This window comes from Rhipicephalus microplus, chromosome 1 (genome assembly GCF_043290135.1).
Source record: "Rhipicephalus microplus isolate Deutch F79 chromosome 1, USDA_Rmic, whole genome shotgun sequence".
Taxonomy (NCBI): Eukaryota; Metazoa; Arthropoda; class Arachnida; order Ixodida; family Ixodidae; genus Rhipicephalus; species Rhipicephalus microplus.
Window position 1 is genome coordinate 298,825,547 of NC_134700.1, and position 144,179 is coordinate 298,969,725.

Here is a 144,179-nt window from a genome sequence, read left to right on the forward strand (position 1 = left end):
TCCATAATCAGAATGCACTTGAGACCGGGTAGAGCTGATGTACCATTCCGTAATCTCCCGTAATATCTCCTGCTCGGAGCCTTCATGCGCATATGTGATTCTGTTGATGTTCTGTCTGTGAGTGGTTTTCCTTTCATGCGGATCTAGCAGGTACCTAAGTAAGTTCCACGTCTTTGCGAAACCTACTTGGCTCTCCATTCTACTGCAGGTATTCTTTCACTGTTACTTGCACAGCTGCTGCACGTGACTCCCAATTTTCCTATTGAGCTTTGCGATCGCTTTCCTGAGTGGTCTGTTGTCCCTCTGCCTCTTCCATCTTGCCTGCAAACTGCTTTTGGCCTCCCACATATGTAAGAGTCTGCTGTCTAAAATTTCAAGTTCTGCCTCTATATTGTTGCGTGTGCATTTACTGTGAATCGACAATGTTTTTTGTAAGGGTGAAGTCCGCTGTGGTATCTACGCTAGCACTGTTACCTCTTTGCGTTAGGAAGGAGGTGTCGGTAACGAGGGTCAGCCCCTGTTGCTGCGCGTCGAGTCACAGCTTCCTACCCTTGGCATTTTCGAATTTGTAGCCCCACGCGGTGTGTTGAGCGTTAAAGTCCACAGCAATTAAAACTGCCTGTTTGTTGGCGATTGCGATCGTTTTTCTAATCAGCGTGCCAAATCTTTGTTGGCGTCGTGGACTGCTCTAAACAGTCAGGACGAAAAGGCTGCTAGCTGGCTTCTGATTCGGTATGGTTTCTATTAAAGTGTGTTTGATTTGGTTAATTTCTGTATCCTGCTGGACGGCCGTAAGATTTCGTCTGACCAGCGTGGAACGGCCAATATTTCTACCGTGGTACCACTGTCAGGTCTGCAGCCCAACGATTCTGCCTTCCCGTAAGTTTCTTGTAATAATATAATATCCGGATTTTCTTTGTTGATCAGGTATTGCTGTAAAGGATCACGTGTTATAGTGTACCCTCTGCAGTTCCGTTGCCAGATTGAATACGTGTTGTGAGTAGCCATGGTGATATTATGGCTTTCCAATGATCTAGCTCGTCTCTGTTACCACAGGCCTGCTGTAAGGTATTGTAGTTGTTTTAACAGGCCCTCAGCTGCTTGCTTGCGAACCTCTGCTAGGTAGACTAGCTGCCACCGATAATTTCGCTTCAAGCTCACCTACGCGCGTTTGCATGGGGCCTAACTGTTGCTGTCTCTGCTGTTGCATTGTGGTGAACTGCTGCTGCATCAATTTAGTAATCTGAACGAACATGTCTTCCATTTTCTTTTCAAGTTCTTTCTTATCTTGCTCCATTCATAGTTGTACCTCTTTCTGTACTACTTTTGTCTGAATCTCTCGCCTGTACGTTCTTCAATCACTGCAATTTCTTTGTTATTGTGAACTCTTTGTTAGTCTCGGGGTTAGAATCGGAGGAAACAGCCTCGACCTTCGCGCGTCTGCCGGAGACGGCATCTGCCCAGCTCACCTCGAACGGCCAGGGTTGTACGCTGCCGGTTTCCCCTCACTATTTCTGCGTCGGTGTTGTTGCGGACATGAGGGTTGACGTGTTCCGGGCTCTGGAACTGGTCCTCGGCTGATCTCCGTCTCTCTTCTTGCGGCTTCTCGATCAGGAGCGGGTGCAGGAGCGGGAACGCGAGCTCGACCGATTCTTGTGTCTGTCATCCAACGCACCGGTGTCGTGGACGCGCTCTTTGTTCTCCGCGCATCCGCGTTCACTCGAGGCGTTTTTTTGTAGCTTTCTTTCCCCCTGTCGATTCTTGACTGAGTACGGGGTCTGAGATTGGATTGGATAAACTTTTATTTGGCCCTTAAAAACTGTGTTGCGGGCAGCTCCCACGTAGGGAATGAGATGCCAAGCTCCTAAGCCACCTCGCGGGCTTGGTGAACATCCCAGAGTTGATGTGCCAAGGACGAGCTGCTGATTGCCGCCTCCCATCTGGCAGAGGTGATGTTCGATAAATGAGCGAATTCGGTGCACTGCCAGAGCATATGTTATAATGAAGCTATTTCCCCACAATGCGGACAAAGATTACTTGGGTATAGGTCAGGGTACATGATGTGTAACATTTTCAAAGTAGGGTACATCCGCGTTTGCAAAAGACCTAATGTAAATGCTTGGGGCCGAGTTAGATTTTTGTGAGGTGGAGGGAAAATCCTTCTAGACAGGTAGAAATGTTTAGTGAGCTCGTTATATGTTGTAAGAATTTCCAGGTTATCCCCTTCACCGTTAGAACGCATCCCCGGGGTGGCGCGGTTGGAGAGGTCTCACGCCGCCTCGTGTGCTGCGTCATTGAGATTGGGAGGGGAAACGTTGATTTGTCCAAGGTGAGCTGGGAACCAACTCAGAAGATGATGCGTTATGTTCTTGTCTTGCAGTACTCTCAGCGTTTGTTCAGAGACCGTTCCCTTGGCGAACGCCCGTGGTGCTGCCAAGGAACCACTGTAGACAACTTTAATGTTATCCATCTTGAGCGCTAAGGCGATTGCCACCTGTTCCGGAATGATTGGGTCTTTCATCCTGACCGTCGCTGAGTTGACGACACGGCTAGCCCCATCGACCACCACTGCCACAAACGCTTTCCCATTGGCGTAGGAAGCTGCGTCAACAAATACGACCCCTCTTTCCTCGTTTGAGACTTGACGAAGTATAGTCCTGGCCCTCGCTACTCTTCTTCCAATGTTGTGTTCTGAATGCATGTTTCTTGGTATAGGAGACACCGTGATATTTTCCCTGATGTTGTCGGGGATATCATTGTAATTGTGCCTGATTGACATTGGGTGTTGGCCCAGCTCCTGCAGGATCATTCTCCCCGACCTTGTTGTAAAGAACCTTGCAAACTGTGCTCTCTCTTGGGCTTCTGCTATTTCTTCGAGCATGTTGTGAATGCCTAGCTCAAGTAGACGCTGGGTGCTCGTATGTATGGGTAGGCCTAGGACCTTCTTGATAACTTTCCTGAGGAGCACAGTTAGTGTCTCGGACTCTGCTCTTGACTAGTTGTGCATCGCTGCCTCATACGTGAAGTGGTTTAGAACAAACGCACGCATCAACCTGATGAGGTTGTCTTCCTTGATCCAATTTCTTTTGTTGGCCACTCTGCGTATAAGATGCACCGCACTGTCTGTTTTCCGAGTTAACTTGGCTATAGATTTGCTGTTGTTGCCGGTAGACTCTATCAGCGTGCCCAGGACTTTGATGGAGTCGACCCTCTGGATGGCATCCCCTTCATTTGTACGGAGGCGAATGTCTATCTGGTTCAACGGCTTCCATCCCCTGGGCTTCAGTCCCCGGTGTGCAGTCCGATACAGTAAACGTTCTGACTTACTCGAGGAGCACTTGAGCCCAGAAGGACGAAGGTATTCTTCTACGGTGTCAATCGCCTCTTGCAGGGCGCTCTCAATCTGCCCCTAGCTTTCACCTGTGCACCAGATGGTAATGTCATCTGCGTAGATGCTGTGCTTCAATCCTTCAATGCTCGATAATTTCTTTGACAGTCCAATCATGGCAACGTTGAACAGCATTGGTGAAATCACTGCCCCTTGTAGCGTGCCCCTTGCTTCTAGTTCGATTGCTGCGGTCTCGATATCTGCAATCTTCATCACGGCTTTCCAATCTGTAAGAAAGGACCATACGTAGTCGTAAAAGGCTTTACCCACACCAAGCTTGGAAATCGCTTCGAATATGAATGAGTGATGGATGTTGTCAAACGCTTTTTCTAGATCCAGACACAGAATGGCTCTCATGTCTCTGGTTTCGTTGTCGATCACCTGGTGTTTGATAAGCTTCAATGCATCTTGTGTGGATAGCCCTGCGCTGAATCCAACCATATTGTGTGTACATATGTCGTTACCTTCCAAGTACTTGTTTATCCTGTGCAGTATAGCATGTTCTGCAAACTTGCCGATACATGATGTCAAGGATATTGGCCTCATGTTGTCCCAATTAGGGGGCTTTCCTGGCTTAGGAATAAGGAACGTGCTGGCCAGCTTCCACTGCTCCGGCACCCTGCCTTCTCTCCATGCTGCATTGATCATATCCTTCAGGGTGTCAATTGAACCGTCATCAAGGTTATGAAGGGCCTTGTTTGATATACCGTCGGGGCCAGGAGCCGACCTGCCATTGTGATCATGCAAGGCTCTTTTGATCTCCTCGATGTTAAAGTCGCCCTCAAGACCTGGATTGGGCATGCCCTGGTACTGTCTACTTGGTGGTGCCAGTCCTCTTTTGATTGGGAGGTACTTATGCACTAGCCACTGCACAACTTGCTGTTCTGTTGTGCGCCCTATCTCTTTACGCTAAATTCGAGCGATAACATGCTTTTGATTTGTTTTGGTGGTATTTTCGTTGAGGAGATGTTTTAACATATTCCATGTCTTACCATTGCGCATCAGACAATCGACGGAGTTGCACATTTCGTCCCATTGCTGCCTGGATAGTGCGCGACAATGTTCCTTGACTGATCTGTTTACCTCAGCTATCTTCTTCCTCAGTCTTCGGTTCAGGCGCTGACCCTTCCAACGGTTCAGTAGTGCTTGCTTTGCCTCAAGAAGATGAACGAGCCGGCTATCCATTCTTTCAACCGGAAAATCTGTGGTAATGGTGGAGGAGACAGATTTGATGTCATCTTTGATCTGTTTGACCCACTGCTCCAAGAGTTGTCTGTGGCCATCTTGTTCCCTTTCCATCCTTATCTTCCTCAACTTATCCCAGTCTGTGAAGTGGAATTCTCTCTGCTTTTTACGCTCCACGGAGAAGGTAGTGGCAAGAATACAGTGGTAACTCCCTAGGTCTACAGCAAGGTTCTATCACTGGGCTTTCTTGATGTTCCTTACAAATGTAAGGGCCGGGGTGGAATCCCTGCAGCAAGATGTACCAAGCCTTGTTGGTTGGCTGGGGTCTGTGACTAGGGTGAGATCAAGTTCACTGACACTTTACCAAAGTCGATTTCCTTTCCCAGTGTTGTACATCTAACCCCATGTATGATGAGGGGCGTTGAAATCACCTGCTATGACGAGTGGATATTCCCCGGCGATATTAACAGCTTTCTTTAGAACCGTCGTGAACCCTTGCTTTTGTTCCTTTGGGCTGCTGTATATATTAAGAAGGAAAATTCTGTGACGGTTGCTGGTACCTGGCACGATCTCTACCATGACGTGTTCCAACTGGCCTGCTTCTATATTGAGGTCGTGGGTTACGTGCGTTAGCTTGTTGCATACGAAGGTGCAGACTCCCCTCCCTTCAGTATACCCTATGACCGGCCGGAATCCAGGCAACGTTGCTTGCAGTGAAAGGGTCTCTTGCAATAATATAATATGATGCTTTTCTTCGCTGCTCCTGATGTACTGCTGTAGGGTTGTCTTCTTTTTAAGGTAATCTCTACAATTCCATTGCCAGATACGAAATGCTTCACGTAGCGCTGTCATCATGGTTATTTCATGGGCCGCCAGAGCCTGGTGCTGCACCTGTCAAAAGGTTTGGTACCACTAGTATTGGTGGCCGAAGAGGTGAGTTTTGTGCATGAAGAGGCCTTGCTGTGTTCTGCAGATATGCTTCGATCTTTGTAATGCGTAAAGTTATATGCTCTTCCAGTGCCGCCATGCTTGATTGTAGCCTACCCATCTGCTCACTAAGATTGGCTACTACTTTGCTGAGCCTGTCAAAGACCTTTTTCATATCTGACATGGTCGTTTGGTTGGCTTCCACGTGTTCTGCCATGACTGCTCTCTTTTGTCTGGTTCTCGAGTCCCCCACGTTTTCAGCCACAGGAACATCAACTGGCTGAGGCATTTGCTGTGAAGACTGCGCGCCGGTTAGCTTAGTGAGAAGAATTTTTATTTCCTCTAACTCATCTGATAGTCTCTCATTCAATTTCGTAAGTCTCGCGTTTTCTTGCTCTTGCTGTGCAATTATATCATGCTCTGGCAGCTTACCTGTCATCGTCTCTGCCGCGCCGTTGCGCACTCGCTCAGCCCGCCGGCCTTTCGGTGTAACTGTAGGCGTCCTTCCCGGGTTGGAAGCCATGATCTCGAACTGAACGCCAGGCAGCTGGCCATTCGAGTACCGCCGAGGCTGATCCAGACTCTGACGGTGGCCTTGAGAACTTGAGCGCCCCCGTGATTAGGAGCGGGCCTTTTGTCTATAATTTCTTCTGGAACGGGATTTCCCCCTGGAGTGGGGCCGCATTTTTTGTTCTTGTGTAGTCACGATGTTCTGGGTCCCGTAGGCTGGAATAAGCTGCTTGTCGTTAATGTTTAGACTCGATGTGATTGATGCGTCCCAGGCTTCTGGGGCCACTCATGATCTTTCCTAAGATCTGCATCTGACGACGTATGGCACTAATAACGTGTTCTTGCACTCCTTGTCTGCCGTGGGATGGTGACCGTCGCACAGCCTGCATCTTGGATTGCACTGGTGCAGACTATTTGGGTTCTTGGTCTTGCAGCCTCGCCAGATGGTTTCAGCTGGGTTCGGACAGACGTCAGACCGATGTCGTAGCTTTCCACAGACATAACAAATATTGATGTTCTTGCGGTAAAGGGAGCACTGCAAAAGTGAAGGCCCATATCTCACAAATCTGGGCACCTTGTGTCCTACGAACGCTATGATGATTGTCCCTGGGTCCTTGATTCTCTTGGCCTGCAGCGGGAGCGAGTTGTTCGTGTTCACGATCTTTCGGGTCAAAATGTCCTGAGTATCGCTTACGGGGATCCCGCGAATCACTCCTTCACAAGTATCGGGGTTGCCGTGGCGTACGCGCTAACCTCGAAAACTTTGCCTTCAATGTATATTTACTTGACCTTGAGGTACCTTGAAGATCTGTCTTAGTCCGGAGTGCTTGCCACCATAATGTTCTGCTGCAAGTTAGAACAGATGATGTCCTGCACGGCCTCCTCCTCCTCTTTGACGCCGGCCGCGTACTAGCGCGTCTGCCACGGCTCCAGTGCCAATTCTCGAGATACGTAATCCTCGATCCACGTGGTCGTACCACAATTTTGCTGAATTCCTTGGGTAGTGGCGGCATGCGTCCAGCTCTCACGATTGTATGCTTGGTGTCATGCCTACTACGACTGGCTCGAGCGTCTCCCGCAACGCCAGCCTTGGTCGAACCCTTGGCAGCTGGAACGCTAATCGCGGCTAGCTTATTCCTTGAGCATCTCGTTTCTGCTTCCTTCCAACCCGTGTCTTCAGTGCAATCCCTTGGAGAGATGTCCTCTCCATCTACTTGGTATTCTATTCTCAGTTTCAGGTCCTGGAACGCGCAGAGCGTTGAGTCACGTTGGCGCTGGGTCCGCGCATCGGCGACAATCGCCACCTTGGTTAGGCTTAAATCCCCCGGTGGCGTTGCCGTGAAAAAATGTCCCAAAATGATTTAAAAGTCCACTCATCAGCACAAAGGTGGTATCTGCTGATTTCTTGAGAACTCAGGCACACGATGGGACTGAAAACTCGGCAACAAATTCGTGGATACCACAGGAAAGCATTCTTGAAAGCAGGAGCCGATCTTCGCGCGTCCGCACTGGTCGGCCGAGTACGGGGTCTTAAACCTGGCGTAGCATTTCCTGTAGCCGGTTGGTTGGTCCCGGCCGCAGAAAAGGCACTTAGGCTCACACCGATGATTCACGGTGGGCTCAGCTCTGCCACATCCACGACACCTTTTTGCTTTTTGCTTGCGGCTGTGGGCAAACGTGCGATCGGAGGCTTAGTCCTTCGCACGCATAACACTTTTTATATTGCTTTTTGTACAGTAGGCAGTGGTACTCACAGCTCCTGTAGTACACGTAACGTTGTACATACGTGCCCTAGAATACAATAATCGCGTGATTGGTGCAACCCATCCTCTTTGCGTGCAATATGCTGGGGTTCCTATCGTTCACTAGGCTTTTCTCGATATCGTCGGAGCTATCGTAGTCCGGTATCTCTCGGATCGACATATCTTCCGGCGCGGTTATGTATGCGGTGACTTGGTATGTTCTGTCTCTCATGCGGAAGGCCTTCATTGCAGTGTATTTTTCTGCTCTTGCGAGCACCGGTATACTCACTACAATGATGTTCTGCCACTCGTTGGTGCGAATTGAGCCCTTTACCACTTCTTCGGCCATCAGCCCATAGATTGCTCTCAGCATGCAGTCGCCTATCTGGGCAACGCTGTATCCAGCCGTGTTAAAGCCATTCTTCAGTCGGATAATGACATTGATGTCTTTTTTGGAAGGTGAGGGTTCTTTGGGGCTGTGTTCATTTTCTGTATGTTCCGAGACGCTATTTACATATGGTCCACCGCGCCAGCTGATTCGACATCCCCTCGCCTGCCTGTGGTATTGTCCGCGTCTATTGCCCTACTATTCTTCTTATGCGCATGGGTTTTGATCCAGCCTTGTTCTTATGGAGTATCCTTTCCAGAGATGTCTCTGTCGTTTTGATCGACGTTCATCGCGTTAGGCTGCGAGCTGTGTCAGGGAGCCTGCGCTTCCCTCGGTGAAGCTTGAGCTGAAGCCACGGTTGCGGTAGGGCTAATGGCGTCGCCTGGTTGTTGTCAGGGTTAGCACTACCGTCGGCGTTGCACGAACAGAAAGTAGGTGTAGCGGTCAAGAATTGCCTCACCTGAAGAAACTGTAGCTGTCGGTAAAGATTGTTGAGCTTCCCAGATTGTTGCTAATAATTTCACTTTCCAAAGGTTCGAAGTTTAGCTACTATTCTTGAAAGTTGTCGGAGCTCCCAAGCAGTACTTTTCCTTGCTCCGCCCTCTAGCAGTGAATCCCGAAGGTAAGAGAGAAAAATCGTTTCATGCATAAGGGCCAAAAATAAACGTGTTGCATAACGATGTAACGGAACACACATCAAACAAACGCTAATTTTAGTCAACCCGGTCAATTTTAAGGCACTTATTATATCTGGGACTATGTTTTCTTTACAAGTGTGTGGCTTTCTTACACCCCATAGCTTTGGTAGTGCTGTAACAAAAGTAGTTGGGCCTTGGGTCAGCACGAGCGCAGGAGCCCAAGAGAGAGAGAGAGAGAGAGAAACAACTTTAATCAGGTGAAAAAAATGGCAGCATATTCACGGAGTGAATGATAGAGAGTGGGGCGAAGCATTCGTCCGTCCATTCGTTCTTGCTTCCGTCCGTCCATGCGTCCGTCTGTGTGACCACGCATGCGTCCATGCGTCCGTCCGTGCGTGCGTCTGTTCATGCGTCCGTCCTTGCGTTCGTCCATGCATCCGCCTCTGCATCCGTTCCTGCGTCCATCCATGCATCTGTCTGTCTGTCCTTTCGTCTATCTATTCAACACTCCAAGTACCACCATCTCGCATCTTTTCATCATATAGTCCCCATATAAAAGCACCGCCATCCAAAGGACATTCCAAGGACTAAACGAGAGGTGGCACACGCACACTTTTTCACGGCTTGCGCTTCGGGTCTACTTCCCACCTTTAACCACCTGGTGTTCATGGTATATACTAGTTCACTGTATTCATGGCGCTGTGGCCCAACGCTCCCTAAACCTTTCTAAAACTAAGGAGCTTACACCTAGCGAGTATAACGTAGCAACCATTTCTTGTCAGATAGTGCTGAATGTACATGCCAATAGCTGCTAATGGGGATCGCAGCGTGCGCGGTAACTAAAAGCCGAATGCTCCTGTCTCGCATTCCCCCATAGCAGCCATTGGCATGTACATTGAGCACTATCTTTTATTGTTCAACAACGCACAGAAGAAATCTCTCACCGGTACCACCTTGGAAGTCAAAATGTTATACTTGTTACACACTACAACTGCTACAAGGGACGAACGGGTGTCGCTATAAAGAGGTCCGCCCCTAAAAAATTCACAGAGGAATGGCGATCAGGTTGTGCCTGGCCACCACCTCCTCTGCTCGCTGTATGGCTCGGAGCTGTACTTCTAGGCTCGCATCTCGGAGTACTCTTTCCCATGCCTCGGACGAGGGAGTGGTCAGGAGATCAGGCGGGGTATATCCTCGCTGCAGTCCCATAGTATATGAGAGAGGGAGGTGACGGAGCCACATTTTGAACGATGCGGACTGAACAGATTGGGTAAATGTGTGCGTATACTCGCGGGCACGGGAACGAGTTCGTTTCGAGGCGGCGCCATGCGATTTCTTGTGGTTTCGTGAGTTTGGGATGCAGCGGTGGTTTTGTTCGACTTGCAAGGTGATAGTGCTGAGCGATTTCGTGGCAGGATATGAGGATCTCGCTGGTGTTCTCTGGGTTCGTGGCGGGGCCAACCGCTCGGTTGACGAATTCTGGAGCTTCTCAGTGGACGGCCTCGTTCCGGGGTTTCCCGTGTGTGCCGGGAGCCAGCAAAGAGATATGGCAGACGTATTCTCGTCTTCGAGATAGGCGAGGGACTCAAGGAGCCATAAGGCAAGGGCCCAAGATTGGCTTGGGTTCTGCGCATGCGCCTTGGCGCGTCGCAAGCTTCTTGGGTCCCCAAGCCCCTTGGGGCCCCAATTCTCAAACTCTTTATCGAGAAAGAAAGAGTGAGTCGCTTCCTTGTTGCGTCACGGGTCACAGGTAGTTCGAGAAAGGTCCCGCCCGTTCGCCAGCGTTGGCTGTGCGGAGCACCGAGGAACCTGCTAGAACCCAGAACGAGCGCATTTAAATCAGCAGAGGAGGGGGTCGCAGTAGGAGATAGAGAAGTTTGCCACCTGCGAGTGGAGGCTTGTCTTACAAGCAGGAGAAATCTCTGCGCATGAGTGGCCGATGTGTTACCGGCGAAGAAGTTTTGTTATTGGAGTGAGGACATTTGACGACCCGAAAGTTTCCTGGAAGAGAAACCTCGGACGTAACGAGACACAACTTGCGCTGGACTTTGAGTGAGTGTTTCTTTGAAGAGAAGCATTGAAACTTTGTTCTAAGAACTTTGGAATGAACATGTCAAACTTTCATTTTAGTCTCTAAGTGTCTTAGTTTTTATTGCATGAGATTGCATTGTAGCGCGTGTTATTGGTGTGCCCTTTGTTTTAAGTGTATGTTGTTGTGTTGCGTATAGTCAGTTCTTTGAGTATCTTGTGATTGGTGACGCATTGTATCGGATTATTCACGAGTGGGAATGTTTGTGTGTTGCGTGTTCTGCCTTATCATGGAATATATTTTTGTTTTCGTTATCAACCCTCGGATATGTGGGGTTTAACGTCCCAAAACCACTATATGATTATGAGAGACGCCGTAGTGGAGGGCTCCGGAAATTTAGACCACCTGGGGTTCTTTAACGTGTGCCCAAATCTGAGCACACGGGCCTACAACATTTCCGCCTCCATCGGAAATGCAGCCGCCGCAGCCGGGATTCGAACCCGCGCCCTGCGGGTCAGCAGCCGAGTACCTTAGCCACTAGACCACCGCGGCGGGGCTTCAACCCTCGGGTCTGCCTCATTCTTTTACCCACAGCCAGCGTTCGCTGGCGCACTAAAAGTGACCAATTATAAATTGTCCGTGCTTTTATGCTGCGTTTCGGGGGGCCGAATCAGCCCGAGATTGCCTCTCTAATTATGGGACCAGTAACAATAGCAATATGTTGTCTCTCGTGCACACTTCAAACACTTAGTGGATGGTTTTTATTGTATGATGCGACTCGAGAAGTTGGAATTCCGTATTGATGCAATATAATTGATAAGTTTGAAACTGACTTGCACCAGTGAAGTTTCCGCATATGACTGCATTCTGTGTAATGGTTAGTACGCTTCAAACCACGAGCAATTATGCGCGTGAATTCTTTTCCACTGCCTCTGCACCCAGTACTTGGTCCTAAAGAAATACGCACCGTAACACGTGTGCCTGTCTTAAAAGGGAGCCGGCTATAAATGACGATATCGTTATGATGGTCACATGTTCTGACGCCTCATGTTAATTCACGCTAGCAGCACGCAGTATTACGGTGATATGACATGTTTATTGTGAAACCTGTGTACAGGACGCATGTGTTTGTAAAGCTTGAACGTTACTTTCCCTGCATTTCCAAGCAGATGAAGTTGTTTCAACAGTACTGCCAGGCAGACGCGTGGCTGTGTGGTAGAGCACCTGCTTGCAACTTAGATCGCCTGGCTTCAGTCTTCGTTGGGACCTGGTAATCGTTGTTATGTATCTTATATACGTTAATTAAATCTTGATTTTTCGGCCACACACAAGATGATAATTTTTTGCTTACAACCAGCGATGCCGACACCATTACCGGATTTTCCCCGGCACGAGTATTTTAACGCTATTGAGGTAACAAATACCCCGTGAGTCAAGATATAATGTATGAAAGGGATTACTAGGCGTGACACGGATTTTGAGAAAGATATAGGGGCGAAAAATGGGCTGCAGGCGAACACAACATTGTAGCCGACTTGGATCTCGTAAGAGAGAGATGCGGTTTTAAAGGCAGAGAAGGTTACACTGAATTCCAATAGCTCGAGCAAAAAAAAAAACGTAACAAAAAAAGGAACTCACAAAACATAATATGGTCGCGATGATAGACATCACCAGTATGCAGTGTTCATGCTCGCAAGCACACACAAAACAGGCAAGGAAGGAGATTGGTGCGGAGCACAGCGTCAGGCAGCGGCGCCCCCAACAAACACAGATAAGGAACGGAGTTTGGTGCTCTCACCACTTGCATGAAGAAGAGACTGAAAGTTTTTTGCTGTTCGTTTGTCGCGGGGGCCTCTCGGGAACAAGTAAAAGCGGTCCCCGATCGCTCTCCCCAACGGAGCTCGTCATTCGTTCCCTCTCCAATTGGCACAGCTTCCGGAGATAATGGCAAATAGCGGAAGAGAGGGCCAATTTAATTCTCCTGCCCCCCGGGGGGTAGCAAGTGACATCGACATTGCGTTCGGATGCAAGCGTGTCGGGCCCGAAGCGGCCCTTGCTGTTGCCGCTGACGCTGATGTAGCCGTTGCCGAGTTGCACCCTGTTTGCCGCTGCGTCGTATTTACACGTAAACGAGTTTTTCGACAGGTGTGCCTTGCTTCCTGATTATCATTGAGTATTGCTTTGTTTTCCGTCCGCAAGTCTGCAAGCGCCCGACCCTTTGTTTTTTTTTTCGCGGAGTTAGCTGCTCTGAATGCTTGTTCTACCAGGAAGCAGCTCTGCGTCGTCTTACATTATAGTCGCGTGTTCGTTGCTGCTCTGCTTCTTTTCAGTCAACTGATTTCGAAGCCTGCCCACGCAAGAGGCAACGTGTGAGTGAGGAGTTAAAGGGTGATGTATGGTGACATAAGGACTGGCCATTATATGGTGACAGGAACTTAACACATACCGTGATGGGAACGTCTTGACGGGCATACTTTTTCTGTTATTCGAGTGCAATTCGTTGCAAGCACAATTGAGCGTTGCGAGCGCAATTGCGAAAATATATTTGAAGCCATTTATAACATTTCTTTCATTATAAATTCTCGCTCTTAAGCTTAGTGGCATCTACTGAATAAATTGAAGAGCTTATTTATAACAAGAGTGGTAATGATAGATTGCGGGTCACATTATAATTCAGCAGTTCCGTTTTATACATGTCGCATTGCCGTAAGTTTTTGGGGTACGCTCGCTTACGAGCTAAAAAGAATCCTAATTTTTTTCATATTACATATTTCTTTTTATTTAAAAGTAGTGGAATAGGCCCAACTGACATTAATAACTCATCTCCTAAATGTTTTTAACTGGTTATTTACAGAGCTACTTAAGTCAACTTGCCCTGCAAGTTGATGCTTCGTTCATTGAACACCATTCATAATCTTTCGTATACGATCACCAAGATGCCCAGTTAGCGCATTCATGTTGTCTCTCAAATATACGTGAGTGAGCGTATGTGCATGCGAAGAAAGGTTCCGTTTTAAAGAACTGTTTGTGTTCTCATATCTTTACGCTTGAGTATTCTTGGTAACTTTTTCTTCTGACTGTCTCTTTTGACACTGTACGCTGATCTGGAATTTCGCACATCTTGACGGGGCTCTGTTGTTTTCTTTTGCTATTTCTGTGCTTCTCTGAGAACTTGAAGCAAGTGTATCAGTGATAATTAAAATAAAGTTCCTTCGGTTCGTTTCTTGGTTATTCAGTGCGGTACAGAATAATATTTTTTAATATTGGTAGATCCCACGTATAGTGGGAATCGATGATATGCGAAGCACGAATGAACAATGTTAATATGTCACTTTAAAATCAGCACAACGTTACGAGGTGGCGGTAAATGATGCCATACATGTCTTCCGTGTCATGATTATCATGTTTGGATGTGTCGTTTACCTTCCTCATCTATTCACGTCACGTGATACCAAATTTCGTATATCTGGAGCTAGTGAAATAGCCGTGAGCACGCTATAAGCGGGGTATGTTGTCATGTTCTTACATGAAGCACGTGTCACGATCTTCATGTTTGCACCACTCATATATTTCGTCATCCATTGACGGCACATAACACCAAATTCGGTATATGCGGAGCTAGCAAAACGGCCGCGAGCGAATTATGAAGGGCCCAATATACTCCAATCTAGCGTTGACGCGCGCGCACGCTGGGCACAGTGACACTACGTTACCAAAATGTGAGCACTCTATAGTCAGACGCCAGGCGCGACCAGCGTCAGTCGACGCGGCCCGACGGCAAGTGGCGCGAAATGCGACATGCTGCATTTCGCGCCGATGCGTTACCCAGACAACACTGCGTCTCTCTTTTTACGTGACGGAAGGATGCCGGACGCACTGAATCGCGCATGCATCAAAGCAATGCTGCGCGGCGCGCGCCTGATAGCATATGGCAGGAACGGCGCCTGGCGTGGCAACGCCGGCATGACGCGACGAAGTGAACGCCGGTGAGCGCGCGCATGGCGTCACGTCGAAATGTATTGGCGCCTTAAGGGTGGTGTGTAGTCATGTTCTCACATGACACGCATCTCATGATTATCACGTTTGCACCAGTCACATACCATCGTCATTCATTGGAGTCACGAAATACCAAATTTGGCATATGCGAAGCTAGCGAAACGGCCGTGAGCGCAACATTAGTGTGGCATGTACTCATGTTGTTACATGACATGCATGTCGTGATTATCATATTTGGATGTGTCATTTACCTATGTCATCCATCGGCGTCGTGTACATGTGAAGCTAGCAAAACGGCCGTGAGCACATCGTGAGCGTAGCATCTAGTCATGTTGTTACAGGACACGCATCTCATGATTGTCATGTTTGCACCAGTCTCATACCTCCATCCTCCATTCACGTACTGCAATACCGAATTCGGTATATTTGACGCTAGCGAAACGGCCGCGAGCGCATCATGAGCGTGACATGTAGTCATGTTTCTACATGACACGCATCTCATGATTATCATGTTTGCAGCAGTCACATAGCTTCATCATCCAATAACGTACTGTAATACCGCATTTGGTATATGTGACGCTAGCGAAACGGCCGCGAGCGCATCATGAGCGTGACATGTAGTCATGTCGTTACGTGACATGCATGTCCTAATTTTCATGTTACGGTCTGTCGCTTGTGTTCGCCATGCAATCATGCCTCACCATACCAGTTTTGCAACATGTCATGTGAACGAAACCACCGCAAGAGCTGCAGGACCATAAAAAGGAAATCATGACATTCATGACACACATATCATGATTTTCGTGTTATGACTAGTCAAATATGTTCTTCATACAGTCATGTTATGCCATACCAAGTTTGATATCGATACCATTATCGAAACGGCCAGGAGAGCTAAAAGTCGTAGGCGGCTAGATAGATAGATAGATAGATAGATAGATAGATAGATAGATAGATAGATAGATAGATAGATAGATAGATAGATAGATAGATAGATAGATAGATAGATAGATAGATAGATAGATAGATAGATAGATAGATAGATAGATAGATAGATAGATAGATAGATAGATAGATACGCTTAAAGTCGCTGAAGTTCGCTAAGAAATGCTTCACATTAAAAACAAAACATGGTTGATCCGTCCGTAATGGAAATTGGTGCGACACGAAAGTGCAACGTCTCCTTATAGAAGTAGTTTGATGTTTACAGTTCATTGATATGGGAGCCTAGACATTGTCTGTGGGTGTTTCGTAGCTGAAGCACTTTCTAACGTGAATGGATTCACGTTGACTCTTAGTGTTACACCTCGATCCCGACCACTAACGTCCGTGACTAAAGATTGAGTAATGACAATAGACATGCCCTCTGGTCATAGATGCCTGTGCTAGCTCTAGTAACTGGTGAAAGCTCAACGAAAGGATGCAGTGTAAGAGCCAGAACAGCTTGACTGATTGTACGCCGAGCTTCGGTGTTCTCCTCGCCTACTCGTGGCTCTTGAGACTCATTCAACGCCACTGCCAGATTAGAAGAAAATGAAATGTGCGTTGTGTCTTGTTTGTTGGCTGGGCCCAGTGATGATCTGTGATGGCATGGAAAGGGCGGCCATACAAGAAAGGACGGAATTTCGAACCGCCCAGACAAGGGCGAGATATTCCCATTCTGTTATAGAGTAATTGCGTTCAGACTCTGAAAGCAGACGGTTTGCATACGCGATTACATGGTCGTTGCCCCGCTAAATTTGCGCCAAAACTGCATCAATTCCGGGACCACTCGCGTCTGTTCCCACTTCTGGAACATCGGGGTCGAAATGTGCAAGAATAGGAGGTGTCGTTAGAGTGGTGATTAGCTGAGAGAAGGCGTCAGCTTGAAGAGGGCCCCAACAAATTGGGACGTCTTGTTTGAGAAGGTCAGTGAGTGGCCGGGCGAGTGCCGCAAAGTCTTTCACTAACCGGCGAAAGTAGGAGCAGAGGCCCACAAAACTTCGAACATCATGGACAGAGCATGGGACGTAAGTTTGTTAAAGCGCGTACTTTCACCGGGTCTGCTTGGAAGAGTAAAACACGAAAGGCTAAGTTTACCACATATTTTCGTCCGCCAAGTTAGTTCTTTTTTTTGCTACACTTTTCTACGTATATACGTAGAAAAGTGTATATAGTGTGCCAATCGAGACTGATGCGGGCTTCACCTGTGTATGTCGTTAGTACGAATCACATGACCGGTGCTGTCCTTGGGAATCATAAGCAGGTTATTCTAAGTGTACGGTGCTTAGCTGTTAGACTTTCTAATGAACATTTCTTCTCAGTGATTCGCAAAGGTCAAGAAAGGGAAAGACAACCACCTGATTGTAGCAAGAAGCCACAACGAAAAAAAAAAGCTCCTAGTTGCCGAAAAATTCGTCTCGGTTCGTGGTTCATACACGGGACCAACGCACTTCCGGGGCTGTCGCTCTAACGATTGAGCTAACCAGGAAGCTAGCAATTAGCAGCGTGAGGACGAATTCATCGACAACTCGAAGCACATGGAAACAAGTATTGCAAATGAGTATTGTAACTCATTTGCAATACTCGCGAAAAGTTGTTCAAGTATGTGTGTGATGCTGTTGTACATCAGCCCCAGTACCATGCCATGTATATTGTTGTTCTAGGGAAGAATTGCTGAAGCAGGTGAAGGGAAGTTAAGTGGCTCATGCCACTAAGTCCTTTTTTAAGCTTCACATAAGTGCACTATCTGCCCGGAATTCGAAGCAGACCGTGGTTTTTACTCACCTTGGGGGACAGAGTATCGTAGTTGTAAAGAACCGGAAACCATGTACAACGTGTTCTTGGATTGTTGTGAAGGCGTATATATTTGGATCGTAGTTCGAAGGACAATAACGAAGGAGTTAAAAAAAAGAGATGGTCACCCGTTTGTAGAACGAAGCCACAAGGAAATCTGTACAAATTTCTCAGAAAGAAAAGCTTCTTATTTGCTGAAAAATTCATCCTGATCCACAGTTTAAACCCGGGACCAACGCAGAAGTCATTTGCAATACTATAAGTTACCCTTAAATTTTTCATGGTAGAAAATTTCTGGCACTAGATGTTGAAGAGGAACTGCCTTTTGATTTGATTATGCCAAGTCGACATCCCTGCTTATGGAGGAGCGTGAGGACGAATCCATCGACAACTATATATGTATATGTATACCATATATGTATATGTATCCATTGACAACCCGTGTGGTGGGATTTTATTGCCATCAACCTGCGCGGCCTGTACGAACGTGTTTTTTTTTGTGAGTGTATGTCCAAGTTTCTTGAACTGCAGAAAGCTGGGGATATTGTACATCAGTGGTTCTCAAGGGTAGAACCTTTGGCAGCGCTCAGGGAATTTTAATTTGTGTGCGACAAATACGACTGTTACTGCTTGTTTTTGTCATGCTTGTTGTTTCATGTACTTGGTCATGAGCAGGCAAGAACGCAACAACAACAAAAAAAGAGCGTGGTGGAGTGGATAGCGTGCCCGGCATCTGTTGTCGCCGATCCAGAGGTTATAGGTTCGACCCCGATTGACGGAACGTTTTATTTTCTCATCATGCATATTCTACCACTTCATTGTTGTGAACAAACTGCGTCATTGAAGTCTTCGTTCACCCCGGCATAAAACACTTTCGGGTTATAGGACCGGCTTATATTTCGTCATTTAATTTTCATGTGTCAACTTACCCTTCCTTGCTTTTAGCAAACAACAATTGTTAAAGTTTGACTGTCATTGTTCGGACACCAAGCAAAATAGGTGGGAGACGGCCTCACTGTTTATGGCTTATGTAGGGCAGCAATCCCCCGACTTCTTTCCGTCAATAAGCTAACGTTCTGAAAAAAAATATGTTACCGGAAAATGCACTTGATTTTCAGTGCGTCGTAACTAAACGTTGATTCAAATAAGTTTTGGCCTCTTCGTGTGAGACGCAAACAGAAAAGGATATATTACTAAACAAACGCCCACTGCGACATAGCGGCTCGCTCCGGAGGCGCGCCTTGGAACACGGGCACCAACTTATGGCGTCGCCGTATACCACCGCGACCTTTCTGCTTCTGCCTGACACGAAACGATGTCGTGCCGAAGAGCCCGCTTCACATCGATTTACCGCTTTACGTGAACGAGTAGAGGGGGGCCGCTTGTTTTCAGCCTTCCGGATCGCGTGGCCCCGCGTTGAATCATCAATACGACCCGCGTCCTGCATCTGAAACACGGGGAGCGCCCCATCCTTTTCTGCTTCGCGCCCATGCCGGACCTTCATGGCTGCGCAACGTGGAGAGCACTGTCTGCAACCGAAACGTCGCATTCCCTTCCCCCGGAGTGTACGTGGGGGAACATTCGATCCACATCATGAAAATGCACTGAGCGAATCGGGGTGAGGGCACGTGCTACGTGGCAGACGGCTCGGCGATATCTTGCTTCGTTTGCCCGGTGTGCGTGCATGGGCGTGAATTTGTTCGCCTGCGGAGCATACGTTCCCCGCGCCTGTATTCTTCCTTGATTTCCCGTTATTTCGTGCGTCCTTTGTGCGATGGGCGTTTGACGAGTGACGTTTCGAGCGTCTCAATCAGAACCGCCCAAACATGTCTGCTGCACGCGGAGCGGTTCTTTTCGTCCTCCTCTCCCTCTGCAGACTCTTTCACTTTTCCTCGTCTGCCTCAAATGCTACGTCATGAGGGAATAGTAGTATTTTTCGAACACCGCTAACTTTCGTAAATACTGGAAAAGTAACCACTAACTAATAATGTTTCTGTTTTCCTTTCCAATGTTACTAGTCTGCATTGAGACAGAGAGCTGAGCAGGAAAGCTCGGTGCACTGTCTTGTTCGCTACCTTAAAATGGAAAACATATGGGTAGAATCGGAAAATACGTATAAATAATAGCGGCGTAGTCACTGCTAGTTTCGCTAATCGCACACCCATCGTAACCGAGGATCCCGCGTAGTCCAGTAAACCGCCCCTAGACCTACTGCATTTTGCGCATGATATTTCATTCACCCTAAGCTTCATATGTTAGCGCCTTCGTCCCCATTGCTGGCGATCGTTTCTGATCATGGCCGGCTGGCACTATCATGTGTCACAACCAATTGTCTTCGTGAATGCCAGAATCTTAGATTCATCGTTGCTGTGTGCTGCGTCTTGTGATACACACGTCTTTGTTGCTCATGGAATGCCGAATACATGGCTTTTTTTTTTTGCGAGAACATAGCGGTGGAGAAATTCGAAAGATTACACAGCATCATAGTAATAATAAATGTTGTGGTTCTAAATTTGAAAACCGCATTGACATTATGAAAAGCGCTGAAGAAGATGGCCCCGGCAGTGTCGGATATCTGGAGTTGATTCTTTAAGGTAGAAATGAGCACGCGGCTGCATTTGGCCTCCATGAAAATGCGGCCGCCATGGCTGGCATTCGCGGCAGCAGTTGAGCGCCATAACCACTAGATATATCTCGGCAGGCGGCCCAGCATGAAGGGATGAAGTCTTGCAGCGGGGGCGTGAGGTGAGAAGTAGAGAAAACATGGAGGCATTTAGGGTGAGTGGTGTGAAAATCGCAGTTGGTTGTCTCTCGTTGAAAGTTCACATCACAACCACTGAAATACAGAGGCAGCGACACACCTCAATAGGACTGATGAAATTTATCTATTCAGAAAAAAATTTTACTTTGAGAGAGCTTCTTCGGGTTTTTAGGTTATAACAAATCTTAGCGCACAATCGTTATGATTGATCGGGAGTACGCGGGTTTGTACGAAAAACAAAAACGGGGTTCATTACTGTAACAAGAAAGCTGATAGGGGTATCTGAATGACGTGAAATGACGTACAAGCTTGCTATTAGGTTTATATGTTTCACGGGATAGAATATGATTCACGGGATAGGATCTCGGCTGCAGCAGCAACAATTTGGATGGAGGCGATAGTGTTGTACGCCCCTGTGCTCAGATTTCGGTGCACGTTAAAGAATCTCAGGTGGTCTAAATTTCCGGAGATCTCCACTGCACAGTGTCTCATATTTATATGGTTGTTTTGGGACGTTAAATCCCACATATCAGTCAATTGATACGTTCACAACCACGAAACGCACTGGTGTTCATTTTTTCTTGTCCTTAGCAGTAATAAAAGCCAAGGTAACGAAGGCGCGCTGCCGTGCAGTCTTGCGCCACGCGTCCTGATCGTATCACTTGTAAAATTCAGAAAACTATTGCGTTATCGATAGGTTGAAAGGCTTCGTAAAAAGCAGAAAACGAAGAAAAAAATTCGGCGGATCTCACGTACCTGACAATCGACGATATACGAAGCATGCGGAAGGAAGGTGTCCGTGTTGTAATTGCTTGAGTGACACATCGAATGACGCCCAATATATGAACAAATGTTGCACCTACAGACATGTGAAAGAATTGTAGATTTTTTATATAACCAGTTGTTTGCGCTTCCACAATGCCAACTGCAACAAGCGTATTAGCAACACCAAAAGCTGACATGGAGCACTGATCGTTGCGAGGATGCTGGCCCTGGACACTGCTGCATAAATCAATTTCAGCGCATGACAACTAACCACCATGGACGTTAACCCTACGTGATTTCTGTATGAAACGAGTACATATGTAATGTTAATAAACTTGGGTAGGCAATACAGCAACCAGTATTGACGTTTCACGAAGATTAGCGTCTATTTGAAACGTATGTGGTAAAATGCTTCATTACCACGCAGAATGCTTTGGTTCAATTCCGGCTGGGAGCCTAATATTTATTCTTTGCATTCATCTGGTCGATGTTACCGATTTCGAGTATTTCTTGACGCTTCCGCGTTAAAATTGCCCATGCGTGTTCTCGTTGTTCTTTGGTAGATACCAAGTGTCAGACACCTCTGGCACATTCCCGCATACTAGCGGCAGATACCCGCCCGTGGGTATGTGCCACTGCCTGGCAGTAAGTGTTTGACGTCGTACGTTACGGCATTGTGAATTTATTCATGTCTTGACCATACCTATATGGTCATATTCGTCACACCATCTTACCCTCCCATGCCAACTTTGGTTCACGTTATGTTAATGGTGTGGTCACGAGAGCACCCAAACGTAAGCGGCTAGATAGATAGATAGATAGATAGATAGATAGATAGATAGATAGATAGATAGATAGATAGATAGATAGATAGATAGATAGATAGATAGATAGATAGATAGATAGATAGATAGATAGATAGATAGATAGATAGATAGATAGATAGATAGATAGATAGATAGATAGATAGATAGATAGATAGATACGCAGAAAGTCCCCGAAGTTCGCTAATAAATGCTTCGCATTTAAAAAAATACCGCAACTTCCCGAAGGGAATCCTGAGGAAATGCGAATTCATAGCGTAGATAACGGCGTTTCGCACGTGAGAACCCAGCGTTACAAGTATAACGCTACAGATGCACTTCAAACGGACTGCATTGAGGCGGTGGCAAGTCACGTTCAAGTAAAGGAGGTGGAGGCTCCTGTTTCTGGGGGTGAGGAGAAGCGCGTGAGCGCCCGGAGTGGTTGCTGACAAGTTTCGACGCCGAAGCGGGACACGCTGGGGGCTCCAGTTGCTAGGGGTGCACGCTTCTGCCGCTGTTGCTATGGGAGAAGCTGGTGGACGGATCGCGACGGACGTCTCACATGCCCGATATAATAAATGCATTCACATTTCAATATTCCCCCACTTCCCGAAGGAAATCGGGAGGAAATGCGAATGCATTGCGCAGCGTCCATAACGGCACTCCGCACGTGAGAACCCAGCGTTTGAAGAACAATGTTTTCTTTTTTTTCTTACACGGTCGACCACACGTGGCGCTTTTCTGTCATGAGAAACGCGGTATGCGATTCCGGATTTAGTAGCTAGCGCGCACGTGTTAAGAAATGCTATGAAGTGAACAAAACAGCGTTTCACAGCGGCTTCTCGAGCACACATTTTGGATGTTCTTGAGGGGCGGTTAGCCAGCGAACGGTCGAGAGTGAGGCGTGGGCGGACGGGAAAGCGCGGCGCAAGAAGGAAAGGGAGCAATTGGCGAGAAAAGGAGAGGCAAAGCAATGTTCCTACTCTCTCCTACACCCTCTCGCGCCACACGCACCGGTTGCTACGGGCGAGGATAAGCGCGCTCACCACCAATTGTTGCTATGGGAGAGGGCGGTGGACAGATCTCGACGGACGCCTGACATAGCCCGACGAAGATATGCAGTCGCATTTAAAACAGCCACGCGCGCTCGCTTTTGCCGGCATTTTCATCTCCGTTTACGCGACTTTCTTTTTCGTTGCACGCAACATATCGACGTTTGTAGCAGGTGTACAATATTTCCATTGATCGATGTTCGTTTAGTATATCAATAAATAGAAGAATAAATTGAACGCATCGAACGCCACCTGGAAGAGAAGCAAAGAAAGGTGAAGAACGGCTGCGATGACAGGGAGCTAAATAATGTACCTTTGTGTGTTTCTTTTACTCTTTTTTTGACAGGATAGTGAAATAAAAATGACAGATAGAAAGCCGGTAGCATTGCAAGGAAGGGAAAGCCAATGGTTTTGAGGTACGCTCCTGAGATGGAGACCGAAATATGAAGACAGCCGAGATGCTGCATAAAACAGAACGCTAGTAACGGCAGCGGATTCTAAATTTTGATGCTCAAGTATTCTGACAGGTGACAGCAGCCGCGTGGAGGCGCCTGAAACATAAAATGAAGGATGAAGAAAACTAATGACGCAGAACTCAACACCTAAAGTAAAGGATAAATATTCTTTCACATGCCACGAATGCAGTAAAAAAGTCGTTCCATCCCTTCAATCACTCTGTTCGCATCCGCTGCTAATGGTGGTTTTGTTTCACATGGACCGCGAACGGTCCGCGATTATCGCTGTGCGATTGAAGGGGTGAGGTTTCTTGCCACCGTTCGTTGTGACAGACACTGTAGAATTTTAAAAATATTGCTACCTGTAGGCTGCCACAAACCATAGTGCGAATGCGCGTGTGCGCCCGACGAAGAAGATGAGGCTCGCTGGCTGCTCGAGCTCGGAGCCAGACTGGCCAGTGCTGCAACCGCTCTTGCAAATATATTTTTCGAATATATTCGCAATACTTTGTCTCGTTACTCACGTAACATATTTGGTGGAGGTGGAACGATCCCCGTCCTCACCACGCAGCTCCGCAGTGGCCGCATCCTCCAGCTTCCCGCCATGGCTTGCAGTGACAACGCGTCCGCTTCACCATCTGCGGCTTCTCCGACAACCTTTGTCGCCGTCCAAACACCACGTGATCCCGGGACATTTTCTGCGCAACCTGGCCTCGACGTCGACAAATGGCTTCGCCTTTATGAACGGGTCAGTCAAACTCACCGTTGGGACCCTACCATGATGCTCGCTAATGTTCTCTTCTACTTGGACGGAACCCCGCGTGTCTGGTACGAGACAAATGAGTCCGAACTCACCAGCTGGGACACGTTCAAGGAGAAGCTACGTGACATCTTTGGGGACCCGACCGGTCGCCACGCAGCTGCACGACAGGAGCTGGCTACCCGTGTCCAGTCGCCAACTGAATCGTATGTGTCATACATCCAAGAAGTTCTCGCTCTTTGCCGAAAAGTGGACGAGGCGATGTCTGAGGCTGAAAAGGTTGGACACGTTTTGAAGGGGATCGCGGACGACGCCTTCAATTTGCTGGTGTACACTAACGTCTCGACCATCGACCGTATAATTCAAGAATGCCGCCGTTTCGAAACAGCAAAAAGCCGTCGGGTGCGCCCTCCTTTTTCTCGGTTGCCAAACACGGCGGCTACGTCCACCTGCTCCGATTCTACCGTCACACCGCCCTTTGAGCAGAGTGTAACGCGTATCGTTCGACGGGAACTTGAAGCAGCAAGTCCAGCGCCGCTTCAGCCCACTTCTTTCGAACATACGATACCGACAACCCCCGCGATCTCCGTTATTCAGGCGGTCGTACGACAAGAATTCGCCAACCGCGGGTTCCCTGATGCTTGCCCCATCTCTTGCCCCTCCTCCAGACCAATTCCCATTAATGCACCTCGACGTGACCCATTTGTTGCTCCACGATCTCGCAACCCGGCGGAATGGCGAACTCCTGACGACAAACCGATCTGCTTCCGGTGCCACCGCGTTGGACATGTCTCCCGCTACTGCCGTGCCTCCTGGACGCCGCCACATAGGAGCCAGTTTTTCGCACCTTATAGCCCATATGAAGATCTTCGCCGGTATCCGTCCAGCCGTACCGCCCCTGCTTTCGACACGTCTAACAGCCGCCTTCCTGCTCGTTCTCCGTCCCCTCAACGCCGTCGTTCCCCGTCGCCCCAGCCACGCCGCCATCACTCGCCGCCTAACTTTTCATCGTACCCGACGGAAAACTAGACAGTGCAGCCCCTGGAGGTAGTGCTGCATCATCCCTGTCTGAACCAAACCCTCCATTGACGCTTCATACGAACAAAAATCTTGTCGATGTACACGTGGACGGTATTTCTCTGTCGGCACTAGTCGACACTGGCGCTCATGTGTCCATAATCAGCGTTCATCTTTGCCGCCGCTTAAGAAAAGTACTCACGCCCCCTGCTACCGAAGCTGTACGTGTGGCCGATGGCGGCACTGTTCCTGTCATTGGCATGTGTACGGCTCGCATACGCATCGCCGACCGTTACATCCCTGTTCTATTCACGGTGCTCCAGAACTGTCCTCATGACCTCATCTTAGGGATGGACTTCCTGTCGACCCATTCTGCTCTGATCGACTGTTCCGCTGGTACTCTTTGCTTAGACCTTCCTCTTCAGCCGGATATTCACCCTGAACCTCAACACGGCCTTTCTGCCACAGACTTCCTCCGCTTACCGCCTAAAGCCCTCACATTCACCGAATTCGCCACGACCTCACCCGTATTGGATGGGAATTACATCGTCACGCCGATTCCTGATGTCCTACTGGCACGTGACGTCACCGTCCCTCACTGCATCGTAACTGTAGCCTCCAACCGGACCCGTCTACCCGTCATAAATTTCGGCTTCACAAAGCAAGTCCTCCCTGAAGGCATCCTAATTGCCACGTTGCGGTCCTTAGCCGATGATCACGTCACCACTTTCGCAGCCGACGCATGCCCCAATTTTCCTTGTCGCCCACTCGATGCCACATGCCTCGACATGTCAATACGTCCCATGATCGACCCTGACCTTCCCCCAGCGCAATCAGCCGCTCTCGCACGCCTTCTAGCTTCCTACCGTGACATCTTCGACCTTGACGACCGCCCACTCGGCCAAACTTCTCTTGTAAAGCACCGCATCAACACCGGTGATGCTGCTCCCATTCACCGTCGACCGTATCGCGTGTCCGCGTCGGAGCGCCAGATTATTCAAGCTGAAGTGAATAAGATGTTAACTAAAGGCATTATTGAGCCCTCATCAAGCCCATGGGCGTCACCCGTCGTCCTGGTTAAAAAGAAGGACAACACATGGCGTTTTTGCATCGATTACCGGCATCTAAATCGAATCACCAAAAAGGACGTGTATCCTTTACCACGTATTGATGACGCCCTCGATTGTCTCCACGGCGCACGCTACTTTTCATCCATCGACCTTCGTTCTGGTTATTGGCAGATTGCCGTAGACGAGAAAGACCAAGAAAAGACCGCCTTCATCACTCCAGATGGCCTATACCAATTCAAGGTTATGCCCTTCGGTCTATGCAATGCCCCCGCCACGTTCGAACGTATGATGGACTCTCTGCTACACGGGTTCAAATGGTCAACATGCCTGTGTTACCTAGACGACGTCCTCGTATTTGCACCTACGTTTGAGACCCACCTTGAGCGTCTGTCGGCCATTCTCGACGTCTTCCGCAAAGCTGGCCTCCAGTTGAACTCCTCGAAGTGTCACTTCGGCCGCCGACAGATTACCGTGCTGGGCCACCTTGTCGATGCTTCTGGTGTGAGACCGGACCCTGAGAAAATTCGTGCCGTCACGAGTTTCCCAGTACCCCAATCCGCCAAAGATGTCCGGAGCTTTGTGGGACTTTGCTCCTACTTTAGGCGGTTCGTGAAAGATTTTGCGGCAATCGCCCAACCACTTACCGATCTTTTGAAGAAAGGCGTTCCATTTTCGTGGGGGTCCACTCAAGCTGCCGCCTTCTCTCACCTCATAACACTTTTGACGACGCCCCCTATCCTCGCCCACTTTGACCCATCTGCCCGAACTGAGGTCCGAACTGATGCCAGTGGTCACGGTATCGGAGCCGTTCTCGCCCAATGCCAACAGGGACACGACCGCGTTATCGCGTATGCTAGCCGCCTCCTTACACCTGCAGAGCGTAACTATTCGATCACAGAGCGAGAATGCCTTGCTCTTGTCTGGGCGGTCTCAAAATTCCGTCCATATTTATATGGCACTCACTTTTCCGTCGTCACCGACCACCACGCGCTCTGCTGGCTTTCATCCTTAAGAGATCCTACAGGTCGACTTGGTCGCTGGGCTCTGCGACTGCAAGAATACACCTTTTCTGTGATATACAAGTCTGGACGCCTGCACCAGGACGCCGATTGCCTTTCTCGCTATCCAGTTGACCCATCGGCCACCATACCTGACAACGACGCCTGCGTGTGCTCCGTTTCTCAACTGAACCACATAGCCGACGAGCAACGCCGTGATGCAACCCTACGAGCTATCATTGAGCGCCTCGACTCCTCCCCATCGAACCGATCCTATCGCTCGTTCGTACTCCAGAATGGCACATTATACCGGCATAACTTCCATCCAGACGGCCCATCTCTGCTGCTTGCCATACCCAAACACCTCCGCTTGGCTGTACTCCACGAACTTCATGACGTTCCTACTGCCGGTCACCTGGGTGTGTCCCGCACATACGACCGGATTCGCCGTCGCTTCTATTGGCCAGGTCTGGCACGGTCCGTCAGAAGATACGTCGCGGCGTGTGAGGAATGTCAGCGCCGCAAAACACCATCGACGCTTCCGGCTGGGCGCCTTCAACCACTCGATATTTCTACTGAACCTTTCTTTCGCGTCGGCTTGGACTTACTCGGCCCTTTTCCTCTGTCTTCTGCTGGCAACAGGTGGATAGCTGTGGCCACAGACTACGCCACACGCTACGCAATCACACGCGCCCTTCCAACAAGTTGCGCCACTGACGTCGCCGATTTTCTACTACACGACGTGATCTTGCAACATGGTGCTCCACGCCAGCTGCTCACGGACCGAGGCCGCACATTTCTATCGAAAGTCATAGCGGACATCCTACGCTCTTGTGCAACACGCCACAAGCTCACTACGTCGTACCATCCGCAAACAAATGGCCTCACAGAACGCCTGAACCGAACCCTAACTGACATGCTTGCAAAGTACGTTTCCTCAGATCACTCTGACTGGGACATCGCTTTACCATACGTGACATTTGCCTACAATTCTTCGCGCCACGACACGGCTGGTTACTCCCCTTTTTTCTTGCTGTTCGGCCGCGAACCCACATTACCCCTCGATACGACGATTCCGTTACCAGCAGCTCCAACTTCACAATATGCTCTGGACGCCATCAGCCGGGCCGCCCACGCACGCGAAACCGCTCGTGCTCGCCTTCTGACCTCCCAAGCAAACCAACGGCGTCGGTACGACCAACGACACCGCGATGTGCACTTTTCGCCCGGTTCGTTGGTTCTGCTGTGGTCTCCGACCAGGCACGTTGGCCTGTCTGACAAGCTGCTCTCTCGGTACACAGGGCCCTACAGAGTGCTTCGTGAGGTGACTCCCGTCACTTATGAAATCACTCCTGCTGCCTCGCCGTCTTCATCCACCCCTAGGGCCAGCGACATCGTACACGTCGCACGCCTGAAGCAGTACCACTCGCCCAATGATCTTGACATCTAGATGCGCCGAGACGGCGCCTTTGCCGACGGGGGTTATGCTACCTGTAGGCTGCCACAAACCATAGTGCGAATGCGCGTGTGCGCCCGACGAAGAAGATGAGGCTCGCTGGCTGCTCGAGCTCGGAGCCAGACTGGCCAGTGCTGCAACCGCTCTTGCAAATATATTTTTCGAATATATTCGCAATACTTTGTCTCGTTACTCACGTAACAATATATTGGAACAATCTGTGCTTTATGGTATTATCAACATTCTATGAAAAATAATGAACAACACTTGTGTTTCGCCATTAAAGAATACTTTCTAATCAGATTTGGGTGCACGCTAAATAACCCCAGGCGGTCGAAATTTCCGAAGCCCTGCACTACGGCGTCTCTCATAATCACATGGTGGTTTTGGAACGTTAAGCCCCACATATCAATCAATCAACTTTGTAATCTAACTACACTTTGAAACGCGGAACGGCTGCCAATAACAAAACAGACACGTCGACGCAATTTTGACAGTTTGGCCAGCCCGACCCTATTTCGACGTGTCCCGAGCAGAGATCACTCCCGCCGCTGCAATCAGATCAAAAATTTCCAACATGTTGGGAGCTCATCCCGGACCGCTCCGGCGGGACCGAACTGGCCTTTTTTTCTTTCGCTGCGAGTGAATTCGCAGACTGACAGTTGCTACTTTTTGTGTCATGTGAAACGGCCTTAAGGAAAACTAGCGACGCAAAACACACAAAGAAAGAGGAGGGGCAGCAAGGAGGCGAGAGGGTCGAACACAATGCGCAGTCTGCTAAAGCGTGAAGGTTTTTCCCTGTGTACAAGGCAAAGAGGGGCGAAAAAAGGGGCGGGGCTTAAAAGAGATGCTTCTTGGGTATTGAAGAAGAACGAAGCATTGGGCGAAATAGGGATGGGGCGAAAAGGGGGAGGCTGGTTGGTACAGAACGAGGTTGTCTAGGATGCGGGAGTGGTGAGAAATCGAAGCACACCGTGGTGGGGCTGCACGTCCAAATCAGAGCGCCACCATGGCGGCGTACGCACGTCAAGGGCGTAAATCGACGCGTCAGAAAAATTGCCCCGTCCATGCTACAGGCACCCTTCGATTGCGAATGAAAATCAAGAGACGTGCTCGGTTGAAGAGCTACGCGTTTCGTACCGTCAACTTTTTGTTTTCTTCTGCTTTCGAGCCGCGTGCTGTGCTGTTGACGTGCGTGCCTCTATGCTCGCGATTTCGATCTGCTTCGAGCAAAATGACGTGCGCGAGTGGTTCGTCCACGAAGTGCACGATAGTGCGAACGAACGACATTGGCCGTTCTCGCTGCTAGCTTGTCGGAAAGTAATGTGAAAAATCACAGCATATCCACATATTGAATGAAGTGAATCATGATGAGTGGGGAGAAGCGTCCCATGCGTCCGTCTGTCTGTCTATCGGTCGGTTGGGCCATCCATACATCCTTCCATCAGTCCGTCCGTCTGTCGCGCGTCTGTCCGTGCGTCCGTCTGTCTGTCCATCCATCCGTCTGTCTGTCTGTCTGTCTGTCTGTCTGTCTGTCTGTCTGTCTGTCTGTCTGTCTGTCTGTCTGTCTGTTAATTTAATACCGCCGGTTACGCCTGACAAGAACAAAGGTGGACTAAGAGGAGCTTCGCCCCTACAATCACAGCATACCCACCAAGTGAATGATGATAAGTGGGGTGAAGCGTCTGTCGGTGCGTCCTCGCGTGCGTCCGCCGTCCGTGCACGTGTCCGTGCGTCCACCGGTTCGTGCATGTTCTGTCCGTCCGTCGGTGCGTGTATCCGTCCATCCATCCGTCCGTGTCTCTCCGTGCAGGCGTCCATGCGTCCATCCGTGGGCCCGTCTCTCCGTCTGTTTGTCTGTTCGTCTGTATTTTTGTGGTCTGGTGACGAGCACGAGCTGCCGAGACTTTCCACACCACGTCGTCCATGCCCCACCAACGAGTTGACGAGCCGCCGCGGTGCTCCACGCCCACACCTTTTTGAATGCGAAGCATTTTTTAGGGAACTTCAGCTACTTTGAGCGTACTTATTTATATATCTAGCCGCCTACGACATTTAGCCCTCCTGGTCGTTTCTATATTGATATTGTCGCATTCAACCTGCAAAGGAGAGCTTGCGGAGCCAGAAAGAAAGACGAAGCTCTTGCCCGGTAATCTTTACGAGCGCCTTTCATTTTAATTAAAGTTAGCTCTTCTATATCAGACTTCTGCTGTGTCTGCATCGTGACAGTATCGATGTCAAAATTGGTATGGCATAACATCACTCCATCATGAGCATAAGTGACTAGTCATAACATGAAAATCCAGAGATGTATGTCATGAATGTCTTGATTTACATTCCACTGTCTTGCTGCTCTTGTGGTGGTTTCGTTCACGTGAAATGTCGCAAAACTAGTGTGGTATGACAAGACTGCATGGAGAACACAAGGGACAGACCCTAAGACGAAAATCATGACAATTGTGTCATGTAACAACATGCCTACATGCCACACTCATGATGCGCTCACGGCCATTTCGTTAGCTTCGAATAAACCAAATTTGGTATTACGAGACGTGAATGAATGACGAAGGTATGTGACTGGTGCAATTATGATAATTATGTGATACATGTCATGTAAAAACATCACTACATTCCACACTCATGATGCGCCCGCGGCCATTTCGCTCGCTTCGTATATACCAAATTTGGTGTTACGGAACGTAGATAGGCCACGACGGTATGTGACTGATGCAAATAAGATAATCATGTGATACATATCATGTAAAAAGATCACTACTTGCCACACTGAAGATGAGCTCGCGGTCATTTCGCTAGCTTCGTATATACCAAATTTGGTATATGCGAAGCTAGCCAAAGTCAACGTTACATGGGAATATATTGGGCCCTTCACGATGCATTCACCACCGTTTCGCTAGCATCACATGTACCAAATTCGGCATTACAGGACGTGAATGAACGGGGAAGCTGCGTGACTGGTGCAAATATGAAAAATCGTGAGATGCGTGTCGTGTAACTACATGACTACATGCAACGATCATGATGCGCTCGCTATTGTTTCGCTAGCTCCACATTTACCAAATTTTGTATTGCATGACGCTATTGGACGATGAAGGTAAATGACACGTCAGATCATAAAGATCTTGACATGCATGTCATTTAAAACATGACTACGTGGTACTCTCATAGTGCGCTCGCGGTTGTTTCGCTAGCTTCATATATACATATTTTAGTGTTATGTGACGTCAATGATGACGAAAGTATATGACTGGTGCAAACATGATTATCCTGACATGCGTGTTATGTAAGAACATGACAACATATCAAGATCATGGTGGGCTTGCGACCGTTGCACTAGCTCCACATATACAAAATTCAGTATCACCTGACGTGGATAGATGACGAAGGTAAATTACACATCCAAACATGATAAGTATGCCATGATATCATGTAAGGTCAAATTTACCTCCGTCTCGTATTGTTGTGCTAATTACAAAGGGACGTATCAACTTTCCTCAATCGTGCTTCGCATATCATCTATTACCACCGCACATGGGATCTGCCAAATTTTTTTCGTCCACCAAGGACCGCCCACGTACAGCAACGATCCCAAATATTGAGAGAAACACTCCTTCCTCGCACACCAAAATACAACCCGAGCAGCACCCAATCGAAGAGTCACTGTACAGCACCATTTAAAATATTTTAACTCAACTGCAGTGTGTATGAATTTCTAGGAGACAGCACCATCTCATACTGTTCGGGAGGTATTGCCTTTCTTTTTTAAAATGCGAAGCGTTTCTTAGCGAACTTCGGTGACTTTGAGCATATCTATCTATCTATCTATCTATCTATCTATCTATCTATCTATCTATCTATCTATCTATCTATCTATCTATCTATCTATCTATCTATCTATCTATCTATCTATCTATCTATCTATCTATCTATCTATCTATCTATCTATCTATCTATCTATCTATCTATCTATCTATCTATCTATCTATCTATCTATCTATCTATCTATTTAGCCGCCAACGACTTTTAGCTCTCCTGGCCGTTTCCATTATGGTATCAATACCAAACTTGGTATGGCATAACATGACAGTATGAAGAACATACTTGACTAGTCAAACATAAGAATGTTATGAATAGTCAGTCATCAGTAAAGCTAAAGATGTATCGTAAGCTTCAGCTCACAAAGATGAAAAGGCGATGCGGGTCAAAGTCTGAACTTGTCGTTCAAGCTTATACGGATGTGTCCTTTCCAATAACGTGCACTGAATCTGTACGCATCTAACGGCACACCAAGGTACTTTTGTCAAATACGACGATGATTAATTCCTGCGAACTTGTCCGGCGTGCTATGCCATGATCCAAACCACGATCCTAAGCCTTTAGGTGAGTTTGAACGAGCCACTGATACAATGCCGAATTTCCTTATTGTAGACACCACATTCTCAACATTTCGTTTATCCGAGCTAACGAAAGCTACGTCGTCTGCAATACGAAATACATTAATTTTATTGCGTAAAAAGCATTAGGTGACGCTAAAGCTTAGCCTTTAGGAGTTGAACGCTATCGCGACATCTTGTTCCTATAGTGCGTGCTTCAAACACTTAGTGCATGAAGCGTTTTCGAGTTTGCTATGCGCCAAGGGAATAGGCGCAGGGGCGTGTGTGCCTTTTGTTGTAAGGTACACGCTTTCAACTACAGAACCATTATGATAAACACATAATCTGACGTCCGTTCCCAATGAATGCTTTTACCATACATTATTACTGCAATATTTCATGTTGCATTGTGAAGCATGCATATAAGACACGTATGTTTGTGGTGCATTAAAACTACTTTCACTGCATTTCCAAGCAAAGGAAGTTCATTTCACTTATTCTAAAAATAGAGGCGTGGCTGCGTAGTAGAAAATCCGCTTGCCACGCAAATGACACGGGTTCAATGTGCACATGGACTAAAACAACAGTGGTTCGATCCCCACTCTGCTCCCGGATTTCTAAACATTTATTTTATTTACACCATTCTCAATTTTTGGGTCATGCATAAGATGATGATTTTTCGCTGACAACCAACGACGCCGACGCTGGAATTTCCGCGAAACGAGCTCTTTTACGCTATCGCGCTAATATGTCGAAGCCGCGAGAACTATTAGATCGTACTGCTATTAGGCATAATGGTTCAAGGTAAGGGCAAACAGCAGCGATGGATGCACCTTTCTTGTTTGCATCTGCACAAATGGCTTCATAAAGATACATAATTTTGGGGTCTTACAGCATTGAATTTGTCTGCGTGCTCCCACAGAATATATATATATATATCCATAACAGATATCACGAGGCAAGGCCATGCAGGACAATGATTTCTCCCTCGTGTTTCATACCACCTTTATTTCCTGCAAAATGCGTACCTTATACGCCAAGGTATAGTGAACAGTTGACCTCCATCCATATTCACTTTTCTTTCTTTCTAGCTTTAGAAAGCTTATGAAACAGTGTTGTGCTTAGTTGCCTTTCCCTACAATTTCACATGGAACCTCTAATATTAGCATTAATATTTAATAATACATTGCCTTTATGTTATTCTGGCTCTCTATGTAACGCCTATAACGCTATGCTCCATCACTCTTGCTGTTGAGGAATGTGCGATTTAACAAAATATGATATAAAAAGATTTATCAGCTGCTTACACGTGCTCAATGCTGCGAATTCGCCTCGACGATATTTTCCTTTCTTTCTAATCTTCTCAACGTTGCATATCGTTCTGAACAGAACTCTCACAAGACGCAACATAAGCGGATCCTTGGCGGATCGCATTACGACTTTTATCTATTTAAAGAGTGCGGAGAATTTCTTCATGGCGACGCTGTGAGGAGTGAGGGTAAAAGTGAGTGCACTACGAAAGAGGGACTCTTGAATTCGTGCTTCGCTCTCGCCCCCGCAGACGCTCTGGGTTTCGCGCACAAGTAAGGAGACAAAAATGAAAAAGGCCCTGACGAAGCTAATGACTTCTCGGAAACATTCCATCGCTCCGACTTTTAAAAAAAACGCAGCTATAAAGAGCATGCCAGCTAACGCAACGTCCACGAGACTCGGCAGCATTAACGGCACAGGATTTGAATCGATGATACGCTATAAGAGTTCACTTATACGCACCGAGGCTTCTCGCCTTTGGAGTCATCCATGGAATGACAAACTTCCATATCAGATTCGCTCTTCAAGTGTGCGCATTTAGTTCTGGAGAATATATAGAACGCAGTTAAATCTCCTCGCCGCATTCCAGCATATGGAAGCCGTCGAAAAGGAATACTTCGTGAGCCGACCAGTTTGTGAATTTGAACGAGTTTATCGATTTTACATCTTATTCCACGTTGGTAAAAGGAACGTTACGGTAAAGCCAGGTTAGAAGTATGGCAGTTTGGGCTAGTTGGTATGGCATGACGATAGTTATAGCGCGAGAACAAAACGACGGCACAGTCCTTCGTGTTGCTCTTGTCTCTGTGTCGTTGTTTTGTTCTCGCGCTATAACTATCGTCAAGCCAGGTTAGTGTGATAATATCTCTAGCGAAAGTATCAGTTACCGCATGATGTTAGCATATTTGTGCAGAAAGAAAACACCATATATATATATTCTGCCACGCACGTTTATTTTCTCTATTCTTTCATTCGATTTTCGCCCACAAAGGCTGTAGGAATGCTAACTGCGCCTCATTTCTCAGAAAGGTTCACAATCGTTGTAGATTATTCTATGGAGATTGCGCGCAAGACGTGAACACGCGAGAATGATCGAGAGCTTGCGCAACAACCAACGATAAGCCTGGGATATTCGACAGCACCTGCATGTGGGTCGATCGACGGCTGATGCTCTGTTCGCCGCTATCAGCGCCTGTGTGTATCACTATAATTCAATTTTCCGTTACCGGCCACAAGTTAGGCCTAATAAACAGTTTCATTTTAGAAAAACGGCTGCTGTCTTCGTTAAAGCTTCCCGACCCACATGACAATATATTATCTACGTATGTGAAGCTAGACGTGGGTGACGTGGCCTGGCTCATACGCTATGTGTTTACTCAATTTCACTTGTTCCTCATCGGCTTCGACTAATCATCCCTGCCTTTCAACGTCTCGGGATTCCCCCTGAAAACAAACAGCAACAAAAACTGAACATGCATGACTTAAATTGATTGATATGTGGGGTTTCACTTCCCAAAACCACCATATGATCATGAGAGACCCCGTAGTGGAGGGCTCCGGATATTTAGACCACCTGGGGTTATTTAACGTGCACCCAAATATCAGCACGCGGGCCTACAGCATTTTCTCCTCCGTCGAAAATGCAGCCACCGCAGCCGGGATTCGATCCCGCGTCCTGCGGGTCAGCAGCCGAGTACCTTAGCTAGTAGACTTCCTCGGTGGGGCCATGCATGGCTTACAAGTGAACAGTGTCAAAAAGGGCAGATTGTTTAATGTCCCAGGAATGTCCTGTAAACACGCTATATTTACACAGAAGAGTGAAGCAGTCCAGTAAATGCTGGAGTTCTGGTAGACGAGGCTGACTTTTGCGTTCTGGACAGCATAAGAATTTTCTGGGCATAGACACTGATGAAACAGCTTGCAGTCTTGTCAGGAACGAAGATGTTAAAAAACCTCGCAGGTTCACAAATTCGATCTTCGTAGGCGTCGCTCTCTGTCCTGTGTGCGTGCTCGTTATTGCAGCCTGATAGGACGGTGCCTGAATCTTTGTGGGCTAGAAGCGATGACTTGTCTTTTGCAGTGTTTGCTCAGGTCTTGACGCAGTAATCGAATGCGCACTGTTGGCCTCTTGTGCAGAACGCGTTTCTGGTAACCATCATTCATGCGAAGGTGCCTTACGTCTTTTATTTGTTCTTGGTTTATTATACTTGCTTTGTGACGTCGTCCTTTTTGGTGTGCTTGTTGGAGTGTATGGAACTTTTGGCCTTGCTGATGGCGTTACTGCTGGCATTGCTGATGTTGCTGTGGAACGTACTTCGGTGGCAACCCTTCTTGAACATCACGCTTGTTTTCTTGGCAATTTCATATTGTGTCCAGTAGGCAGTTGATAGTCTCTAGTCTGTTGTCGTGCTGTTCGGGCAGTGAAGGTAACCCTCCAAAGTTGATATAAAGCTCTTCGGGGGCTTTTTCTACGCCATTCACTATGATGGATTCTTGCGCCTGGCAGCGTGCGAGATTCGATGCGTCTGAGTCTTCTATTTCGCTTCGACTCTCATCTCTGTTATCACTGGATGATGACAGCCCAGGAGACATGGTTTGAGCTGGTTCTGTTGTGGATAAGCTCTGGTCTAGAACATCATGGGGTGATATATTGTGCTCATTCACGAACTCCTCACGCATGATTGCAACCGCCTTGAGAGACGTGCCGCAAGTTTCATCATCAATGCAGTCCTCAGGTGATCCCAAGCCAGGTGGGCCATGTGAGCAACATGAAGCACCAAGTGGTTCTGGTGGTTCCCTAACTCCTGGAGTCATTTGGTGCAGTGAACCGGCAAAAAATGACAATTGATTTGCCCGTGAGAAACCCGGCGAAAGATTTGGTCTTTTGGGAAAGGGGTTCAGATGCCTTTCGGTGAGCAGATTCTTTGACTTGTCTGTTGGGACAGCCAACAAAACGCAAAATCTCTACAAAACGTCTTGAAACGCGTACAAACGGCTATAGTCGTCTTGGTATTCAAGAAAACCTAAACTAGATGTCTTTGAAAATATTGTCGCGAGAGCAAACGATAGGCAGGAACTCGAAGTAGAGGACTGTTTACTCAGCCACAGCTGCCATTCACTTCTTCGCTCTCGTCTTCTGCTACCAACACAGCGTGGCATTACCCTCCCCCCAATGAAAAAAAAGAAGCATCGAATGAATGCCATGGCTCCGAAAAACAACGAAAGGTAGTAAGAAATGTCTGTGTCCATTGAAAAAAAAAGGACGAGATGAAAAATAAAGAGGCAAGAAAGTAATGGGCAATTGTCTTGAAGGATATTGCCACATCACAAAGTTCTTGTCTTGCAGTCAACGAGAATAGTACGGCTTCATCCTGGAGACGTGAACCACATCCGAGGAGTGGGGTCGGCGAGAACGGTGTGACGTGTCTGCTGGGACAACTTCGTAGTTCACTTCGCCGAGGCGATGAAGAACTCGGTAGGGTCCGAAGTACCGACATAACAATTTTTCTGAGCGTCTATGTTGACGTATAGGAGTCCAAACCCAGACTAGGTCACCGGGTTCGTATATTACTGCTCTGTGGTGGGTGTTGTACCGGCGAGCATCTTGAGTTTGCCGCGATAAAATGCGAAAGCACGCCAGCTGCCGGGCGTCTTCGGCACGCTGAACAAATACATCTGCGTCCGGGGTAATCGTGTCCGGCAGAGTTGGTTGCAGCATGGTGTCAAGCATTGTGGTGACGTCGCGGCCGTAAACCAGACGAAAAGGAGCAAAGCCAGTGGTTTCCTGCAAAGCCGTATTGTAGGCAAATGTTATATACGGGAGGATTTCATCCCAATTCTTCTGATCCTTGGCGACATACATCGAAAGCATATCTGCAATCGTTTTGTTAAGACGTTCGGTTAACCCGTTAGTCTGGGGGTGGTACGCAGTTGCTGTTCGGTGCGTCGTGCCGCTCAGCAACAGGATCTGTCGGAGAAACTGTGCCGTAAAAGCAGTACCATGATCTGTGATGACGACAGCGGGAGCACCGTGGCGGAGAATGATGTTCTTGATGAAAAAGTCAGCCACCTCGGAAGCAGTTGCTCGCTGGGCGGCTTGTGTTTCGCAGTATCTGGTCAAGTAATCGGTGGCAACCACAATCCAGCGGTTACCAGCCGTAGACTTCGGAAGTGGGCCGAGTAAATTCATCCCGACCTTTTCAAAAGGTTCGTGAGGGGGTCGCAAAGGCTGAAGCAGACCGGCTGGTTTCGTCGTTGGAGTTTTCCGGCGCTGACAGGCTGTGCATGTCTTGAGGTACTGCCGGACGGTTTTCGTAAGTTTCCGCCAGTAGTATTTGTCCTTGATCCGCGCCAGAGTACGCGCGAAGCCAAGATGCCCTGACGATGGCTCGTCATGACTAGCACGCAAAATATCATCGCGGAGAGCAGCAGGAACGACGAGGAGGTAAACAGTTTTCGTTGAATGAAAGTTGCGCTTGTAGAGGATGCCTTGGCGTACACAGAAAGATGACAAATCACGCGCGAACTGATGTGGGGGTTGTGGGCGACGTCCCTCAAGGTATTCGATCAGTGGTTGCAATTCTAAGTGTTCGCGTTGCTGCTCAGCCACGTTTAATGATGCGAGAATAGCAAGGCAGCAGAAGTCTTCATCATTGTCTTCTTCAGCGACCTCGACGGGTGCGCGGGAAAGACAGTCAGCATCGGTGTGTCTCTGACCAGACTTGTAAACCATCGTTATATCAAACTCTTGTAACCGAAGGCTCCATCTTGCGAGACGGCCCGAAGGATCTTTCAGATTCGCTAGCCAGCAGAGAGAGCGGTGGTCACTTACGATTCGGAAGGGGCGTCCGTACAAGTAGGGCCTGAATTTTGTTATGGCCAATACAACCGCCAGACATTCTTTTTCAGTCATCGAGTAGTTCTTCTCCGCAAATGACAACGTGCGGCTAGCGTAGGCGACGACGCGTTCCACGCCATCTTGATATTGCACAAGAATAGCTCCGAGGCCAAGGTTGCTCGCGTCAGTGCAGACTTCTGTGTCTGCTTCGGTCTCGAAGTGACCTAGGATTGGTGGCGTTTGTAGGCGTTGTTGAAGGTCGCGGAAAGCGCCGGATTGTTTGGGACCCCAGACGAAGGTGACGTCATCCTTGACGAGTTGTTGTAGAGGGTCGACAATTTTCGAAAAGTTTGGCACGGAGCGGCAGTAATCAGCACAAAGTCCCAGAAAGCGGCATACATCATGCTTTGTTTTCGGTATCGGGAACAAAGCAACTGCCATAGCCTTGTCAGGATCGGGGCGAACACCACTTCTGCTGACAATGTGGCCAAGGAATTTCAGTTCCTCATATCCAAAATGACACTTTCCCGGTTTCAGAGAGAGGCCGGCAGTGCGAATAGCCAGAAGCACCACCTCAAGCCGCTCAATGTGCTGTTCGAAAGTCGTAGAAAAAACGACTACGTCGTCTAAATACACTAAACAAGAGTACCACTTCAAGCCACATAAACAAATGAACGTGGCTGGAGCGCAGCACAGGCCAAAAGGGAGAACTTTAAATTCATAAAGACCATCCGGTGTAATAAAACCTGTTTTTTCTCGGTCCCGTTCATCTACTTCAATCTGCCAATATCCGCTACGGTGATCCATGGAAGAGAAGTAACGGGTGTGTCGCAGGCGGTCCAAGGAGTCATCAATACGAGGAAGAGGATATACGTCTTTTTTCGTTATCTTGTTCAGTTTGCGGTAGTCGACGCAGAATCGTAATGAACCATCTTTCTTTTTAACCATAACAACTGGTGACGCCCAAGGACTAGTCGATGGTTGAATTACGTCGTCGTCGAGCATTTGTTTCACTTGATGACGGATAGCATCTTGCTCCTTCTGCGACACGCGGTAAGCATGTTGGCGCACGGGTTGCACGTTGCTCTCAGTGATAATTCTGTGCTTCATTAGAGGAGTCTGTCGGACTTTCGAAGTAGTGGGAAAACAGTCACTAAAGGATGAGAGGAGACTGAGGAGCTTTGCCCTCTTAGGTTCTTCTAACTGGCGATTGGCGTTGAGGCGACTAGTCACGTCAGTATCGCAGCTGTTCTCAGTCGAGATCGTCGTAATCAAAGGGAAAGCGTCCAAATCATCCAATGCCTCTAAGTAAGCTGTGGTTGTGCGTTTCGCAAAATGCCCGTGTTCGCCACCGAAGTTCGTAACTAAAACCGTAGTCTGGCCATTTTGGAGTTGAACGAGACTTCGAGCAATGACCACTTCCCGATCAAGCAATAACGTCATGTTACTTTCGGCGATGCCCGTAATCGACGGCTCCTGTGGACACTCAACAAGCACGAAGATACTACTGCGAGGTGGCAACGTGACGCAATCATCGACTACGCGTAAGGCCACACCACGATGTTTGTTCTCGATGTCGGAATCTGGAGAAACGGAGTTAACAAAACTGACGAACAAATCACGCAGATTAATTATCGCTCCATACTCTTGCAGAAAATCCATGCCCAAAATGACCGGCCGAGAACAATTGGGCAGTACAAGGAATGATGCTACAAAAGCCGACGCACAAATCTCAAGCCTGACAGTGCATGTTCCTATAAAAGATACGAGGTGTCCTCCAGCGGTGATTAGTTGAGGGCCGTCCCACGTTGTCAGCACCTTGTGCAGACGGGTGGCCAATCAAGCACTCATCACCGAGTAATCAGCTCCCGTGTCGAAAAGCGCAGTCACCGGATAACAGTCGACGAAAACGGTAATAGCAGCGGACGTTCTGTTGGCGGTTTCACAAATAGGCTTTAACGGCACGTCGTAAAGCAGCGGCGGAGGGTATTTGTCGGTTCGCGTGACAGCGGCCTTACCTCCGGAGGTCACCGTTTTCAGTTTCCCCGGCTTGGGCTTGCGCCACTGACACCAGGGGACCCAAAGGTGGGTCGGGCGCGGTGCGTTGATGTGGACGGACGGGGTGATGGTGACCGTGACTGTGGTCGCGGCGGGACAGGAGCGTGATGACTACCTTCCAAGTAATCCGCAATTTCTTGTGGGCGTTCACCATAGCGTGGGCAACGTGCATTTGGGTGGAATCCGCGTAGGCCTATTCGTCGGTAGTAACAGTCGCGGTACATGTGTCCAACTTCGCCACAATGGTAGCACAAAGGACGATTGTCGGGTGCACGCCAGATGGTGGACTTCCGCGGGCCAGGACGAAAATCAGCCTGAGAAGGCAGGCGATGGGCTGGACTTGGAAAGCGTCTGGGAGTCCCAGCAGGTGGATGAGCAAAATGTGCCGCCGACGGCGTAGAGACGCGTAGGGCATCCGCGTAGGAAAGCGTGGGAGCTTCGACTTGCGATGGTGGTGAGGAGTGAACGAACTGCCTGATTTCATTACGAACGACGTCCGTAAGAGCAGCACTACTGGGAGGAGACGCTGCATGAAATTTCCGAAGTTCTTCGCGCACAACTTGCCGTATGAGTTCTGTGAGGACCTCCTTGTTATCACCTCCTGATACAAGCGAGCACGCAGCGGACAAGGCCGTCTGACGCTCACACTGCGACACCCGCTGCCGAAGCATGCGCTCCATATTTGTGGCCTCACGTATGAACTAGGACACTGTCTTAGGCGGGTTGCGCACAAGACCCGCGAAAAGTTGCTCCTTTACGCCTCGCATTAGCAGGCGCACTTTCTTGTCTTCTGGCATGTGGGGGTCAGCCCGTCGAAACAATCGCGACATTTCTTCGACGAACATGGTGACGCTCTCGTTCGGCATTTGAAACTGCGAAGAAAGTGCCTGCTCCGCTCTCTCTTTCCGTTCGGGGTTACTGAACGCCTCACGAAGCTGCCGATGGAATTCCTGCCAACTTGTGAATGAAGTTTCGTGGTTCTTACACCACACTCTTGCCGCGTCTAAGAGGGAGATGTACACGTTCTTCAACTTACGGCGATTGTCCCAGTCATTGATGGCAGCGACCCGGTCAAAATGGTCAAGCCAGTCTTCGACATCCTCACCGGTATCACCATGGAATGGGTTTGGTGTGCGAGGCGTGTTGATGACACAGGGTACGCTAGCGAGTGGGTCATGCTCGGTTTGGGTTGCGGATGTGGCAAACATTGTCCTCACGGAACTTGCCAAGGGACCGTACTGTGGTGGTAGTCCTTGAAGGCGGCGGCTGCTTCGATAGATATCAGCAGACCCTGGTGCACTGGCGGTGGTTGCTTCTGGTTCAGGACCAGCAGGCATAAGACGTTGCAGTACAGTACCCAGCACGTCCACCAGTCTGTCGCGAGAGGAAACGATAGGCAGGAACTCGAAGTAGAGGACTGTTTACTCAGCCACAGCTGCCTTTTATTTCTTCGCTCTCGTCTTCTGCTACCAACACAGCGTGGCAATATATTGGCTTGACATCTGAAATAATATGTTCTCAGACTTTCGATTTGCATTGAATTGACTTTCTGTCATAGAGCCCATTATGGTAACCAAGTTCAAAACGTCTACTTCAAGACGTTATTTAGGTGTTTTGTCAAAACGCGCGTGCACTAGGACTGTTTAGAAAGAGGCGATCGTTCCTTTCGAAAACATTATTGATATATGTATTGCTGATAACGCATTGATTCCAAACGACACATCAAAAGGGCGTTGACTGTGGTGTTCAAAGACAAAAATGCCGTAAAAAACTTCCATAAAAGTCATTTCCCATCCCAACGCAACAGTTCGCATACATTTTTTTGTACCAATGACTCCAGTCAGCAACACCTTTGACGTTTTACATATGACTGCTTATATCGCTTCGACAAATTGATGCTTACACGCCCCACCGGCAGCGCGAGTTCACCGTCATTATCGAGATCATCGCGACGTTACACTCTCATTGCGCGCGTTACAGTTTTGTGGCATTTAAAACGTGACGGCATTTACGCATTTTCAACCTTGTAAACATGACCCCCATCTCCAAGGTGATTTATTATACTTCAGTAAGAAACACCAAAATTAACCGTTATCGCAGTTTCCTATTGGTTTTCTTAAGATATCAAAGCACGTCTGTGACGCCCCATAGTCGTGTTTGCTGGCGGCGCTCGTGTGCCAATTTCATGTTTGGGCATGTTCATTGCGAAGCGACTTTCTAGCCTGACCCCTTCGGCAAAGAGAGCCGCGGTAGTCTGTCTTTGTGTAAACATTTAGGATATTCAGTGTGTCGCACTTCAGCGGGCGCCCATGGAGCATTTCTATTGCTGACAATCTGCAGTTGGCCGACAGTCGCGGTAAAAAACTATACCTTCCTTAAATCGTGCACGCAACTTCCGATTTAGGCGCGATAGTCTGCCAGTCATACACCCGTATTTACATAGATTATTTTGGGTCACGGAGCCGGCTCCATTACCACCTTTCTAGAACGAACATTTATAGGCACTCTATCGCTGTAGTGGAAAGAAAGAAAAAAAAAACCACTGGAACCTTTATCTCGACGACGAAAGCAACGTCGACTCAATGCTGTTGTCTAGCCGTCAATGTGTGATGTTCCAGCATCCGGAAACGTCCAGTAGGGTTCAAGTGATACGGACAAAATGCATGCATTGAAATTGACTTCTTTCCCGCGTATTGGTGTCGCAACAGACGGTACTAAAGGAGTTGCCTGTACGAGTGGTGTGTTAGACTCGCATGAGCCTACTGTACTTGGCTCTATGTGTGATGTGTTCCAAGACTCATACGAGTGTGCTGTGACTGGGCGGATCGCATTAGACAAAGAAACGACTACTGAGTTTTTTCCGAGATGAATTTTCCTCTTTATGCCATGTTGCTTCGTAGGTGCCTTTTTTGTGCATCACGCTGAGCGAGGGTTTAAATATTTGCACTACCATTAAATAGGAGCACCTTTCACATATTTCCTCTGATGTGATGTTGGCATGGTATAGTACTAGAAAGATTGTTAGTGAGCATTTTTTTGTATTTTAGGAGAAATTGCATAGCTTGTAGATGAATACACAAGGAATGGTTCCCACAGAAATATTTTGTGTGAAGTGTCCACGTCAAGATGCCGGACAACAGCTGCTCCGCATTTTTGAAACAGATACTTAACAACTCTGCACACTCAAGAGAAATGGCCAGTTATATTCTGTTCCTAAATTGTGCTCGCATTTCTTTAAAATTATTCCTACGTGTCTATATCAGTAAAATTTTAAAGAAGTTGCCATTTTAAATCTAGTTATTGCAGCGAAATCTGTTAGAAGATCAGAACACGGGTCACGCCCGGCGCCGTGAATGTAAGCCGCCGCCGCAGCCGCTGCTGTCCGTAACCAGTGTCGCAAGAAGTGATAAAAAGCTCAGCAAATAAACATTACATAAGGACACAATGGGATTGAAACCCGGGTCCACGGCGTGCCAGTCCAGTATTCTACCACTCATCCACGTAGGCGCTTGCAAATCGTTTCTATACACTGGCCTTATATAGGCAGGCATGATGTTGGGAACGATATCGCGTTAATATGAGTAATAAAACGTTTTAGAATATCAAAGGAACACTCAGGTTGCACACAGTGCCAATTGCGTAACGAGTTGGCCGTCTAATGCTCGAACCAACTAGAAAACTTGCTCTTGGTCAACTATTAACAGTGGCGCATACCCATTTCCGGCATAACTCTTCATTGTCGTCAGCCACTGCATAAAAAATTGCACAAATCCCTAGCAAGTATGTAGCCGAAACCACGCTTTTCCGAAAAATGACGAGTGATGGAAAAGTGAATGCTGGTCTACCACACAAGAATTACGATTATTTCTGGCGTAATAGGCACACAGCAAGTGGTCTTGTAGCAGTTACCCAAAGAGTGTTTATAAAAGACTCTAAAAGGCCACTCTTGTAGCTTTTGCTATGACTGTGCTGCGCGTTTCACGCAGGCCTGGCGTTTGTTTTTTTAGGATGTATATAGTCCTTATAGTAGAAATCTAACCATTGTCAAGTGCATATGATCCCAAGATTGATTAAGGTGGAAAAAAAGTATTACAAATCGGGACAATGGCCTTATCACACCGCTTTGTTAAAAAATATCTTGTTTATTTCTCTTTTCATCAGTGTAGCTTTTTTTCACTGCTGCTTTTAAGCATAGCACGTGGAGTCAACTACAGTACTATATTCTGTGGCAGCCGAAGTCCTTGAGCACATCGACAGAAACACTGAATTTTCGTTGCTAAAGGCGCAGTAGGATTCGTCATTCCTTTCACACTTTCAATTTCATTTTGTGAAATATTCATTTCTACTCTATAATAATAAAGCCTATTTGCAAAGTACGGAGTAATTACTGCATTTCAGCAGGTCTGCTTGTTTATTTAGGCGAAAGTGAATTCTGAAGTGCATAAGTTTTGTGCCTATCAGATTTATTATCAGCTCAATAAAAGCTTGCATGTAGATCTTTTAGGGTAGGGCAGATGGACAAGTATACTGCCTAATTTCTGAATGACCAGCCCGACGGCTGACGCAGGAAGTAAGTAAAATGACAGTGAAGCGCTTCCTGTCCTTTATTTCTTTTATTTTGTGTGGTAGTCATCAAGCTGTTAACCAAAGACGTATTGATAACTTACTCGTAAACTTTTTGGCATGGAAAATTTACAGGAACACTGAGATACACAGCGAAAAAAATGCAAAACAAGTCATTACAACTTGTTAGAAAGGTGCTGACTTGAGCTTGTTGGTTTGCCATGCCCGTAAACTGTTGAACGTAAGAGACATAGACAGGAACACAGAAATGCATTTTTGCGTTCCTGTCTATATCCCGCATGTGCAGCAGTTCATAAGTATTGCCAATGAGCTTAAGTTAACACCCTTCTAACATGTTGTAATGGTTCTTTTTACATGCCTACTGCTACTAGAAAAAAATGAACAACGTCTAAAAAACGTCCGAACTTAGTTTTGCAACACTTCCGTAAGATGACAACTAGCGGTACACAATAAAACGAAAACGTCTAAACGTATTCTTTCAAGACGTCTTTTAAGTGACAACTAGTGGAACGCGAAAAAATGAACACTTGTAAGCGGGGTTTTGCAAGAGCTCTTTTAAAAGACAACTAGCGAGACATTAGCACAGCTATCTCACGCTCAAGTAGTGGACTACGACTATAAAATGTCTCGATCAATACGCCCATAAGCCATTTTAACTAGCCATTCAAGACGTTTAATATACGTCAAATATCGTCTTTTGTGTTGCATGGTATTTAAGCTCTAATTCTGTGTTCGAATGCGAGGTGTGTATTCGGAAGATTCACGAGGTGTGTATTCGGAAGATGGTATAATCGTGGAAAATTTTACCTGATGAGATCTTGTTTGGAATGTACGCTTACTGCATGAAGGCTTCTCGTATGTTGGGAAGTTCTTAACAGACTCACAGTTGTAACAAAACTTTTTAATTGAGAAAAAGAAAGAGGATAAGGAGTAACAACGAAACAATGTGCATGACAATTTTCTTCTTCATCCGGGTCACCTCCTGAGCGTATGTGCCAGCCTGACATTTTGATTCCGCTGACACTCAGCCATTCCTGACAGTGAGCTGTCCTCAGTTCATGTGGTGTACTCCTGCAGATACGCAGGTCTTTTAAATACACCTTTGCTACGTTTTAACACTCCTTCTTTCTCATCCGAGTTTCACTGGTCGTACTGTTCTTGGCATTTTTCACCCCATCTCTTCAGTTGGCTGATGAGGGCGGTTGTCGAGTAGACCTTTTTTCTTCCGCTCATCTTGGTCACTCTGTAGGTGTCTGCTGGGAAAACTTCTACCGTTGTGAGTGGACCTCTAAATGTTTTCTGGGGTTTTCTTGGCGCACCAGTGTGCTCCGGAACGCAGCGCATAACGACTGTCTCAAACGGTCAACTTGTTCGCCGTGGAGTTACGCTTGTGGAAGTACTGCTTTAACCTTTTTTGCTGGCACGCTAAGTCCCCTAGAGCTATCTCTTGAAGTTGCTCAGGGCATACCCCCTCGTTATTCTCCATGTTCAGTCATCTGAGTACACCATCTTGCATCCTTGGTTATTATTCATTCAAGAGCTTGAAAGGCCTTGGAGGCAGTGTAAGCGGGGCTAACCCTGTCTCTGATTGATATGTGGGGTTTAACGTCCCAAAACCACCATATGATTATGAAAGACGCCGTAGTGGAGGGCTCCGGAAATTTAGATTACCTGGGGTTCTTTAACGTGCACCCAAATCTGAGCACACGGGTCTTCTTCATTTCCGCCTCCATCGGAAATTCAGCCACCGCAGCCGGGATTCGAACCCGCGACCTGCGGGTCAGCAGCCGAGTACCTTAGCCACTAGACCACCGCGGCGGGGCAAACCCTGTCTCTACCTCCTTGATCTTCTGCTACCACTCCTTTTGAGTTGGGTCCTTGATTGTTGCCATAACACACTTCACCCTAGTTCTATTCACACGCTTCACCGGACCACTTGCCCTTGGATGGTGTGCATAGTTCAGAGTGGGGGCCACGCCCATTTCCTGGCAGGAGGCTACGAAGCCGTGGGACGTGAAGCAGGAATTACTGTAACAGCTTATGCGCTCCGCAAGTTCACATTCTGTTGTGAAGTTCTGCACACACCGCAACGCATTTTTCGCTGAGGTGTCTCGCAAGGAGTAGAGGCGCACAAACTTGGTCAGGTTTTCACTAGCATCAGTATTCATTCGTTTTTCTTGGAACTACTCACAAACGGAGCAACGTGGTTCACATGAACAAGTTGAAATGGTCTCTCTTTAGGTGGTATCGAGTGAAAGAGCCCAGGCTTCTTTCCTCCTGGTACCTTTCATCCTTGTCGTTCATGGGTATCTCAACCGTTCCGTCTTCGACGTGAAGTAGTATTTCCTTTTCAGTACCCGTAAGCAATATAACATTTCCTTCACTCTTATTGGTATCCACTGTCACCCAACACACAGTCCTTTAGGGCGTCACAATGGTCTCCTTTACACCAAGTGGATCCTTTGAAGGCTTGATCAGGGCATTGTCAAAGTTGAAAACAGAAAATTATCTTCGTAGCCAATCCTGAGTTCATCTTCGACGAGTAGGTATGCTATGTGGTCCTGTTCCGTCCAATTCCTAGCAACCAGCATGTCCACAGCAAAGGCACTGTTGTGAACTACAAGTACATTGACCTTACGGCATAACATATCATCAATTTCTATGTCAACTTTAAAAAGGTTCCGATAGACTGTACTATAGTGGTATCAGTGCCTCCCAACCCATACAACGCCTGGGCCTTGCACACGTCTTGCAGGTTGTAACGTTCAGCCGCTTGATGACGCAATATACAGTCTGAACCTCCCGGGTCAATCGTCACGGAGAGCTGGTAAGTAGAATTGATGATCGCAACGTCCAGAAACTTTGATGGACCACTGTCACTTGTGGGGTCCTCATTCACCATGAAGTTCCCAGGGAGGTTTGTCTTAGAACAGTCTTTCGCTATGTGCCCGCACATGTGACAGCTGTAGCATTTTCACTCTGACGGATCACGATTGGGAGGCTCTGGCGCTTTGTTTTTGTGGTACCCCACCACTTGCTTGGTAAGTGGCGCCTGCGTTTGTGAGCGCTTGCTCGGCTGGACGCATGGCACTGCAAGATTTTGAAAGCGAAGTCTTCGCATAGGGTGTCGCGGTACCTGGGTCACCACCGCGTGGCTTGGCCCCTAAATGCTGTTACATTCTAGCTTCGGTTATTCGCTCCAGTCTTCACAAATCTGCCAACAATTCGTACTCGTCCTTGTGATCCTTCACCGACGTTAAGATTCATGCCTCATTAAACCGCAATCCCACTAAAACTTCCTCTTTCGTAGCTTGCATACCGAGGCTTAATGCTTTGCAATATATTACCTTTTCAAGGAACTATGCCGTGATGGATTATCCCTTCATCTGGGCTCTTTCCTGTGTTTGCTTTCACTGTTCGGCCGTACATTTCTAGCCCACAAAGCCTTTTGAAAGCTACATTGAAGTCCTCCCACGTAGTAAGGTCATGGACACGGGCCTGAAGCCAGAATATAGCAGGTCTCTTCATGGTAAATCTGGCGTTTTCGAGTCTGAAGCTCTCCTGCCAGGCGTCTGGGACCGCCATGAAATCGATACTTTTCAACCACGCCCCGGCTTTATGGCATCACGACCACTCCCAATTCAGGGAGTGCTCGTGATGCGGTGCTATAGACGAGAGCACGCCCATCTCGCACCCAGGCGCCTTTGGCGGTATACCCTCGCTCCCAGAGACGCCATGGTTTGTTTGGAACTGCCAAGGCGCGCCTTGCTAGCATAGCATGCAGTGGCTCTGGGAGTTTAAAATGCGAAAAAAGTGCCTGTTCACATTGGGCTCGCTTATTAAATGTCATCTGCGTACTACTGCGCTGTCATCTGATGCGACAACAACCAGCGCAAAAGTAAGAGATTGCTGAGCACTGCATGTGAAGTTCACAGCGCATCGCGGGAATCGTGCCGGTGCGGGGTTTTGCGATACCATCCACAACGACAAACGCTGAGCTCCGCTGCCTTAGGATATAATCGCAATCGCCAGGAAGAACTACGAGCCCAATAAGATATACGAGCAAGTATACCTATTGCGTTTATTCAAGCGCGACTCCAGCTGTTCCACTTGACACTAAGCGATTTGCGTGGAGTATGCCTGTAGTATGTGGAACAAAGCTATTGCCGTATACTCTTTCGCGGGCCGCATTTCAATAACATGATATACGTATTACGACTCCCACGTCGTCGCGGGCACCGCGTATGTTTAGTACAACTGTAACGGCGTACTATCGCGATGCAATGAGACGTGAACGGCGTGGAAATCATGGCTTTCAACTCAGTCGAACTGCGACATGCCTTGACTGTCACTAGGTGAATCTGCATTTGCTTTCGGCCGGCGTCACCGTACCGTTTTAAAATCTTGTTCTGGCTGGCACTTTCGCACCGCGTGTGTGTTCTGAGTGCTCGGCAGGACTGGTAATCGATACACATGCGGTGCATTAGCGTAAGTTGGAGCCTGATTCTAGCGCTACGTTGACACCGACTTACAGCGCAAATTCTGCCTTGCCACAGCGAAGGCACGTCGCAGTTAGCGCTTTCCGCTGTTCGTGTTTCTTTCAGTCGGTTAATACGTACCTGATGAAGTTGCTTTTGTAGTCTGCAATACACGTGCTGCAGACATTACGGACTGTCGAGGAAGGCCTTTTCGATGTTTCACACGAAATCAGCATACTAAATTCCAGCAAAGGAACAGCGCGAAACATGCTTACAGCCGGACTATAGGGTTGTGAAGTTTCGCGTTTTTTGCAGAGCGTATTCTCTCGTTGCAGTTTAGGGTGTTGCTTCGCCACACTTGCAACAGATGGTGCCACACTTGTCAATATGGCGGCAAGCACTGAGCTCGCTGTGTGTTGGTATATATTGTGGTGGTAGTGATTAGAAGAGGAAGACACCTAAATTTTGCAGCTCAGTAGGGAGCACGGCGCAGCTATATAAGGGGTCGCGCTGCACGCGTCGTACGTGCGTCCAAGCGCTATCCTCCGAAGATGCGATAGACTTGTTTCCCACACCAATCAGATTCAGATTCGCTCATTTATGCTGCTTCTTTCTGGCTTGAGAAAATGCCACCACCGCGTCACAGAGCAGCGCATGCAGAAATGTTGCAGTGACACTTCTCCATTGGTTGCCCGCATAGCGCCACCAACGGCGACACGCTGTCTGAAAACACCGTACATTTCACAGATACAGCGTGACTGCCAACATTGTGAACATGAGGAATGCAAGACGCCGCCCCACGGATCTGTAACTGAACAAAAAATTACCTCATATGAGTTTCGTCATGAAGCACTGCATGAGGGGCTACTCTCCCCCATTACCACGAAGCACACTCGAAGGCTAGACGCTGGGAGAGAGTGGCAACGGCATCATCAAATTGATGCCATTTATTTCCCTTAGAGATGCTTTGCTCGAATGCAGATTGGTCGTAATGCTTGTCTAAGGTTCGAAAATTCGTACCCTCGATCCCGATAGCGTCGAAACGTGACAGTGGGATACGCCGATGTTCGTAGCGGAACCATGACTGACGGCGAACAGCGCGCTAAACGGGGAGCAGAAGTCGCACTTTAAAAGGGCCTTGCATCATCCATCCTAAAGTAGTTTTGATCGCAGTTATACTTACGCTGATGTGATCTGTTTTCCTAGTGGTGACTCGCCAATAAGCGTCCGATCCGATAAGGGCACTTATCTCTTCGGGTTGCCAGGCTGTCAGCTGCGTTGTACCCTGTTCGTCGAGCCGGTGCAAAAGTTTGCGGTTGAGTGGTGGGCTTGTGACAGTGCCTCTTTCCGGAATCGTTAATGCTCCCACTGTTATTGCGTAGTCGTCGAACTCGCTGCGCAGTAGTACGTTGACACGCTCTGTGAAGATTTGTCTTGTTAATCTTGAGCCGATGAACGTGACGAGAAATAGCACTTTTTTTCCCGTGACATAGCACTGAAGAATCTTTGACAAGTCTGCACGAGTCTATGAGCGCTGACTGCCGCTATCGAACAGTAATCGCACTAGGAGCCGTCGGTCTCCCAACCCTGACCAAATTCGGCCTGTGTTCAGTAATGCAGGAGTAGATTTGGTGTGACTGTTTTGGGCGGTCGTGACGGTTCACATGATACCTGACGGGGTTTCGTGAAATGTACGTGACTCTTTTTTGCCGTGGATGTCCTGCTGGCTTGGATAACTCGCAGATAATCGCCAGTTAGCTCCACTGGCAGCTACCGAACCTGAGGTCGATAGGTTTTCGGCACAATCTCGCAATTTGATTGCGTGTTCCACAGCGAAAGCAACAATTGGTGTGCTGCAGTCTTGCTCGCTTCACCTCAGCCGATAGGTTGGCGTTCCAGACAGTGATAGCATTATCGTTCGTTTTACATAGTGGGCACGGCCGTCTAACTGGCAGTGTAGATCCGGTTAGTGCAGACACTGATGACATGCGTTCTACGGCATACATTTCTTTTGATATCTGGGTCCCGGGCTTGTCTTGCGACGCACGACGAGACTGTAGCCGGCCCTCCTCGCGGATTTTCACTTGAGTGCGGAGAAACGTTAGTAAATCCTCGGCTAGCCGTATTCGGTCTTCATGGGTTTCGTCGATGCTGGAGGCGCAGTTCGATTCTTCGGATTTCTGCATGTACATAATGGCAAGATCCTCCGGCAGACATTGCACCAGGACATGATTCAAGACCACGGCGTACTCGTCAGGCGCAACTCCGACGCTCCCAGCGAAGGCATCCAGCGTACTATAAGTGCACACACAAAGGCACCCAGCGAACTCAAACCCAGTTTTAAAATATTCCTATGCATCTATTGAAGATGTACCCAAATGCATATAGCTGACTATTGAGAAGAGTAAGCCGTACCATTTTTTCCATTCGGCTTCTTTAAGAGAAATTAGCTAACTCATTTAGGAATGAAGCTGGGTGCAAAAATGCAATAAGAAAGTTTAAAATCAAACTTTAAAACGTGTGATTGGACAGTTTCTAATAAATTTATCTATCATGTATCAGTGTTCTCTTTGCTGCAGAGAGCCGCGAAGTTATTAAAGGTACAGGTAGAAAAAACATTGTTGATCCCTATTTTTAGGAATCGGTATAACACGAAAGCGAAAGGTGTGCTGGCCGAGCTAGTTGAGCATTCATTGCACCTTGTTTCGCCACATAGGCGAAGGAATGAATGCTGCAGTAACCAATTGCAATGTCACGCGAGGAATGGCAAGAAGCTCGAAATTCGCAGCGCACACCCCAAGCAAAAAACACGCACGTAAGAAGGATACACAAGACGAGCGCGGGCAGAGAACTATCACAGCTCGACACTTAAAGCACGGTGCTCAAACAGAAAGAATAAACGTACGAAACGAGCGCACAAGTATACACATATACGATCGTGAACAAGGGTCACAAGTATTACTTGTTCGTGTGTGGGCAGCGCGCTCTTTTCGTAAACGCGGCTGTGGCGGCAAACGAAGTGACATTCTCGCCCTCTTCTAACTATTGTAACTTCAAAGAAAGCTTGTGGTGGACGCATAAGAAGCACACAGAACCCGAATCCCGAGGTAAGCGCCTGCGCGCGCGAGTGAGCCACTACGCTAAATAATATTTACACGCACATTGACCGTGCCATGTGGGCGCACGCAAGCACACCAATGCGTGCGTTGCTGCGGCACAACGGTCTTCCAGTCACGCCGTGCACGCGGCCAGCAACTGCGGCGGACACCTCTTAAGGGGGTGTCAGACCAGTTCTCCAGGACCAAATAAAGTTCATTTCACTTCACAACTTTTAGAGCGCGCGCGCACAATGCGCGCTCGTGATGCCATCTCGCTACTAACGACGATAAGTGCCGAGCTCTGAGAACCGCCAGCGGTGCACGGTGTACATAAATAGCTCGCCATTAACAATCTGGAGAAGGGTCGCTCGGCGATTTGCTGGTTAGCGCAGCGCGCTCAGAAGTGCGAGGTTGCTGGTTCGACACCGCACTGGGGAACTTTCTCTTTTCGCTTCCTTTTTCCTTGCAATCTGTTAGCAAATATTTTACAGCGTCATATCCATGACGGAAATACGTCACAGATACATGGCGTGGCCCGCCATAAGAAAAGCTGTCTTCTTCCTAAGCACCATGAGGAAAACGAACAAAGTGAATAAATGCGGGGTCCTCTAAACCGCTAATGGTGCCTAAATGCCCGGGCCACATTGCAATGTGGAACCGCAATCACTCCCGGTATAACAGATAGAGTGCCTCAAGCGCTATTGCTTGCAGGTTGCTAAGACTGAATCATGAAGTGTATTAGTGGAGACAAGGTTTCTTGCAGCAATGTTTTTTGGAGTGGAACCTAAACTAATTCTGCCTTCTAGGATTACCGGCACTGCCATACACATCGGAAACAATCGGAGCTTCCAGTTCAAACACCAGTTAAAGTAAAAACAACTGGAGTGATCCAATCACGCGATAGCCCTTCGGAAGCGTCGATAAATGATCGCTCTAACGCGCTTCGCCGGTGTTTGGCGAGATCTTGCGAAAGTCTTACGGAGGCCCGTGCACCACTAGCACAACAAGACTCCGTTCCTGTCAAGCCTCGCTGATAGATGTCGGTGCTTCCGCAAATGTCAAGAAGCCGGGACGCACGCGTCCTTATACACCCTTACGAGCGCTCGCCAAAGCGACGAATAGGTGCTGGCTAGAGGGGGAGGGGGGTTGTAAGCGCTATATAGAAGGGGCTTACATACACTATATATTTATATTTATATAGCGCGTCGGTACGAGCCCATTAGCGCCTTCCTGCTGGCGCTGTTGACATTTCGACGTCAGGGCACTTCCGGAGTGAAAATCTCGGTGACAGCGCAGCGACTTTCCAGCGAGCTATTGTCTTTGGCCTGAAAAAAAAATATTTCGAGCCATTCACTTCTGAACACACGATCAGTGTTTGAACAGCGGATGGTGATGGCCGCTCCACGAGGCGCAATGATGGCACTTGTGCGTGTGGGCGAAACGCCTTCGGGGGTGAATGGCGAAGCCAACGTAGCATGGAGTGGTCCCCGTTTGTGTTAACAGAGGCGCTTAAGCATGGTACGACGCGATTCTGGGGCTCCATGTGGGCTTTTCTAAAGAAGCTGCAGGTTTGCGTCACTGGGAAGAGTCTTCCGAGTAGGAGATTACCAAGTGTACATTTCACTAAATGTATGTTCCATGTTGTGGTGTTCACCTATAATCTCGCTTTCACGAAATAGTGGCTATATAACGGAACATCAAAGGCTTGCTTGTTGAGAGAGCGTTCATGCACTACCTGCTCTAGGAGGAGGAGGACATGGAGCAACGCTAACCAGCATATTCTCGAGAACTGTTTGCTTAAACTTTGGCACAGCGTCACGACATGTGCCCTGAGCTTTACTAAAGTTCGAATGAGACTTGGTTGAAACGCGTTCAGGCCGTACCGCCACTTGCAGTTTGGTCGAAAACATTTTTAACAAGTCGCATTTTTGTTGAGCGGGTAGGGGATCGTAGTGCAATAGACGTCAGCTTTCGAATAGCAGTACCTACTGGAAACTATGTGCTGATGTGTCGGGTATTGCGATTCTGGTTTCGTATCTGTGTTGATAAGTTGAAATCTCCGAAGCAGCCAGGCGAGCCCGCAGCGGACACTTTGTTTACACCAACTCCCAACAGCATTGCTGAAATCGTAAATTATGCTGATAACTTCAACACTCTTTCGAGCCGAGTGCAGTTTACGTCTATCTTTTATTCTTTAGGTATCACGCTGCTCCCTCTTACTCTCGCCACATTTCCATACGTGCATTTCCTTAAGAACACTGATAACTAATCTTGAAAGTTCAGCAAACGACAAGCATCTCGAGTTCAAGCTGTGCACTAAGCCACAACACAACACAAGCGTACAAAAAGGAACCTTAATCTACGCAAAAAGAGGACATAAGGTCTCGTAAGTGTTGTTGCTTAGGGCAACTATGCATGGGGGCAAATCTCCGCTGTCTCAAAGCTATTTTAAATCTGAAGGAACCCAAGGTTAAAAAAAATAAGCTTTTCAATGTCTCTACTTTTTCACAGCTACGTCTGCGCGAATAAAGCTAAGATAATAGGATAGCATTCCAATTCCTTAATGCTTCGCAATGGCACTCCTGCCATGCTAAATGTAAGAATTAGTAAAGCACAGACCCCTGATGAGTTTTTGAAGGGCTCTTGAAGACAATCCAAAAATTCACAGCACCAAAAAGAAATTAGAAAAAAAAACGTTAACAGAAACAACAATCTTCCCAAATATGCATTTTTTTTCGAAGTATCGTTAGAACAGTTGAGTGCGGCGTTAAATCAGTCAAAAGCAGAGTGAACAAAAACCTGAATAATGTTATGGGGGCATATTTCCGGTGGCTTGATAAAACAGAATATTTGTTTATATCAATGCACACGTCAAGATCTTCAAAGTTTGGAAAAGCACAAGAAGCCTCATGTCGCATAGACTAAGAAGAAAAAGAGAAAACAGAAAGAAAAAAAAACAGAAAACAAAAATTAAGCGAATAGGAAGCAGCCGAGAGATGTGTCCGTCGCGCTAATTAAAACTTGAAAATTAGGATAAAAATAAAGAACGCATCGTAACTTGATAAACGTACCAACAATTCGCTTTCACCTAATGACGCGTAACAATAAAACACCTCGCTTTACACTTCGTTAACGCTGCTTTAAACAAACGACGAAAATTGTGAGTGAAATGCGAAGAGACAGAAAAAAAAAACATCGCACGAAAAGGGCTCTGAACAGCAACCACGAAAATGCAACGGGGTATTGCCGTGAGAGAGAGAATTATTTTAATGAAGTGCCGGAGAAGTTTGACTGGTTTTTCCTCTGGCATGCTACTCCAGGTACCGGGTGATGACTATGACATATACAGTGATAAACGCATAACACATCTAGTCACACACATACACTACAATATTTACACCGTTTTGTTCAGGCCTGTGGCCCGTAAGAACGCACTGGAGCTGTTCTACCATGAACCTAGAACATCTGTCAAGTGCAAGTTTATCGATATGTGGGGTTCAACGTCCTAAAACCACCATATGATTATGCGAGACGCCTTAATGGTGGGCTGTGTAAATTTTGGCCACCTGGGGTTCTTTAACGTGCACCCAAATCTGAGCACACAGGCCCAAAGCATTTTCACCTTCACTGTGTTTAGAAAAAAATGTTTAACGATTTCGAGTACTTCGTACTCAACTATGAGAGAGCATTGAGCCGTCCCGTTGTCCGTATACATCAGTTGCCATGCATTATGTCCTTTAACGTGCACCCAAATCTGAGCACACGGGCCCAAAGCATTTTCACCTTCACTTAATATGCAGCCGCCGCAGTTGGGATTCAATCCGGCGACCTGCGGGTCAGCAGCCGAGTACCTTAGCCACCAGACGACCATGGTGAGGCGTCAACTGCCAGTTTGCGTACAGTTGTAGTTTCAAGGCCATCTTCGGAGACGAAATTTCTCTCAGATGCGTAAATCATGCACTCACAAAGGATGTGATTGATGTCTTTTACGACGTTACATTGTACACACGATGGTGATCCTGACAATCCGATTTTGTTCACCTGTATTTGGGCCTCCCGATCCGCCATGCCGCTTTAGTATGCCGCGAGACCTAAACAGGCAAGACCAAACATGGTTACACCGCATCCAATTAAACGTCGCATATGCGAAATACTTTAGGGTATTGTGGAGTTGGATATGCTGATTATTGTGAATCAGAGGCTCGGTTCGAGCTAGTTGATAAAGCGACATAATGAAGACGGCAAGCGCGCTAAGACGAAAAAAAAAGTGCGTCGTCTTCTTGTGCCGCCATTTTTAGCGCCGTTTCTATAATATATTAAGGTTTCGAGCCCATAGAAGCTGTATACAAGAGCTGCTGTTGTTTTGTCCTTCAAGGATAGCAAGTCGGGAATGCTTTACACGTTTTGACGCTCTGAACACTATAATTACTGTTGCCTATTGGTTTTCTAGTCTTTGTTTACGCACACTCGTGACCGAAATTTCGAAGACCACGGTAGTGCGTGACGAATGGCACCGCGGCGCCTTCTCATGGCTTCCAGAGAAGCTCATCAGCACCGGCGGCGCAAGCTCATTCTTTTCTGCTTGCCAGACAGCGCTTTCACTCCCTTCAACAGCGCGCATTCGAAACGCCAGAAAAACTGCAAGGTGCCGCTTTTGCAGTCGCCGCAGAAGCACCGAACGATTAATGACGTCACGACAAAAATATCTAACTTGTAGTGACGAAGCTCGGTGTGTGCCGCTTCTGCGCTGTAGTTCCAGGTGCTCCACCGCGGTGAAAACACGTGTATTGCATCAGTTTTGTTACCGAGCAGATCTTGGCGAAGCACTCATGTTGTCACCACCGTGAAACCCCTGCAACGAAGGCAACGAAAAGGCGCGCACCGAGCACTGATGCACTGCCACTTTTTTTTTTTTTTTGGCGATTTCACCGCTCAGTGCTTGGGCGGCGACTGCAGAAGTAACACCTTGCGACTTTTTTTTTTTTTTTTTGGCGTTCTGGTGTGTGCGCAGTTCAAGGGAACGAAAGCGCAGGCTGGCAGGTAGAAAGGATGTACTGTACTTGCACTGTGCACGCACATGAGCTTCTCTTGTAGACGTGAGAAAGCGCCGCTTCGATGTTCGCCACGCGGTCCCGTGGTCTCCTAAATTTGTTCGCCACTGTTCACATAAAAACTGAACGTTTTCGACATCTGCATACGCTGTCCGTACGTCCTTGCTGAAGTTTTCGAAGTCTCGATCCAAACCTGTACCGAACAGTGTGGCCCCGCCGTGGGGTCTAGTGGCTCAGTTACTTGGCTGCTGACCCGCACGTTGCGGGATCGAATCACGGCTGCGGCGGCTGCATTTCCGATGGAGGCGGAAATGTAGTAGGCCCGTGTGCTCAGATTTGGGTGCACGTTAAAGAACCCCAGGTGGTCAAAATTTCCGAAGCACTTCACTACGGCGTCTGTCATAATCAGATCGTGGTTTTGGGACGTTAAACCCCACATATCAATCAATCAATAAATCAATCCGAACAGTGTGGAGGAAAATCACGACGTCTGCCTTTCCAATACCTTATTTAATCTAGTTCCCACAAGCCCCACTAGTATGTTGCTGTTCGTGATACTCCAGCGTTGTAGCAACATCTACAGGGTTTTGTACAATGATGAGGTGGCGCATATGCTGCGTCCCAGAGGAATTCCACACCATCGAACCACCGTTGCCAAAGCTTCTGCAATAAGCATCAGAGCATCCCCACTCGATCCTCATCCTTCCTTCAAACGGAGGCTCATCGACCGCTGCAACCGACCCTCACTGGTATTTTGTGCGTGCGGGAGCCGAAAAGAGAGACTGCTTTTTCGATGCTCTGTAGCAACTCAGCTCTCCACCCATTAGTCAAAAGCAGCCGTAGGGGCCCCTTATCATTCCATTCCTTGTAGGAGAAGCGGGGAAAAACCGCTGTTCCTTCAGCGCATTTCAACCTCTAGGTATGTACCGCACACGCCGCAGTGGCCTAACCTGCATAGTCAACGAGACCACTGCGCGAGATGTTCGAGTTACTTCCATTTTTTCTGTCTTTCCTCTGCGAAAGCTCTCCTCAGCGCAGCTATCCCTGGCCATTCGTTTTCATTCACTGGGGAAACGAAGATGCGTCGCTCGTTGGTGCGACTGCCACATTCAGCCTTGGCGCCTCGTGCTCTGAGCCTACATGTCATCATTCGCAGTTCCAGGGACGCGGTGCGCTGCAACGTGCCGAATGTTTTATTGATTAGTTGGTAACTATATTATGAGGTTCTGGGGAGCTAGTTTCCTTCACGCACATTGCAAGGCGTCATATGTAGACATGAATCTATCTTTCAGGAACCAAGGTATAGGGGTATTTGCTACGTATACTCTTCGATGCATTAACAGCCAGCCTGGGCAAAATGGGGCGGCTTATTTGAGGTGTTCTGCGCAAGGCAAGAACAATTGTCGTTATACGCAACATTAATGACATACTTTTTTTACTACCAACTAATAAGGCAAGGCAAGGCTATTCTCAGGAGGAATTGTTAATGAAACTTTAAACTCCGCTAAAAGAAAACAACAGCGAAAGCCTATGCATCACGTTCCAGGACACTTGCATATGTGGTAGCTCACAAGGAACGCCACTTTAAACCGCCTCTAATAAATATAATACTGCAGCTACTGCACCCTAAATGTTTGCAGTGTTGCTATGAGATCATGCTGATTTTACGAGTGGTCACAGAACATTTTTCCACACCCTTTAGTAGCAAGCATTTGGCAGGAGGCTTCGTACGAAGATGAAAAGCGGTACAAGCCAAGCTGCTTATTCAGCACCACCCTTGCATCTTCAGGTCTCTGAAACACCTCACCATCAGTTTACCGTTTGTACGATGTTTCAGAGAACATTGACGCATTAAGTTCTGCCAAATGTCTCCAAGAGGAGTCTACCGCAGATACACTGTGGGCCATAGGGATGCTGTTTACATAGGTTAAATGTATGTCACCGCAAAAAAATGCCCCAAACTCCCCAAAGGGAATCGTGAAGAAATGCATATGCATTGCGTAGCATGCATAACGGCGTTTCGCACGTGAGAACCCAGCGTTAGAAGACTAATTTAATCTTTTTTTTTTCTTCTTACACCATGCAGCCAATAGCACCGTTTGCCGAACGTGGCACTTTTATGTCGCGATTCCAGCTTCAGCAGCTAGCATGTATGGTTAAACAACACAATGAAGTGAACAAAACAAACAGAGTTTTCGGCTCGGCGTTGGCATTTCACAGCGGCGCCTCGAGCATGCGTTTCCGGATGTTCTTGAGAGGCACCCAGCCGGCGAATGGCCGAGAGTGAGGCGTGAGCGGACGAGAAGGTGGGGTGCAGAGAGGAGAGAGAGAGAAAGAACAGTGAAAGAAGGAGTGGTGAAGCACTGAACGTACCTACTCATATACTCTCTCGCACCACATGCTCCCGTTGCTAGGGGCGGGGATAAGCGCGTGCACCCGCAGCTGTTGCTACGGTAGAAGGTGGTGGACGAATCTCGACGAACGCCTGACGTAGCCCTACTACAAAATGCATTTTCATTTAAAACACCCTTTTGTGTACTTTCAACATACACGAGTATAAGCATAAACGTACCCAATGTCTGTAAGCTAAACTGTTAGATCAAGCTCGCTTCATCGTATTGTAACAGGCTATCCTGGACTTTAATTAATAGTAAAAAAACGTACCGGGACCTGTTGTGGGAGCCAGTGCTCGCCGCGGACAGCCTGGGTGAGCAGAAGAAGCTGGTGAGCTGGACCGATGTCAATGAAATGCCCATAGACTACGAGGGCGGAGGTGGACACCTGCAAAGAGTGAAACAAGTCATAGGTTCTTCGAGCGTTTATTTCTCTCGATACGTCTCTATTCTGAAGAAAGACGTATGTGATATCTCAAGAAAATAAAATTAATACCAAATTCTGCCTATAGCAATGACTAGCAGTGAAAAAAGCGTGTTGAATAATGCATAGCTGCAGAAATAAGTCATATTGAACTTTCACGTTACGAAATAATGATCGCAATTAGATTCTACACACACTGCCAGTAGCATTGTTCTGTCTTGGTGGATAGGACGCGTTCTGACTGACAAAGCTTGAATTTTTTCTTGTGTACAATAACAATGATCATTCTCGATATTCTCCGAAAACTTTCCGCAGGAGAACATCACCGCAGCAAAATACTGAGGCTTTGTGTTACAAAATATCAATACTCTGTGGTTATTCCTTTCGTTGTTGAGCACCAGTGCCATGCAGAAGAAGTAGTGCTCCATCGAAATGGTTCGAGGCACAAGGCTTTCTACATACTTGTTCTGCGACAGAAGCACCTTGTTTCACATCATAGGTGAGTCTCTATGCTTTGGTGTTGTCATAAAAGTCACATGATGTCTAATGCCCGCCCCAAAAACCGCTCATTGCGAAATCCATCTTATTTGTTTTTTAACCTCCCACCCAATGTTTTCCTGCACCAAACTATAGGGAGCCTACATGATCACTTTTGTTAGGTTGGAGACAACTCAAAAAGCGCTTTAAAAAAAGTCAGCCAAAATCGGCGCGCAATCGGGCATGCTGTTGCCGGCTTCCACCAAATGTAACAAAATTTCTTTTGCGCCCCCATTTCGTGGCCAGCATGTAGTCATGTTGTTACATGAAACGCATCTCATGACTTTCATGTTTACACCAGTCACATACATTCGTCATTCATTTCACGTCCCGTAATACCAAACTTAGTATATGTGAAGGTAGCGAAACGGCCACGAGAGCATCATGAGCGTGGCTTGTAGTCATGTTTTGACATGACACGCATATCATGACTCTCATGCTTGCACCAGTCACATATCTTCGTTATCCATTGACGTCCCGTAATACCAAGTTCAGTATAAGCGAAGCTAGCAAAACGGCCAAGAAGCCCCTTCTTCAAATTTGATACGGCAAGCTATTTATATTTACTACATACTGCTGGCGATGGCCATCTCGGGGGAACTATCGTGTTTTCAGCATTACCCGCAAGATGACGCAATGAGCGCGTGTCTCCTAATTGTCACGACGTGAAGGCGTGCGCTCTCATCTCCCATGCGTACTTTGCCCCAAGGAGAAGGGGGCGGTGTGAATGCTCACGCATGCGCGCGCTTATCTCACGTTCTGAAGGAACGTACGTTTTGGGCTTTCACCGGAACATTTTTGTTGTTACCGGTCGCACAAAGGTCACTGCACGCCCTGCACAGTTTCCGTTTGCGAAGACGGCGCGCTTTTCAAATACAGCGTTGTAACAACAGAGACATTTATTCGCGTTCATCTGTGTTTGTGAGTATGTTTCTGTCGTCATTTTACGTGAGAAACACAGGGCCGGTTTCAATCTGCTTGCCATTTTTCACGTGACCTTCCAATTCATTGCTATATTTACGTATCATATCCATTGTTTCGCGTTTGCAGAAAAGCAGTGACTTTCTTTATTTATTCCCCTGCCCGGCGAAGTTTACTCTCTTTCTTTCATTTCCCTCCCACTCCCACGGAAACAGCTGCAGTGGCTCTCCATTATCTCACTCTGCATAAGCTACTATATTGCCGCGACAGGTTGGCCACGTTCAAGTAGCCGCCGCAATCATCATGGCAAGAGCACCAGCAAGACCCGGCTGGCATGCGTCACGCGTTCGTACGCTCCAACAACGAGGAAGAGGAAGTTAGTTGACTCTGTGCCTCTCGGCTACTTGGACTCGACGACCATAGTCATTAGACTTGTGGGCACAAGTTCGCCCTAATAAAGTTGCTTGTAATACAAGGCGCAGTTGCTCTAGATGTTTGTCGAACGTTGCAGAGAATACCACCACGTCATCCAAATACACCAGGCATGACTGCCATTTCAATCCGGCGAGGACAGTGTCCATCATTCGCTGGAACGTCGCTGGCGCGGAACAGAGGCTGAATGAAAGCGCTTTGAATTCGTAGAGGCCATTTGGTGTTACGAATGCAGTTTTTTCACGGTCCCGCTCGTCTACCTCTATTTGCCAATATCCGCTTTTCAGATCCAAGGAGGAGAAAAACTTTGCGGATCGCAGCCGATCTAGTGTATCGTCAATACGTGGCAAGGGGTATACATCTCGTTTAGTTACACTGTTGAGTTTTCGGTAGTCGACACAGAATCTAAGCGTGTTGTCTTTCTTCTTAACGAGCACTACGGGGGACGCCCATGGACTATTTGAAGGCTGGATGACATCATCCGAAAGCATTTCCTCCACTTGCTTCTTAATGATTTCCCGTTCTTTCTGTGACACTCGATATGGATGCTGGCATATAGGCCTCGTGTCGTCTTACGTTATAATTCTGTGTTTCGTAATTGACGTGCGCTGGACCTTCGAGGCAATTGAAAAGCAATCAGAGAATTCTTTTACTAAGGCGTAAATCTGTTTCTTTTGACTGTCCGGAAGGTTCTGGTTGACGGTCACGGATGTGTCGATGTTGCAGGCCACTGGTCGAGTGGTTGACGTGGTTAAGCTGCATAGATCTGTCGCCATACAGAAGTCGTGTAAATAGGCAATAGCCGTGCCTTGAGCGATGTGTTGAAGTTCATTGGAGAAATTCGTAAGTAGGACATCTGCACGGCCATTCGTCAAGTGAACAAGACCCCGAGCTACGCAGACACCTTTTTTCAAAAACAGCCCTACATTTGTATCCGCTATGCCTTCGCGGTTGTAAGATGCGTCATTCTCTACGAGCACCATTATGCTGCAGCGTGGTGGCACAGTTACGTCATCATGAACAACGCGTAGAGCAGTTAGGCGTCCCTCAGATTCCTCTACAGGTATAGCTCGTTCAGTCGAAAACGACACGCTGGACCTACGCAGGTTAATTACGGCGCCATTAGCTCGCAAAAAATCCATTCCTATAATGAGGTCTCTTGAACATTCTGGTAGCACAATGAAATCGGCAACGTAAATAAAGCCCCGTATTTCAAGTCTTGCGGTGCATCTGCCAAGGGGCGTAATAATGTGACCACCTGCCGTGCGTATCTGCGATCCACTCCACTGTGTCACAACTTTGTTTAGCTTCTTCACCATCTTGTGACTTATCACTGAATAATCAGCACCGGTGTCGACTAAGGCATTCAGCTCCCATCCTTCTATTCTCAACCGCAAATCTGAAGTAACACTTTCGTGGTTGTACCCATTTACCGGAAATACACCGTCGTCGCCCTCAAGCCATATTGGAGGATCTTCGTAATTGATGTTATCAGCGGCCTCACCTCCACAGGTCGCTTGATTCAGTTTTCCGGGAGTGGACTTGGAGAGCGATGACCAGGCTGCCTTAAAGGTGCACGTGGGCTGGATGACCGGTAGCGCATAGGCGATGGTGACCGTGACCGACGTTGGCGTAGAGGTGGCGAGTTCTGGCGCGTAGACAAGTACTCCTCAATTTCCGCTGGTCGTTCGCCGTTTCGGGGGCACGGTGCATACGACGGGAAGCCTCTTAATCCAGCCTGTCGGTAAGGGCAGAATCTGTACAAATGACCCGCTTCGCCACAATGGAAACAAAGAGGCCTGCGCTCGTGATCACGCCAGACGTCACTTTTTCTGGGCCTAGGCTCCGCATAGCGATGCGTGCTACGTGCTCCTGGGGGCAGATAGGTAGCCGTTGGTTCCCGTGGACGAGGTACGCTGCGTGCTGTAGATGGGAGAGGAGTCGTTGCCATCGCAACTGCTGCATTGCTGTGTACCGTTGGTTGTCGGAGAACTTCAGAGTACGTTCGGATAGGTCGAACTGGCTGCAGCTCACGGTCTGGTTCTCGTGTGACCTGCCTCAGTTCGTCACGAACAACGTCTGTTACAGATAGTGCAGTTGAAGTCTGGGGCATTTGCAGTCTGCTCAGTTCTTCCCGAATAACTGATCTAATGAGCTCTCGCAGGGCTTCAACGTCGTTTCGCACGCCTCCAGAGAATAGCTGTGCAGATGCGCAGCTAACATTCCGGTTGTACTGCAGAGCGCGCTGTTCTAGTGTTTTTTCGATGGCCGTCGCTTCCGAATAAAACTCAGCAACAGTGCTTGGAGGGTTGCGGACGAGAACGGCGAACAGCTCTTGCTTCACTCCGCGCATTAGATGGCGCACCTTCTTATCTTCAGCCATGTTGTGATCCGCACGCTTGAACAGACGGACCATGTCCTCGATGTACATGGCAGCAGTCTCGTTTGTGAGCTGGTTCCTGGATTGAAGAGCAGCTTCCGCTTTTTCCTTTCGGTCTACGTTCGCGAACGTAGCCACTGCTTGTCGTCGAAATACCTCCCAGGTAGACAACGAGGTTTCATGGTTCTCAAACCATGTTTTTGCGAAGTCGTCCAGGGCGAAGTATACGCGACGGAGCTTCTCTCTTTCGTCCCAACCATTCAAGCGCGCCACTCTCTCGAACAGGTCCAGCCAATCTTCAACATCCTCGTACGAGTCACCGTGGAATACTGGCGGCTGGTGCGGTTGGCTTATGAACACTTGTGCCGGTGTTACCTGGGTAGTCATAGTGGTGGCATCCATAGATTGAATTCCCCTTGGTGTGGAGTGAAGAGGACCGAACTCAGGTGAGTCACCTCGAAGACGGCGACTTGCCCTCTGGTGTACAGGAGTCACTTCCACGGGGTTGATACGCTGGTCGTCGGGGCTACGCTGTCTTGAGCTCGCGGGGCTTCGATTCATAACCCAGCAACTCCACCAGAAATGTAGCGATGCTGAGGCAGATAGGCCAAAAAAAAAGCAACTTTATTAGGGCGAACTTGTGCCCACAAGTCTAATGACTATGGTCGTCGAGTCCAAGTAGCCGAAAGGCAAAGAGTCAACTAACTTCCTCTTTCTCGTTGTTGGAGCGTACGAACGCGTGACGCATGCCAGCCGGGTCTTGCTGGTGCTCTTGCCATGATGATTGCGGCGGCTACTTGAACGTGGCCAACCTGTCGCGGCATTAGGGGGGGGGGGATAATGCCGCGACAGGTTGGCCACGTTCAAGTGGCCGCCGCAATCATCATGGCAAGAGCACCAGCAAGACCCGGCTGGCATGCGTCACGCGTTCGTACGCTCCAACAACGAGGAAGAGGAAGTTAGTTGACTCTGTGCCTCTCGGCTACTTGGACTCGACGACCATAGTCATTAGACTTGTGCCCACAAGTCTAATGACTATGACTTTGAGCGTATCTATCTATCTATCTATCTATCTATCTATCTATCTATCTATCTATCTATCTATCTATCTAGCCGCGTATGGCTTTTAGCTCTCCTGGCCGTTTCAGTGTAGGTATCGATACCAAAATTGGTATGACATAGCATGATTGTAAGGTGAGCATAACGGACTAGTCATGACATGAAAATCATGATTTGTATGTCATGAATCTCAAAATTTACATTTCATAGTCTTGCTGCTCTTGCGGTGGTTTCGTTCAAACTACATGTTGTGAAATTCGTATGGTATAACATGACTGGATGTCGAACACAATTGACAGACCCTAACTTGAAATTCATGACATCCGTATCATGTAACAACATGATTACATGCCAACTCATGATGCGCTCGCGGCCGTTCCGCTAGATCCGCATACACCCAATTCGGTGTTACGGTATGTGAATTGATGATGAAGGTATCTGACTTGTGCAAACGATAATCATGAGAAGCGTGTCATGTAAAACTGACTATATGGCATGCTCATGATGCACTCACGGCTGTTTTGTAGCTTCCCATACACCAAATATTCTATTACTGGACGTTGAAGGATGGCGAAGGTATGTGACTGCTGCAAACAGGATAATCATGAAATGCGTGTCATGTAAAAACTTGACTACACGTCATGCTCATAATTCACTTGAGGCCGTTTCGCTAGCTTCACATATGTCAACTTTGGTATTACGGGACGTTAATGGATGGCGGCATAGGCGTATCAACTGTAGGAGGCAAGGGGGTGCTAGCCCCCCCCCCCTCCAATAAGAGGAAGGGGGGCTGAGCCCCTCCACTTCGGACAGTGGTTAATGTTAGCTGCACAATAGGGAAACAAACAATTAAGGTGACGTTTTTTGTTGTTTTTATTGCTACAGTAATCCTCAGTTATAATGTTTCGAGGAGATCATTTATATTTATTTATTTACAGTACCTCAAAGGTCCAAATGAAGGGGTTTTACATGAGGGGTGAACTATTACAATCGGTTAAAGGAGTAGATGCTCGATCGCTGTTTTGAAGTTGATGATACTGGAGTGGTGCGCAACGTGAGGAGGAAGGCCGTTCGAATCTTGCGTGGTCTTGACAAAGAAGGATGAAAAGTGCGCAGTGGTGTGAGCTCTTGGCGGGTAAACAGCTTTCCTGTGATTGATGCGGTCTGAATGACGATGGGCTGGCTTGATGGTGGTAGTACGCGGCGATCCATGATAAAACTTGAAAAACAGGCACAGACGAGCTATACAGCAGCGTGACGAAAGTGTAGCGAGGTTAGCACGAGATTTAGGTTCGGTTACGCTTGACTGATATGAATAATCTGAAAAGATGAATCTTGCTGCCCGGCTTTGCACTGTTTCAAGTATTTTAGTATTGTTACTCTGATGAGGGTCCCAAACAGCGCATGCGTATTCAAGTTTTGGTCTGATTAGTGTCTGATAAGCGAGTAGTTTGACAGGGGTAGGAGCTAGATGAAGGTTTCGATGAAGATCAATATATTACGAGAAAATCTTACATATAATGAAATATTTTCAACAATTCTGATGTTAAGATTTTTCTAGTAGACTCTTTGCGGTGCGGATCGCTGTACAACGCTTTCTCGCCTTTACTGTAGCATTGCAGAGCCGGATAGCCCTGAACAGAACACTATAATATTACACCACTGGCTCATGCTTTTATTCTGCTGTGCCTGGGTTTTGGGAAGAAGAAGTTGTCACAGAGAACAGCCTCTGCTTCGAGCTCTGTGAGTTTCCTAATTCTTTTGTCAAGATTTTTCAATAATCGACACACCTCGAAGGGCGTTCCCCCTTAGAATGGGGGATCAAAACCCCATCCAGCAACCGGGACCGGGGCGACCGCATCATAGTGCGTCTGACGCAAGTTCTCATCCTGGCCCAAGCGTGGCCCACGTTGACAATTCTGATGACTCCTCCGTTGAAAATATGGCTTCGGACAACGACTACGTGGTCGTACCAAGCCGACACCTGAAGAGGAAAATCAGCCGGACATCGCCGAATGGCCGGCAAGCACAGACAAAGGCGAGAAGCATGCGGTCGTACACAATTTCGTATGTGCCGACATTGAAGACAGACATCTTGCACTCTCTAAATAGGCAGAGCCTGTCAGAGTACTTTGAGCTCATCGCTCCAGGGAAAGTCGTAGAAACACGCATAAATACCCGAAAGAACATACTGTCCGTGGAGGTCACACTACGAAGGCCTTATTGGATACGCTGAAAGCGATTGTTTGATTAGGAAACATTCCGGTTAGCGCATTCTCCGCGTACGACGAAGAAACGACAACAGGAGTTATATACGATGTGGATGAGGAGATAACAGACTCGAGTCTCGAGAAACTGCTGTCGTCGTCGGCTCCCGTGCTTGGCTTTCACCGCTTTGGACGCACGCGATGTGTTAAAGTAGTGTTTCAGTCGAAGACGTTACCCACACATGTAACAGATGGATACGTGAGGCACTCGGTACGTCCTTACGTACCAAAACCTCTGAAATGTCATAAATGCATGAAATTTGGGCACGTTAGTGCAGTTTGCAAGGGTGCAGTAACCTGCAAGCATTGCGGTGGCCTTCATGATAGTGATAACTGCAACGCTGTGGCCGAATGCCCAAACTGCTCAGGCGCCCACGACGCAACATCAAAGGAATGTCCCAAAATGAGGAATGAAATTAGAATCCTGAAAAAGATGGTTCAAGACCACTCCCCTCACAGAGAAGCTGCAAGGGCTGTACGGCGCCGTAAACATCGTTCGCGACACCGACGCAAATGAAGCAGCAGTGCTCATAGCTTATCGAATTCGACACACAAAACCGTGCCCTCACCACCTCCTAGCCTACTTTTGTCGGCCATAAAGGAGGATACAGATGCTCAAATGTCAATACAATCCACGCAAGAACAACGTAACCAGTCATTGGCTCTCCCCGCGTCGGAGACTCAGTGGCCTTCACTACCGTCAAGAGCTACGATAGCGCCATCATCACATAGTGCCCCTACCCCCAATGAAGAAAACAAGAAGATGGACAACGCAGATGTCAAGGCTATGCTTAAAAATTTGATGGGTTCGATGCGTAAGATTCTCAGCAGCCTAAACACTCCCGCTGCTAAGGCGGCTGTGCAGCTACTTGAGGTTTTGGAGCCTCTTCTACTGGTTCTTCAGTATGTTAACATGGCACTGATGTTCGAAGAACGCATGCACCAGTCGCTTGTTATGCAATGGAATGCTCGTCGCCTACGTGGCCGTCTGGCAGACTTCAGACAATAGGTTTTGAAATATCAATTTCCTGTTATCGTTATATGTGAGCCGAATATGGTTTCAACTTTTCGTATATCTGGATATATCCAGATTTGGTCCCGCAGTGATCAACGCACGAGCGAAGTTCTCGTTTGTATAGCCGTGATTAGACGTTCTTGAGACATGCAGTCGCGTCGCATACCAGCAATGATTACGTGAGCCTGACTATAACACATAAAAAGCGAACATTATCCGTAATAGGAGGATACATACACCCAAGCGCACAGATGGACTGCTCCCACCTGGGGACCATTATTCAAGCAGCACAAAGGCCACACATTGTGATCGGCGATTTTAATGCACATCATCTTCTCTGGGGTAGCACTACAACGAATTATCACGGAAAGGATTTAGCCAATTTTATATGCAAATATGGACTAAGTGTACTCAACGACGAATCACCTACATTTGTTCGTGGCACGTCCTACAGCAGCTGCCTCGACCTCGGTTTCGTTTCCAGAAGCCTTCTGTCTTCCGCATGTTGGTGGACAGACTTGGACACTCGCGGTAGTGACCACCTTCCAACCTATGTTCAGTTCAGGTGGTTTCGCCGCGCGCACACACGCTACATCCGTCAAACCGACTGGACACTGTTCAAGGCATCTGTCAAGTCTGGCTGTGAGCACACGACTGATCCATCCGAGGTAAAGAACATCATTTCTTTTTCACTACGTGACACAACCAAACAGGTTAACCTACCAATGCAGAGATCAGCAGTTGACTCCAGATACGAGGCCCGTCGTGCAATCCGTCGCCGTGCCGAACGCCGATACAGACGAACGAAGTCGCCTTCAGACCTTTCCTCCTGTTTTCTAGCTCAACGACATGTTCTTCGGCATCTCGACAAGATTGACAGGCAACGTTGGAGAAATTTCGGTGTATCTCTGGACCCGAGGCAACCTCTATCTGGCGGGTGGTACGAAGTTTGCAGACAACTCCCCAACAACGTCAACAATTTCAAGCTGTTGCTCTACATCAGGAACGGACAGATGTTGAGATAGCCAGTGACTACTGTAGCCTCATCGTGGACACCACTGATGGTCTGGCCACTAATGAGCCTCTTACTACCATTGCACCTCCATCGTCGGACAAGCGCCTTGATGTACGTTTTACAATACATGAGCTTGACACTGCGATTTCTGCTTCCCGCCGATCATCAGCACCAGGACCTGACGGAATCACGTATGCTGCACTCAACCATCTTGATACAGAAGCACGACGTATCCTGTTATCTCATTATAATACCTCATGGGAGTCAGAAGAAGTCCCAGCTAAATGGAAATGCAGTCGCATTATTGCATTGCTTGAGCGGGGAAGTGTCCTTATGCACTTTCCTCCTACAGACCAATCGCGTTATCCAGCTGCGTCGAAAAAGTGATGGAAATAATGGTACTGTCACGATTAGAGTGGCTTCTAGAGAGCAACAACTTCTTTCCTGCATTTATGAACGGCTTCAGAAGAGGCCGATCTGCCATTGATGGTGTGGTCGACTTGATAACCAGCGTTTAAGAGGAAAGAAGCCGACGCAGACTAGTGGTGGCGGTCTTCTTAGACATTAAGGGTGCCTACGATAATGCGCTGCATTATTATGCGATCCTTGACGCACTGGAAGATTTCGACACCGGTGGACGACTGCACGCTTGAATTTTTAGCTACCTAAGGGACCGCACCATTTACATGACGACAAATAACAGAGACACCGATCGATATAAGGTTCATCGTGGCGTTCCCCAAGGAGGAATTCTCAGGCCGATCCTATTCAATGTCACAATGATCGGCCTAGCAGCAGAACTTCCCAGCACGGTGAAGATCAGTGCGTACGCTGATGCCTTATGCATATGGACATCCGGAACTACTCGTCCGCAATTGCGAGCTCGACTACAGCGTGCAGTGACGATCACATACAAATACCTACGACGTCAGGGGCTTACTCTTTCAATCGACAAATGCGCAATGCTTGCGTTCACGCGCAAGCATATGTCGCGATACCTGATATTTATTAATGGGGCAGCGATACCTGCTGTAACGCACCACAAGTTCCTTGGGGTTGTCGTACACAGAGATCTATCGTGGACGAGACATGTCGCAGTACTTAAATCTAAATTGAAGAGCTTTGCTCTAGTTCTTCGCCACGTAGCAGGAGCAAGATGGGGCCCATCAGAGTCTACTTCAATTGTACAATGCTCTATTTGTGGGATACATTCGATACAGCATGCCGGTGCTCTCCAATATGAGACCTAGTTGTGTGAAGACGCTAGAGAGTGTTCAAGCTCAATGCTTACGAAGATGCTTGGGTCTACCACGCTGTACTTCAACAAATAAGACAATCGCAGAGGCTTGGGCTTGTCGCATCAGTGTATACATTCTCTGCGAGCCACTTAGAGTTCACCTCCGATTGCTGAGCAGACACAGACAGCACCCACTGTCAGTACTACCCGCCACTCACGCAGATTGCAGTTTCTCAAGAGTTATATCGCGGCATGAAAATATTATACCATCAAAGTTTTCTCCGCCAAATGCCCCTGCAGTGCCTCCATGGGTCCTGCCTAGACCACTTGTTTCTTTTACGATACCTAATATTACGAAGAAGTCGCTCATTTCTTCTGTTGGCCTCAGACAACTGACCCTATATCACATTTATACAACGTACAGTGATTCTCTGCACGTGTACACCGACGGATCCACCACGCTAAACACCTCTGCCGCAGCCTTTGTCATCGCAGACATGGATATCGCTCGACGATTAAAAGTGGACCATAAAACCACATCAACTGCCGCAGAGCTTGTCGCTATCCGGGAGGCAATAAGATTTGTTTCCGGTGAGCGACCTTGAGCCTGGACGATTTTCTGTGATGCCAAACCCGCTTTGCAAACCATTAATTGCATCATGAAGCAAGGTCCGTATTACAGCTTGGCAATAGAAATCACAGAACGTATTCAGGTTTGTTCAACAAATGGTCATCTTATAACTTTCCAGTGGATTCCCGCTCATTGCGGCGTTATGGGAAACGAATAGGCAGACGCTGAAGCTAAAAATGCTTTAATCAGTGCCCCTGAAGTACACATTGCGTTTTCATGAGCTGACACGAACGCCCTGTTTCGCTGCGTGATGCGCAGCTACACACATCAGCACTGGACCAAACCGGAACGGCAACACCAGCGACTTCACAAATGGGACCCAGAAATGAGGTTCCGCATGCCTCCTAAATTGAAACGGCAACTTACAAGTATGATCCACCGCATTCGTCTTGGTGTAGCGTACACCAGACGTTACGCACATATCATCGGTCGCAGTGACACCGGTCCTAATTGTGAACACTGTGATGTGCCAGAAACACTGGAGCACATATTTTGTGTCTGCCCAGCATACGCACGTGAACGAAAAACACTGATTTCTTCTACTGAACTATATCGCAGTAGGTCATTAACTGATGAGACCATGTTGGGCCCTTGGCCAGACACCAACAGTGCAACTGCGGTCACAAGAGCAGTTATAACCTTTTTGGAAACAACTGGACTATGTGCGCGGCTATAAAATGTGTCTCAGCTAGAAAGAACACTACATACTCACCTCTCTAACTCACCATCGTCATCCATTAATCTTTCTTTTCCGCTTTCCCTTTCCCCCGTGTAGGGTAGCAGGCTAGAGCAAGCTATCACTCAGGCCGACCTCTCTGCCTTTCTGTAAATAAACTTACCTCCTCCTCCTGCTGTGCCTGGCTGGCTGATGCAGCTACAGGTAGGAATGTGCAAAGTATTTACGGTCTAATGAAAGCACTTGCTGCTTCACGAAAATAATTTTCTTCCGTAGAAAAGAAATAGCATTACCGCTGTTCTGTCTAAGCTGCTGTGAGCCTATGAGTGTGATGAATGCTTTTCAATATGTGGTTTTGCCCTGCTGAAAGAGGAAAAAAAAAGGTTTGCGCTTCAGTCTCAGATCAACCAAACCAGTGATTAATTTCGCTTATGGTACCTTCTAACGATTGCAGCAGCTTTCACAGTGGTGACGAATGAAACAGTGAAATCGAGCAATAGGAAGCTCAGATTTCAATCTTTTCTTGAAACTTGATCCCACGAAGTCCATAGTTTTTTGCACTAAGTGGACTTGAATAAGTGCACACTGCAGAGCCGCTTATTCTTCTCTCTTTCTCGGCAAGTATTAACTAATTGTATGTATTCAGAGAAATGCGAGGTTGCGCCTTAAAAATCGTGGTCATTCTCACAAATTGATGTGATGTAAGAGGCGCTTCCTCTGAGATGATCGCGCAACGCACGTATCCTTCGTGTACATCTCCCACCATCATATAGACGTGACAACGTTAATATATATCCCAGCACTGTCCGTTTGCATATTTCTGCGCCTACCCCATACTTTGTAGAAGAAAACTGTGTCTTGTCTGCAATTCTTTCATACCCATATCGCACAAGTGATTATGCTTTCCTTCGGAAACTTTGGCAGAAATAAACATTTTCGCACGTTCGTTCGTCGTTTCTTCCCGCATATATATATAGGGAGAGAGAGAGAAAAAACATAGAGGGAGGCGTAGCGGGGAAGGAAGCGCACTAAGCACGACGTACGACGAAACACCTTTTAATAATCACAAACGTTTCGGCTCGCCCACCAGCCGAAACACACACACACACACACACACACACACACACACACACACACACACACACACACACACATATATATATATATATATATATATATATATATATATATATATATATATATATATATATATATATATATATATATATATATATATATGTATGTATATATATATATGTATATATATATATTATGACCCCTGGGTTGAGAAAGCGCTTATTCAGCCAAGGGCTCAGCAGCGAACGGGCAGTCTGTCTGAGATCGAGCGCGCACACACCCGATGATGATTGTGGGGGATACACCGTGAAGATGAGAACAGGGCCCCAGACGGATGATGATGATTATAATGCATATATGAGAAGAAGCACATAACGAATGCCCACAGTGATTCTCCCCACATCGAAGTGGCCAACCTGGCCATAGCAAGTCAATGTTTCAGAGAACGTCGCCTGAAGGGCTTCATGCGAGACACGTGCATGATCTCTGTGGTGTGGTGACGGCGGTCTGTTGGAACTACAAGTGGGGTCAGATGATAATTAATGAGAAAATTCTGTTCAATAACTATATAAGGCCCAATGAAATGTGGCTGAAACTTTTCGCACAGACCAGGTGTACGAACAGCTGTGAAGAAAAGCACCTCGTCACCAGGTCGCAAGAGAACAAGGCGATTGGGTGCGTCATAAATGACTTTTCGATTTTGCTGTCGTGCTTCCTTGTTGATGCGAGCACGATCGCGACACCGGGTTAGTCTTGAAATGTATTCCTCGCTGGAAGACGGAGACGAGTTGACGTTGGTCTTGAAAATGAAACGTCGATGAATAAAGGAGGAAAACGTCCATAAACGAGGTAGAACAGCGAATAACTGATGGTGCGCTGAACAGCCGTGTTGTAGGCAAAGGTGAGGAATGGTGGGAGAGTATTTCAGTTTTTGTGATCTGGGCTGATGTAGACGGCTATCATATCAGCAAGAGTACGGTGAAACTTCTCGGTGAGACCATTGGTGTGAGGGTGGTAGCTTGAAGCTGTCTTGTGTGTTATTCTAGAGGTGCGCAATACTTAATTTAGCACGTCTGACAGCAACACCTTTCCATGGTCACTCAGAAATATACGAGGGGCAACGTGGCGCACAAATATGGCGTGCAGAACGAAGTTGGCAACTTCCGAAGCAGGAGGCAGTTGATACAGATGTTGTCTTCGCGTAGCGTGTCAAGTGGTCGACGGCGGTCACTATTCATCATTTGCCAGTGGATGTGACGGGAAGAGGGCCATAAAGGTCGATATCTACAACCTCAAATGGCGTTGTGGGGCACGGAATTGGCTGTAGAGGCCCGGTCTGTGCAGTTTTCTGGATTTTACGACGCTGACACGGGACACAGGAACCGACGTAGCGCGCAATGCTAGTAGAAATACCAGGCCAGTGGAAGCGACTTCGAATGCGATCGTGAGTTTTTTCAATACCAAGATGTCCGGCAGTCAAGTCATAGTGGAAGGCTTTAAGCACGTCAAGTCGAAGAGAGTGGGGTAACACAGGGACCCAGCGTTGACCATCAGAGTGGTAGATGTGACGGTACAGGACTCCATTCTCCAGCTTAAATCGCAAGAGTTGATGACGATGCCACGCGTTAGGTGGATGAGAAGCTCCTGAGAGCCGGTCCATAATGCGCCTACAGTACGTATCAGACAACTGGCAGGCGTGAAGTGTGCGCTTGTCGTCCGAAAATAGCTGGTCTATTGAGGCGAGCATGGGCACTGCAGTAGAAGTGATGGCCGAACTTTGACCGATGCTGAGCTGGGTATTTGGTAGCGGGCAGCGCGAGAGAGCGTCGGCGTCTTGAAGTTTTCTACCTGACTTGTAAATGATATCGAAGTCATACTCCTGTAAACGTAGAATCCACCGACCCAAGCATGCAGACAAGTTTTTCAACGTGGAAAGCCAGCGTAGAACGCGGTGTTCTGTAACAATCCTGAAATGACGGCCGTGGACATAGGGATGGAACTTTTGCACTTACCATACCACAGCCAAGCCCTCTTGCTCAGTTATGGTATAGTTCTTCTCGGTCGCGGTAAGTACTCAACTGGCATATGCGACTACTTTCTCTTGTGAAGAGGAGTCGCGTTAGAGCAGAACGGCACCTATACCACGGCCGCTAGCGTCCGTATGTAGGATGGTCGATGCGGTATCATCAAAGTAATGGAGTACAGGTTCGGACGTGAGGGCACACTTTAAAAGGTCGAACGCCGTTTGACATTCTTCCGCCCACAGAAAGGGCACGTCATAAGCAAGAAGCTGGTGCAGTGGAGCCACCATTAATGTGAAGTTTTGTTTAAAACAACGAAAATAGGAGGCGAGACCAAGAAAACTTCGCAACTCCTTCGGCCTTTCAGGATTGATTGATCGATATGTGGGGTTTAACGTCCCAAAACCACCATATGATTATGAGAGACACCGTAGTGGAGGGCTCCGGAAATTTCGACCACCTGGGGTTCTTTAACTGCACCCAAATCTGAGCACACGGGCCTACAACATTTCCGCCTCCATCGGAAATGCAGCCGCCACAGCCGGGATTCAATCCCGCGACCTGCGGTTCAGGAGCCGAGTACCTTAGCCACTAGACCACCGCGGCGGGGCCGGCCTTTCAGGATGCGTAAAGCGAAGCACCGCAGCAAATTTTTCCAGATCTGACCTAATTCCGTCTTTGGTCACGACGCGGCCCAGAACCTTGATAGCTTTTGTGGCGAAACGGCCTTTTTTGTGTTGAGTTGGAGACCAGCGGTGGCAAGGCACGTCAGAACGTCATTCAAACGTTGCAAGTGCTGAGGAAACGTTGACGAAAAATTGACGATGTCGTCCAAGTAGCAGAGACAGGTCTTCCATTCGATGCCGCACAACACGGTATCGATCCTGCGCTCAAATGTAGCGGGCGCGTTGCACAGCCCGAAAGACATAACGTTGAATTCGTATAGCCCGTCGGGGGTATCGAATGCCTTTTTCTCTTTATGCTCTTCGTGCATAGGAATTTGCCAGTATCCGGAACGCAGGTCGAGGTTGTAAAAGTATTTCGCGCCTTGTAGAGAATCTAGGGCGTCGTCAATGCGAGGCATTGGGTACAGATCCTTGCGAGTGATCTTGTTGAGCACCCTGTAATTGACGCAAAAGCGCATGGAGCCATCCTTCTAACGAACCAGAACCTTAGGCGACGACCAAGGACTAGATGAAGGATGAATGACCTCTCGTTTGAGCATGTCAGCTACGTTTTCTTCGATAATTTTTCTCTCAGCGGGAGACACACGGTAGGGCCGGCGGCGTACAACATATGTTCCGATTGTGTGGATTCGACGAGTTGTAGTAGTAGTGCGGCCCAACGTCGAGGAGTAAACATCGAAGGAACTTGCGTGTTTTTTTAACAAAGCAAGCAGCTGTTACGTCTGCGAATGTGTCAAGTCGTCGCTAATGGCTGCAATAAAGGCGGAAGACGAAGCAGGCTCACCCCCAGGGCTGTCGTTGTAGGAGACGGCATTAAGTGGCACGACGCACGCCGGCCAGGGATCCGTCACGCAGACCACCGTGGTGTTCTCAAGAAGTAGAATTTTTTCGGATGTTGTATTCACGGCGGTGCCAAGTGCGGAACCATTTAGAAAACGAACTACACCGGAAGCGAGAATGATGCCTTTACCGACGCAACTAAATGATGCGGAGACCAAGACGTCGCCATGTTCGATGTCTTTGGAGGTAATAGTTACAATTCGCTCTTGACCTGGTGGTAATTCGGTATCTTCCGCAGCTGTCAAACGAAGCGGCCTCTGGGAGTCGTCATTGAGCGTGCAGTCCATGTCGGTGAGGTAGACGACACGTCGGCCCCAGAAAATTGCCGCGGAGGCAAAAGAAAGAAAATCCCACCCTAAAATTCATTGGTGAGTTCAGTCAGTCAGGACGGCGAACTGAATGTGATGTCGGATACCATCAATAAAAATGCGGGCTGTACAGAAAGCGGAAGGGTGAATGGTATACCCCTGGGCAGCAACCAACGTGGGTCCATCGTAAGGGGTCATCACATTTTTAGGACGTTGGCCTGAATCAACACGCATAACAGAAAATACCGAACCCGTGTCCACCAGAGCATCCACGTACACTCCTCCCACTACCACCGAAATCATGTTGCACGGGCCTGTTGGAGGAATATCAGTCCTAATTTGGAATGCAGTTTTCCCCCAGAAACTGCATAACTTAGTTTTTCGAATTACTGGCAGTAACAAATGAGGCATGCCGAAGTGGGGAGGAGAAGCGGCGAAAGGGTGAAGGTGAATGGCGTCTGGAGTTCCGGCTGTTCCGAGGTGCACTCGATGCGGGCGGAGAGGGAGACCGGTGCGGAGGTGATGAATGGCGTTGAGTTTGATAGTACGAAGTATCTCGTTGCTGCATGTGTTAACCGCGGTGCTCGTCTTGCTGGAGCTTGCGACATGAACGAGAAATGTGGCCGGGATACGCGCAGTAATAGCAAACTGGGCGAGATGAGTGCGAGGGGTAAGAGTAAAAACCATGTGGTGTACCTTAAGAGAGTCCGGTCAGGTGTGCAGCGGAAGGGTCAGGCAGGATCGAACGAAAGTTGAGGGGAGAAGCGGCAGCGACCGACGCGTACGATGATAGCGGCAACGTCGTGTTTACTTCACCCGGAGGCGTAGCAGCGACCTGCGCGTAGGTTCGTACGAGCCGAAACTAGGGTAACTCGATGGGAGCCGGAGAGTTCGGAGATGTCAGTTCCTCCTTGATAATGTCACGTAATGCCGCGCCAGTAGACTGTGGAGAACACGGTGGAGAAGGTGGTAAACTCATGTTCTGCAACTCTTCACGTATTATGTCTCTTATGACGTCATGGAGAGGTCTGTTAGACTGTTCGCCTATGTCTGGTTGTAAACGAACCGAGTCCAGAGTATCGAGGTGCTGACATGTCGTGACGACGTCGGCTATGGTAGCCGGGTTCTGAACAACCAGGGCATTGAAGACAACAGGGCCTATACCCTTCAAACTATGGCGTACTTTGTCGGGCTCTGGCATAGATGAATTGGCCCACCGGCAGAGCGCAAGAACGTCCTCGATGTATGACGTGTACGACTCACCGGAATGTTGTTGGCGAGTGTCGATGGTTCTCTTTGAAACTGCGGACCGAATGGCCGGTGTGCCGAAAACGTGACGGAGCTACTGCTCGAAGGTCGTCCAGTCGGGTATGTCGATGATGTGGTTAAAGTACCACGTTTTCGCCACACTGGTCAAGTAGAAAGCGACGTCACAGAGCTTGGTGCTATCAACCCAGCGATTAGCAACACTCACGCGGCTGTACTCATCAAGCCAGTCCTCCACGTCTTCCCCGCTAAGACCAGCGAAGAGAGGGGGATCACGCTGGTGGCTGCGTACGTAAACAGGAGGCGCGGCTGAAGACGGCGGGGAAAAGATGGCAGCAGCGATGGCAGCAGCGCCGGCAGGCTCGTTTTGTGACGTGCTGCCAGACAGTGGGGCAATCAGCGGCCTGAACGGAGCTCCAGGGAGTCTAGCGAGGGGGTGGGGGGAGGACCGAGGACTGAAAATCCACCTCCACTAAGTATGACGTCTTGGTTGAGACAGTGTTTATTCAGCCAAAGGCTCAGCAGCGAACAGGCAGTCTGAGACCCAGCGCGCACACACCCGATGATGATTACCGTGACACCCAGTGAAGATGAGGACAGGGCCCAAGACGGATTATGATGATTACGATAATGCATTCAGGAGAAGAAGCGCATAACGAATGCCCACAATATATATATATATATATATATTGCCGCGAACGTAATAACAGACAGCGACGAATCGACGTCTTGCTTGCCCTCAGACCAGGATGCCAAAAGGCCTCTTCTTTCTTCACTTCCAAGGAATTCCACCTAAAGTTGATGGCTCATACCCATTACCTGAGACATTACTCCCTCTCCTCGAAAAGCATCGGCTCGATGCTGGTAATGAGCGTTGAGAAAAAAATGAAAAAGAAAAGATGCTACCATGTAACCCAACAACTCTGTCGTAAGGAAAAAAATGGGCTGGTGTCATAGAAGTACTCAATAAAGAAAGGAGTTAGTACACAAGACAATAAAAAAGAAACCAAAGTGAAAAAAATAGTCATTGCATGGTAAGTTAGTCCACGTTCGATGGATGACGCGAGAAATATGGCTTGAGTCTTGACACGTGCACCACCTCACTTTGGGGAAACCGATGGGAACGTCTTGAGGTGCCCTCAGGAAGAACTTCATACGTAACGTCACTGAGTCGGCGCAGAACTTTGTAAGGGCCGAAGTAGCGCCGAAGCAACTTCTCAGAGTGACCACGCTGTCGAATGGGAGTCCACACCCAAACTTCATCGCCTGGTTGAAAGGTAACCTCTCGGTGTGTAAGGTTGTAGCGGTGTGCGTCGGCAGTTTGGCGAGCCTGAATACGGCATCGGGCGAGTTGACGGGCCTCCTCGGCGCGTTGAGCGAACAATGCAGCGTCCGCGTTGAACATGCTCAAGTTGTTGGGAAGGAGCATTGCGTAGAGCATTGTAGTGACCTCTCGACCATGAACTAAGCCAAATGGGGTGAAACCTGTACTCTCTTGGACTGCTGTATTGTAAGCTAAAGTTACGTAAGGGAGTTTATCATCCCAGTTCTTGTGATCAACGGCCACATACATTGACAGCATATCTGCAATGGTCTTGTTCAACCGTTCAGTGAGTCCAGTTGTTTGGGGGTGATAACCCGTGGTTTTCCGATGTTCTGCACCACTTAGCCTCAGCACTTCTTGAAGCATCTCTGCGGTGAAAGCTGCACCACGATCAGTAATTATCATAGCTGGCGCTCCGTGACGAAGTACGATGCTGGTGACAAAAAACTGTGCGATTTCTGCTGTGGTAGCTTTGGGCAGAGCCTTTGTTTCGTTGTAACGCGTTAAATAATCGGTGGTAACCACAATCCACCGGTTTTCATACGAAGAGGTGGGAAATGAGCTGAGCAAGTCAATGCCGATTTGATGGAATAGTGTCTTTGGCGTGGCGATAGGCTGTAGTAGTCCTGCTGGTCGGACAGGTGGAGTCTTACGGCGTTGTCAGTCGCGGCATGTGCGGACGTACTGCTTGACTGTCTTCGCGAGGCGAGGCCAGTAGCATGAGCGGCGAATTCTTTCCAATGTGCGCGTGTAGCCAAGGTGTCCGGATGATGGTTCGTCGTGACAAGCATGTAAAATATCGTCCCGAAGCGAGGTCGGCGCAACCAGAAGGTAAGTAACCTGGGTATGGTCGAAATTTTTCTTATAGAGGGCTCCATCCCTGATGCAGAACGAGTCCAGCGAACGTGCGAAGTTTCGAGGAAGGCTGCGTTTTCGGCCTTCGAGGTAGTCATTCAGCGGGCTTAGCTCCATGTCGTCGCGTTGTTGTTGAGCCAAGTCGGTTGCTGATACAAAGGAAAGGAATGTATCGTCCTCTTCAACGTCCGCGTTCGTGCTTCCAATTGGTGCACGTGAGAGACAGTCAGCATCAGTGTGTTTGCGTCCTGACTTGTGAATGACTGTAACGTCAAAGTCTTGCAGCCGAAGGCTCTAGCGTGTTAGACGACCGGAAGGGTCTTTGAGGTTGGCGAGCCAGCATAAAGAATGGTGGTCGCTAACTACCCTGAATGGTCGACCGTATAAATAAGGGCGAAATTTGTTATAGCCCAAATAAGCATTCTTTTTCTGTTGCAGAGTAGTTTTTCTCTGCAGATGATAGTGTTCGACTTGCATAGGCAATCACACGCTCTACACCATTTTGCCATTGAACCAGTACAGCTCCAAGTCCGACGTTGCTGGCATCCGTGTGTAGCTCTGTGGCAGCGTTATCGTCAAAGTGGCCGAGTACAGGTGGGGCTTGGAGATGGTTTCGTAGCGTGTCAAAGGCGTGATGCTGATCATGACCCCAAACAAATGGTAAGCCGTCTTTCGTAAGTTAATTTAGTGGTTCAGCGATTTTAGAAAAGCCTTTGACGAAGTGTCTGTAATATGCGCAGAGTCCCAGAAATCGGCGGAGGTCGCGCTTGTTCGTTGGGACAGGAAATGCGGCAACAGCTTTCGTTTTCTCAGGGTCTGGGTGTATACCGGCGTGGCTGACAACGTGACCAAGAAATTTCAGTTTCTCGAATGCAAAGTGGCATTTCTCAGGTTTGAGAGAAAGTCCAGCTGTTCGAATCACCTGAAGAACTGCCTGTGCGCTGGACGTGCTGCTCAAACGTGTCCGAGAAGACGACCACATCGTCAAGATAGACTGGACACGATTGCCATATTAGCCCAGAAAAAGCCGTGTCCATCATTCTTTGAAAAGTAGCTGGCGCCGAGCATAAGCCGAAGAGAAGGACCTTAAACTCGTAGAGTCCTTCAGGAGTAATGAAGGCGGTCTTTTCGCGGTCGCGCTCATCAACAGATATTCGCCAATAGCCGCTGCGTAGATCCATGGAAGAAAAGTAACGAGCATTGCGAATGCGGTCCAGCGAGTTGTCTATTCGTGGTAAAGGATACACGTCTTTCTTCGTGATCTTACTCAACTTGCGGTAGTTGACGCAAAATTGCAGAGTATCATCTTTTTTCTTTACTAACACAACAGGGGACGCCCAGGGACTGGTCGATGGCTGGATGACATCGTCCTTGAGCATCTGCTGGACCTGTTGGCGTGTAACGTCTTGTTCTTTTTGCGAGACTCTGTAGGCATGCTGTCGAATGGGTCTCTCGGTAGGCTCGGTGATGATACGATGCTTGGCAAGCGGTGTTAGGTTAACTTTCGAAGTCGTAGCGAAACAGTCCCGAAATGAGCCGAGTAGTTTCAAAAGACGTTCCTGTTGTGCAGACGGTAGACCCTGGTTTACGTCGAGAGTGCTTGCAAATGTCATGGTGGAATCGTCGCACGAGGAAAGAGCAGATAATTTTGAACGACCAGGGACTTCGGCAATATCCTCAAGGTATGCGATCGCAGTGTGTTTGGTAAGATGGCGATACTCCTCGCTGAAATTTGTGAATAATAGGCAAGCCTGCTTTCTACTGGGCTGAACAATACCTCGCGCAACGCAGATTTCTTGTGCAAAAAGTAGGGACAAATTTCCTTCTGCAGTTAGAGCATCGGGGACGTCTTGGTCACATTCAACGTTGATAAAAAGGCTGCTGCGGGGAGGCAGAGTAACAGATTCGGAGGATACACGTAGGCCAGCCTTCGATGAGCGGGCGTTTTCCGGTTCAGGATGAAACGGGTCCTCGAACGACACCTGCAAGTCTCGTAGGTCAATAATTGCGCCGTGTTCGCGAAGAAAGTCCAGCCCCAGAATGAGTGGACGGGAGCACACAGGTAATACGAGGAAAGACTCTGTGAGCGTCGAAGCACGGACTCGAACAAGGGCTGCGCACATTCCAGTCGGCGTGATGAGGTGGCTCCCTGCCGTGCGCAATGGCGGTCCTTGCCAAGGGGTAGTTACCTTCCTCAGTTGGGATGCTAGGGCGCTGCTCATAACTGAATAATCGGCGCCGGTGTCGACGAGGGCAGTGACGACGTTATTATCGACGTGTACGGTGATGTCGGCGGAAACAGTCTTATGACTTTCGAAACCGACTGGAAAGTCAGAACGCTCTTCGTCGGGTCTTTGCGTCGAAGGAGGCTCTTTGACAGTTCGTTGGGACGCGGCTTCACCCCCAGGAGCCGCGGTTTCTAGTTTCCCCTGTGGGAATTCGGTGACCGGCCTCTGAAAGGAGCATAAGATGACGAGGGAATGCTAGGTGACGTGGGGCGGCGAGGTGATGGTGATCGTGAAATGAGGCGTTGACAAAGGCGAGGAGCTTGCTGGCCCGTAAGGTACGCTTCGATAGCGCCTGTGCCGTGTGTTCTCTTCTTGTGTCCCCGTTTCTTAGCGCTATTTTCAGTCGTCACAATGCACCAACAAGCCCAAATTTCGACAGTGTACGCTTCGATGTCGCGGGGCACACACCGTAACGCGGGCACCGAACATCAGGGTGAAAGCCACGGAGACCAAGTTGGCGGTACTGGATTATGGTAGACGTGACCCGCTTCGCCACAGTGGTAGCAGAGTGGACGGTTATCTGACGTGCGCCACACGCTGGCCTTTGTGGCGTTCTGCCGCGATCCAGACGGACGATAAGTTGGTGCACTCGGAAACCTTGAGGCGGGTTGCGGAGTCGAAGGGGTGCCCTGGAATCGATGGCTAGCCTGATCCATTGTCCCCATGGTGGGATCAAGGCCATGTGGTGCAGGAGATCGCAGAGCCGCCGCATAAGTTAGCACAGGGGCCTCAGGCCTTGTTGGCGCGAGTGGGGTGACCACCTGTCGGATCTCATTTCGGATTAAGTCTGCGAGAGCACTTACGGGTGGTTGGGGTCCCGCTGCTTGGAGTTGGCGCAGCTCGTCCCGCACGACGCTTCTTATGAACTCTGCGAGGGCATGCCTCTCGCTGTCAGCCCCGATAAAGCATGCAGCAGGGGTCACGTCGTGGCGTTCATACTGTGACGACCGATACTGGAGAGTGCGCTCCAATGTGGTTGCCGCATTTATTAACTCTGCCACAGCCGTCGGTTCATTGCGCACGAGTCCGGCGAAGAGCTGCTCTTTTACCCCACGCATTAAATGCCGAGCCTTCTTTTCCTCGGACATTGCAGGGTCAGCACGCTTCAAGAGTTGAAGCATGTCCTCGACAAACATCGAAACTGTCTCGTTGGCTCGTTGGTTCCGAGACGAGATAGCCTGCTCTGCTCTCTCTTTCCTTTCAGTGCTGCGGTACGCATCACGAAACTGTCGGCTGAACTCATGCCACGTCGCAAAGGAACCCTCGTGATTCTCGTACCACGCTTTGGCAGAGTCTTCTAACGCAAAGTATTCACCCCATTCGTTGATGTTGGCAACTCAATCGAAGTGGTCAAGCCAGTCGTCAACAGCTTCATAAATGTCTCCATGAAATGAGTGTGGTGTTTGCGGCGCATGAAAAACACGCGGGAGAAAAGAATAGGCATCGTTGGTTTGACTCGCCTGGTTGTTAGTTGAAGTTGCCATCTCGTCTTGAGAGAGGGGACCGTATTCGGGAGATAGTCCTCGCAGGCGGCGACTGCTTCTTGTCGTGGAAGCTGCAGCTGTCTCCAATAGCTGTGTCGGCTGAAAATCTGCAGCCGAGGCGCATTTACCCACCACCTCCACCAGTGCCGCGAACGTAATAACAGACAGCGACGAATCGACGTCTTGCTTGCCCTCAGACCAAGACGCCAAAAGCCCTCTTCTTTCTTCACTTCCAAGGGATTCCAACTAACGTTGGCTCATACCCTTTGCTTGTGACAATATATATATATATATATATATATATATATATATATATATATATATATATATATATATATATATATATATATATATATATATATATATATATATATATATATATATGTGTGTGTGTGGAATGAATTACAACATAGGCTTCTTGCCCCCCCCACTCATCAGTGATGTCTATATATGCCACTGGATGGTGAAGGTGTGTGACTGGTGCAAACATGATAATAAATGATAATCATGAGATGCGTGTCATGTAAGAACATGAATCCACGCTACGCTTGGGATGCGTTCGCGGCCGTTTCGCTAGCTTCACATGTACCCAATTCGGTATTACGTGACGCGAACTGACTACGTAGGTAAATGACACGTCCAAACATGATAGCCATGACGTGCTTGTTATGTAATAATATGACTACATGCCACCTAACGATGCGCTCGTGGCCCCTTCACTACTTCATATGTGCCAAATTTTGTGTTACGTCACGTGAATGGATGACGAAAGTACGTGAGTGGTGCGAACATGATAATCTTGAGAGCATGTCATCTAAGAACATTACTTCTTGCCGCACTCAAGGCGCCAATACACATCGACGTAACCCGGTGCGCGTATGCGCCGGCGTTCATTTCAGTGCTTCATGCCACGCCAGATGCCAATCTCCCTGCTCGAAAGCAAGCGCGCCGCGCTGCGTTGCTTCGACGCATGCACGTTCCAGTACGCCCGGCGTGGTTCCACCATCACGCAGAGGCTGACTTGGTGCTTCCTGGTAACGTCGTCGGATGCTCGTGCCGGTTGACGTCGGGCCGCGCCGACGGACGCTAGTCGCGCCGGTGGCCGCGAGATCTAGCAGAGTCGCCGCCGGGCGGCAACTGGCCGAAACGGTGAAGTGTGGATAGCTCCGTGCGTCGTCTACTAGCCACGTCGTGTTTCTGTGTGCGCGTACGTCGTGCTCGTTGTCAAAGTGTGGTTTGTTCGGTCGTGTCAGTGCGAGTGTAACTGTTTCTACGTATGCAAGAAAGGACGTGCGAAAGTAATTGGTCTTGCTCGGCTTCTAATACATTGCAATTAGACTTGCGAGTGCAACTTTCTAGAGTGCTCTTTTTTGTCGTCATACCCTCCACTCACCGGAATATTATCAGAGTGGGAGCCGCTTTCTGTTTCAAACACACCGCAAAATGCTCTTGGCATCCTCCCAAACATGAGTACTATAAAATGGTTTGTGAGTGCAGCATTTTAGAGCGACTCGGTTGTAAAAAAAATGTGACAGGCTGTAAGCCATGCACACGCGCGTTTTTGGTAGGTGTACAACTACGGCACTGTAGTTTACCGATCATGCGAGGAGCCTTAGTTGTGTTTATCTGGCCATGGTACAACTACATAGAAATATTACTATTACATAAACTGTGTCACTTCGGTACTTCCACTGTATACTTAAAACAGTGTTAGCGTGCGCAACCATGTGCTTAGATTTCAAAACGCTTTAAAGAGCCCAGACGTTGCAAAAAATTCAGACGGCATGCCATACATATATTGTCTTATAGTTTCACTGAGAATTTCATCTTTTTTACATTGTTTTCAGCTTTTGTGTGGCATTGTTAGTGACCACGGGAGGCAGTGGTAATTTTTTGTCTGAAGAAAAAAAAACATTCTTGTCCTATTAGTCATGCACGCCTTTGTTTTAGCCCTGTCATGCACGTAATCCATCGATGAAAGCTTTCTGCTGAACTCTTATACAAGATGTTTATGTATTTACTGGTGGAAGAACACGTGCATACACGTAGCACAATGCAGTGTAGGGCAAAGCGGCGTCAGCCAGTAAGCTTTCCTGACTAAACTTGTTCACTGTCCCTTATTTCATGGTGAACAGAATGAGATAATGATGAACAAACTTTATTTAATTAGCAGAAAGACCCTCCTCCCCTTTCAGGTGAACAGAATGAGAGAAAACCATTATATGCGTATAAGGTGTGAACGGTGGTACTGAAATAATAATTATTGCACATATGCGACCTTTCTACGATCTTCTCTCAATTTTGTAGTATGCAGATGACAAAGATGTATTGAAGCATTTCAGTCACAGAACAGCAGTGCATAGCAGGCAAAACACAAGCTAACCGCGTACAAACAACACGGCAAATGCGCGATTTAGTGCAAGAGCGTGAAGAGAGTCACCCAGGGCGAGCCTCCCCATGAAAGGCAGAATGCGGTTTAATCGCACGTAATGTTAACGTAGCATAGGCGTCGTGCAGTGATTCAGTAGAGAAGAGCATAGATATTAACAGTATACTGTGGTCAACGCATTTTATCCACCGACAAGACCGCACGCAGCGAAGCCCCGCCATAGCCCCACTGCGTGTATCTGTATACGCACCGCCAACCCCCTATCCAGACTTGCGCGGACGGTGCTGCCACCTGTAGCCCGATCTCACCGCGAATAGAGTACTCGCGTTTTGCTAGAGCAGCGTCGCTGCGCCCAGCGTGCGCGCGCGTCTAGATACATCAGAGTGTATTTGGCCCTTCATGATGCACTCTCCGCCGTTTCGCTAGCTTCACATATACCAATATTTGTACTGCATGACGGAAATGGACGACAAAGGTAAATGACACGTCCAAACATAATAGTCATGACATGCGTGTCATGTAAAACATGACTACATGCTACGCTGATATTGTGCTAGCGGTTGTTTCGCTAGCTTCACATATATCAATTCTGGTGTTACGTGACCTCAATGAATGACGAAGGTATATGACTGCTGCAAACATGATAATCATGACACGCGTGTGATGTGAGAACATGACAACACACCATGCTCATGATGGGCTGGCAGCCGTTTCTCTAGCTCCACATACAGAAAATTTGGTATCACGTGACGTGAATAGATGACGAAGGTCAATGACACGTACAAACATGATAATAATGACATGTAAGCTATGTACGTCATAATTGACATCCACCTCGTAACGTACTGCTGACTTTAAAATGACATATCAACCTTCCTCACTCGTGCTTCGCATAATATTGATTCCCACTGTACGTGGGATCTGCCTTTTTTCTCTCTCTCTCACCCGACTCTCTCTTCCCTGCCCACTCTAGTGTTTTCGCGACTTTCCTCGCTGTATTTTGTATAGAGTCGTTGCGACGACTGGCGTGCCCGTTGTGGTGTGACGCGCTGTACACACACGTGAAAAAATTTGCTCGCTGCCGACTTTATTGAAGTACGTCGGCCTTGCCTCAGTCTCTACAACAACACGCCACGCTGCGAGCACTACAATAAGCCTTCATTTTTCGTTTTGTTCCTGTGTGTGTGTCACTGGCTTTTTTTCCTTTGTTTCCCAGCGCGAACGTATATGGTATTGAAGCTGGAAACAGCAGCCCAAGCCTGCTAACAAGTCGAACGCCACAAGAGCATCCGCCGAGAGGAGGATGCTCTTGTGCACTCGGCGAGCTTTGCGATGTATACATACAGCTTCGCTTTTGGACTTGTTTTCATGACGTAGCAGTTATCAGGACGACAGGGGAGAAACAAATTGGACGCGACAAGAGCACGCAACAAAGTGCACTCGAACGGCACTTGCTTGGACCATCTCTTAAACAAATAAAAATAACGAAAAATTCGCCCGCGCCTAATGCAAGCCTTCTTTTTTTTTATGATGCAGATGAGCCGTTCAAATAGGTTGGTTCACGAGACTGCATGAGGCTAGAATTATTCCTCTACTTTTAATTCAATTTATTACACTTTCGGCGGTGCAGTGAAGTTATAACAGTGTTTGACACTCATTATTAGCGCTTGGTACTCAGCCGTTTACGATAAAAGGGCCATGGGAAGTCTGACCGCATAGCCAAAAAAGAAGTAAGTCATTTCGCAACTCTTACGTCTACTTTAGGTAACCGGACAATCGCAATGCAACATCAGCTTGGCTGTAAAAAAGCTAGACAATCAGTGTTACATGAAAATGACGCACCGTGAGGATTCTACCTATTCGCAGAGGTCACATGGCACACGCCAACAATAATCCGCTAAGCTCAACGGGGAGTGTCATACACGAACAGTTTTTGATGGAGGACTTGCCCTTCTGTTTTAGCTGAGTGCTGCTGGGTTCAACATATTACTAATGTGGGCCACGCTCTTTTTGAATGTTCAGTGCGTGTCAATGTAGCGTAAAACTAGCAAGTTTCGACAACCACAAGTTTAGAATGCGAAAATGACCTAAATCATATCCACCAAAAAATCTGCAGCAATATCAACCACTTGTGAGATGGTGGAGGCTTACCAGATGCATGTGAACCAGCGTACGTTTGCTGGCAAGGCCACGATCACTCTGCATGAAAATAAAAGCATTTTGGAATGTTGTTATCAAGTGACGCCCTGTCATGCGATGTCACACGTGCCTTGCAATTGTTTTTTTTTTGTATATTGCCGGAAAGAAAGAAAAAGCAGTGGTGAGTCACCGTTTTCACGTGGCTGTTCATCCTACTGCTTTGTTTGGGTCACGCTGCCCGCATAGCTAAGTTTCTTTAGGGAAAGTGGTGGTATTTTACTGAAATCAGTGGTAAAAATGACGCGTCTAAAGATTCAGCACACACACATTGCCAATTCAGACGTACTACTATATAAAACAGCGAGTGGCCCAAATTAATGCTTCACAGTCTACACCTAGAGAAAAATGAATCCTATGGGCTACTTTCACGAAATACGATAAATCTTTACTCTTGTGCCTACATCTATAGACCTGATTCATTCCGTACGCTAAGCTTCATGTCAGAGAAAATGCGTATTGTGCGGAGTGGAAAGTATCACTGAACGCCTGAATTCTGCAAGGAGTTGAGTGCCATGAATAGTTGACGCCCACTAGTATGTGCAACCACGTCAGCGTTCACTTGGACGAGAATATCGAATCACAGGTCTTCGCGCCTGCTAACGTTGAGCTCCCCAAAGTGCCCGGAGCCCTTAATTGTATGAAATAAAATGGAAGCACAAGCGCAACATAAGAGACGACGTGAAGTGGACAGAGTAGCCACAGAAGTTTGGCCACATTTAACAAGCATCTTCCATTACGCAAGCGCGATATGCGAGACCCCCATCCCCCCCCCCCCCCCCCGGTTCGAACAAGTGTTCGTACATCTCCGCATCACCGCCACCGCCGGTACGGTCCGTAAAATCGCCCCCACCTACCTGAACGGCATCGTCAGGAAATGCGAATGCATCTTTTGCACAGAGAGTACACGGCATAGATATTTTAGGGACGTAAATTAATGACATGACGAGGATTCGTTCCGGAACCATTCATTTACTCATTCATCAGCCAGTATACAGTCGAGGGTGAGGTGTGCGCTTCACACCGTTTATATATGCGTACGAGCGACGTGCTGTCTGTGAGCCACTATATTTCCGAAGTGCTCTTTTCTTGAAGAGCTGAAGGGCAAAGAGGATGTACCAGATTGGATTTTCCGCATTGAGCCATTGTTACGAATGCCAAAGTATTCATCAATAGTGAGCTAAGAACTGACGGTACTTCAATGAAGTTTGTCGTTGTATTTTGTGACGCACTTGTATTTTGACCAATATGTAAATACGTGAAAGGTGAACAGTCTTTATATGCAAGGTAATAACAGAAAAAGAAACGAGAGGGCGCGAGAGTGGCACGCAGGAAGGATAGAAAGCGAATGGCAAGACAAGGAGCGGGGAAGCACTGCACCTACCCTCTCCTACACTGATAGGACAAAGGTGGGAATTCCGCCGAGCTCCCGCGATGCAAGCGCCCACACACACCAGAGCGCACTTCTCCCTACTCACTCTGGCGCGAGTAAAACTCCATTCTTAAACACCACAGGGTTTCATACAATAATACCTAGAGAGGAATCTGGCGCTGCGATCGTGTATCCTGATGAGAATTATGGGAAGTACAGGCTTCGGATTGGATCGCTTTAGCCAGCGAACTGCGTAGGGATCGTTTTCTACCGTTTCAGTTTCGTTCTTCGCGTAGAGTGGGTTCTAGGGTGGGTGCAAAGGACTGAAGCTGCGCCTTTGCTGTTCAAAGAGGCTGAAAACTGCTAGGCCTCTCAATTTACTGCAACGCTGGAGCTGTATAAGTCGTAATTGATAGTTTAAACGAAGCGTATTTCCAGTCATCGCTGCGCTTAGATGTAGCGTCCCATGCCAGTGCCAGTGAATATTACATCGAGTTCACGTTTTTTTGCGTCTTGCCGAAATTCGTTGAAACTAACTGCAAAACGACGGTGACGTGAAGTAGACGCACCGCCACGCTCTTCCGACTCGACTTCACAACAAAACGAGAGGTGCGTTGAGGGCAGATCACTGAAACAGACGCACCTGGCTTCGCAGCAGGCAAAACGTAGTTTCTCACTTATTACTGTGTTGTTATTTCCATGAATAGATATTGCGTACTTTGGAGAGCAAAACAAGAATGTTTGTTTCAATATATTGTAAATAATATATCATTAAATCTTGATGCCAAATGTAGAACGCAACGGCAGAGCAATGCATAATCTGGTGGTTAAATTTGTCCAGCTTTTACTTCTACCGCCTAGTCACGAAAACCTTTTGCAATAAAGTTCGCGTGCAAAAAAAAATGAAGCAAGTTTCGATTATACATAATTTTATATCACTTTGTTTTACACTCAGCAAAAGCAAACAAGCGCCGCGAATCTCAAGAACGTCATCCATCCGAAGTAGAAGATCCCGAGCCTGTACTTCCCATAATTCCCATGGCGGTACAAGCGCCGCTGAAAGAGTTCGCGTAGACACTAGCGCCAGATTCCCCTCTAAGTATTATTGTATGATCCATCCATCCATCCATCCATCCATCCATCCATCCATCCATCCATCCATCCATCCATCCATCCATTCCATCCATTCCATCCATCCACCCATCCATCCATCCATCCATCCATGCATCCATCCACTCTTCGCTAGTCCGCCCGCACCACCTGCTCCGGTTGCTAGGGGCGAAGAGGAGCGCGCGCGCTTCCGCAGCTGTTGCTATGGGAGAAAGAGTGAGAGCGTTGGTGGCAGATGTTCTGTGACCTGCTGGCGCGCGGACACCGACAGGCGCCTGACGTGCCCGTCTCTCACCGCCTCGCTGCTTCAGAAAGCCCGCTTGCCCACTTTGCCGCGCAGCTTTCAGCATGAACAAGCCTTAAGAAATTGATTCGCATCTAAAACGCGGTGCGCGTGCTATCAACGCGGTCGCGAGTAGGATTTCGAGGGCGGAGCCGGGAATCGTCGGTGGTGTCGTGCGCGCTATATCACCGATGCGTGCACGTGCAAACCACAGTTGGCGCGGGCGGTAGCTCCACTCCTGAGAGAAGCCCATTCACGCGGGCATTCGCTCGCTGCTCTATCCCGATGAACACAGACGCCGCGATAGCAAGGACGAGGGTTTGCGCGAGAGTGCTCTGCAAGCCGAGCTTGCGCCGCTCAAATGGCTTCGCCAAAACTGCCCGCGAGTTTAGGAAGAAAGGCAAGCGGCTACGACGTTAACTCCGTCTATGCTGCCAACTGGTTGCTGAGCACACTGTGAAGTACACCGGATGCTTTTTTCGACCACCTGCGTAGAAATCGGTATCGCTTCTGCGAGCAATTTCATCCCTCGTATGCACGCGAATGTAGGAGGGGGAGCCATCTTTGTTTTCTCCATTTCTTATGTGCAGAGATGTGCCTTCTCCGCAAATCTGTTCTTTTTTAACGCTAGATAAAGTAGCTTCGCAGACATCTTGTCGTTAGTGTCGGCGTCATTAGTCATGAGCGAAACATCATCTTGTGCATGACCAAAAGAACGCAAAAGAATATAAAGTAAATAATTAACATTTCGGGTTCCGAGTCAGGATCCAACACCGGCCGTTTGCGCGGCAAGCAGATGTTCTACTACACAGACACGCCTCTGCTTGGAAATCGAGGTAAAATAACTTCCTCTGCTTAGGACTGCAGTGAACGTAACGTTCATGTTTTATAGAAACACACGCGTCCTGTACACAGACTTCACAATACAACATGTAATATCGTATTAATATTGCGTGATACAAGCGTACATTGCCTTCGGGCGTCAGAACACGCAAATATAACGACTTTTTGCTTTAAAGCTGGCCACTCATTACAGAAGGCATACACGTTACTTGACGTATTCCCTTAAGACCACGTAGTGGGTGCATAGCAAGTCTGAAAAAAAATTCAGTTGGTATATTTCTCGTGGTTTAAAGCAAGCTACCCATGGCACAGAGTGAAGTCATAAGTAAAGCTTTTATAGACACCCGGAGCCCTCCACTACGGCGTCTCTCATAATCAAATGGTGGTTTTGCGACGTTAAACCCCACAAATCAATCAATCAATCAAGCTTTTATAGACACAAGCCACTTTCAACTTTATCAATTTCATTGTACTAATACCATAAAGTGAAAAGTATGTACTAAGTGGTTGATGTAGCACTACAAACAGGATATTGCTATCGATTTCAACTCTTGAAGCTGAAGCATAAGCCCCCCCCCCCCCATATTTTTTTTCAGTTTTTAAAAAAGAGGAAAATAACAAGTGAAAGGCGTCGTTGTAGACCACTTTGGTCTTACACGAGGGAAGAGCTGATTTTTTTTTTCAGGAGATGATTTCAGTGGGTCAAGGGCCACTAATTCTGAGAACTAAATGATGTGGCCATGGTGATGGAAATTCGGGGTTGCTGTAAGGGTCTAAATATCGATCCACGTGAGCTTTTAGAGCAATCTCTTTACTGTGTATAATTAAGGCATGAAATAGCCTAGCAGAAATTCGTAGTGCAGGGTTGGCAACCACGCTCGTCTTGGTTGAGCCCCTTTTTTTATTTTAGTCGTTGGTGGTTTATTTGTATTCAGCCCGCCGACTGTCACGTCGCCAAGTGCAATTCAGGAGCGTCCTCTCATGGATTACAGTTTCCCTTGTTCGGCTGTGCGGACACCAGTGTTAATGCATTACCAAAAAAAAAAAAAAATTAAAACTACGGCTTTGCATGTTTCCTTCAAATGATAAATCAGATTTGTTTTTGCAACACGCAAAGTTTTTGTGAGAATACGTGCCAACTCGCTCTTTCTATAATCACCCATTGTGTACACATATCTTCTTCGCGAGGTTTTCTGTAGCCACGTAAGATGGTTGAATATACTCGCATATAGGGTTCACTGATTAATATGTGCGGTTAGCGTCCCAAAACGAGCATATCATTTTGAGAGACGCCGTAATGGAGGGCTATGGAAATTTTGATCACATGAAGATGCTTTACGCTCATCCAAATCTTATCAGTGGCCTACAGAAGCTTGGGCCACTGATAAGTAGCAGTTTACTAACGGCACGACGTTTATGACGTGGGGGCAATGTCTGCGGTGTGACACCAACAATAACGAAGACTGGCATAAAATTTAGGTGATGGATATTTCATGTTCGTGGTAATACGCTGGGGGTCGCTGACTGATTTTGGAATTGCAGTGATGGGGATAATTGCTGTGCGGGAAGTTGCCCTGAAAACGACTGCTCTTCACTTGGTAAAAAGTGTTCAAGTTCATGCTTGTTATAAATCAGTGATAATTACGCTAATTATGCTCATGAGAGCAATTTGAAACAAGGCATTTTGAGCACAGCCATACAGTGCTAAACTTGATTTGATAGGCGTAGGTGCATTTCACAACAATAGAAGGTGACGAAGATAATGATTTGCCTACGAAGACTTCTTCAGGCAGCGTTCAGTGAATTTCATGATAGTGGATTGCGTAAACGTGCTGACACACTTTCGTTGTGTCTGCTGAAACTAGCAAGCAAATACACAAAGGCAGCAAGCTGCAGCACCCTTAACATTTTCTCTGTGATAGCAGGGACTTGAAGCCTGTGGTGTGCCCCTGTTTCGAATAACATTGTGCGTGTCCTCCCTCCTTTTTTCCCTTCTTCTCATACATACCCAGTTTAGTTCACATCCCTCTCTCCTTCCTTCCTTCAACGTAAAAGTGTAGCGCACCGCAAGTTCACGCAATGATTCACGACCTCATTCGGGTCTACACGCTCGCATATAACATTATGCCTTATTTAGGCAAAATGTGTTGTCCTGTTTATTGTAATATTTGCGTCCAGAACAGCACATCCAGACCTGGCGGTCCAAAACGCGACCATCAGTGAGTCAAAACTGTCTCATAATAAATTCACGGCTGTCATTCACCGTATACGGACGCAAATGAGCTCCAGGTTAGGAGCTCTCTTTGTGCGTATATATGCTTTATTCCCTTCACGGCTCCCGTGTCTTCACGTCAACGCGGTGAGGCAGCTATCGGGCAGTCGCGATAAAAAGCAGCGCATTTCTGCGGTTTCCCAGCGGGGAAACATGTCTAGTTGACCCTCGATGGCCCGGGGCGGGTGCAGTGGCCCAGAGATAGTCAGTCCCTCCTACAACCAGCGTCGGCTGCCACTGTCAAAGAGAAAAGAAAAGAAGGCATCGTAGCTGTAGCCATCCGGAGTCCATCGTCCGTGGAAACCACAGACTCCCGGAATTCAGCATGGCTTCCAAACTACGTACTTTTATGGTTTTTTTTCTGTCCGCAATGGGCATCTCCCGCTCGACTTGCTGATGGGGTTATATGGCACGCGGAAATGAGTGCGCCCCGACTGTGCACACGCAAGACGCTTGAGTATGCGTCGGCTGTATGTCCATATGGAACATCCAGTCGTGGTTATGATAGCAAATCTTTCTTTTTTTTTCAGGCAAAAAGCAAGTTGGTTTCTCCAAAGCCGGAACATGTGTACTTCTGCCTGATTATGTAGGACGCATACAAACGACCTGTAGAAAGTCCACAAAATGCTTCAACTGCTCGACCACCGTACGCAGAACCCTCAGTCGCCTTCACTGCTTTTGTGAATACTTCTTGTATTGAATATCAAACGACAGACGACGACTGAAACATTTAACTTTCTTTCCATCTTTATGCATCAAGTGCTACAGAAATTTAGTTACTGCTCGTTAGTGTGGGGAACAGAAATTAAGACTGATAATGAAAAGCTTTCTTCTTTACAGAGGAAAGCAGTTAGACTACGTAATTCGGGGTATAATGTAGATGCGTCAGCTTTCATGTTAAACTACAGAATTCCACAATACTGCCTTGTTTACAAAATAAAATTGTCGATGTACATATATTGCGAAGTATCGGGAGACTGGGGTTCATTTAGCCGTCACTATTTAAGCAGGAACACCGGCCACGACCTTCGTAAAACACACATAGTTGTGGAAAGAACACGCACTAACTATGGAATGCAAACAATAGACTTCCAAATTATGAAGTTATGTAATGAGCATCCTGCAATAATTGAACTAGCACGATCGTGCACCAACTCAAAAAAATTCAAAATGAAAATTCGGTCCCTCTTTAACACTTAGGATAAATGCACTACCAGCATTGTAGGATGAGCTACAGTCTCTCATACTATTTGTATGTATATATTTTTGTATATATATATATATATATATATGCTTAGCAATGAATACTATTGTTATAATGGTTATTTCTATTGCTCTTTATATTTGTATGTATATATTTTTGTATATGTCTATATGTCATGTGTGCTAAGCAATAATTTCTATTGTTACAATAATGATTTCTTTTGTTTCTTTTTTGTATGTATATATTTTATGTATGTATATATGTTTATGTGTGCGCATTGCAATAATTTATATTGTTTCTATTGCTACTGTTACGCCCAGCGCGAGCAGGACCATGTCAGGGGGCTAACCACCTCTTTTTGTCCTGACCGCGGGCAATGCTTTTTGTACTGTCTGAAAAATGAATAAATAAATAAAAATAAAATAACATTCCTTCCCTGTACCCTTTTTCCCAGAGCAGGGTAGGGAAACAAACACAGCCCTGGGTAACCTACCAGCGTTCTTTTTTATTATTCTCACTCTCTTGTTTTGTTCGTCGAGCAAAAAAAAGTGCACAGGTAAAACTTTAACAAAATTAGTTGCAGGGATTGTTATTTCACAACCTTAGAAACTGGAAAGCGTGGAATATACACTGATGAAAGAAAGAACACTGATGCACTATACAAGCGTTTGTCATATACATCAATGTTCTTTCACAGTCCTATTTCGAATCCGCGTCGCCCAGTATTTAGATGCATGTAAACGTGTTCATAAGCGAGAGACATACGTCGTGGCATCCATCGTCCGACAGACATAGAGGAGGGGGAAATATAACAACACGCCATACTCTGTTCCTTCGCCAACTCCCCCCCTCCCCTTTTCTGTGAGTTAAACTGTCAAGGCTAGCCGTAATTCGTGTGGCATTCGAGTATTTGCTGTGCTGCCTAAGCAAACACTGCCGCCATTATAATAAGTGCTACAGAAATTGTATAGACCGCACTACTCAAGAGTGATCCATTAAAAATAAAAGCAATGTTATCACCATGATATGTGCTACCGTGCGAACTGCTAAAAAACTGTGAACATCATATACGTTCCACAGAAATATCGGAAGTCTCCCCACTAAAAATGAAGAAGACAACAGTTGGCCCAAAAAACGGCTGTAAAGCGAGGGTTTCGAAAAAAATTCCGTAAGTAGATACTACTGTATAGGAAACGGGAAAGACAACGGCGGCGGCAAAAAGACCTGTATGCTAACGACGTGCACGTAAATCAATGAAACGTCCCAGCTCTTTGTTTCAGCGCGAGCTCCCGTCTCTCGAGTATAGGTATCCATCTTGTGTCTGATTCAACTCGAACCTCTCTTCACTGAGAATCGACGAATGAACAACCTAGCATCTCCCAGTTGAAGCCTAGCAACGACGCACATGCAAGCTAGAAACAAACTGCATCACAACAATAGTTAAAGCCTAGAACAAACCTAGAAACAACAAGATGAGTGTTCAGAATATTCCAGTTTCGCTGTTACAAGCCTTACGCAGCTTACTTCAAGCTTAGCGAAGCTATAAGAACTCCCCAAATCATATATAATATTGACCTTTCCTATGTTTACCAAGTGATTCACACGAAACGCTCGGTGGGAAGAGGTTGACAAGTCATTACGGCATGGTGTTGCTTTTCTGAAACGAGTGTGCTTATAAGTCACCCCCAAATGGAGAACTAGTGCTGTAGCAGCACCCAAATACGCCAGAAATACGCCAGAAAGCGAAAGAAACGGCTTCCATAAAGCACAATACCGCACATCTATCTATCTATCTATCTATCTATCTATCTATCTATCTATCTATCTATCTATCTATCTATCTATCTATCTATCTATCTATCTATCTATCTATCTATCTATCTATCTATCTATCTATCTATCTATCTATCTATCTATCTATCTAGTCACCTACGACATTTAGCTCTCCCGGTCGTTTTGATAATGGTATCGAAACTATGATAAGAAACGTGTTAGCACGAAAGCAACACAGGAGACGAGAAATGAAGGGACGCAGACCAGCGCTTGTCGGCTGTTGTGCCACGGCCTTGCTGGTAGCTACAGGCAATCGTAGTTCTGCGTAAAGCGACAATCCGAAGCGGCTTCAACACAGTAGTAGTGCCATATATATAGAGAGTTTTTTTAATTAAATAGAGGGGACTCCGGACTACGATTGATCAACGACCATGGGAATGATGGGTAGTACACGGATTTGCCTAGTCTTCGTACTTGCATGCGGTGAATCATACTTGCGGCTTCGTTTATTCCTGGTTTCAGTTTCATTTTGAGGAAAGAACGAACCCTTCTGAACTTCGTGACCCGATTCGAAATGGTAAACATAAAAAATAATGAAACGTGTGGTGTTTTTTGGTGCAAGGGCCATTTGATAGCCAAAGAGCACCGGGTCTATGGACAAGAGATGCGAACAATGATTATAATAGGTGGCTGTAAAACAGCCTTAAAATTGCTCGTGCTGACGCGGGTAAAAACATGGAAGTATCAAAACCATGACATTGACGTGAAATGTGTGCAGTGAGATTGAATGACGAAACGTCGTGATAGTAAGACAATGATGGAGATGTAGCCGCCGTTGCAGTGACCTCTCCTCAGAGATCGTGCTATGGAGCGTCTGGGTATATGACGTTAAAGGTGCGTACGTCTGTTGAAAATGCCAGCAATGATTTATATTAAAAAGGGGGTTCTCTACCGATGAACATTGATGGGTGCAAGGTTATTTGTTGTCAGTAGGGCAATATACAGTGCTTTTTTCAGGGAATCTAAATCGCTGCACCGGACGGTGATGTGGAGAACTATGAGCGGTTCTCCACATCTCTCGCACCATAGTACATCGCCACCAGACAAAAGGTATGAATGTGTCGAGTGTGTGTGTCCTATTTGTACTCTTGTAAGTCTCATATGTGTGTATGTGATCTAGATACTGTTGGCCCATTTCTGATTCTCGGTTTGATAACATGTAGTTTGTTTTCTGTTTGCCTATCCCAGAGGCGCTGCCAGCATGCCCTGAACTCCTGTCGTAGAAACGGTTTCAGATCAAGTGCAGGTACAGCTAGGGATGTTTCGGCAGCAGCGTTGTGTTGAGCAGAGACAGCTAGCTGATCCGCCAACCCGTTTTAAGCGATTTCGCGGTGCCCTGGCATCCAGCACACTACATGTCGTTTAAGAGCATAGATCGTGCATAACCAGAGAATACAAAGAGACAAAAACAAGATTTTTATGTTTTCGTAGTGTTTTCAGAGCCGTTACTATGCTCAGCAAATCTGTGTACATTAGCCTGCGTGTTAGTTGCAGTTCTTTTTTATTGTTTCACGGCCAAAGATACCACGTGAGCTTCTGCGGTGAACATACTTGTTTCGGAGTAAGTGCTGAATACCGGAGTAAGAGAATGATGGGCCAAGAGGTGCATAGGACACACCAGTGTGAGACTTTGAAGCATCTGGGAAAAATTCTGAACAAGTGTACTTCTGTTGGAGTTCGAGGAAGTGCGTGCAGATATGTGCAGTAGGTGCATGTTCAGTGACTTTCTCGAGAGATAGGTTGCAGTCCACAGCTTGCCACTTCCACGGTGGCGGATATACTGCTGGAGCCATCAAACGGTGTTCTACAAGTGGCACAGCTTTTTTTTTCAGCGAGCCTCCTGACACGGAGTGAGTAGGGCTGTCTCAGCGAATGATTAGTGTTGAACAAGGTGGAATTGGACAGATTATTAATTGTGGAGTGAGTCGGATGTTCGTCGTGTGCGTTAACTTTGAGATAGTATGTAAAAGACTTGTAACATCTCTGCAGAAGGGGCGACCATTCATTTTATTCTAAGTACAGGCTCTCTACGGGGACATTTTAAAAACGCCCGTAGAGAGGCGAATGCCTAGATGGTGGACAGGGTCGAGAATCATTAGGGCTTACGGTGTCGCACACTGATAGATTATAGCACCGCGATCTAGGCGCATGCGTACGAGGCTTTTACATAAATTCACCAGACATTTCCTGTCACTGCTCCACGTTGTGCGTGACAACACTTTGAAAATATTCATGGTTTTTAGAAACCTGTCTTTAAATACTTGATGTGTAGGATGAAGGTTAGTTCTGTGTGCTATAGTAGTCCAAGAAACTTGTGCTCGGTTTTCCCAGACCTACTGCACCTACATGCACCTACTGCACATATCGAGGTCAGGATGGAGCCTCCCTCCTTCGGCAGAACAAGACGCAAGTGATTTTTCGCGCGTTGAGTTTAAAAACATTCTGAACAGCCCGTTGAGAAAGCTTGTTCAACCCTAGTTGAACCTGACGTTGGCACATTGAAATATTGCGCGACTTGAAACCAACCTGTACATTATCGATATATATGCAGTAAAAAATAGTGTGTGGGAGAGACAGGTGCAAGTAATTCATTTTGACTATGAAACGTGTGCAACTCAATACAGCTCCTTGTGGCACTCCTGTTTCTTGGACAAATGTACGGGACAAAGCAGTGCCAACTTATACACAGAATGTCCGGTTGGACAGATAGCTTTTGATGATTGTCAGCATTGTTCCTCACACAAATAAATGTGACAGGTCTCGCAATATGCCAAAGAGACATGTAGCATCATATGCCTTTTCCGTATCCAGGAACACAGAAATAAAAAAAATGCTTACTAACAAAGGCGTCGCAAATTTCTGTCTCGATATACAGGCAAGGTGGTGAGGGGTGGACTGAAATTCTCGAAACCAACAGTGGAATGGGTCAAGTATGCCATTGGTTTCAAGGAAGCGCATCAGGTGCCTGTTTATCATTTCCTCAAAGACCTTGCAAAGACAACTGGTTAATGCTATTGATCTGTAGCGGGAAACTGATGACGGGTCCTTGCCTTGTTTTAGAATCGGGATAATGATGGCTTCCTTCCAGGCTAAAGGCAGCTCGCCAAAAACCATATTGAATTATACAGGAAGAGAAGAACTTTTTGGGTTTTAGTGGGCAGGTGTTTTGACATTTCATATCTCACTAGGTGTGGACCTGGGGTGGATTTATTGCAGCACAGAAAAGTTCATTGTATGCCTCCTGTGTTGTCAGTTTGCGCTCTAATCTCTGTTTTTTTTTTTCATTTTGGTTTTGTATCGTTGGGATGCTTCACTATAGTGTGATGAGCTGCAAAACTGTTCGAAGTGCGCACCGAGAGTGTTCGACTGGCCTTCCAAACTCTCCCCTTGTGAGTTCACTAGAGGGAAGGAGTGTGCTTGTCGTCCTGCCACCTTACCAACCATGTTCCAGACTCTCACCTCATCTGTGTGTGAATGAATGTATGATGAAAATTTATGCCAACTTTCTTTTCACGCCTGTCGGCACGTCCCCCTTCGGTGTTCTTAAAGTTTATAAGATTCTCGACTATAGGCGAGTCTCAAAGCAACTTCCAATCCTTATTTTGTTTTTTGCACTCAATACAGCACTCATTATTCCACCATGTTACTCGTCGTTTCCCTGACGGTCTGCATGATTGTGGAATACATTTCGTTGCTGCAGGAAAACTGTAAAGTAGCAACCCTCCTGCTAAACGGCCCAATGTAATTTTTGAATAGTGTTCCCAATCGGATTTGTTCGTGAGCCATTTGTAAACCTGTGGAGGACATATATTTGTTATTGATGTGCTGATAACTATAGGACAATGGTCACTACCATATGGAATAATAATGGCTTCCCCTTTAAGCAGAGGTAATAGTTATAGACATATTAAGCTCGAGGTCTATTGTTTCGTACGTATTGCATGCGATGTCGCATTATGTTGGCTCTTTTCGATTTAAGAGGCACGCGCCGGAAGAACAAAAAGAGCAGTTCAATCAGGCGACCTCGTTCATCGCAGCCTGAGTCACCCCAGAGGCTACCATGTGCATTAAAGTCCCCTAGGACAAGGTAGGTTTCTGGAAGTTCGTCTATTAAGGACTGGAATTTGTTTTTCAAGACGGTCTTGCGGAGGTAGATAGAGAGAGCAGATAGTGGTGAGCTTGCTCAAAAAAACTGCTCGAACAGCCACCGCCTCAAGGAATGTTTGTAGTGGTAGGTGTGTAGATGTATTCCCTTTATTGACTATAACAGCAACACTACTGGATGACGCAACATCATCATTCCGGTCCTTTCTAAAAATACCATAATGACGTATAAAGTTAGTGTGTTTTTGCCTCAGGTGTGTTTCTTGCACACACAGCACTTTTGATGTATGTTTGTGTAAAAGTTCGTAAATATTGTCTAGGTTCCTCAGCAGTCATCTGACGTTCTACTGTAGTATTTGTGTCATTTTTAATGTTGTGTGATGTTCTGTGTACAAAAGTGTTGCCTTAGGCTACAGGGCCTTTTTGGGGCCCTGTATTTCAAGGTTTTTTGTTCTTGGTGCGCTCCAAGGAGTTGCGCCTGTCCTTCAGCGTCTGAGGCACCGGAAGAGTGGGACTTGTATCCATCGCCTCTTGTGAGGTGGCAGATGGTGCCTGCTCGGCAGGCACGTTCACAGAACTTTCGGACCTAACTGTGCTTGCAGTGGACTGAGGTCCAGTAGACACGGGGTTCTGCCGACCCTGTTTGTCAGGTGGCGGAGCCGTTTAGGCTGCTCCAGCTGGAAGCACTGATGCCATGACCGTGGCCACACACTGTGCGATATTCGCGGGTGCAGAAACGAGTGGCGCCGCACCCCGGCGCATCACATCAACAAAGGAGGGAAAAGACGGGTTGTGTAGCGCAAAACGTTGATGTGCCTCTTGGAATGACAAATTGAATTCGACCTTAATTTTTATTGTTTGTTTCTTTTTCTCCATGTGGGGCATGATCGTGAGTAGGAAGGGTGATCTCCTTCACAGTTCGGACAATTCATTGCTTCTGAGGTGCAGTTGTCAGATATGCGTTGAATGGATGCACACTATGCGCAGGTGGCGTACTCTGTGCAACTCTGCCGTCCATGCCCGAAACGTTGACACTTGAAACATCGACGAGGATTGGGAATGCACGGTCTTACACGGAGCTTACAATAGCCGATTTCGATTGATTCTGGTAGGTGACTGGTTCTTAAGGTAATTAATACGTGTTTTGTAGGGATCTGTTTGTTGTCATGCTTTATTGTTATGCTTTGGACTTCCACGTTCTCGTCCTGCCAACCTTCAAGCAGTACACTTTCAAAACGTTCAATAATATCGTCGTCAGGAATATCGCCGCGGACAGTGTTCATTGACCTGTGTGGGCCCACCGATACAGGGGTTTCCCAAATGCTACAATTTTCGACAGCTTTTCAAACTGAGCTTTGTCACGAACCTGCAGAAGAAAATCGCCACTTCGCATCTTTGTCACTTTACAACCTGGACCTATGCTTCTGTCAGAGTTTTCGACACGAGGAAAGGTGAAATTGCTCGGACTGCCTCCTTTTCGTTTTGTCTGTGGATAACGTGGTACTGTGGGAAGGTAGGCTTTGTTATGTTTTGCGTGAATGGGTCTTCGGTGCGCCACCTTTTCAGGAAGCAATCAGGAAGGGGGGGGGGGGCATTTGCCATATGAATACTACAAAGTTCGGCGGCAATGATGGCCACCCACCACCGAGCCCAAAAAAGGGACGCTATGAAGTTGAATAATAAACACTTGGAGGCACCAGCCATGCATCGCCACTATAACCTGCTATAATTACCCTTGCTTGGATGTCTACACCAGGTTAACCCTCACCGCCAGGAAATTCGGAAGTAAACGGAAATGAGAAGATGCCAGGACATATGAAAAGTGTGAGAGAAAGACGAAGATGTGGAAAGAGAAAGAAATAAGAAAAGGCGACTGCTGGTTTCCCTGGGTCGGTCAGCCCAAGGGTGCCGTCCACGTGAAACTAGGGCCTAAGGAGTGTATTGCCTCGGCCGGGGGGCCTTGAAGGTCCGAACACCCGGCGTCGGCTTAACCCCCAAGATCCCCTTTTCCCCGGACACGGCTAAGCTACGCACGGCTAAGCGTGGGAGGAGGTCGAAACCCCCATTGGCTCGGGTCCGTGGTTTTGCCACACACCAAGCGAATGCTTGCCCAGACGCCCCTGCTAGAATGCCTAAAAGAATAAGGTGGTGAAGTGCAACCGCTGAACATTTGCTATTTTCGTTTCGTGAAAAAACAGCACCAAGCCAATTGAACACACACGGAACCGGAAGAAGGCCAGAAGTATGAGGACTAGACAAATAAGTGTACTACCCATCACCCCATGTTCGCTGAAGCACCATGCGTCGCAGCTCTCACAGACACAAGCGCCGGAGTTCCCTCTAGTGTATATTAGGAAGCTATGAGAGGTGCGGCAAATTCTGCTGGGCCATGAGTTCGCTCACCAAGACCCCTTTAGACACGCCTGAGCGACGTACTGCCTGAAGAGGCCTTTGCAGTATGAGCTGTCATTTCTTCTGCGTTGCCCAGATCGTCATGTCACACCGGACAATAAGCCGGGCATCTGGGCTTGGTCTGCGACAACATGTCCCGCATTCTTTGGTCAGCGGCTGTGCATTGGTACATTCTTGTCTTTGCTACCCTGCCAGGAGCTAGCAGCTGTGGATGAGTCAACCCTGATTATCGCCAACCGGATGCGTAGACTGTACGCGTGGGGTTCCAGGTCATCGCACGGTGCAAGTTGTGCCGTATTGCCCCTCCATGTGCAACGAGCTTCGCGTGCCTTTCCCCCTTTCCTAGGCTCACAAGAAGGCAAGGTATGACGGCCTCTTCATGGGCGGAGTGAAGGACAATGATCCTATTAGAGGGCCCTGGACTCATTTGTTTTCCATTGCAAGGAATCTCTAGAAGACGGAAAATGTGAAACGCGAGCGCAGAGACGCTCGGGTGTGCTTCATCTGTTTTATGTTGTTTCACGTTACTCTAAACATGCAAATACTGTACATAAACGGTTCTTTTTACAAGCTCCAGCTCCTCTATTTGTCTTCACCTAAGACACGGATGATTCCAGTCAGGACCTCACTCTCCTGCGTCGCCACAATGATGGACGTGTCTCGACACCTCATTCCTATACACGGCGTCCCTTTTCCCGTGTTGCTTCCACGTTATGACGCTTCTGATCATGGAGTACGAACTAGCCGATTCGCCACCGAAGCTCCTTTCGTAGTCATGTAGGTTAGGAGTTATTGTAGATTGGTTAACATGTCTACATTTCCTCTCTCTGCTCTTTTTTTTTGCTTATCGCGCATCTTATCACGATGCTAAAAGGCCTTTCCACCCACTACTTGCGCTTAGCATGTGTGCGTCTTTTAGTTCCGAACTAAGGTTCAGTAATTCAACGAAGCCTTTGCTCAGGAAGGAGAAGTTCCCCCTGCTGGAAATGCAATCGACGTAAAGAACCTCGCCAGCTACGACGGCAAGAAAATTGACGCCGAATGCCGGAGTTAACAGAGGCCCTTGACAACAGCGGGGAAATACGTTTTAAGACTAACGTAGCAACGTGATTTGGTAAGCGTCGTTCCGTAGTTTTGCTTCATATATACGCACAAGCGGGCTTTCTTTCTTTATTTCTTTCTTTCTTTATTTTTTCTTTTTGTGTACGAATAGCACTTTTCCTTGCCGTTGTACACTCTTGGCCTGAAACGCGATTCATGAAGTGTCGCGATTCACTCCCGAGGTGCTCGCTGTTTTTCGTCCCAACGTAATAGCTTCGCAGAAAATCTACTGCAATACCTGCTCCCTCGCCTACTAACTGTTCGAACGACTGCTCCGCGATTTCCAATGCGGAACTGAAGCGCACTTCTCAGACGCCTACACGATAGGTGCCGTCATTGCAACAGCTCATCTTTCTCGCAGACATCGCTCTTTCTCGACGAGTCGGCTGCCGAATACGGCACCCACCACGCCACTTTTCCTCTCTACTACGACAAGGAAGACAAGCAACGCTTGTCGGCAAATAAGTTCTCCGGAGCACATTCTTGCGAAAAACGAACGCATAAAAACGACGAAAGAAACGCGCTGCCGCTGCACACAGCCATTTCCAGTCGGCTGCCACGAGCGCATAGCGGTGGCATCTCCCGAGGCATCTTTCTCAGCATTGCTGCGGAGAACGGACGGGTTGCCGCGCTCGCACCATCCGCACAGAGGCGTCTATGTCGCTCGTCTTTCTCTTTCAACGTCCTTCGGACTCGGGTTTCGTCTTACGTTTGACCACGCCATGCTTCCCCTAAGTGCTGCTCGAGTGCTGCGCCTGCAAGCAGGCATGTATGGTGGGGGCGGCGCTTCGAGAATGGCGACGCAATCGCCGGCGTTACATGGACGCGCCGATAAATGTTAGACAAACATATCGGTCGGTGATCTGGCAAAGCATGGCTTCATTGCCACTTTTTCTAACTTTTAGCGGTGCGTCCATGTAACGCCGGCGACCGCGTCGGGACGAGTGACGGCATCCTGTCAGGCATTAATTTGCCTTTTTGCCTACTCTGTCTTTTACATGTCACTGTGAAAAAATAAAAAAGTGCAGCAACGTTGGTAGTATGCCTTTACTCCTCTGCAGTAGATGTTAAGTGGCCTAGCGTACTTGCGAACACGATGACCTTTTGTTATGCATGTCGTGAGACCAGCGTAGCAGGCGTAGATGCCGGTGGTCGCGTTAATTTTTAGTGGTGTGCGCATACCAATTCATATGCATACGCGCCTGGCGCATATGCGGCCAACATACCTCGCGTTATATCCGGCGTGCCACGGGAGATATGCAGTTAAGCCTTCTGCTGCGTTATCCTTTTACGAGGCATTTTTTTTTTGTGTGGCAAATAAACTAGTGTTGTCTCAATCTTCAAGGAGTGTAGGTGTGGTCTTTTCTCTCCTACTTCGGGCGAGTACGCTACAGCGGCTATATAGTATGAGCACGACGCACATACTCATAAGCTGACGTTGTCGCACACTGAATCACAGTGCTCGCGAGGGAATTGATGAGGTGTCGGTCGACTTCAGTGAGCCGCAGTTTTCTAGTGTCATCTGCAAAAGGTTTTTTTTTTCTTTCAGAAGTGTAATTGTCGTCTTAGGATTCTTTGCAGTAGCTCTTTGATCATGGTATGCCACCGCTGAGCATAAACACTGGTCCCATTATGTTTACGCCTGTTCAACCAATTCCACCAGCGACAGCCACCTTCCCGAACTACCAGCGCGAGTTGTTATTGTCTGTGTTTCGATTTAACTGTTGATTTCTCCTTTTCCGTGCTCTGTCTCTTCTTTTTCTATCCTAATTTACTATTTCCTCTTTTCCCCACCCTACATACGTGGTATCCATACTAGCCAAGGCTGTGTTCTTTTTCTCCTCCTCTGACGGCTCATACGCAGCAGACTAGTTGGTGAAATTGTTTTTCAGTTTATTCTACAGTATATTACTCGCATATACCAGAATTAAGTAATATAGTGGATTCAAGTACGAATTATTAACAGGGTGATCCCACGCAAAATCGAACAATGCATGGCCGGTTGACTTCTGAAATTCCTTTGTAAAGTTTATATACTGCTGCCTGATAAGTAGAAACAAGAAATCCGCAATTGGATTTGCAGAAAAGCAATTTTCAAAGCACAGTAAATATAATAATGACGAAGAGGTGAGGTTCGTGCCACACGTGTCTGCTCTGCTGTTTTTTTTTCTTATTTTCTCGATGAATTACACAAAACAACTTGAAGCTACGCAGGTCACATTTGTTTAGCCATATATATGCGTATTTTTGCTTACGTTTAGTTATTTTGCGTTTCTGTGGGTTGTTCAGATATTATTAGAAAAATTTTAAAATTGAATTGAAAACGTTTTCATAGGTTGCCGGGCTGCATTTCAAGAAGGCCTTCCGACAGAGCAATGAAAATTCCACACTACTTTCTCAGCATGCTTATTTATAAAAGTTCTAAAGCTTATAATATTGACTCAATATTACAACATAATATAATATTAATAATATAAATAAAAGTATATAGCTACGCTTAGTTCAAGAAAAAAGCAAACGAGAAAAACTTGTGACGATGATATCAAAAATCATTTTTGATATCTCTTAAACTTTCCCCACTTATTCTGTGGGCTCATCAGCTTCCACAATTTACAAAAACACGTTGCTTTATATATGGTTTTCCTTGCAGTTGCGGCCCGTCAAAAAGTGCCATAGCGAAAGGACAAGCAATTGTAGATCGGACTTCCTGCCTACTAAGTATGAAAAGCAGGCCTATATATACTTTGGTTCTTTGAATGGGAAGGCAGCACTGAAATGACTGTCGGCTGCACTGAGACTGTCAATTTCGAAATGTTTAGGTCACGGTGGCAGCCATGGATTAACGGGCGCGCACAGTTCCAGGAAAAAGAGGCCTTGTGTTTGTGTTTTCAGATTGTAATACAGCCGGGGCATGATCATGGGAGCATAGCTATATTATTCGGCTTTGCTCGCATAGCAGCCACGCGTTGTTAACATTGCAGACGTAGCAGACACTGTTTGCACTTTTTGTGTGTTCAAAGCAGACGCGAAAAACAAAAGACTTCTACAATACGCACTTGTATATTTAAACAAGAGCGTCCCGAGGTGACTGATCTAACTTAGGCACAGCGGGATTTCAACGCACATGCCTGGCGTGTAAACAAAAGCAAGCGGCCAAAGCCACAGATTCGCTGTCTGTAGCTCTTATTCCCCGACAGCACTAGGCGCCCACACAAGAAACACTTCTGCGAGTTGATGTGGAACTTCGAGTTCGACAACGTTCCTTCGGTGGGAAGCACCATGAAAACTCTTGTCAAGAAAATGAGAGCACTCGCTTCCCGAACGCGGGTCACGGCCGCAGAGAAACTATCGCCGCACAAATTCATTTCAGCGAAAACCATGAAGGAAGGTGCTCAGGGAACAAATTCTAAAGGGAACAAACGCCAAACTATAGACAACTGGGTGCCGACCTCAGACATTGGCAGCAGACGACTTGTACTGGCCGTGCGCGTTGTCCACCGCTCACACTCCCATACACAGTGTCCGCGCTTTGCTTTGTGCTGTGCGTTTTATGGCTGCAAAGTATTGATTGATTGATTTGTGGGGTTTAACGTCCCAAAACCACCATATGATTATGAGAGACGCCGTAGTGGAGAACTCCGGAAATTTTGACCACCTGGGGTTCTTTAACGTGCGCCCAAATCTGAGAACACGGGCCTACAACATTTCCGCCTCCATCAGAAATGCAGCCGCCACAGCCGGGATTCGATCCCGCGACCTGCGGGTCAGCAGCCGAGTACCTTAGCCACTAGGCCACCGTGGCGGGGCATGGCTGCAAAGTATAGCTACAAGCAAAATTATTGTGCAGACTACGTTCTGAAGCACAAGGAGCTCATTTCGAAGAAACAAACTTTTCGCAGAGTTACCGACTTATACGTCACAGCTTGATACCGCAGTGCCCTAAAGAACCCCACTCGTACAGCACTTATTTCTGATCATTCACTGGTGATTTGCAGTGGCAGGACATAATTACTGAATACAGTATCATGCGAAATCGAAAACCGTACGCGAACACCAATTTCATAGAATATTCAGGCCCACATGCTGTGCCCAGTCTTGCGCAAAGGCTTAATTTGATGGGCCCTCTTCACCTCCGAACCTGGGCTGTGCGCACTTGCTTGCTCGGTAATCCCGCACCCATGACCGCTCTCGTGACCAAATCATTTAGAGATTTGCGTCCACGTTGCAGTCTAGAGCTGTTTCTGTGCTGCTTACTTTTTAAGAAATTGGAGTATAGGTCTCCATTTCATACTTAGCGGCCAGAAAGTTCGATCCACAATTGCCTTTTCTTGCACAAGGGAATTTTCAATGGGCCATGACTGCAAGTGAAATTACATTACGCAGTGTGTTTTTTTATTTATTGTGAAAGGTGATGTGCAGAAAATATGAGGAAAGATTTAAAAATATTAAAATTGTGTTTTTATTCGTCATAAGAAGTTTTTTTCTGCATGCACTTTTCTTGAAGTTAGCGCGATTGTATCCTTTTATCAAAAAGCGCCATTATTAAAAATCTTGGCAGTTCTATAAACAAGCGTGCTTAGGAATTATTGCGGGATGTTTGTCACTCTGTTATAAGCTCTTTTTGAAATAAAAGCCTGCAAACTACGCAAAAACACAACATTTTTAGTTAAAACACGAGAATTAAAAATTATATATGTACACTATGCAGAGATTTGAAATATAAGGTAACGCACGCGCAAGTACAAATGTATTTAGCTAAACTAGTTTGAGGTAAGTACATTTTTTTCGTGTAATTCATCACAAAAAAAAAATCAGCAGAACAGGTAAGCGTTGAACTCCACCACTTCGTCGTTATTGATGTACTTTCCTTGGAAAAAAGTTTCATCCATCAAAATCAATTCCGCTCACCAGGCAACAATATAGAAAATTTCGAAAGTAATTCAAGAGGTCCGCCAGCCATGCTTTGTACGGTCTTGCGTGGAATCACCCAGTAATTAAATACTTAAAGGACAAAGAATCCAGAATGGCGAAGAATTACTGAATGGCGAAGTAAACAACCCTGTGACTGTGGCCCAGAATAGAGTCGACCAAAGAAAGAATAACTGACTCTGATGCTTCCAGACCCTGCATGATTTTGAAGAGCTGCAACTATGAATCTTTTCCTCCATGACGTGAACCAGCGACAGGATGGAAAGCAATGACTAGTGGCGGAGTCCTTCAATACATTCACTGGTTGTGAAGCTTCGGCGATAGTTTTATATAGAAACAGGAGCAACCACTAGGGGCGCCCTCACCCACGGTGGGGTAGAGTACCTCGATGGCAGCGCCCCCGCGAAGGCGAACTAGCGCATCGAGGCACTCAGCGGCGGGGCATCAAAGTGGCCGCGGCACTGCAATTGTATGGCATGCGCGGGAGCTGTGAAACGTTGTTAAATCTAGCCGTGAAGGTTGAATACGCGTTTAGAGTGATGTTGGCTTCAAGTAAATTCGGGAAAGCTCTAATACAGTGAAATTTAACGCCGAATGAGGCCTTGAAGCTAGAAATTCGACGGCATGCTGATTCCACTGTAAGACAAGCCACCGCTATAAAAGCATGCTTATTTTTTTCCTTAAAGGTCTATTGAACATTTGTGTACAATTTAGAGCTCTTCGATGGTTCTGGTGGTTTTTAACACGTCGCAGAAATGCAGTGATTGCCACTTTTGGCAGAGCATATCCAACCTTCCAAACTATACATACATTCGGTGTTTTTATATATGAAGATACATAATTTAAAATTTCCTCGCACTTATCAACCCAACGGCCACTTTAAGTGAACCAGTGCTTTCAATTTAGCAACTGATGAGGATCAAGCAATACTTCATATGATGTTTGCCTGGTTTTGGTGTTTTGCTTCGCGTTAATTTATCACTACGGTGTCGTAGCGCGCTCTAAGGCCATGTGATGCAGTTTATCAATCATTTACTCTTCTGTGTAACATAGTCATGTTGTCTTTTCGCTGTCCTTTATTGTTCTTACTGTAAAGGAGAAAGCCTTATATGCCTTCTCAAACGTGAAAATTGACCGACTGCGTCTCGCGCTGGAGGCGTCAGCATGTGACGCAAAAAGTTATCTCGGGCTCATGACGCACTGATATCAAAAATTAAATCTGTACGCTTTTACAGCCTGCGCAAGTTTTGTACAGCATTGTGGTGCAACCGCTCTGTCACCGTCACCCTGGCAAACATATATTGGTAGCGCTGAAATCTCTGTTGCATGCAACGAATGTGTGTTTTTTTTTTGTTTTTCAAGCTGTGAGGAGCTGCTTGTAGCTCCACCTGTTCGGCATATCACTTCTACCCAAAATGGTCATTTCAGTGCCTGTATAAACGAAAACACTGAGCATTTCACTCATCGGGCTTCGGTGTTACCCACTGGCTTCGAACGAAGAAGAGACGGCTGGTATGCCCACCTTCATTAAACGCGTCATTATTTATTGCACCTATGTCAAGAGGGCTCATGCACAGCCCAATGAAGCCTCTACAGTATCCAGCTCACTGACGGTTCCCGTCGACGCTTGGTAGGTGGGCGAGCTCTGCATCATTTTTGCACTGTACAAATATGTCGTGAGGCCCTGGAAAATTCTCGGCACAGCGTCGGCAAAAGTTTCAGAACGTCACGTGGTGACTTCACAACAGCCTTCGATTAGCCACTAGTCCACTCGAACGATGTCTCTCTCATGAAAGTGCTTTTCGCACACTCGCACATTCGGGGAAACAAATGGGAAAGCACCAGTTTCTTGTCACGGTATTGCGACAAGCTTCCACTTCTCCCGCCGATCACTGTCTGCAGGCAGCGAGAACTTGGAGACTTCTTTGTCATTTTTTTGTACAATCAACTACCCAGCAAATAAATGGTATCCTTACCAGTCTTCAGGCACACCACACTAGGCACAATAGTAATCATGCGGTGAAGGACTATGCGATGACGTGGTAGGCGATGACTTGCCAGATATAAAGCCATTTCGGCTGGTCCTCAATAGCGGCAGTTCAATAATGTTATACGACCATGAAGTACCCTTTAAGTAAGTGTCACTACATTTGATGTTAATGCTATTAGTTTTGTATTGTCGATATTGTAGCCGCACCCAGCTTTTTAAGCAGCGTTATATTTTAGCAATCTTCCATTCATCAGCTATTCCAGCTTTCCTAATCGAGTAGTTCACGAGGCTTACAAGATAACTCGGGAATTCCTGGTATATTATCTTTATCATTGCGTTTGTAATTTCATTAGGCCCTGGGGCTGCATTTGTCAATCCTTACATAGCCTTATCTTATTCCAAAGTCTTTGCTGCTGTGTACTCAAAAACCACTGGTGTATCCGCGTACACTCGGTATTCAACCATAGGCTAGAACTGCTGGTTGACGCCGACGCAATCACAGTGTTTTTTAATATTTTTAAAACCGAGAGAACATTCATACAGAGGTATTCCTTTCTACCACTGGAATACAGCGCAAGCAGTCTTTAAACTTCTATAGTTAACCAATGTCCCCGTTTTTCCTTGAAATGTTTTACTTGATATCCTATTTCTAGTCTTGCTATCGCATTCATCACATTTTAAAGCTAGCCTTTCGTGCTGTGAAAACAATTTTTGTTTTTCTGATAACTTTTTTACAAATACCCCAGTACATCGATCAGATAAATTGTTGATATTTTCATTTTGTATATTCTTTTTCGTTGTCTTCCTTGTTTCCAGTGCTTGTTTACTTCTTGGTAGATTCACTTTGTTGTTTATATTGTTTGCCCATCTGTCTCAGCTCCTACCACCAACGAGAAGGAACGATCATAATGGGCATGAACAAGTGAGAACGATGAAGTGCTTGGAATATGCTTACAGTATAGTATTTTTGATACCTGCACACTTTGTACTGTTTGTTTCTCCATTTGCCCCTCAGCATGGGTCTTTTCAGGACCTGTAGTATTGCTAAATGAACAAATAAAATAAAATAAATTAAAAACAAAGTGCACAGGAAGGTGATCACTGTGTGAAGTGAAATCAACCGTTCACCGGGACTTCGGTGGAGCACTTGTGCTACAAAACGTCAGATCTGTGTATAACACTGATCGTGCTCGACGCAAACAAACGTAGGCTGCTTCATATTTAGGCAGGTAAAATTTTTACGTGTAATCCAGTCCCAGAGAAGAGCACCAGAAGAGTCTGTTCTAAATGCCCATGAAACCTGACGGAAATTGAAGTCAGCAGTAAGAATTATTTCAATCTTACAGCTATTTAGAATACTGTCTAACTTGTGTATTGTGCACGCCCGAGAAAAAAATATTGGACTCTTGGACGGCTCAATGATGCCATCCTGTAGCATTTCATGGACTTGTTTCTTCACGGCTTCGCATTCCCGCGTCTAAACTAGGTCGGGCTCTGACAAAGACTGGTCGGCCACTTTCACCTGATATTACGCGATGATTGGCGACCAGAGTTTGTCTAATTCTCAATGATGACGAAAAGCACTCCTTCAGTTTGGAGAAGCAAGGTTGTCTTGTACTGGTGGGCAGACACAAGTACGCGACAACAGTTCGCGCCTACTTCCACAAAGTTTGAAAAGTTGGTATTTGTGTTCTAATGTGGCAGCATCCTTCTTTATTTGCCTCTCCGTTACGGGGTTTTGAGCTGGTCTTGCTCACACTTCGGAACGCTCGGGTTGATCTGGCTGGGGACCTTGATTCGTCGATGCAGCTTTGGCAGCATCAAAAAGGGCGAAATGATTGCTGGTGCCCGGGAATTCGTTGATGTAGGTGACTGTTGTACCAACGTTTGTCAAGTTTGTCAGCAAAGCAATGTTTGTCAGCATTACATTTAGTTCGCCGTCACGCAGCTCGTCTATGCCTTTTGCGACGCAAATCTGACGGTTTAGAAATAGGTGCTGATCGGCCTTGATGACACCTTCAAGGTTTTGAGCTTTTTCGGTGCTGACGAAAATGATGACGCTGCATAAAAGCGGTACGTTGACCTGCTCTTCTATTATATTAAAAGAGTGGTTCTATGGCGCCGTGTAGAGCAGGAGTGCTTTTTCTGATGTTAGTGTTATTGATTGAGATCTCAGGTTGATGATGGTGCCATGGTGACTTAGGATGTCCATCCCCAGTATTACGTCCCTGGAGCACTGTTGTAGAACAACAAAGCTTGCAGGATAAGTCACGTTGCTGATTGTGACTCTGGCTGTGCGAACTCCAACCAGTGTTGCCAGCTGGCCTCCATCAGTCCGGATTTCGGGTTCATTGCAAGCTGTCCTTTCTTCTTCAGCTTGGCGGACTGCGAACCACAGATGATGGAATAGTCGGCGCCAGTATTAACGAGAGTGGTGACGTTGTGACTATCAATGAAAACGTCCAGGTCGATTGTTCGTCGTCTTGCGTTGCGGTTGGGATCATGGCTGCGTCGGTTTACTTCGCTGCTTCCACGTTTCGTCGTGAAGTTTTCTAACCGTGAAATTCCGATGTCGGAATTTTGAATGGGTTGATGATGATGATGATGATGATGATGATGATGATGATGATGATCCCATAGATGGCACTCACCCACGAAGGAGGTTGGGCCAACAACCAGACGACAGGATATTTAAAGTAATGAAAGAAAAACCAATATGAAAAATTAGTTTAGAGAACAAACTGCGAATAAATAAAAGGATCACAGCATATACACCGAGTGAATGATGATGAGTGGGGCGAAGTGTCCGTCCGTTCATGCGTCCGTCCACCAGTTCTTCCGTCTGCCTGTCTGTCTTTTCATGCGTCCGTTCGTCTGTCTGTGCGTTAGTCGGTGCATCCATCCGTCCGTCTGTTCATCTGCCCACCCGTCTATTCATGCGCCCATCTGTGTCTTGTAGAATGTTTTCTAGAAGGAGCGTAGCATCCTACCATGAAACATAACAACGTTTATTACTTTTTAGCAGCAGTGAGGCGAACTTACCGACGCTCCGCTCGGACTTTTAGATAAAAAAATATTCTTCCTGCGAGCTTGCGGCCCAGTTTAGTAGGCGCCGCCAGTGACGTATATCTCGGATAATTATTGGTGCTGTGGCTTATCGGATTGTGGTGCACGTTGTGCAGCCATGACTGATTGATTGCTATGTAGGGTTCAACGTTCCAAAACCAACTTATGATTATGAGAGACGCCATAATGGAGCGCTCCGGAAATTTCGACCACCTGGGGTTCTTTAACGTGCACCCAAATCTGAGCACACGGGCCTACAACATTTCCGCCTCCATAGGAAATGCAGCCGCCGCAGCCAGAATACGAACCCGCGACCTGCGGGTCAGCAGCCAAGTACCTTAGCCACTAGACCACCACGGCGAGGCATTGTGCAGCCGTGTCACACAGGGCGAAAAGATAGCGAGGTGGAGGCTGCGCTAAGAGCTGCACAGATTGTGTCGCCTCATCACCCCTCTGCGGAACGGAGTGCCCTCAGGGCTTTTAAAAGTCTTGGAGGCGTACCAGACACCGAGAGCATGTCGTGAAAGCAGATGGTGTGACGTGGGCGGCTGTTGAAGAATGCCAGTGGAAAGAGTGGTGCTGCCTGGTTCGTTCGTGGCGATTTATGCGGGTTTTAGTCTGTCAATCGAGACGCGAATGTCATTCCCGTTCAGGCGCAAAGTGAAGTTCTTGTCGTTGAGATGAACGACTAGGTAGGCTCCGCTGTAGGATGGCTGGAAAGGTCGGCGGATGGTGTTGTCGTGGAGGAACGCATGCGTGCACGATGCTAGCTCCCCTAACACAAAAGATGGAGGCTTGCTGTGGTAAGCTGCAGATGATGGGCGTAAGGTGGCTATGGCGCGTCGGAGCCCAGCAATGAAGTCGGTGGGGTCCGAAGTTGTAGTACTGGAAGGCAGAGCTGAGAGAAATTCACTCGGGACGCGGAGTGCTTCCCTGTATACGAGCTCTGCTGGTGTGGCGTGGATGACCGCCTTGAAGGTGGCGCCAAGACCGAGGATGACAGCTGGGATAGCCTCAAGCCAGGTTGATTCCGGGTGCCGCATAATGGCTGCCTCGAACTGTCAGTGGAAACCCTCGATCAATCCGTTGGCGAAGAGGTGGTAACTGGTGGTCCTCAAGCGTTCGAAATGGATAATCAGTCCGAGGAGCCTGAACAGGTGCGACTCAAACTGTGGTCCTTGATCGGTCGTTACACGGCGGGAGCACCAAAAGGAGCGATCCAGCTGGTTAAAAAGGCCGATGCGATGGCTTCCGCGGTTATTTCCTCCAGGGGCCACGACTCGGGCCATCAAGGGCACCGGTCGATGACGGTGAGACAGTAGCGGTAGGGCCTAGCCAAGGGAAAGGGTCCTATGATGTCGAGATGAACATGCTCGAACCAGCCAGATGGCTGAGGGAATGTTGCGAGAGGAGGCTTGAAGTGCTGGTGGTTTTAGCGCGTTGGCAGTAAATGCAGGAGCGTACCCTGGTTTGACAATCCCGCTGCATGGAGGGCCAGACATAGCGGTCAGTCACGAGGCGTGTAGAGGAGCGTATGCCGGGATGACTGAGGTTGTGGAGCTGGTCGAAAAGACCACGGCATTTGGACAGCGGCACATAGGGCCTGCTTCGTCTTGTTGACGTGTTGCAACAGATTGTGGTGGTCAACTCTGGAGTGGGGAATTCTTGTAGCTGAATTGAGGATGTGCCCTTGCGAAGTTTCTTCAGTTCAGCGTCCGTGATCCGAGCCTCGGCGCAGACATCCGCAGTTATCAGCACCAAGCTGATAGTGGCTACACGTGATAGTGCGTCGGCGACCACGTTGTCTTTTTCGCTGACATGTTGGATGTTGGTGGTGAACTGTCCGATGGACGAGAGTTAGTTCTGCTCAACAGGTGGTCGTTTGTCGTGATGTCGAGAGAAGGCGTTGGTAAGAGGATTGTGGTCGGCATAGATAGTGCAGTTCCGTGCTTCGAAAATATGGCGGAAGTGTTGCACTGCTTCGCAAATCGCCAGAAGTTCTCTGTAATTGGCTGGCAAATTTGTCGGGGTGGTGGCTATGGTGTCATAAGTGAAACTGGCGGCTGAAGGGGTCGTTTTCGAAGTTGCAAGTTTTTTCGCGAAGAAGGCCAAGAGATGCCAGGGGTTGTCCACGCGTTGCATGAGTGTGGCGCCGATGGTGAAGCTTGATACGTGCGTGAAGATTCCCAAGGGAGTGTCTGGCACGGGGTGGGTGAAGAGAGTGGCGGTGCAGAGTGTGGCTTTGCATTCTTTGAAGGTTTTTGCTAACGTCAGTGTCCTCCTTATGCGTTGGTATGCTCGTAGCCCAGTCAAATTATTGTGGAAGTGAGCCTGGTGTTTGGCTGCGTATGGCAAAAAAAAAAACACCTGTAAAACTTCAGCATGCCGAGGAATTGGCAAATGTTTTAGCACTGGTGGGTCGACGGTAATTTCGCAGGTCCGAGATGCATTGGGGCTAGGACCGTGTTGCGTCAGACGAAACTTTGTGGCCAAAGAAATGGACGACGGAAGCGCCTAGCGTGCTTTTTTGGATATTGATGAGCAGACCATGGTTACCGAGGCGTTCGAACAGCAGACGAAGGTGCCTGCGGTGCTGTTCGGCTTCGCGAGAGAATACCACTATGTCGCCAAGGTAAACGAAACAGAAGTAGAGCCCGCGGACGACTTTGTCGATGAAGCGCTGAAACGTTTGTCCAGCGTTCCGCAGGCCGAAGCTCATGAAGGGAAACTCAAATGATCCAAAGGGTGTGATGATATCCGGCCTCTGGGTGTCATCTGGTTCCACGGGTATCTGTGTGTAGGCCTTAACCAAGGCTAGCACAGAGAACACGTAACAGCCATGAATGTGATGGGTTAAATGATGTATGTGGTGAACGGGGTACCTGTCTGGGATGGTACGTGCGTTGATGGCGCGGCAGTCCCCACACGGCCACCATCCTTCGGTCTTCTTCGAAACAAGGTACAGTGGCGAGGCCCATGGACTGTCAGAGTGGCGGGCGAATCCCCCGTTGAGCATGACCTCGAATTCTGCTTTCACTATGTGTATGCGGTATGGGGCAAGGCGACAGGCACGTCAGAAGACTAAAGGGCCTGAAGTGTCCCGGATGTAGTGCACGGTGGTGTGCAGCACTTTGCGTGGCAGTCCGCTGGGGCTCGTCAAGCCGGAAAATTCGGCCATGATGGCATGGTACGGCGAGTGATTGTGAATATGAAGTAGCTTGATGATTGGCTGTTGAGTGGTAATTCACTGGCCTGGTGTAGAATGCCCCGTTGTCCCGTCAATGAGCCATGTTGCAAATAAAGGAGGAAGATTGGGCGGCGAGCACAAGCACGAGCCAGGGGCGCTGGCTCACTCAGTTGTTTCTTTGACCTTCCCTGTAGCCAGATGATCGGGTCCGGGTCCCCTTATTTGTTTCTTACACTTCGTTTTGGTGGCGAAACCCACCTGGTCGTCTGGCCCTCCGCTTTTTACAATGAATCAACACCGGGTACACCACGGATTCCACCAGACAGCGATCATCAAGGCAATATCGGTGCTCGACACGCTTTTGGCCGACTTGTTTACCCCGGCTCGCAGGCTCCAGGAGGTCCCCGACATCATTGTGGTGAAACACGCTCACCTTAGCACCGTCGACAAGAAGATTCAAGCTGCGCTGTTGGTCAGGACATGGAGGCAGACTTGACTACCACCAACGAAGACGACGATCCGGTCATAGCGCAAGGGTTCGCCACGCAACTGCACCGCGGCCGCAAAGCCCACCCGGATTCGTCGGAGTCACATCTACGCCACTTGGTAAGCCTCTCGCATACACATCGCAGCCCGCCACGACGTCGTCTTCGATAGTCTTTTCACCAGTCTCGCCTCGACGTCGAAGCAGCGAGCTACTTCGTCTTCGTTCAGCTTATAGAATCAGCTCGCTTCGACGTCGAAGCAGGCCACAAGTTCGCTTTCGACCGGTCTCTCAACTCCCCTTGTTTTGACGTCGGAGCAGGCCGCATCTTCGTCTTCGACCGTTTTCTCAACCTCCCTCGTATCGACGTTGCAAAAATCGCGAATGCGCCGTCAACCAGCCTTACGATTTCTCTCCCCTTGTCATCCCAGCGGGCCACGACATTTCCTTCTCACGGACTCTCGACTGCAACGCTAGTATCTAACACCCCACTAACGCAGGCTACGCAATTCGTCCCATACGAGACTGCAAACAGCTTGCCACGAAACAAGACACGCCGGTTGAAGAGTTTCGGGTACGCGCCGCAAGATGTTTGTTGCGTTTAACGCAATCCATGGCGCTATGGCGCGACGATTCGTCCGCAAGGTACGCCGTGAAGAGTTCGATGTTCAGGGGAAACCCTGAATGCGCCATGCACATCGACTACAAGGACGCGGTTTCCCGCGCTCTGAGCTGCCGCTTGCCAAGGCAGTTCCTAGTCTCAGACGAAGAGGGCAAATGCGCATAATGGCCGTCACGCGACCCCATGCACCTGCAGAACTCGCTTAGTGAGCACCAACGCGCGGAACCCAACTACTCGCCCTACATGATCCTCCAGCCCGATCTTGGCGGTGGCGTTTCATCCCAGCCCAAGCAAGTCGATGATCAGTGCGGCGAGCAGCAACGCTGCTAAGAGTTTCACTTAACCGAGTACATGGACCCTACGACCGTCTGTGACGCCACCAAATACCACAAAAAGATAGCGACTTACGCCAGAGACCCGTGCTGGATGTACCAGTACCGGACTGCACAGCTCCAGCATTATGTCATGCACATCATGCAGGGATCCGGCGCAAATGAGGACTTTCGCCTTGCGGGATCCACCGTGATCAAGCAGTCGTCTGGAGACTCCTGCAGCGATGTCTCCAGACACACCTTCATGTGGCAGACTCATGAACCAGAAAACGTCTGCTCGATGTGCGCCATCGTTTGCGACGGGGGCGTGAATGCCGGCAATCCACTACCGGCAACAAAGCATGTGGATGAATACCCGCTGTCTTCGAATGCTGCCGAGATTCCCGTTATTGGTGAGGTCACCGCCCGACAAAACCAAGATGCTTCGGCGTTGTCATTCTCATCGTGCAAGAACAATCGTTTTCGATCCCGTAGTCTTCATCCAGCTCGGATGCACCTCTGAGCCACGCACACACTCAGGACCATCTGACACCAGAAGTGATCAAGCGGCGCATATTCGCACAGAACCAGCAGAGGCTTCACATGAAACGACAACAACAACCGAAGGATAACGCTGATTATCAGGAAGCCTTCAGAGTCTACAAGAGCTGACTAAAGTCATACTCGCCCTACTACAAGAAGCGACGCATGAAGTGGCAGAGCCACCAATGTGAGTTACGGCGTCGTGTAGGCGCGACCAGCAGCGCCAAGTCGAGAGAAGCAAGTGCACCGGGTCTCAAGACTGTACATTAGGATATCAAAAATGTGACCACGAAGTCATCTAAACGCAATCGCTTCAATGGAAACCTTCCCCCGCAAGACAAACCACTACCTCCCCAAAATCCCTCCATCGTCGCCACCCAACAACCCCACCTGTTCTATCGTTCACGTCTTGCTCGCCAATGTCCGCCTGAACTTCTGCTACTGTGCACCCGAACATTGCCGCCAGTTTGCCGGCCGCGGGAGTGTGTTGTAAATAAAGGAGGAAGAAGGGGTGGCTCACATGAGCACGAGCCACGGGCGCTGGCTAACGCAGTAGTTACTTTGACCTTTGATGTACCCAGACGATTGGGTCTGGCTCCCTTTCTTCATTTATGATTATGATGGTGAGTCTCCGTCTGGAACCACATCGTAGTTCACATCGCTCACACTTCTGAGTACTTTGTAAGGTCCAAAGTACTTCCTCAAGAGTTTCTCTCTCAGACCTCGCCGCCTAATTGGTGTCCAAACCCAAAATTGGTCACCAGGTTTATAACTACCTTCTCTAGGGTGGATGTTGTGCCACCGTGCGTCTGCACACTGTTAAGTTCTGATGTGCACACAGGCCAGTTGACGCGCTTCCTCGGCGCGCTGAATGTACTCATTGATGTCGGGGACTTATTGGTCGAGCTGGTCGGTGTACTCTTACGGGATTATGGCGTCTAGCATAGTGCTGACATTCCGACCATAAACGAGCCAAAATGGCGTGAAGCGTGTAGTTTCCTGCGCTGCAGTGTTGTACACAAATGTTACGTACGGCAGAATGTAGTCCCACGTTTTGTGCTGCACATCCACGTACATAGAGATCATGTCAGCTAGCGTTTTCTTTAGCCTTTCTGTCAAACCATTGCTCTGAGGGGGATATTGAGTGGTCTTTCGGTAGGTTGTGTAACTCAACCTGATGTTATCATTAAAGAGCGTCGCCGTGAAAGATGTCCCTTGATCAGTAATGACATATGACGGGGTGCCATGCCGTAGCACAATTTGATGCATAAAAAACTGGCAACTTCAGATGCGGTCTCTCGTGGCAGCGCCTTCGTCTCAGCGTAACGCGTCAAGTAATCAGTTGTGACAATAATCCACTTGTTTCCGGAAGAAGACGAAAGAAACGGCCCTAGCGGGTGCATTTCCACTTGATCTAACGATTTACGTGGTGAATCAATTGGTTGTAGATGACCTGCAGGCATTCATGGCATCCCTTCACGTAACGTTTGACGCAGGCAGACATTTTAGGCCTGTAATAGAGTTGCTGCACTCGATCCGGAGCTCTCGAGTAGCCCAAATGTCCGGAAGTAGGCTCGTCATGGCAAGCTAATAAGACGTCATCACGGAGGGCTTAAAGCATGACCAGAAGCTGAGATATGTCACCAGCACCAGTGTTCCTTTTGTATAAGACGCCATTTCGTCACCAAAACGATGGCAACGTTCGTGACATTGAACGAGGAATGGGTGCGGTGCCACCTTCTAAGTGGTTTATAATTAGTTTTAGATCGGCGTCATTTCGCTGATGAGACATCAGATCCGGCCCGCTGAGAGTTGCCATAAAGGCGCCGTCCTCTTTTGCGCTTGTTCTGGTGAATTGAAGAGGTGCTCGTGATAGCGTCTCGGCATCTTCGTGCTTTTTGCCTGACTTGTACACGATGGTGACATTAAATTTCTGTAGGCGCAGACTCCATCGTGCTAATAGTCTTGAAGGGTCTCGCAGATTGGTCAACAAGCACAAAGCTCGATGATGAGTCATAATTTTAAATGGTCTACCATAGAAATATGGCCTAAGCTATGTAATTGCCCAAATGACCGCGAGACATTCTTTCTCTGATGTGGAATAGTTATATTCTGCACAAGACAGTGTGCGGCTTGCGTAGGCTATTACCCGTTCACTCTCGTCTTGTCTTTGTACCATAATGGCTTAAAGACCAATATTGCTGGCATCAGTGAATACTTCTTCGTCAGCATCTTCATCGAAATGGCCGAGCACGGGAGGGGAAGAGAGCCGGTGCTGTAGTTCTGCAAAGGCAGTCCATCAGCCCAAACAAATGGTGTGTCACCACGCGTGAGGCGTAATAGTGGCTTCGTAATGTTGGAGAAACTTTCAATAAAGCGTCGGTGATACGCGCAAGGTCAGAGTTTTCGACACGAGCAAAAGTGAAAATGCCTGGACTGCCTTCTTTTCGTTCTCGCTGTGGATAACGTGGTACCATATATGGAAAGGTCGGCTTCGGTATGCTTAGCGTGAATGGGTCTTCGGTGCGCCCCCTTTCCAAAAAAGAATCAAGAAGTGAGGGAGGGGGCAAGTATTTGCCATATGAAGACTACAAAGTTCGGCGGCTACCGAGCCCAACAAGGGGACGCTATAAGATTATATAACAAACACTTGGAGTCATCAGCCATGCATGGCCGGAATAACCTGCCATGATTACCCTTGGTTGGATAGCGACACCAAGTTAACCCTCGCTGTAAGGAAATTCGGAAGTAAACGAAGATAAGATGACAGGACAGAAAAAAGTGTGAGAGAAAGACGAAGATGTGGGAAGAGAAAAGATCGGAAAAGGCGACTGCCGATTTCCCTTGGGGGGATCAGCCCATGGGTGCCATATACCTGAAGCCGGGGCCAAAGGGTTTGTGTTACCTCTGCCGGGGGTCCCTAAAGGTCCGAACACCCGGCGTCGGCTCAACCCCCCGGATCCCCTTTTCCCCGGACACAGCCAAGTTACACACGGCGAGGATGGGAAGGAGTCGAAACCTCCCCCAAGCTATAGTTGGCTCAGGTCCGTGGCGTTGCCAGACACCAAACGCCTACTTGCGCAAACACCCCTGAGGACCTGCCAGCAAAGGAAGATGCGAACACGAGCGTCAGTCGGTGTTTTACGGGCCTGGCTTTTCCCGCGACGAATGCGGTGACGGCTTTGGGAACCAATGAAACCAGATAGTGAAGACACGCATTACCACACGTTCGAACAGCCATACCGTTCGATGGATGAACTACCCTTTGACTAGGATGATAAACAAGCATACCCAAGTTAAGCAGCTTTCAATCTCATAAATCGGCGTAGCTAAACGAAGCCTCATCCTTTTTAAACGCGAAGTGTTTCTTAGCGAACTGCGGCGACTTTGACTGTATCTATCTATCTATCTATCTATCTATCTATCTATCTATCTATCTATCTATCTATCTATCTATCTATCTATCTATCTATCTATCTATCTATCTATCTATCTATCTATCTATCTATCTATCTATCTATCATTCCATCTATACATTTATCTATCTATCTATCTATCTATCTATCTATCTATCCATGTAATCTTTATCTATCTATCTATGTATCTATCTATCTATCTATCTAATCGTCTATCTGGGTGCCCGGGTGATCACCCCCTTAATTAGGTGAACCAAAATTCGTATAGGAGGGTAATATGCTTTGACCCTGAGATTGAAGTAACTGGAAGAGAATAAGGATGGGGTGGAGCACATTTAGCAAGCCCTCTCACTTAAGACAAGTATATTGCTACTATCCCTCAAGAGGAATGTATATAGCAGCTGTATCTTGCCGGTACTTAGCTACGGAGCAGAAACCTTAAGATTTTTTGCTCCGTAGGAGACGATTATTGCTCGGGAACTTTCACTGTTAAAGCGTGGGGAGGGAACGAAAGTCGGCTAATCAAAGCCGTCCACAGTATTCCGGCAAATCACTTTTCACGTACCTTAATTCAATGACATGAACAGGGCACTCAGTTATCTGGGGCGTAACTGTGCTTCGCTTGACCACCTCTAAAATATCCGTACGTGATATAACACTAAAATCATGAAACAGGATAGTAGAGCTTTACAACTCAATGGTGATAATTAGCCCAGTTTTCTCCTGTACAGTTGTCCAGAAAACAGTAATGCTAGAATACCTCTATATTTCTCAAATCGAGGTATCTAGCTCCGATCCAATACGTGCTGTAATGAAAAAAAAGTAATACTGCCACAGACGAATTCATACCTCTTCACAATTACCTAACGCAAAAATACCGCAGTTCCCATGCATTTCTTCGTAAACAGGAGCAAAATATATGGAGTAATAAAAAAATACTTTCCCTCACTTCAGTCAGAAGATTTTGGCGGGGATCCTTCCTCGTACGTCAAAAAAAAAAAAAAGCGCACGCTAGAATCTCATGTGCTCTGCCGTGTGCCGCCGTGTCCGCCACGAAAATATGCGCCCTCTCGCGGTAGCCGGGCGCGCGAAGCAATACACAATTCAATTTGCTGGGGAGCATAGTGATTGAGACAGCCGGAGAGAAAGACGCCGCGCACCCGCCATATCGGAGGCAATGAGGTACGTTTAGCGCGAGGATGGTGTCGTAGCGGAAGCTAGGTCTACGGTGCAGTAAAACGCAGCGCATACTGCAGCTTGCACACTTGCACCAACATGCGGCTGGTGCAGTACGGCGGAGCAAGAACGACTGTCCACGACAACCGACATGGCACTTGTCGCCATGAAAACTGGCGCTGTCAACATTCAGTTTTAGCGGGTGGCGGCAAGTAGTCGGTCAATGGCTGACACATCCCTAAAATATCCATGGAGAGGATGATGATGAGCGGGGCGAAGCGTTCTTGCTTCCGTCTGTCCTTCCGTGCGTCCGTCCATGAGCCCATTAGTCCGTCCGTGCTCTGGTCCTACTGTCCGTGCCTCTGTCCGTCCGTACGTGGATGGACTCACGGATGGAAGCACGGAAGCATGGACGGACGTACAGAAGTACGGGCGGATGGACGAATGGACGGATAAACGGAAGCACGGACGGACCGACATATGGACGGACAGCAGCACGGGCGCACGGACGCACGGATGAATGAATGGAAGTACGAATGGATGGACGGAAGCTTGGACGGACGGACGGACGGACGGACGGAAGCATGGACGGATGGATAGCCAGATGGATGGATGGTGAACAGACGGACGGACAGTTCGCGAGCAGACGGATGGATGGACGGCGAACAGATGGATGCACAGACGGTTGGGTATACCGATGAACCGGTGGACGATTCGCCCCACTCATCAGCATTCACTCCTTGGATATGCTGTGAAAAACACTAACATCCTTCAGTTGTATTATTTGCAAGGACTATATACACACAATGCCATCCATTGAGCAAGTCAAACTAGGGGCAGTTATAGACTAGACATACGGAGAAGGGAATGACCCACGGCCTAATTACATTCACCCCTAAAATGGAGGCGGCGCGTGCATGTAGGCTTCCTACGATGTTATGGCCTGGATCTCAAGCCTGGAGAGCTTTTGGTTTGTTGAGCCTGATCAATCCCCCACTCGAAGGCACAAGCGCCAGGGCAGGGCAAATGTACTTTCAAGTTATATTGCCATACGAGACGCGATACTTGGGTAAGAAGTATTGTATATAGATACGGACACAAGAAACGATCAGAATGAATGTGTCCCAAACGATACTTCCCAGTTGTGTCTTCGGATACTTTGATATATTTGTAATTTTGCTATTATATATCTATAGTACAATGATGCAGCAAATTTCCATAAAAAAGCGTGTTTTTTTTTAAATGTCTGAACAGCAGCATACTTTGTTTGCATAAAATTTTAATACATTAAAGAGTCTGTTTAGTGAAAACGTCAATGCAATATTAGCAGAGCCCTAGTTTGGAGCACAAGCTCACTTTCAGGTACCTACGCGTGGTTGGATGGCGCGTAAGTCAGCGCACGCGAGTGTTGAAGCTTTTATGCCACCGTATAGGAACGCAAACCATCCTTAGGGATGTATAGGAACGCAGATAATCTTATTACCATTCGGAGTACAGGGTAGTCCCGTCGGGGGATGTGGGGTCACGTCAGCATGTGTACTACAAGAAGGACGCCAATGTCTCACAAGAAGGCGCGAAAAAAAAAGGCAAATCCATTATACCTAGGCGAACTTCGCGTGTTCATAACGACAGATGTACGATTACTGCGATAAGCATATTTCTATTCTTTAAATTTTCATTCTTGCCTCTTTCAAGCTGATTTGTTGGCGATAAGTATACCCCTTAGACAGCGTATATACTCATGACAAACTTAGCTTTCTCTAATTTTTTACCATTTTTTTTCGCAAGTTACCCATATATAGTGAGAATGGAATTTACGCCTACCTCCCGGTCCGCATTGAATGTTAAAACAGCTCTGATTGTATTTCTCTTTCTCGTGTGCCAACACTGTCAACTGTTGGGCGCTGATCTGCTCCACTTTTCGTGCTCTTCATTTGAAGCTCGCGTTCACATGCTTTAGCTCGTTCAAGTTTACAGCTATTCGTACATTCCCTCCTACCAACTGTAGTCTACGCAAACGGGCTGAGTTTTGCTAAAACACTTCGGGCGTATATTAATGTTGTGACTTGTCTGCCCATCTCCGCTACTGTGTCTCGGCATAGCCTGCCGTTAATAGGGGGAGAGCTCCGGGCCGTAAGCCTGATGACCTGCCGTGTTTTCCAGGCCGAGTAAGCCCACAGGGGCAGTAAGAAAAAAAAAATCCCGCCATATCCACGAAATGAACGATAAGTGGGCGAAGCTCGAGAGGGGGACATCATCAGTATAAATCAGGCTTTCCCGTGAAAGGTTCGCTCATTACATCATTAAAAATACGTGAGACTGTGTTTTTATAATACAAATCAACTTTTCTTGTTCTCGCTCGTTTATTGTTTCATTTCTTTATTTGTTCTTTTCATTTCTTCGTTTTCGTGGCGGCTGTATTGCAAGGTACCTTCATTATTACGGCTTTCTGGTCCGTGAAATGAAGCGATAGAGGTTTTTGTACAGGATGCAGTGGGCAGCTTGCAAGCACTAAGTCTATGCACATCTCTCAGATGGTAGTAGATTGCATCTGGATACGTCTGAGTGCATATTTGGGAAGCATGTGCTACACGATGCAGTCATTGCCAATGAGGCCCGCCGATCAGTCCATCTGTCCATCCGTCCATCTGTCTGTCGTTCCGTCTGTCCGTCCATCTGGCCACCCGTCTGTCTCACACTAGCGCCCCCTACTGAGCGAGTCATACAACTATGTGGTTATGAACGGTTCACAAAATACAGGCATGCACAGACTCGTGGCTTCAGGAGCTTCGCTCCTAAAAATGTCATTCGCCTCTTCCCACTGGGGTACTCGAGTAAATGCGTCGCAGACTAGGGGTATCGGGGAGTGTTGCTTGATTGGATTCGGTTTTGGGAATGTTTAATTGTTATTTCGTCCTTATTATTCTAATTTATTAAATAAAGGAGAAGCATTACCCTCAAAATAAAGCGAAAAGCAAATAAGGGCGCCCTTGACTGAATTCCTAACGCGCAATCCATTGCTAACATATACGTGGTGGCCAATGAACGGTTGTACAACATGAGCAGTCGTGTTTTTGTTTTTTTTTTGTTTTTAACTAGCAGACGCTGCCTACGTTGCCTTTGCGCAAGCGAGAGACGGGAAGGGGGGTGACAGTTTCGTGGGTGTTTTTCTGGGCCGGCAAAAGACACGGGCATGCATGGTGGGGGTGCACATGCGCAATGCCGAAGCCCGACAACGTGCGGCTGAAAAATGCTCCGCATTTAAAACTAGCGAGTGCGCTTATAGCATCGCGACGCTCGTGAGTCGTGACACGGTGGCGAGGAAGTCGCCGTCGCGAGCATCCAGCGGCGAATAGCTGCGGCACGGCGTAACCTTGCCGTGCTCCGCAGGAATGTTGTGCATGCACCGACGAGGTCCCTCTTCTGCGCGGCGTCGTCTGAGGCACCGGGTGTCTTCTTGCTTTTGCGCGCGTTGATCGGGGAGTAGAGAAAGAAGCGCCGCTCTCGTGTGTGTGCACCCGAGATCGTTGCCTGATGTATTCATGCCAAGTGAACGGCGATGCGGCTCACGTCAAGTAGCTTTTTCTAGTCGCGCACAGAGGGCAGCCCATTTGCACATGGGCTTCTGCTTGGTTACGATATGCGGGAGAGTCGGAAATGTTCGATAGCAATCTCGCGGTCGTCAGTGAAATTCTTGGCTTCGTGCCACAACATTCTCCGCTGCGGATCGCCCTTTAGAGTCCCCAACAGCGGGCAGTATTTAATATGGGGTTACATGCCAGAATGCTCACTCATACCTGCGAGAAGACGCGAACGGCAACTACAAGCATTCTGTTGTGTGTCCGCTGCCAAACGTAGTCAGTGAGGATATGAAATCCCTCCCGACTCTCTTCAGACCTCAATCGTGTTGCTCTTTACAATTGTGAAGAGAAAAGCATGTAAATGGGATCACAAAAGCCTAATGCATTCTCCTAAGTCGATGTCAAAAAGTCAACAATTACCCAACCAAACATATCATTTAGAAACTCTCAATACAAAGCTTTTGACAGCATTAATAATAATGTGAGGACGAACGACAGGGAAAGTAGAAGGGAAGGTTAAGGCTAAGTTTTCACCCAATCAGTTTGCCTACCTAGTGGCCCTCAGTTAGTCAGAAAAAATTCAGAAATGATTGAAATATGTTTTACTGAACGTGGAGTCTTAGCTCTGCTACACAAAATTAAGGTAAATGCGGCACCTGGTCCTGATGCTATTCCTAATTATGTTTTAAAAAACTGTGCTGCCTCACTTGTACCATTTCTAGTCTTGCTCTTCGAAAAATTAATGGAGCTTGGCTGTTTACCTGACGACTGGAAAAGTGCCAACGTTGCCCCCATCTTCAAAGCAGGAGACAAAACGCGAACGAAAAATTACAGACCGATCTCGCTAACTTGTGTAATATGTAAATTGATGGAACACATTATCTATACCAATTTAATCTCTCATCTTCAAGACAATAACTTTTTCTGCACTACGCAACACGGTTTCAGAAAAGGGTTGTCCTGCGATACTCAACTAATTGAATTTAGTTATGATATAGCTGCCTCGATCGACAATGGATGCCAAGTGGACTGTGTATTTTTAGATTTTCAAAAAGCCTTTGATTCTGTATCACACAATTTATTATTACTTAAACTGTCTGCTCTAAATATCCCTCCCTCTTTGTTGAAGTGGCTTGAAGCGTATCTTGTTGGTAGAAAACAGCGGGTTGTTCTCGAGGGAGTGAATTCATCTGGAGTCGATGTCTTATCAGGGGTCCCCCAGGGATCTGTTCTAGGACCCCTTCTTTTTTTTGATATTTATAAATGATATAACCCAACAAGTATCCAGCCACATGCGCATGTATGCAGATGACTGCTGCATATATCGTGACGTCACGTCTGCTCAAGATTCTGCTCAACTACAAAGTGATCTAAATGCTGTGCTATTATGGTGCACCACATGGAACATGACACTTAACTTTTCAAAATGTAATACCGTTCGCTTCACAAACAAAAAGAACATTCTAAATACGAATTACTTTCTTGGAGACAATCGTTTGGAAGTTGTGTCTAAATATAAGTACCTAGGCGTTTTCTTTACGAGCAACCTATCCTGGAACGACCACATTGAATACGTCGGTGCTAAAGCGAGCCGTGTATTGAACTTCCTGAAGCGTAACTTTAAACAGGCCCCACCTAAACTAAAGGAAACGCTCTATCTTTCTAACGTTTGCTCAATTTAAGAGTACGGTTGTGTGGCTTGGGATCCAGACACTAAAATATGTACTAATGCGCTAGAAAGGGTTCAGAAACGAGCAGCGCGTTTTGTGTCTGGTAACTATGATTTCACTAACCGCTCTTCGTGCATTCGTAAACATTTGGGTTGGCCTCTCCTGCAGGACAGGCGCAAATTCTTAAGATTAAATCTATTTCATAATATTTATATTGGTAGCACTGGTTTAAATAAAGACGTGTACATTAAAGATCCCACTTATGTATCCTCTCGCCTAGATCACTCCTGGAAAGTTCGCGAATACCGATGTCGCATAAATACTTACAAAAACTCCTTATTCCCGAAAACCACACGCGAATGGAACAACTTACCAGAATATATTGTATCCACCCCGCCACCCTCATTTCAAAATGCTCTGTCACAATTTTTGTTGAAATGAAAGATGCCAATTTCTGTCTGCATTTCTGTTTGTGTTTTACTTTTCCTTGATTGCCTCGTTTTCCTGAGAATGTGTACACACTGTATAAGCTGAGCATGCTTACTTGTTTTGTTATCGGTATTCATACCCTGTATCAATTTCAAGTTTTATGTCTCCTCCCCCCGACTGTAATGCCCAAATTGGGCGCTGTAGGTACTCGAATAAATAAATAAATAAAGTAAGGGAGCTTATTGCGAAGACAGAAAGAAAAACATCTGTCGCACGAACTCACGAAGCCTGCAGAGACAGCAATGCGAGCTGAGGAAAAGCTATTGCGTGCACCACCTGCTGAAGTTTTTGTGCTGGAGTGGCATGAGCATAAATCAAAACTTGATGAAATTTTTCACTCGCAGATCGCGTGTAACGTAATGAAGGGCAGGTGTGGAACAAAGTCTACTCACACCTACTAACCACTTCTCTGCTGTAGGCATAGTTGGCAGGCGATGCTCAAAATGTGTGATACGTTCAACAAAATAGCATATAATTGACAATGTCCTTTCGTCCAGCACGTTTTACGAGTGATTTACTTTATAGTGGCATCAGCAAGACATTCTAACCACTAAATCTTGACCAAGGTGATATCGGGAGAAAAACAGAGAGAGAGCGAAAAACATTCGGCACATTCCACGTACCTGAGAATCAATGTTATACAAAGCATGCCGAGGGAAGGTGACCGTTTTGCATTTTTTTTATTGAGCGACACTTCATTAGAAACAACACTAAGTATATGTACAAATGTTGTACACACAGACAAATGTTCAAGCGTAGCAGATGTTTATATAACCAGTTCTTTGCGCTTGCGCAACAATGCTAACTCGACCATGCGTGTAAGCAACACCAGAAGCTGATATGAAGTCCCGCTGCTCACGAGGACGCTGGCCCTGGACGCTGCTGCATAAATCAACCTCCGCCAGAAGCTGATATGAAGTCCCGCTGCTCATGAGGACGCTGGCCCTGGACGCTGCAGCATAAATCAACCTCCGCGCACGGCAAATAACCACAATTACCATTAACCCGACGTGACGGCTGTATCAAAGGAGTACATGTGTGATGTTTATAAAATAGGGTACGCAGCACTGCAACCACTATCGACGTCTATTTGAGAAATAGTTCCTAGCGCTCGCGTAGCTCTGTGGTGAAATGCTTCGTTGCCACGCAGAATGCTTGGGTTGGATTCCAGCTGGGACCATGGCATTTATTATATGCATTCATCAGGTCAACGTTACCGACGTCTGGTAATTCTTAGTGGCACATACCCACCCGTGGGTATGTGCCACTGTATTGCGGGAAGTGTTTAACGTACACGAAGGGATTGCGACATGCATGTTTTGACTAGCGCGCCTTATTCGTGAAACCATCTTACCCTCCCATGCTAATTTTGGTTCACGCCAAGTTAAGGGGGTGACCACGAGAGCACACAGGCGTAAACGGCTAGATAGGCATATACAGATAGATACGCTCAAAGTGGTCGCAGTTAGAAATGCTTCAAATATAAAAAAAGAAATTATACAAGCTGGGCGAAAGGATCGCCCTCGTTAGAAGGAGCCCTTAGTTCAGGGCCCCATTGACTGGCGCCACAGCACGTGCCCGCTGGACAGGCCCATAGCCAGAAAATTTCTTTCGGAGCGAAGCTCCTTAGGGTGTGGGTTTGTCCTTCCTCCGATGGTGTATGTAGCCACTGGTGGCACACACCCGAAAGAGCGGGCCTGAGAATGTCAACTAGATGGCGATACTTGTATATGATGAATACATGATGAAAAGTTGTGAGATGGCTCTAGTTGGAGTTTTCACAAGATAAATGGACGGACGGACGGACGGATGGACATACAGATAGACGGGCGCACTGATGGACGCAGAGGCAGACAGAGGGGCGGACGCATGGACAGACAGACAGAGGGACGGCCTCATGAACAGACGCGCGGACGGATGGATGGACAGATGGAAGAACGGACGTACGGAGGGACGCACGGACGGACGGATGCACTGAAGGTCACACGGATGGACGGACACACGAATGGACGGATGGAAGCAAGAACGAATGGGCGGACGAAAGCATGGACGGGGGCTTCGCCCCTCCAATCATCATTCAGGGCCAAACCTCATAAGCGCGAAAATGCACGCGACAGCGACGAGCGACGCTATGAGCGACGAAACAGGGCGTTCGCGCGACGTGTCGCGTGCTCGTTTTCGCGCGATCGCTCGGTTCTCCAGATTTGGAAACCGTCGCTCATCGCCCGGAAGTGCTGGGCTCAAGCAGCCAATAGCGAAAAACCGGAAAAGACGAAGACTACATAGGTGCACGTGACCCTGCCTGAGTCACGTATGCGCAACAAGAAATAACGTAATGTTTATTACGCATGTGCATATAAAAAAGTGCTGTAAGGCAATAATAAACACTTTCCGTTTCATTACACAACAATATATCTTATTTTTTAATTGCATACCGCTCGCTACGCGGCTTTCTTGGTGCGAGTAGACGGCCTCATGCCAGCAACAGTGGAGTTCGCTCGCCGAAGCCGTCGCGTGAATGAGGTTTGCCTGCGCTAGCGACTGATCGCGCGAAGCCGATCTACGCCGCGTCGCTTGTCGCTGTCACGTGCATTTTCGCGCTTATGAGGTTTGGCCTTCACTGCGTGGATAGGTTGACTTTTTTCTGAAGGAGGGGATACCTGTTGAAAGCCTTCATTATTTCATAAAAAAATATTTGTTTTCATTATTAAATGCGAAGCATTTCTTAGCGAAATTCGGCGACTTTGACCGTATCTATCTATCTATCTATCTATCTATCTATCTATCTATCTATCTATCTATCTATCTATCTATCTATCTATCTATCTATCTATCTATCTATCTATCTATCTATCTATCTATCTATCTATCTGTCTATCTAGCCGCCTACGACTTTTAACTCTGCTGGTCATTTCGTTAATGTTATCTATACCAAAATTGGTATGTAATAACATGACTGTACGACGAGCATGAGTGACCAGTCATAACATTAAAATTACAACATGTACGTTATGAATGTTATGATTTACATTTCATGGTCTTCCTGCTCTTGAGCTGGTTTTGTTCACATAAAATATTGCAAAGCTGTTATGGCATGACGTGACTGCATAACGAACATAAGTGGAAGACCCTAACGTGGAAACCATGACATGCATGCCATGTAAGTCATGACTACACGCCATGCTCATGGTGCGCTCATGGTCGTTTCGCTAGCTTCACATATACCAAGTTTGGTAATACGGGACGTGAATGAATTGCGAAGGTATATGACTGCTGCAAACGTGATAATTATGATATGCGAGTCATGTAAAACATGACTACATGCTACTCTCACAGCGCGCTCATGGCTGTTTCGCCAGCTCCACATATACCAAATTTGATATTACATTAGGCGAACGGACAGCAAAGAATAATGACACATTCAAACATGAAAATCATGGCTTACGTGTCATGTAAGAACATGATGACTTAGTACGCTCATGATGCGCTCGCAACCATTTCGCTAGCTCTATATATAACAAATTCGCTATCACGTGACGTGAATAGACGATGGAGGTAAATGACACGTCCAAACACGGTCATCATTATGTGTGGGTTATGTACAACATGACAACGCGGTACGCTCATAGTGAGCTCGAGGTCATGTCACTAGCTGTACATATAACAAATTTGGTATCACGCGACGTAAATAGATGAAAGTAAATGACATGTCCAAACATCATAATCATGTTATGCGCATCATGTAAAACATGACATGTTACGCTCCTATATCGTGCTCATGGCCGTGTCGCTAGCTCCAAATATACCAAATTTGGTAGCACTTGATGTTGATAGACGACGAAAGTAAATGACGCGTCCACACATGATAATCGTGACATGGAAATCATGTACAGCATAATTATATGCGTCTCGTTTTGTTGTGCTGATTTTAAAATGACATATCAACCTTCCTCATTCGTGCTTCGCATATCATCAATACCCACTGCACGTAGGACCTGCCAATTTTTTTTATATTCACAATACCAGCATGTAAGTTATGCCATTTTTTTAAAAGCTGTTTTATTAAATGTTCGAGGTCACTGCGGCTGCAAAATGCTGACGGCGCTTAACCTTTACGCGGGCATGGTGACCGGGCACCACGTCTGACGCGTCAGCGAGAATTGCAATCATAGAAGGCGACGCACAGCTGATCGTGTTGTCTGTGCAGTTCGTGAATATAAAGGTCGCGAAAACATTGTCATCACACTCGCCGTTGTCAGTGCACCTAGTGTGCGTTTTCTTGTGCTTGCTTCATTATTGGTGAGCTGTTACTGGCTGTTTAATACACGGACAAAATGTTTTCGCCAACGGTGCCATAGGTACTGCGCTGACACAGTGTCGAGCCCGATTTTCTTGGGTTCGGATCGTCACAACACGTGCTTTCCGAGCCGGAGAGAGTGTCGAGCTTCCTGCTTCCCACTCGGACATAAATATGAGAGGAGAATTCTCTCAGTCAATACGGCCGACTTCCGGCTTCACCACGGCTTCACAACGAGTGACCTCAGATCCTCTCCGGAGTTGTTTTCTTCCTCCATGCACTTTCCTCAGTCCGTGCGCTACCTCCAAGATCAGCATCGGCAACGCACCTTAAGCTATGGTAGGTTAAAGGAACCAATCTTGGAGAGGTCTAGGTCTGTGCCATGCCAGCCCGGCCAACTGGCGCTTAGGGAACCCAGCCTTAACAATAAACGTCAAGTTTGCGCAGACCTTTTTGCTAGCTCTTCGGAGAGAGTTCAAACTGGAGGTCACTCGATCACTCGTGCTCGCATGTGTTTGGTGTTTTGGCGGTGATGTTAGCGGTTAGAAGAAGGCGCCTAATTTCTGCAGCCTGGTAGGCAGCCCAGCGAAGCGCCTGTATATTGCGCGAGAAAAAAATTGTTCCCTGCTCGAAAACACCTAACCACCCCCCCCCCCCCCCCAAGACACGGCTACAACGCCGGTAGAAGGAACACTATCTGAAGCAACTGTAAAGCAAAATTTTAAATGCGAAGCATTTCTTAGCGAACTTCAGTGATATTGAGCATATCTATCTATCCAGCTATCTATCTGTCTAGCCGCTTACGTTTTGGTGCTCTCGTGGTCATCCCCTTAGTGTGAACCAAAATTACGTTAGTTAATTTGGTTTTTATGGCGCAAAAGCAGCTGAGGCCATGCTGCGCCAGACACAAGACTTTCAGGAATGGACACTGAAAAGATCAAATTTTAGAGCTCATTTAACAGATTACATTCTTTCAGAAAGTTTAGCAAGTGAGGCAGAGGTACTAGAGGGTCATCTCCTAGGAACAAAGCAGGGTGTAAAGGTACGTGTTGTTTGTATAGCTTGCTGAAATGTTTTTGTCTCTGTGTTTTAATGGTAGGACATGTGACTAGGATGTGCATAAGTGTTAACGCTTCTTGGCATTTTTCACACGTTGGTTGTTCTTCCTTTGCGAATAAGAAGTTGTGTGTCAAGTGTGTGTGTCCAATGCGAAGTCGGCATAATACAACTTCGATAAACCGTTGCTGATGACGGCAGGTCTTCCATTCCCCAAGTGTGGGTTTCACCAAATGCAGCTTATTGTTCGTGCAGGTGTCCCATTGCTTTTGCCATTTTGCTAGTAGAGCCAGGCGAATTGTTCTCTGGATATCTTTAAGGGGAATTTTCACTTTTGTTACTGTTTCATGGGCTGCCTGGGAAGCATACTTATCCGCTTTTTCGTTTCCGGGTATCCCGACATGACTTGGGACCCAGCAGAAACGGATGCAGGCTGCCTGGCTGTTTAAGTATACCACGTTTAAAATGTCGCCCACTATTGACTCACATTTGGATTTTATATGTAGTGCTTTTAGTGTGCTTAGTGAGTCGGTGTATATGATTGCTTTCTTGTATTTTTCAGCGATGATTTTCCGATCTGCTTCACTCAAGGCATAAGCTTCAGCTGAAAAAATGGAAAAACTACGAGATACTTTCACAGAAATTGCGCTTTTCGTCGTCGCAATCCTAATACCCACGTGGCCTTTCGTTTTTGAGCCATCCGTGTAAAATTCTTCGTAATCCCTATATTCGTGCTGAAGTGTATAAAATTCTTGGATTATGTGTTCTGGTGGGGTGCTTTTTTGTTAAAACGGCTTAGTGAAAATTCGCATAGCTGTGACAGGTCGAACCATGGCGGCAGTCTTGGTAGTTTATTAGCGACATCTAGTGATCCATCAGGGATGCTATAAAAGCGGAAGTATTCCTCGCAACGTAGGACAAGTGGTTTGATTAGGTTCGGTTTGTTGAGGTAGTGTGAGCGGGAGTCACATTTTGCGGCAATTTTGTAGCAGATGTGTTCAGGTGACGACCTTATTCTTAAAACATATGACAAGGTTAGTAATGCTCTTCGATCACATAGAGGGGGCTCATTGCATTCTACGTATAGACTTTGCACAGGTGATGTTCTGTAAGCACCACTTGACAGACGGAGACCGAGGTTGCGTATAGGGTCAAGACGGCGGATGTATGAGTTTCGCGCCGAGTCGTAGACTACGCATCCGTAGTCTAAAATGCTGCGTACAAGAGATCGGTAAATACGTATAAGGCAGAGTCGATCGGAACCCCAGTGTTTATGGGAGAGTACTTTGAGCACGTTGAGTGCTCTGTTTGCCTTAGTTTTCAGTGCGTTTATGTGTGGCAGAAAGTTTAGTTTTCGGTCGAATGTGATTCCTAGAAATTTTTGTTCTTGTTTTACCGGCATGTTGATGTTATATAGTTTGAGCGCGGGTTCAGGGAACAATCCTCTTTTTTGCGTAAAGATAACAGCCGTGGTTTTTGGGCTGAACAGCGGAAACCATTTTGGTCAGCCCATTTCATAAGCCGTTATATTGTAATTTGGAGTTGCCTTTCGCAGGATGATAGGCTGGAGGCTCGGCATGCAATTCGGAGATCATCAACATAGATGGAGTGCGTGAGTGTACGGGGTATAGCCCTGTAGATGGAGTTCATTTTCACTATAAACAGGGTAGTGCTCAAAACGCAGCCTTGTGGTACACCATTTTCTTGAACAAATACTCGGGATAGTACCGTGCCCAAACGTACTTGAAAAGTTATATTCGATAAAAAATCGTGTAAGCAGTTCAGCATTCTTCCGCGAATCCCTAAGTTAGCTAGATCTCTGAGAATTCCATATCTCCAAGTTGTGTCATATGCTTTCTCTAAGTCAAAGAAACTGAGAGACAGAACTGTTTGTGTAGAAATGCTTGTCGTATTTCTTGTTCCAGCCTAACAATGTGATCAGTGGTGGAACAGCCCTTTTTGTATCCGCACTGGTGTGCGTCTATTAGGTGCTCCGATTCCAGAGTGAAAGTAAGTCTAATATTTATGAAGCTTTCGTAAGTTTTTGCAAGGCAACTTGTTAATGCAATGGGCCTGTAGCTACTTGGGGTTGTTGGGGGTTTACCAGGTTTTAGGAATGGTATGACTATGGCTTTTTTCCAATCTTCAGGCATTATGCCAGAGTCCCATATTTTGTTGAAGAATTGGAGAAGTGCCTTCGCGGATGCTTGGGATAGGTGTGCCAACATTGCGTAGTGTATCTGGTCAGACCCTGCTGCCGTTTTTTTTACCGGCAGAAAGTACCCTGTTTAATTCGTGCAGCATAAGCGGAAGGTTATAACTTTCATTGGAGGTACTGCTAGTAGGCAATCTTTGTCTTTATGCATTTTCTTTATATTTCAGGAATGTATTGGTGTAATTTGCTGAACATGATACCTTAAAAAATTGTTCTCCTAATAGGTTGGCCTGGTCTTCTAGTGTTGATTGTGTGTCTGGACTTGTAAGCAGTGGTATTGTGTAGGAGGAGTACTTTCCCTTGAACTTCCTCACCTGGTCCCAGGTGTGTTTAGATGTCACTGAACTGTTAATTGATGATATGTATTTGTGCCATGAATCTTTTCTGTCTGTCTTCGAATAAATCGGGCTCTGGCTTTTGCCTGTTTGAAGTTGATGAGGTTGGTGTAGGTGGGGTATCTTCGTAGAATTCCCAGGCCTTATTTTGTTGTTTTTTGGCACCAGTACGTTTGTCCACCAAGGGTTGAGTTTCTTGCGTACGATGCCGGATGATTGCGGTGTTGCTTTTTCTGCTGCTAAGTTTAAAACTTTGACAAACTCTTCGTTTAGTTCCTCAACAGAAAGCTCCGATGAGAAAACTTCATCGAGCTTAGCGGTTTCTGTGAAAACTGACCAGTTCGCGAGCTGTAGTTTCCACTGGCGTGGCCTGCTTGTTAAAGTTGGGTAGAATGGTATGAGTTTTATGATGCCGGGTTGATGATCACTACCATAAGACATGTTGACGACGTCCCATTTAAAATCGTTAAAAATACACGATGAACACATGGCGAGATCTAGGCAACTAAAAGTGCGTGAGGTTGGCGAAAAGTAGGTAAAAGCCCCGGAATTAAAAAAGCAGATGTCATTTGATAAGATGAAATCTTCCACGGCTTGCCCTCTTGCATCAGTTTTCTCGCTACCCAAAAGGGTTGAATGAGCATTGTAATTAAAATTAGCTTGGAAGGGTAAGATCGTTTGACGAATGTGCCGCTCTCGTCAAGACATGAATAATGTCACAATCCCGTCACGCAAGTCGGCGAACACTTTCCGCCAGACAAAGGCACATACCCACGGGCAAGTATGCGCCGCTGGTATACGGCTATGTGCCACGGGTGATTCACTCTTAGTATCTACCCAGGAACGACGAGAGCACACATGGACAACTTTAACGCTCGAGCGTTAAGAAATACCCGACATCGGTAGCGTACACCGGAAGAATGCAAAGAATAAATGGCAGTGTTAAGAAAAACGAGCCATATGAAGCGTTGGTGCAACCGTCATCGTTGCAAGCTGCGCCGTGTACCACGTTGGAGTGGGGGCCTCCGCTCTACAGCAGTGGTTACCAACCGCCTGATTTGCAGCACGGAAAGAAATCAAGCTCTGATGCAAGCATCACCACTCTAATCATCAGCGCATGGCCTTTATCTGCCATGATGCCACTACCAGCACATGACTAACGTGGGTGGCACTGCAACAGCTTCTTCAGTGGGCATGGTGTAATGCGCCGAGATAGAATGCTACAAATTCCACGTTCCTTCCTTTTAGAAGTGCGTAAGCCATGCTTCCTGTATGCTAAGGAAAGTTATACCCTATGTTTGATTCTGCTTCCGTCCCAGGAAGTGCTTGCTGACATTGCATGCGATTGTTCTTCGATATTTTTCCTGTTACTTTTTTCTGTTGATATGGAAGCTAATCCGGGCCCTAACAAACGTACTAAGGTCTTGCTCAGTAGGCATTCTTTTCCTGCATACCCCTCGGAAGAGATCAATGTCATATTTATAACCTCATAAAGACCTTCATTCACAGTGAACTCAGTCATCCAAAGTGCAGAGCACATTAGCAACCAACGTGACAAAAAATAAGGATGAGCCCAAAGAAAATTGAAAGTGAATTTGCAACAATGACGAATAGGTTTCACTAATTAGAATCAAAAACTACTTCAATTGAGCACTTACAAGAGGCTGTTGATGGTGTGAAGGCGTCGGTAAGGTCGGTTGATAAACATTTTGATAAATTGGAAAGTCCCCTAAATGAACAGGAGGACCGTCCCCCGAGCCGAGCAACAACGTAATATTTCAAGGTATTGCAGACTCTCCGAAATTGTGGCAACAATCTGAATCCAAGGTGAAGTCCATACTAACAAGCACGCTCGATGCGCTACTAGAGAACACAATCGAGCGCGCTCATTGGTTGGGTTCGTATGCACCAACTAACTGTCACTAAATGTCAGCCTATATTTGTTATTATTCAGGACTTCAAATCTAAAAAAAAGTGCTTGCTGTGAGAGCAGCACTTAAGGATAAAGATATAGTGTCACCAAATATTTTTGTGAAGTCAAGCGTGATGTAGGACGAAAACTATTCAAGTTTGCTAGAAATCAAGCTCCCGTAAACACATATCAAGTGCATTACAATAAGTTATTCATGAATAAGAAGCAGTACATCTACGACTCGATAAAACGTGTAAAAAATGTCCAGACATAGCAACGGCAGCAGCATAAAACATGATTCGCAAAACGCATATGATAGCCGGCAGTCCAATCACTCTGTGAAATAGGAACGCGACAGGCTCGGCAGACGTGAACTGCTCAATACGTCCTTTCTTTTTACGAGCATCAGAAGCATTATCAACAAACTCCCTTTATGGAATTCAGCACTTGATGCATGCGAACCGGTTATGATCGCATTGACAGAAACCTGGTTTTAACCAGCAGTCGCGGACTATGAACTATCTGGCAACTCACATGATTTTTCTATTTACGGCTCCGACTGCATTTATCTTTCCAGTGGTGGCGTGCTTTTGGCGATAATTAAAATGTTGCTTTCAGATTGCATTCCAACTGAATCCAGTTTGAACATTGTAAGGACAGTCATATAACACTAGTCTACAAGACAATAACTTTGGGGGTTTGTTATTGCCCCTCCCCCTAAGTTTTACTGCAACATTGGTGTGTGACTTACATGGTTCAATTATTAGTGTTTTTCCCGTTACACCACACTGGGAATTTCCCTCCTTGGTAATTTTAATATGCCTAATCTCTTATAGAACATGAATCCGTCACAGTATACCCAAACTCATCTATGGCACAAGACTTCTTAAAGCTGTGTGGTACACTTTCTCTCCCACAGATGATTAAAGAGCCATCAAGAATAAAACGATCTATTTCAAGTACACTCGATCTTTTATTAACTACCTGACCCGATCTTATTTGATTGTAGCATACTTGCGTGGAATAAGCGATCACAGCCTTCTCTCGTTTAAATTTTGCCTTGAACAGCCTAAAGTGGTTCAAACAATCAAGACATTACAAAATTACAAGGCCAACTATCTTACTATCAACAATAAACTTGCTGTATTTCTTACTGATTAAATGAGCAATTTCGACCCTCGCAACGTCCAATCAAAGTGTAGTATTTTTCTAGCTAAGGCTTTGGAATGAACAGATAAGTACGTTACGGTGTAAACACAGTGCAATAAAAGACAAGGACAAGAAAGGGAACGCCAAATCTCTGTCGCCACGTAACACCATTGCACTATGTACAATGGTGTTTGATTGCGAACTCGGGGGTATAAATATGGTCATGGGTTGCCCCCGTGCTTAGTAGCATAATATTGTGCGAGGTTGACAGGTACTTGGAGGTAGATTTACACGACATAACCGTTAGTGTTTTAATATGGCAACGATTTTTTTTGACAACAAGCACAGATATTAAATCATTTGTAGATGAGGTATACCAGGCTTTTACTTACCGAGGCGGTGGTTTGAACTTCACCTATATATGAAATTCCGGTTCAGAACACATTCCAATTTCTCAATTTGTCTCTCATTTTTTTTCTTTACAGCGCGTCTGCTGGGTGTACGCACCCCGGTCGACTAAATAGCTCGTTAGCTACCGTTCCTTCCAGTCTCAGCTGCTGAAGAACGGCATTGCTCTGTCGTGTCTGACATCCGCTGTCAACAGACCTTGTACGCATTTCACTCTGCGCAGATGAACATTCGATCATCTAGGTAACGTTTGCACTAATGCAGGTAAAACTATGGACCTTATATAATGGGCATAATAACTCCCGGTGCTTTCAACTATCCCGTCATCTTGAAGGTGTTTGCAAGTCTCTCGTCTTAAACGGGAACAAGGTATCTCCCGTTACGACACTCAGATATTTACCCGCTATGAATGATATCATAATAACTGAATCAGGTATAAGAAAACATTTGTATAGGCTGAATCCCCAGTCTGCGCATGGTCCCGACGATATTTCAAACCACATACTAAAACGATGTCCTGATCATATAGCTCCATTTCTAACTGCTTTGTATGAAGTATCGATAA

The 144,179-nt window shown here is 47.3% G+C and overlaps 1 pseudogene; it reads right to left on the minus strand.

The window, feature by feature from the left end:
• Positions 1–46,952: 46,952 nt before the first annotated feature.
• Positions 46,953–117,806, minus strand: LOC119165952 (uncharacterized; annotated as a pseudogene).
• Between the last annotated feature and the right edge of the window lie 26,373 nt (positions 117,807–144,179).